Below are 132,002 nucleotides of genomic sequence, written 5' to 3' on the forward strand. Positions count from 1 at the left end.
GTACCTAAATTAAAACATGTGTTGTGAACTAAGACAGTAAATCATTCTAATTTTGTAATTGAACTGTGAGCTGCCAAGGATAATGAACAGATTTAGACAATGTGCGATCCATTGTGTTATATAAATCTCAAGGTAGATATATACATCAGAAATGTTGACATTCAAACCTGTTTTGTTTATAGACAGAATCTATTATAGTCTATTCCACTATCAATACTATATAAATAAATTTGAAGTGTCTGTATATAATTTCTGGAAAACTGTTTTCTCAAGAGCCTTATAGCTATTTACACAATATCAAAACACAAACAACCTTTTTTATTTGAAGTTTTTGTCTGTCTGTCTATCTGTTTGTCCAGGCTAATTTAATTTTACAACCTTGGAGTTTAATATGCTCCACTTATTTGGAGCATATTAAGAACAACACTAATTGGCATTTACTAGTGTAGTTAATTCCAATTAGATGATCGAAAAATTAATATTGTAGTTTTAAACAATATACAATACACATAAATAAAATTTAATTGATCTGTGATTTGAAAATAACTGTTTTACTAAGTTATTTACACAAAATCAAAACACAAACAAGCTTTATTATAATTTTTGTCCATTTGTACTAATCTTTGAAATGTCTAAACCGATTTTAATAGAATTTTCAATTCATTTAAAAAAAAAATCAAAATCGGAGTTGTGTCTGAGGACTTTCAGCATATGCTTGTTTTATGTATTCTTTGACTCCATTATATAGGGTACTTTACAGCATTTGTGAAAAACTGAATATCATGCGGGCAATGGTTGTTTGCTAGTAGAAAATAAAAATTATTTTGTTACAGTTGTTGGAGTCAGAAGATCATTATGAAGGGGAACGAAAAGACCTAACGGGACGTCTTGAAGCTCTCGACAGCATTGTCCGAATGTTAGAACTGAAGCACAAGAACTCTTTGGACCACGCCAGTCGCCTTGAGGAAAGGGAGAATGAGCTTAAAAAGGTAGGTTCTATTTATTATTTGTTGACAGTTTTCATTGTCTATGTGTCTTTTATGTGTCTCAAATTTGTGTATGTATGTTTTGTCCACAAATATCAAAGACTAGTAATTACATTGTTTTTATTAATTATACTTTAACTTAGAGAATTATACTTTAACTTACTCATATATACCCACAGGAATATTCAAAACTTCATGAGAGATACACTGAGCTGTTCAAAACTCACATGGACTATATGGAACGCACCAAACTACTTCTGAGTACTGCAAGTGACCGTAGTGAAGTAAGGGGCAGGTTGGGTTTGAATCCTGTAGGCCGCTCCAGTGGTAAGTAAAAAAAAACTGTTCTTTGTGATGAACACTATCAGCAACCTACCTAGCCAGACTTTGCTTCTTTCTCCCCCTCCTGTGGGCTTAACATTTGACCAAATAATGTAACTCGTGAAGAGAAATGGATGTACGTCAGCCCTATTGGCTGCCATTTCCTCATAGCCTCAATAGCTCAACGGTAGGAGTGGTCGGACTCATCACCGAGGGGTAGTGGTTCGATCCTCGCCCCGTTAGCCTATTGTCGTACCCACTCCTAACACAGTCTTACCCGACTTATTGGAGGAGAATGGGAATATTGGTCATATTTAAAAGGATATGGCAAATATTATTTAAAAAAAAAATTGTTTATTTCTATATGCAACTGGAAATATTGCTATCTTTTTCAATCACCATTTGTATCATTAAAAATAAACAGGGGTGTGATTCTACTATTTTATACTTGTTGAAGAAGTATTCGCCTATTACAAGTTAAAATTGGAACTTTAATGACAACACCTACTTACCAACTACAAGTTTGTTACAACTGCTCTGCTGCAGTTGGTATTAAGGTCCACCGGAACTAGACAAATTTTGGAGTAAAACTGACTGTGGCCCTCATAAGAAGGATCAAAGTCAGTCAGCGAGTGATGTAGCAAGCTATGATAGTTTCTGTGAGATTGAATCATGAATGAGGAGATCCGCAGAAGAACCAAAGTCACTGACGTAGCACAGAGAGTCTCAACGCTGAAGTGGCATTGGATACACATAGATTGAGGAGCCAATAGACATTGGGGTCCCAAAGTGCTAGAATGGCAACCCTGCTTCAGAAAGCATAGTGTTGGTCGAACCCCCACTAGCTGGACTGGTGGAGAATATGAAAAAATTGTATTGAATAAACTCAAAAACTAATGGATCAATATTAATAATTCTTTCACTAATAGAATCCTACATTATCAGCGTGTAAGATACAAGTATATTTCATCCCCACTGGTATTCCTTCGAGTGTGGGAACTATGCGGGTTAAACAAAGAGGTTCTAGTAATTTCATATGTATGTGTCCAGGGCCTATCTCATTCGGCTTCGCGTCGCTGGAAGGCTCCGTGCATGCGGTGGAACAAACTGAAAGCATCCCGGGCAGTCCTGTTAGCCTCTCCTCATCACCGCCCTCACCTCCCATCGGTAAGTATCCCTGTTTTTCTATAAGTACCGGCTCTGCATCAAGAGGGCGCATTGTAACTATGACCATTACCTATCTTATTATTATTCTATAATCCGGCCCTCTTGCAAAATCCGTTCTTAGCGGACGTCTACTAACTGTAAACTACCTCCCTGCCAAATTTCATCTTTGTACATCAAGTGATTTTCGAGATTTCATGTAATTCTTTCAAGGGTAATTGCATATGTTTTTATAATAAACTGCCACATGAAACTATAGTGCATGTTAAAACTCTGGTGTTAGTGATTATATAAACAGTAAAAAAGTTTCGAAATGAAATGCTTTCTATGACTTACTTGGTTTTAAAGAATAGGTACTGTAAAATAGTCATAATCAAAGAAGGCCACAAACATTGAACAACATGAGAAGAGTTGTAGTGGGCTCTTCTCGCACGGATGCGCGTTGAAACCCCCGTAACTTTAATTTTAAGTTTCGATTTTACTTATCACCATCTCATGACATAACCTGACATTTCAAAGATGCTTGTAAACTAAGCCTATTTGAAATAAATGAATTGGCGTTAGTAATTCTGAAGCAGCCTTTTTTTTGAAGGAATTTACCATCGCTTTAGAGTGTTTAATTCCTGGAAGTTTTCTCCATTTCCTTTCCATTATGAATTCATAACATAAACGAATTCACTATCGCATTTATATACTAGCCAACGATTCGCAGTTTTACTCGCGTAGTTACCATGAGAATACTATAAAATATAGCATATGATGCTCACGAGTAATGTGACATTCTAGTGATAAAAGAATTTCAAAATTGGTTCAGTAGATTACCCCATAATACCACAAAGTTTACTTGTTTATAATTTATAATATTAGTATAGACTCCATATGATTGTTGGAGTATTTATTTTTTAAATATTAATGTTACATTATTTTTTGTAGGGTCTGAACTAGCTGCAGTAAGAACTGTAGAGAGGGCTCATCAAACTGATCCCATCACTCAGCAAAGCCAGGTAAGAGCATTGTATTATTTATAAAACGTATTTAAATTTTTAAATTAATTTTAAGCAAATCACACAAGTAACAACACATTTGAACAAAGTTAATAGATTGGAAGTCTGCAGTAGCCAGATACCATAATCAGCTCAATGCTGAGCACGAGTCTTTTCTCAGAATGTGAGGGGTTAAGCCAATAGTCTACCACGCTGACCCAATGCGGATTGGCAGACTTCACCCACGCAGAGAAATAAGAAAATTCTCTGGTATACAGGTTTCCTCACGATGTTTCTCCTTCACCGTTTGAGACACGTGATATTTAAATTTCTTAAAATGCACGTAACTACACTAAGCCCTAACCCTTCTTAATCTGAGGAGAGGAGACTCAAGCTCAGCAGTGAGCTAAATATGGGTTGATAATGTTGAATGATGAGTATGGTTAAAATTCCGTCCCAAAGTGGACAAATCGAAGTCACATTGTCCTGTCGAATCTACATACATAGAAAACATGTAAGTACATGGTAAACAGGTAATTTTAATTGATAATGTCCTGTGATAAGGTTATCATGTATGGAATCATCGTGTGATAGGACATTATAGTGAATTAGTTATATACATTGTTATCTATACATGGTATAGAACAAACTATCATCTGAGTTGAGCTGTCATCAAAAACGCTGTCTTATCCCTTGAAGATGTAACAAAATAATACACTGTAGTATTTGTCTTTTATAGATCTACATGAATCCGCGATGGACATATACGTAGGATAACTTAATTCTTTAACAAATTAAAACCCCGAGACTTAGGAAACTTAATGTGCTTAACCCTCGGGAAGCATGTAAAGCCGTTCATTATCGTTCATCATTAGCAACCCATATTCAGCTCACTGTTGAGCACGAGACTCCTGTGTCTGCCAATCCGCATTGGGCCAACATGTTGGACAACATTATGTTAACGAATGTTCTAAACATGTTCTATGTGTTGTAACGTGGTGGACTATTGGCCTAAGCCCTCTCAGTTGTGTAAAATATGGGTTGATAACGACACTAATACTAGCGGACGCCCGCGACGTAATCCGCGTGAAACCCTACCCCTACCCTACTCATAACCTATCCTACTACTCTACCACCCTAGTCCTACTTCTATCGTACCCCTACCCTATCCTACCTCTATCCTACCCTACCCGTACCCTACCTTAAATATCCTATGTCCGTCTCCTGGTTCTAAGCTACCTCTCCACCAAGCCCTATTTAGCTAACCTTCAAATTTTTATCATTATGATATGGCTTAAAAATAAAGATTGAAGAAAAAGTTAGTACCTCCAAATCTTTTCTCTTACTGGAAGGGAGACTAGTCTACAAACCCTGTCGTGCTCCATTTTATTACCCGACTGCTTCAGAAGGAGGGCAATGTTTTATAGGCTGATAATGATGGTCTCACTTAATATGGACTAAAATTAAAATATAAATATGGAAAAATTATTCAATTGTATATCTGCTTTGTTGGTCTAGTGGCTGACTAGTGGCTACAGATCGTGAGGTCACGGATTCGAGTTTTGGGTCAGGGCAATTCAATCTGACTGGTGACTGTACTTTAATTAATAAAATGTTTCTAATATACAGTTTGAGATATTTCCTTTGTAGATTTAGAATACGAGTATAACTTTAACTAGCCGTGACTTAATCCACGTGGTGCGTAATCAAGTGTGTCTGTATGATTTCAAAATATCTTTTTTTTTCAATTTTTGTCTGTGTGTTTGTCCGGACTAATCTTTCGAACGGCTGAACCGATTTTAATGGAACTTACACTGGAAGATAGAAGGGGTCGTGGAGCATATTTGGGCCAGTTTTTATCTCGAAAAAATACATGGCTCCCGTGGTATTCGAGAAAACTAAATTTCACTTAATGAAGTCGGTGGAGCCGTTAGTTGATAATATTTTATTATCAAATTTACAAAATTCAGCGAACAGACAAATAGGAATATAAGGATATGAACGATATGTATTTGCCGAATTTCTGACAAATCCGTTTCAGTTTGATTGAGTAAACACAGCCAAACAATTTTGATCAAAGCTAGCTATCATATTTTATTAAGGATGCGATACTAACACTAGATTCTGTAATCGTAAACGACACATTAGTCACAGTGTCGAAACACAATGATAATACTTCAAGGAGCGGAAAAGAAAAAAGAGTTTTTGAAGTGTAAGTAAGTAACGTAACGCGTTACGGAGCCACTCTGTCTGGCTTCCCTTTCTCTCACGCATACGGCAGCAGGTTTAAGTTCTGTCGAGCGTCCTGATACGCATAATACCTATACTAATATTATAAAGCTGAAGAGTTTGTTTCTTTGTATGTTTGGTTGAACGCGCTAATCTCAGGAACTGTCCTGATTTTAGTGAAATTTCTTTAGTGTTAGCCCATTTATCGAGGAAGTCTATAGGTTATATATTATCCCTGTATTCCTACGGAAACGGGAATCACATGGAAACTGCGCGGCGTCATTCATTATAAAACGAAAACAAAGGATTCCACGTTTAGATTGCATATTATTCTCTATATTATTATTACATTATTTTCATTTTAAGTACATATTGTTTATATATGTAACTCACTACTTAATAAGAAACAACAAAAATATAATACAAATAAACAATCTCCTTTTCCTATAATTCGCTATATTACATCCGTCTTTATCACATTCACAACACTCTGAATAGTGTATCGCACTGAATTTAGATTGCGAGCACTTTAGTGGACGACTGTACACGTATGCGCACTCCCTTACGATTGTCATCTCTCTGTTCTGAGTGAAGAACTGCTCTTGAGACAGTAAACGGCACACCGGTAGTACACCTTTGCTGCTGTTGCATTCCTTCAAATAATCACTTTTCAAGTTGTGTGATAAACAGTTTGGGCTGTTCATCGTAGAACACTGGTAACATTTAAGGCTGTAACTATTGGATACAGTGATCAGAAACACCGCGATATTGAAAAAGTATTTCATTATTTTCCCTTTTGTAGATGTTTAATGACATTACATTTTGTTACGATATTTGGCACTGTCAATTTTATGTCAAATTGTTTTTTTTTCTAAATTTGAACGCAAGTGGTTTTCTTAGCTTGTAAAGTCTACTATGAAGGTCGCTTACATTTGACTTGCCTAATTTGATTGGATTTACCTAAATTAAAAACAATTTACGCGCTTCCGCCAACTCGGAAAATACAAAGAACATCGTATTTATTTAAATAGATATAGGAAATATCCTACTTCCTACTAATACTATAAACGCGATAGTTTGCATGGATGTTAGTTTGAATGTTTGTTTGGATGTTTGTTACTCTTTAACGCCACTACTACTGAAGAAATTAGGCTGAAATTTGGAATGATTATAAATCTTACTCTGGATCAACACATAGGTCTTTTTTTCATTCCGGAAAAATCCATGTTTCCCGCGGGATTTGTGAAAAACTGAATTCCACGCAGACGAAGTCGCGGGCGTCTGTTAGTTATTCTAAAAAAAATTAAAAAAAACCCGCGCCTTCGAGAGATGAAAATGGGAGTTTTGTTTAAATTGCAGGCAACGTCACCAGTGGCGCCTCCAAAGAGTGCTTCGACCACGGGCAAGTCTCAGACGAAGAGCGAGAAACGCAGCGGCAACACCCTGTATCAGGAGCTGGCTTTCCACGATACCGAGGCGAACATGGCCGAAGGCGACGATGGGGCCGATTTCACAGGTAATCTTCATCATTGTCAGCCTATTTTAACGGTCCACTACAAATCTAGGCCGTGATAGCCCAGCGAATATGACCCCTGCCTCCGTGCGTAGGTTTGACTCCGATCCAGGGTATGCAACTCTAACTTTTCAATTTATCTAATGTGCATTTTTAAAAACATAGTGAGAAAACCTGCATGGCTGAGAATTATCTTAATTCTCTACGTGTTTGAAGTCTGCCAGTGTAGTACACTATTAGTCTAACCCCTCTTATTCTAAGAGGAGACTCGAGCTCAGCAGTTAGCCGAATATTTGTTGATAATGATGAATGTATCTCATTACACACATGTCGTAATGTAAAGTAAAATGCACATGTGCCGTGCAAGTGGGTACGACAATAGATCAACGGGTTGGGGATCGAACCACCACCTCTCGGTGATGAGTCCGTCCGCTCTTACCGTTGAGCTATTGAGGCTTTAATTTGACTAAGCCGTTAATCTATTGACGCGTTTAAATCGCGTATTTTTAATTGTTATTTTTTTTTCAGGAAGCTGGGTGCATCCTGGAGAATACGCATCTTCGGGTGAGTTATATATTTGCTACTTGGTTTCTTCATGAATTCAATGATATTATGCTTTGATTGGACAGATCATGGAGAAAAAACACTATATATGTATATAAGTTTGTTTATGCCCAAGCTTTTTGTGCATTTTCTCGTAAGTTTTAAAATCATTTCATTTAGTCATTTTTGTATTATTTGCATAAATGTAATTTGATCACATATAACTAAAAAAATTTATAAAATATGTTACTTCCTCATAATGATGCTTTCTAATGGTGAAATATTTTTTTTTATCGGTCTACTAGTTTTTGAGTTTATTCTTTAAATACAAAAATACAAATCTTTCTTCATTATAATTTTAATAGTGTAGATTAGTATACTCGTACATATTTACAACAATGTTTTTTTTAATTTATCAAATAATATTTGTGTAAATGTTCGATTTTGGTACTTTCGAAAAGTGACTTAATTTTCAATTGACAAATTAAGACAACAAGTATAGTCTTGATATATATGACCTTACCATATTGCTTAATGTTTATCTCAAGATTTTGCATATATCATAGTTTGCTGTTATCAGACATTGATTAAAAATATGTACATTATCTCTTGTTTATCAACTATTTAATAACTAATTTCTATTTTCATGCGTTCTAACCATATGTTGCATCCAACGCATTGCAGTTAATGATAACTATTTTGGTGAGTACATTATATTTTGTTTGTTTTTAATAAAATTTAGTTTTGCTTAACACCTATGCTGATAATTCACTTATTTTCCTATCGGTGTGTTAAAGTTAATATAACTTTACGACTCTTCTAAAATATCATCTACATTTTGATGTATGTGGCTTTTTATTATTCATTCATTGGTTCATAAAACAAAACCAGAACTATTTTTGTTAACAAAGCTTCTTTCAGCTTATATTGAATATTATGTTTATTTTTTACAATATTACTTCAACCTAATTAAACTAGGTATTGTAACATAAATAGATGAAAACTTAAATTGTTTTCATCTATAATCAGAGACACAATTATCCGCCCTCTTTAATATGACGCGACTATATAAGCGCGGATAATTGTGCCTCTGAGTATATTTAGGAACCCTTTCACTTATCCAAAATTTCTTGGAATATAACATATTATATCTAAAATGCTATCTATCTTTGTTTAAAGGTATGGGTAAAGAGGTAGAAAACCTTATTCTGGAAAACACTGAACTTTTAGCTACCAAGTAAGTTTTTATCTTTGTTAATTTATACTTTTCATATAACTGTAAGCTCTTTATACTACTGAAGCCAAAAATATATATTTTTTTAATTTTTTGTGTCTGTCTGTCCGTATGTTTGTTGTCCGGCACGCTGAAACTACTGAATCAACTTAAATGAAACTGAGCACGATTTGAAACAATAATACGAAAAAGGGTATAGGATACTTTTTGTTGCGAAAATAAAATCAATAGCGGTTGAAAGTTTGTATGGGAAGTTCTTAATTTTTCTGGTAGTACACATATTAAATCCATTTTTTTTTTACAAATGTAACTTTATTTGTAAAACATTTTTACAACTGATAACTATCAAGTTAATTTTTCGTGAGCAGCTTAATCTTGATGTGACGCTCAATTTTTGTATTTACGAAAATTCTCGATACTGGTAGCTACTATTACAAAAACTCGATACTGGTAGGGTCACCAGGTGACGAAAATTTCTGAGCGTTACAACGAGATAATGTACCACGAAATTTGTAGGACATTGTGGCTTTAAGTTGTATAACTATTAAGCAACAGTAAGAAAAGAGCTATATAAATAACAATACAATAATTTTAAATAATAGGTTTAGATTGACGGCCTCCGTGGCGTAGTGGAATGCGTGATGTATTTATAAAACGGAGGGCCTGGGTTCGATCCCCGGTTGAGATTTTCCTAGTTATTCAGGTCTGGCTGGTGAAAGGCTTCGGCCGTGGTTAATTACCACCCTACCGGCAAAGACGTATCGCCAACCGAAAGGGGTGTGGACTTTCATCCTCCTACTTACAAGTTAGCCCGCTTCCATCTTAGACTGCATCATCAGGCGAGATTATCACCAGGCGAGATTGTAGTCAAGGGCCAACTTGTTAATAGTAATAAAAAAAAGTTAAATTACTACTTATTAGTCATTATACTATTTTACTAACAATAAGTATTCACATAAGTAGAACAGAGGGCCTAGTGGCAGTTTGATACTGTTACTGTCACGTAACGTAAACGCGAATTTCTAAGGAATTGAAACAGCGCCATCTAGTGGTACTACTGCACAACCGTTTCAATTCCACATAAATTTGCGTTTACGTCAACGTGATAGTAACAGTATGAAAATATTGGAAACTCCCACTAGGCACACAGATCGTTATTTTACTGAGTACTTTATACCAGAAAAAAATAACTTACAACTTTGTTGCGCTAGATCCGACGAATTGCACCCGTGGTACAAGGTTGAGTTTGAGGTGTTGTTGCAGAAACGCCTTGAATGTGGTGAAGGACGATCTTATAGTTAAAGTCGACGAGTTGACCGGCGAGCAAGAGATACTGCGCGAAGAGGTCACAGCTCTCAGCGCCGCGCGGGAGAAGCTTCGCGAGCGAGTGTCGCAGTTGGAGGAGGAGCTGCGGCAGCTGAGGGACGCGCTGAGTGCGGGCGCGGGCGCCGCGGCCGAAGAGGACGAGGCTGACGTGCCGATGGCGCAGCGACGCAAGTTCACCCGCGTGGAAATGGCTCGAGTGTTGATGGAACGTAATCAGTATAAGGTAAGACAAAATCCAAAGGGAAGGAATCTTACTTAGAAGCAATGAAGCTAACGGATGAATCCGGTGCAGTCGTGCCGATGTCTGTGTGCCTCACGTTCATGGAACGCAATCCAGTATAAGGTAAGACAAAATCTAAAGGGAAGCTGTAATCTTACTTAAGCGCGTCATTTCTGCTGCATTCGGTTTCATACAAACGTCCAGTTCATGCCACACGGCGTCGCAAAATGAATTTTGTTCCGAATTACACGCGAATTTCTGGGACCGAAATTACGCGACTGACAACTTATAAAATTACGCTTGTTTGCTTGTTTGGCTTCACCCTTAAAAGCAATTGAAGCAAGCGGATAAATATAGTGCAATCTTGCAATCAGTATAAGGTAAGCCAAAAACCAACCCCTTCGTCACTCTATCATTACACTCGAAGTTGATCGAGGTTGATCAAATATGATAATTTGTATTTATGTATGTGTATGTGTAAATCGAATGAAAGTTTGTATCTACAAAATAGAAGCTTTTCTTCACTTCGTGTAACTTCGCTTAACCTAGCTTAACTTGAAATTGTTGTCGATTTTTCTCCCGAATGAAAAGCCTCGAATGCTCGCTTCGACGAAGTCTTGAAGTGAGTCGAGTAGTGTAGTGAGTCGTTTATCCAATGAGTGTATCAAGAGTCTATAATAATAATAGGTTAAAAGTGTCTTGAACTATTATTTTTCGCATTCCAGGAGCGTTTTATGGAATTGCAAGACGCAGTCCGCTGGACGGAGATGGTGCGTGCCAGCCGAGTCGACTCTAAAATAGACAAGAGCAAACAGAGCATCTGGAAATTTTTTAGCAACCTTTTTAGGTGAGTTAAACCTCTTGAACTCGAGTTCACCGACTTTCATTTAAACGGCGTTTACATAACCGGACCGTCAAATATTAAACGAAGTTTAATCAAGGGACGTTTTTTTATCTTTACCACACGCTTTTTGGCTCTGGTTTTTTAACCGACCAATTGAGAACAGCGATTATAAACAATTTATTTAACAGCATTGCCAACTTTTTAGGAATTCCCCAAATGGCTGGGATTTTTCGAGGAATGGAAATATTTTCTTTCCCCAATTTAGGGGAGTTTCCTTTTCGATTATAAGGAATTAAAAAAAATATGCATTGACAAAGCTTAATTATTATTCACGGTGCCAGATTGACTGTTATTTGTTTTTTTTGGTTTCGAAGGTGGTAGCATACAGTTGCATAAAACCTCAAAGGTAGGAGTAATTGATTTATGGGAGACAAAAATACATTCTGTCAAACACTTTAACATCTTAATCGAAGAATAACCAGAGTATGCAAGCTCGGTTAAGATAACCGCCCGATTTACGTCCTTAACCGGCATACAGGCTATGATGGATAGCAAATTTAGACTAAACAGAGTTCAACTTATTTAAACGGTTGATTATGTTTAAACGAATGTAGGTGAATTAAACATTTTAGTAAATACCTATTTAATACTATTGCTTTAATGCTGTTGATTATGTATGTTGCTCGCGTTTAGATTTACTTATTATAAAATGAACCTATTTTAAGAAAGTTCAAATATTTTAGTAAACACTATTGCTACGTTTGTATAAATATATATTATATACAGGATGTCCCGTAATGATTAGATAATACGCAAATGGTAGATACACCACCTAACTATCTAGAACTAATTTAAATAGTTTGAAAAAATCTCTGGTGACCTATTTATTTTCTTTTTCGGACTTTTCATATTTTTCTATATTGAATAAGTCTTTTCAATGCTGTAGCTGCTGTAGTTAAGATTTTAAAGATCTGATTTGTGTCAAACATTGGGGATTAAATTATCAATGTATATTATTTAATTATATTTAAAAATAAAGTTCATTTAGTTTTGTAGCAGATGCTTGAAGAGTGCAATAATTATTTTTCTTTCATTAAGACAAACTTTACCTCTTTATTATACTCCGGGCCACGAAACAAGTCTCGTAGACGCGGCGCTAATGTCTTAATGGCGCTCTTTGTCATTTGGTAATGGCGGTCTTATTGTCATTAGTGTAAGGCGCTGTCAATTTTAGTTCAGGTTTTAGCCGCGGGACTTCTTTTGTGGCGCGGAGTAGTAATATAGATTTGAACTTGGTGTGTGAATTACATCCCCAAAGTAATGAATAATGCTTTTGCTGATGTTTTTGCTTGGCGTATAATATGTATTAGTTAGTAGTATTGCAAAAAGAATTTACAAATATATTCTCATGTATAATTGCTGAGTTACTTGATAAAATAATCACTATATTTATTTAAATTTATTCCTAATATTTATTTTTCACAATATTAAATTTATTTATGTTCATTATGCATTGCTCATGTTTTATTTAATTATATAATGTAATTTGTCTTCTTTTTTGAAGAAATACATATTTTGGCTAAAGCGTTAGAGAGCGTAAGACTGATTATAAAGTAAAAGTGAAATTTATTTATAAAATCCAAAAGAATTTCTTGTGTTATCATGAAATATATTTCGTTAATTGGATTGATATTCCTTATCAACAACAAAAATAAATAATAAAGGCTGAGCGCGCAAAAAGTTATTACAAAGACACTAAATAATATAACAATAATAGAAATGCAAAATTTTGCAAACTGAAAATTGATAAGTAAATAAGTATAATAAATAAGTAAATTATAGTAGCAATCGTAAAACGATTGCTACTATAATTTCTTACGAAGTAATATTCTAGGTTTTAAAGAAAACATAATTAGATAATAATTTATTTTATTTCTCTGACCCTGAAAATACTAATTATTTATTTTTGCTTTGTTATTTGAATGCGAATTTATTAGCATTTGCTGTAAATCTATACTTTTACTTACTAATAATATTATAAAGTTGAAGAGTTTGTTTGTTTGAACGCGCTAATCTCGGTAACTGATGGTCCGATTTGAAAAATTCCCTCAGTGTTAGATAGCCCATTTATCAAGGAAGGCTATAGGCTAAATATTATTCCCGAATTTCTACGGGAACGGGAACCAGCGAACCGCGTGTCATTCATATCATCATATCATTTTTTTTTTTTTTTAAATGTGGGTTACTCTTACTAGTACTATTTACTTCAAAGTGGATTATAAATTCAAACATACGTTATTTTGTTTTGATGTTTTTAGGTTGATAGTAACATTTTGTTACATAATAATAATAATATACAAAAAAGAACAAAATCGTCGTACAGTTTTTGATTCATGACCTAAACATTTTAAAATGGTTATCTGTATCCTATGACTAAATGCAAATTTAATGCAAAAAATGATCTAGCAACTTTATCGGCATAGCCGTTTAAAAACAATTGTGCTTTGTTACCTATCCAACGAGGTATGAAAAAATTAAATAAGTTGAAAAATGACTAAGTACATGGACTTAAACGAGAAGTGAAAAAACGTGATTTTCAAAGCATATTGTTTTTTTGATCAAAATTTAATTTTTCAATGATATTTGCGAAATTTTAAAAACGTATATTGATTATTGTCTATTATATTGAGTTTATTACTTCTTCAACGATAAGTAAAATAACTTGTTGATTGCGTTTTATTGCTTTTAATATGACATATTATGGAGTGTGAAAATATGTTTAGAAATTTGCGAAAGTAAATAATATATTGTATAAGTAATAGAAATAAGTACGCGAAATCCTAATTATAATGCTTTTTGATTTTTGTAAAGAAATTATTTTATGTAGCTTACATACATTGTGTAACTATAGTATCAAACCCATAAATAATATCGATAAATGGAATTTCAAATATATTTTGAATCCATGAGCATATAAATACTAAATAAAAAATATATCATCAGAGTTAGGTATTTAAAATACCTATTACAAATTACATTTTCGGGAAAAATACTAATACAAGATAGGGATTTCAATTATGTATTTGAATTATTTTTAATTCGAATACTGGCTGACCGGTGGCCTGCATAAGGTTTTCAACTATCCAAGAGTTTATATAGGCAATATACGTACGAGTTGTAAAAAAAGCCTTCTCTAATACGGACTCAGCAATGAGTTGAATGGGTAAGGAATGCATTTTGGCATCTATGAAGAGCACGCCACTAAGCCGACCCTTGTATGTATGAGTTAAAGTCCGTTTATATCTACAGACATGGTACGTCACAGATAAGTAGCGTGGCAGATACCCACAGACAGTCTATTCACACTGCCCAGCAGGTAGCTAAAGAAATCTTTTTCATGAAAGAAGTCCCCCAAACGCGGCGCATATCTTAATGGCGTTCATAGCCATTTGGTAATGGCGGTCTTATTGTCTTTTGTGTAAGGCGCTGTTAATTTTAGTTCAGGTTTCATGAAAAGGACTCTACAAACATGAATCGCACAGACAAAATATTCTTTCCACAAATACTGTCCGGGCGCGGCCCTTGTCTGTCAACGTCTGCGTGGCCGCGTTACGATAGATATAAATACGTTAATGAAAACTGTATAGAAGAATATTATTTTGTCTGCCACACCATGCGTCTGGCACGCTAAATGTCTGTAGATATAAACGGATCTTAATGAGTGTAGATACCTAGCAAATGCGTTTTGTGTTTCAGTTCGGGGGACCGCCCGCAGCGCCCCCTGTCGACGCCGCACATGCGCGCGGTGGCGGCGCCGCAGTCGTCCATGCGCCACTCGAGGACGCAGGCCGACTTCATCGAGACCCAACTGTCCGACCCACATCACAGGCGGCACGAACAAACGCGCTCTGAGCAGTTCCGACAGGTACTTAAAAAAAAAACAAGATTTTCTAAAAATAAAGTAGTAAAGATTTTTTTGATATAAGTAAATTGCGGGTGGCTAGGGTTGGCCTGGGTCGGAGATGGGCATTCCTCTTCGGCTAGGCAGGGAAAACAACACGATCGGAGAAGGTTTAATCGATTGACAAGAAATTCCTTTACCCTACATCCATTGGTCACAAGTCCAGGACTCTTCTCAGAATGTTTCTCTCTGCCCGCAATAGACCCAGCACCCGCATGGTGAATCCATGGATTGCTAATATCATCATCATCATTATCAACCCATAATCGGCTCACTGCTCAGCTCGATTCTCTTCTCAGAATGAAAGGTCAATAGTCCACCACGCTGGCCCAATGCGGATTGGCAGACGTACACACGCAGAGAATTAAGAAAATACTCTGGTATGCGAGTTCCCTCACAATGTTTTTCCTTCTCCGTTTGAGACACGTGATAATTTCTTAAAGTGCTCACAACTGAAAAGTTCGAGGTGCGTGCCCCGGACTGGATTCGAACCCACACCCTCCGAAATCTGAGGCAGAGGTCTCCACTGGGCTGTCACGGCACTGCTAATATATTCGTGTCTATTTCACACAGGTGCGCGCGCATGTGCGTAAAGAGGACGGGCGCACGCAGGCGTACGGATGGAGTCTGCCTTCGAAGGCCGGCCTCAGTCACAAGGGCAGTGCCTGCTTATCGCTATCTTCTGGAGGAGTGCCTGTACCAGTGCCAGTTTTCTGCAAGTAATGCAGCTTTTTTAATCCCAAGTGTTTTTGTGTCTATACTGATATTATAAAGAGGTCCAGTAGATCCAGAAATTACCTCCTACAACCATACAAACTTTACCTCTTTATATTATTAGCATAGAAGTCTCTATTTCCCTTGGTCATCACACCACTCTAAAAGGGCTGGACCGATTTTGCTAAGGGTAGGGTACGGGTAGGGTAGGGTACGGGTAAGGTAGCGTAGGGGTAGGGCAGTGATAGGGTGGGGGTAGGGTAGGGTACGGGTAAGGTAGCGTAGGAGTAGGGTGGGGGTAGGGTAGAGGTACAGGTAGGGCAGTGGTAGGGTGGGGGTAGGGTAGAGGTACGGGCAGGATAGGGAAGTGGTAGGGTAGTGGTAGGATAGGCGTGAGATAGGGGTACGGGTGGGATAGGGGTAGGGTACGGGGAGGGTAGGGGTAGGGTAGGGGTAGAGTAGAGGCAGGGTAGGGGTAGTAGTAACGTTGACATCGATTTTTACGCGGACGAAGTCGCGGGCGTCCTCTAGTATTATATATACTCGTAAATAATAAGCACTTGAAATAAAAGTGTGTGTCAGCTCCGACGCACGAATGGAGTTTACTCTTTCAGATCGACTGTCTAAATAGGTGTATGTTGCCCCGCAGCATATACTATGTATGTCTCAATACTAACGCCTGAAAAGGTGCGCAGAATAGGTTGCGCACAAAAACGTAACACTGTCATTCGTTCTTCGAATTCTACTGCCCATATTTTTTTCCTCCCGGGGCTATATATGAAAAATCGATTCATAAGGAGTAAACTCCAAAAACACATTGATTTGGAAATCACAGACACTTATTGTTACTTATATCTATTAACGATCTAACTGTTTCGAAATCTCGATCTATACTAATATTGTAATGGTTTGTGGTATTGTACGGGGTAATCACTGGATCTACTGAACCGATTTTGAAAATTCTGTAACAGCCACGTCATTTGTGAGTGTCAGGCTATATTTTATCCCCATATTCTCTTTGGTCAAAGTCGCGCTGGTCCGACGATATTCTCCAATAAACAGGCAAAAATTGGCTCACGATGGCAAATAATAGAACTGAATGGTATTGGCTGGAGGAGGCTTACACCTAATGAGGGGTCCTTACTAGTTAAATAGATTTCATCAATTAGAAATAAGACTAGCGTCAACTACTGACTGATACTATTTAAATGTGATTTAACATTCTCAGGCCAATAAACGAGTCTGAGCCACAGATGACATTACTCTGCGCGGCCGGCGTAGACAGGGGTGGTGGGCGCACGCCAGACGGCGGTTGCATGGTGGGCGAGAGCGTCTTCTACGACAATCGTGACGAGAAAACTGAGGATGGCGTGTGTCTAGGTAAACCTCTAAACATGGTGGTCGTCACAAAGTAAAACATCATGCCGTATAGGATAATCCTATGACCACTCAGCACAGACAGACGATTTATGCAAAAATACTGACTTCCATATGCAGGAATCACAGTACAATAACATATATAAAACATTCGAAAATACAAAAACGCAATATACCTGAATGGGAAATACACTTATCACGCCATTGTAAAAACGGTATGACAAAAGATACTAAAGCTTCTGAAACAAAGGAGATTATTCACGCTCTACATTTTAGGACTTTTTTGAAAGTGCAGGCCAACAAAAAAAAATGGCACGAATCGTTAAAACTAGCCATTTGGAGCAATATGGCATAAAAGGCGGATGGGTTTGATGGGTCGCAAATTATCGAAGATTCGCCATTTTCATACATATTGCTGACTGCCAAATGTGCCTGTCAAGAAAAAAAAACTGGTACGTATCGTTAGAATTGTCCATTTGAAGCAATAATTAGTACCGGCTTAAAAATGTAGGATTGCTCTGAACCAAGTTACAAAGGTTCGATAACTCGTCACTTCTATACATTATAGAATGGAATGGTTCAGAACGATCCTGCAACATCTGTGTTATACTAACTATTGCTCCAAATGGGCAATTCTAACGATACACATCTTATTATTGTTGAACGGTACTTTAAAAAATCAATAAAATATATAGATTTGACGATTCATCGAAACTGTATAACTTGACACAAAGCTGTACTACAATATTTATGTCATAGTAACTATTGCTGCAAATGGCTAGTTATAACGAAATGCATACTTTATTTTGTTGGTGGGCACTTACAAAACTCAATTAAAAGTATAGAAGTGACGAGTCATCGAACCTTTATAACTTGGTTCAGACTAATCCTACAACATTTGTGCGATACTAACTATTGCTGCAAATAAGCAGTTCTGACGATATGTACCAGTTTTTTTTAGGAAAATTAACAAAATGTATGGAAATACCAAATGTCGAAGCTGAATAACTTGGTTCAGATTCACCCGACAAATTTTATGCCATATTAGCTATTGCTCCAAATGGTTAATTCTAGCAAGTCGTGCCGTTTTTTGCTGGCCGGCACTTTCAAAAAGAACCCAAATATGTATGGAGCGTAAATGGTCTACTTTACAGCTATTTTACTCATGCTTTTGTGTTTGACAACTCACTTTTGCGTCACTCAGTCGCGTTATTTAGTGGCGTCAATGCTGCAGAAACAGCTTAAGAAAATGATGTGTAAGGCGGCGGTGACGCAAAAGAAAGCACAGTGCGTTATTGGTTCCAACATTTTTGTTTAGGAAATTTCGACCTTCAATACAAGCCTTGTGGACGGCCGAAGAACAAAGTTGATAATGAAAAATTGTAGACTATTGTGTGACTATTAATTTATAATGGTATGTGTATTCCAGCGTATGAGATGAACGCAGTGTCTCAGCCGTTGCATTCGCCCGACGTAGAGCAAATCGACGCTCAGTTGAACTCAACCAGAGAGCCGCGCGCTCTCAACCACCTATCTTCTCTTGTTTGGATCTGCTCTAGCACGCAGTCGAAGGGCGTTGTTATGGTAAGTGGATTACACACGAGATGAAATATCTTAACATTCCAAGGATAACAGTGCGGGTGCCGGGTCTATCGTTTGGTAGAGAGAAAACTCCGAACAGATTCCCAGACTTGGATGACCGATAGTTGTAGTTTATACAGAAGTGGATTGAAAACCCGGTATGAACCATACAAAATACCGACTAATACAAACGTTGCATTGGTAAAATTGGCGAATGCTCTATTTTTGGGGCTGAAACGTATGTGGCTGACGTCGTTGCTTGGATTCGTCAGTTTTTCACAAATTATATTAATCAATAATCATTAAAAAATTACGCAAAGAGCTGCCTGTCGCCTGCTTCTATTCAACATATAATTTTTCTGTCATCAGATAATCGACGCGAACAACCCAGCGAAAGTGATAGAATCGTTCCCTGTGAGCGATAAACACATACTGTGTATCGCGTCAGTCCCGGGCGCCGTGGACGAGGACTACAGGGAATATCGCGAGCGAGTCAACGGCCGCCCGCCCGCAGCCGTCAACGACGCTGACAACAAGAGGCATTCGGTAAACTGTCTTGTGTAGTAGAAGTACAAACACATACTGTGTATAGCAGCAGTACAGACACATACCGTGTGTAGTAGCAGTACAGACACATACTGTGTGTAGTAGCAGTAGAGACACATACTATGTGTCGTAGCAATCCAAACACATACTGTGTGTAGTAGCAGTGCAAATTAATACTGTGTATATTAGTAGTACAAAAACACATACTGTGTGTTGTAGCAGTACAGACACATACTGTGTGTAGCAGCAGTACAGACACATACTGTGTGTAGTAGCAGTAGATACACATACTATGTGTCGTAGCAATCCAAACATATACTGTGTGTAGTACCAGTGCAAATGAATACTGTGTATATTAGTAGTACAAAAACACATACTGTGTGTTGTAGCAGTACAGACACATACTGTGTGTAGCAGCAGTACAGACACATACTGTGTGTAGCAGCAGTACAAACACATACTGTATGTAGTAGCAGTACAACACATACTGTGTGTCGTAGCAATCCAAACATATACTGTGTGTAGTAGCAGTACAAATGCATACTGTGTATATTAGCAGTACAAAAACACATACTGTGTGTTGTAGCAGTACAGACACATACTGTGTGTAACATCAGTACAAACATACTGTGTGTAGTAGCAGTACAAACACGTACTGTGTGTAGTAGCAGTACAAACAAATACAGTGCGTCACGTCGCGTGCGTAGTGACTCATTATGTGAATGGTACACCGAGATACATTATAGACCTGCTGGCCTGAAATGGACCATGTCGTTTAACTTCGATCACTTGTTTGTTGTATTTGTATATAATATGGTCGTTGACTCATATCATATTTAATTTATCAATATTAATACATGGAATAATTCCAATTGTTCCAAACATCCAAAACGCTGTCTATTTTGTGACGTCAGGATGTTACTTTATGTTACTAAAGAAATAAAAGTCAAAATAATTATTAACTAATAATGTTGTCAAACATTCCGTTTGGTTAAAGTTTAGTGTTAACGTGACGTCAAAAAACAGCTAAAATATAGATCATCATGGCCTATTTAAAAATAATTTTTTTTAAGGGTTCATGTTTTAAAAAATATAATTATTTATATAATGATTTATTTATTTTGCTATCATCCGCGAAAAGTCGACGCAACGTGCAATTGCAAAAATTTTGCAATTGCACGTTGTAGAGTGAACATCTCCTGAGGATGCTCCGGTTTCGGGGTGAAACGTACGTAGAGAGTATTTTGCCGGACCTGGGTGACGTTGTCGCATGGGTTCGTCGACTTTTCGCGGATGATAGCAAAATAAATAAATCATTATATAATCATGATGAACTTCCGCAAAGTAACGCCTGCTTCTATCCAATATATAATTATTTTTTTGAATCTTATAGAACGCTGATGAACAATTTGGGACCCTTTTAAAAAAGTGACAACTATTCCTCATTCTTCTACTACCTATTCATTGTTCAATTGTTACAGCAATCACTCTTCTGCGTTGGCAAGAGCGAGTCTGTTGAGAGTCAAAGCAACGAGAGCCAGGTCTCCAGCAGCACTGGAACGGCAGACAATGGAGAGAAGGAAGTTACAATCGGCTCTACAAGATTAGTAAGTTTAATCTGTCAACTACTGGAAGCCCTCGGGCGAGTTGCCAGTAAATGTTCTTTAGTAGTTAGCCAGTAGACCCTCGTCGAGTGAACAAATAAAAACTGTATTTTGACAGTGTTAGAGTTTAATTTAGTTTGAACAACTTTTGTCTATAGAGTTTTTTTTATTGATTGCACATATTATATTGCTTTAAACTTGCATATAATTGACTAGAATAATAATTATGAGACTTTTAATGTTATGGCCAGGACCAAGTGCCTTCTACCAAACTCTGGAAGGAAAACAAACTCAATTTTATAACTCAATACTATAGGACTTAATGATCCCAAGCCATAGCCACCAACGAAGCATTGATATTAAATAGACATACAATTTTATATTAATTTGAATGATTCAGGTACAGGCTACTATCCTCACTCCGCCGAGCACACCAGTAATAGATATACCTACACGGGAAGCTAGTGACGAGAGCTCGCCATCAGATCGAAATGAACTTCGAGCCGACAGTCCGCCGTTATCATCTACGCCAATCAATGGTAACATTATCACTTACTATCATCATGATGTTGTCATCATTCTACTCAAAACATGTGACAAAATAATAAGGCAGAGAACATTTAATCTAACTACTGAACTAATTTTTAACTGATTTTTACCAATAGATAGACTGTATTGATTCATAAGTAAATAATTAGAGCCTCAATAGCTCAACGATAAAGCGGTTGGATTCATCACCGAGTGGTGGTGTTTCGATCCCCGCCCCGTTGGGCTTTTGTCGTACTTACTCCTAATTCAGTAATTTAATGACTGCGTGGAGGGATTTTAATATTGGTGATATTTAAAAGATATGAAAAATATATAATATATTCGAAGTATATGAAAAGCCGTGAGGGAGTTTCATGGGAAACGCTGCCTAACTCCTTCGAGATATGAGTATTATAAAACAATGCATAGTCCTGCTTTATAGATCTACAAAAACTTCTCCACATATAATAATACAAACAATGTCCAGTAAAATAAAAACGATCATCATTATTAGATTAATGGCCACCTAGCTACTACAGATATAGGCCTCCCGTTGTATCGGAGAGGGCGACATGCAGCTTAGACCCATCACGCAGCTCCAATGAGTATTTCCTTTATACTTTCAGCTGGCGTTGAGGCGAGGAACTCTCCCGAGCGCGGAGTAGACGCGTTCACTGAGGAGCAGAGTGGCGAGCGCGCGGCGGAAGGGCGCGCCATGTCCACTGTGATGGCGACCATGTGGCTCGGCACCAAGAGCGGCAACCTATTCGTGCACTCCGCCATACACAACTATAGCAAGTGTCTGGCGAGGTGGGTACGGCCTTCCTATGGCTACTTTCTAGCTTCAACATAAAACCCTGGTTGCCATCTAGAGACAAAGTGGTCATTAAGACGTATCATAAGAATCCAAATTCGATGTGATTAAATAGTTTTATTACAGCTTTTTACCCTTATGGTTACTAACTTCGTGATAAAACCATGGTTACCATCTAGAGAGTTCTCATTAAGACGTAACATATGAGTCCAAACCAAGAATAAAAGTGGTACGTATCGTTAGAACTGCCCACTTTGAGCAATAGTTAGTAAGGCACAAATGTAGGATTCGCCTAAACAAAGTTATACAAGTTCGATGACTCGTCACTTCAAATGAATGGATATGACGAGCCATCGAAACTGTATAACTTTGAACTTTGAACTTTCAGAGCAATCAACGTTTGTGACGCACAAGCTACAAATGACCAAATCTAACGATTCGTACCATAGTATTGTTGAACTGCATTTTAAAAAAATCAATAAAATATATTTGGATTTTACTAATCATCGAAACTGTCTTGACTCAGAGTTACACTGCAACGTTTATGCCGTAGTAACTAATTCTGTCAATTATTTCAAATGGCTAGTTATAACGATACATATCATTTATTTTATTGGTGGGCACTTACAATTCTCAACAAAATACATAGAAGTGACGAGTTGTCAAACCTGTGTAACTTGGTTCAGACCAATCCTACAACATTTTTGTGAGTACTAACTTTCTTTTCTTGGCGGGCACTTTTGAAAATCGACAAAATGTATGGAAGTAACGAATCGTCGATCCTGTATAACTTGATTCAGAGCCGATCCGATAACTTATGCCACATTGACTATGGCTCCAAATGGTTAGTTAGTACGTTATTCCTAAGGCTACCTTAAAGCTTTATCATCTAACCTCTGATCCATCTAAAGACAAATCAGAAGAGCTCAAACTAGATGGAGTTGTTGTAAGGTAAGGTTGTATGTTTGGGTGTTTGTTACTCTTTAATGCCGCAACTACTGAACCGATTTGTCTGAAATTTGGAATGAAAATAGATTTTACTCTGGATTAGCACATAGGCTACTCTCTTTGTCCCGAATAAATCCATGGTTTCCCGAGATTTGCAAAGAACTGTTGGTTCTGATATGAATGTTGGTTACTCTTTCACGCCGCGAATACTGAACCAAATTAACTCAAATTTGAAATAGATATAGATTATAGCCTAGATTATTATATAAATAATATATTAAAAAAAATAAAAAAGCCTTTTATTTCCAGTTTAAATTTACATTTTGCGAGAATACCTATAACAACATAGTAATGGTATATTACAGGGTATTTAAAAAGAAAGTATATTTTTTTAACACATAGACTACTTTTTATCCCGAAAAAAAAGATAGTTCCCGCGGGATTTGTGAAAAACTGATTTCCACGCAAACGAAGTAGCGGGCGTCCGCTAGTTAAATATATTTATTTATATCTTACAGGGTGAAGCTGAATGACGCCATTTTGTCGATCGTATGGTGCGCTTCGCGGTGTGTGGTTGCGCTGGCGGATGGTACTATCGCGATATTCGCTCGGCTAGCCGACGGCCAGTGGGACTTCACCCAGTACTCGCTGATGACTCTGGGAGATCCCAAGTGCTCAGGTAACTAGAGTTATTGTGCTCTAGCAGAGATTGCCGAGTAACCCTGCCATAGGAGTATGAAAAACTTCAAGTCGGTTGCAAGGAGCTTCTATTTGGAAAATCAAGACCGTGATATCAAAAAAGCTACTAAGTGGCGAACGTTTAGCAGCAAATAATGATGATGATGATGAAGATGATGATGATGATGATGCGAGACTGTCTTATTTAAAAATGAATAAATTTTCTGGAGAGCGTCAATGTTTTTGCCATATAGGTTTTAATGTAGTTATTAGTAGTAGAATACATTTTTGTATTTTTGCAGAATTTTAGGATTAGTAGCTTTAAAGATAAGAGTAATTTTCGCATTTTTGGAAATAATTATTGTGAAAAATAACCCGCTAACGTGTTTTTATTATCTAATCACGTCACACTTCTGTGTTTGAATCATAGAAGTAAATAAAAACTACCTGCCATTTGTGACTGTGCCTACCTGTGACAGACTTAACACAAATGAAGAAAACAGATCCTGCATGGGTTTAGTTTAAATTCGGTCGTACGGAACCCTAAAAATGTAAATTAATTGCAGTGCGATGCTTGAGCGCTGTAGGCAACACAGTGTGGTGCGGCTACCGCAACCGAGTGCTGGTGGTGGAGCCGCGCGCGCCGCGACTGCTGCACTCGCTCGAGGCGCACCCGCGGCACGAGAGCCAGGTGCGGCAGATGGCCGCGCACCGAGACGGCGTCTGGGTGAGTCCTTCACAGCCACTCGTAACTCAGACCAATACCTTACCTTACCTTATCAGCCGATAGACGTCCACTGCTGGACATAGGCCTCTTGCATGGACCTCCAAGCCCAACGATCTCGAGCCGCCAGCATCCAGCGGGAGCCGCTGGATGCTGGCGGCTCCCGATAAAGAGAAGGGTGTGAAATAGGGGTTGAAAGTTTACATCGATTTTCACGCGGACAAAGTCGCGGGCATCTGCTAGTGTAATATAAAAAGGAACTTTCCATTTATAAAATTGACCTATTGGAGTTAACATTAAAAAACCTACATCAGACAAATCAACTATGTAACATAGATATAATTTGTTTAACAGAAACTTTTATTAAAAGGGGATCTGAGTCAAATCTTAAACTCAGAAGTTACGATGTTGCGGCTCAATTTACTAGAAAAAATGAATGGCGAGGGGGCACGTGCATTATCTTGAAAAGAAATTTAGATTTCGTTCCGCTAACTGAACTTTTGAAAAAAGTAGAACCAGTAGAATACCATTTTGAATACTGTGGTACATATATTAAGACATTTAATTTAATAATTATATGTATTTATCGCACACCGGTTTCCAATATAAATATATTCTTTGAGAAATTAGAGTTCTTACTATGCAAACTAAATGTCATTAAAACTAAAAAGAACATAGTCTTATGTGGGGACTGGAATATTAATATTCTTGTTAAAAATAAAGCGTCTGAACAATTGTTTTCCCTTATTGCGAATTATGGACTTGTAAACCACATAAATAGACCTACTAGGAAATTGTCGTGTATTGACCTAATTGTGAGTAATTTTAAAGGTGCTAAGTCAGATTTGCACTACATTGCACTATCTGATCACGAAACTGCGCAATCGATTACTTTTACGACAAACTCAGACACGGTGAAAACTAAGAAGGAAACTAAATGTTTTATAAAAAGGAGAGATTTTTCGCTAAGTAATAAAAGCAAATTTTTGCAATGCTTATCCGCGCTGTCTTTTAATAATGTATTAACGCAGACCAGCACAAATGAGTCATTCGAAATGTTTCATAGTGAATTAATATTATTTTACGACCTGTGTTTTCCTATTATCACAGTCAAAACAATGGATAAAAATATTAAAAATAAATGGATTTCAAAGGGGTTAAAAAAATCATGTATAATAAAAAGAAAATTATACTTAGAATACAGGTTATCTGCGGCAAACAAACGGTTAAATAAAGTATATTACACGAAATATTCACGTTTATTAAAAATTTGCATACATAAATCACAAAGGATTTCTAACACTAATTACATATTAAAATCTAAAAATAAATGCAAAGCAGCCTGGGATATCATAAACTCAAATCTTAACTCAAATAAAGTATGTAATGAAATAAAAGAAATTAAAAACAGCAAAAATATTACGTTGTCTTATCCGATACAGATTGCTGAAGAGTTTAACAATTATTTCATAAAGCAACGCTAACGCAAATAGTAACTCAATACCTTCAACTAATACGTTATCACATTGTTGCTCATCTTTGTTTCTTTCACCGGTAAATCCGAATGATGTAAGTAAATATATTACTCAACTAAAGGATACTAATTCCTCAGGATATGATGGACTTAACACTAAGATCATAAAATCTTGTGCAAAATTCATCGCAACACCTCTTAGTCATATCATAAACCTGTCATTTATAGAAGGTGTATTTCCTTGCAATTTGAAAAAATCTATAGTAAAGCCATTACATAAGAAAAACGACAAAAAGGAAATGAGTAACTACCGCCCAATTACTCTCATCCCCATCCTGTCAAAAGTTTTTGAAAAAATTATGTTCGATAAAATATACAGCTTCATAACATCTTTTAATATACTTAAGAGAGAACAATTTGGCTTTAGGAAACAAAGTAGCACAACTCTTGCCTGTTTTAATCTAACAAAATTAATATTAGAAAGTTTGGACTTTAATCATAGTGTAGTTTCAATATTCCTAGATATGACAAAGGCATTTGACCTAATCAGCCATAAAATACTAATCAGTAAATTGGAAAAATATGGTATAAGAGGCGAGGCATTAGGCTGGATTCAAAGTTACCTTTTTGAACGAAAACAATGTGTTGAAATTTCTAAAACTACAGGACTACACACACACTCATACCGCTCAAAGTTTAAAACCCAAAACCCGTACGGAGTACCTCAAGGAAGCGTGCTAGGTCCTTTATTATTTTTATTATATATAAACGACCTTCCTAATGTTATCTCACATAAATGTATATTATACGCCGATGATACAACGATTATAGTTAAATCGAAAAACAAACATAATCTCGAGGAAAAAATTAATAAAGCAATTGCATCAGTCCTAGAATGGTTAAAACAAAATAACCTTAGTATTAATATGAGTAAAACACATTATATACAATACCAGACACTTAACTCACACCCAGTAGATTTAAGTATTGTACACAATTCGCAAAACATAGAAGAAAGAAATACGGCAAATTTTCTAGGGATAACAGTGGATAAACATTGTAATTGGAAGGCACATATCGAGATAGTATGTAACAGAATAGATAGGTTTATTTACGCCTTGAAAAGGGTTGCACAAATTAGTGGAAAAAAAACGGCTCTGTTAGCTTACCATGGACACGTTTCATCTATATTGCGCTATGGATTAATTTTATGGGGTAACTCAATAGATGCGAAAAAAGCCTTCATTAAACAAAAGGCTTGTATAAGGTCAGTGTTTCAAGCCAATCCTTTAGATAGCTGTAAACCTCTGTTCAAAAACAATAATATCTTACTTCGCTGCCATGCCTTTATATATTTGAAACGTTGCTGTTCGTAAAAAAGAATCCAACTCTGTTCCCTACCAAAAAACTAATGTGCCCAAACTGGCGGGGCAGGCAACCAAATAAAATCTGTGTGCCACCGAGACGGCTGGTTCTTCTCTCAAATAATTGCTTCTGTATGGCTGTTTCTTTGTACAATAAGCTTCCAGAATCATATAAAACTATGCCCCTAATAAAGTTTAAGCGAATAATCTTCTCCATTTTAAATAATAAGAATTATTATAGTGTTGACGAGTACATGAATGACATGAAATTTTGTAATGTATAAATATTGACGTTTTATAATTGTAGGTATAATAAATTATTGTAAAATTCTGTAAATATTTGCACGCTGGTATATCAGTAAATTGTGATGGAATTTTTTATCTATAGTGTAAGAACCATTGTAACCCACAGTTTCAGCAAATAAATTATTATTATTATTATTATCCAAATGAATTAAACTCTCACGCCCAGTACAAAATAAATATATATAAAAGCCAAAGGGAAAATAAATAAACTTACTTAAATACACAAAACAAATAAACTTAAATATATATTACATAAATACATATATGCACCGGGCGGAGGATTCACCCCGGCAGGGAGACCAAACGGCCGGGGGTCAGGGCGACAGGTGGAGAAACCGGCGGACTATCCTAGCCGAGTCCAGCAAGACCGCTTTTTGCATCTTGCCTGCGAGCGAACTGCCACGGAACCCCAGCCGCCTCAGATGGTGAGCGAGGCTGACTGGGATCAAACCGTTGGCAGATATAACGATGGGGATGATTTCAGTGGACTCCACATGCCACATGGCGGTAACCTCGTGAGCCAGATCTAGATATTTACGTTTTTTCTCTGTCTCAGCTCTCACAAGGTTCTCGTCATATGGAATTGTGATGTCCACTAAAAACACCCTCGACTGTGCCCGGTCCAACACCACGATGTCAGGCTTATTCGCAAGAATAGTCCTGTCCGTGATAATGGACCGGTCCCAATAGAGCCGGACTCCGTCGCGTTCAAGCACTGGCACCGGTGTGTACTTGTAATAAGGCAACCTCTGGTCCAGGAGACCGTACGTCAGAGCAAGCTCTTGGTGAAGGATTTTGGCTGCTTGGTTGTGTCTGTGCAGATACTCAGTGTTGGCAAGAGCTGAACAACCCGAAAGGACATGTCTGAGTGACTCGCCGGGATGGCGACAGGCTCGACAGATGTCGTGAGTGCCATCCTTCAGAATGTACTTTCGGTAGTTCCGCGTCTTTACCACCTGATCTTGTATCGCAAAAACAAACCCTTCGGTTTCCCCAAAGAGGTCACCGAAGCGCAGCCACTGCACAGACGCTTTTTTACTGACATGGGGCTCATGAAGAGCCTTAAAAAAGCGTCCGTGCAGCTCCTTCCCCTTCCATACGGTCTCCCGGTCAGAGATGCTCTGTACCACTGGTTTTTGCCATTCGCTGTTGGCCAAGGATAGCGGGGTGAGTCCTTTATCACATGCTATGACTTCTGTATGCATCGGGGCCTCCCTTTTCGTCTCGAAGTAGGTCCTGAGGCTGCATATCTCCCGATTGTGCATGGTCTTGGCGCTAAGTAGGCCTCGACCACCACACTTTCGGGGGACATACAATCTCATGACAGACGATTTTGGGTGATGCATACGATAGAGAGTCATAGTCGTGCGGACCCTTCTATCCAGGACGTCTAATTCGGTCTGAGTCCATCTGAGCACGCCAAAGGTGTACATGAGAACAGGCATGACCCAGCCGTTATAAGCTCGAATCTTATTGGCGCCCGACAAATAACTTTTACAGATCTTTGTCAGACGTCGATAAAAACCCTCGCAAACTGACTGTTTCATGTCCGCCTCTTGCACCCCTATAGATTGTGACATGCCCAGATACCGGTAAGATTCAGTTTCAGAAAGGGTCTTGATGTTAAGCAGGTCAGGATTGATCCCGACCGTGTGAGTGACCTGACCCCTCTCCACATGCAAGACCGCACACTTGTCTAGTCCCAGCTCCATTCTGATGGAATTACTGAATCCCGTGGTGAGATTCAGTAATTCCTGCAGTCGGGTAGCATTGGGCGCTAGCAGTTTGAGGTCGTCCATGTAGAGAAGGTGAGGCACTTTTGTCCCTCCTCTCCGAAACTGAAAGCCTGTCCCCGAACCCTCTAGTAATGTACTGAGAGGATTCAAGGCCAAGCAAAACCATAGTGGACTCAGACAGTCACCCTGGAAGATACCCCGGCGTATCCTAATCCGGTCATCGGCAGCCGCCAACCGCTCGCCATGGAGACAAAGGATCGTGCTCCATTGCCCCATACATGACCGGAGGAAGTCTTGAACTGTACAATCGATTTTGTACAGCTCAAGGACCCTCAAGAGCCACGAATGAGGCACCGAGTCGAATGCCTTTTTATAGTCAATCCAGGCTGCGGCAAAATTCCGGCGGTTGCGCTTGACCAATTGGCCCGCGACAGAGTCGATGAGAAGGAGCTCCTTGGTACCACGACTACCACCCCGACATCCGTTCTGAGCCCCAGACATGATGTTATTATCGTCTACATGACGAGTTATCTTAGAGCTCAGAACGGATGTCAGTGTCTTATAGATGGTAGTAAGACACGTGATGGGACGGTATTTTGAGGGATCTACGGTGTCGGTGGTCTTTGGAGCTAAATGAGTGATCCCGGTGGTGAAAAGGTTCGGGAGTGTCCCTTGCTCGAGAGCCTCTTGGAATTGGCGAGCCAAGGTGACATGGCAAGTCGAGAACGCCTTCAGCCAGTAGTGATGCAGTCCGTCGGGCCCCGGACTTTTCCAGTTCGCGGCCCGCCTTACTGCACCGACCACATCCTCCGTAGAGATGGCGACTGGGTTCATCGGCCTGATTGCGGCACATGTCTCCTCTATCGCCGAAATCCAAGGACCCTCATCGTGCTCTACCTCTCTTGACCATATGTTTCGCCAAAAAGCGATAAGGTCAGCCGGATTCGGCTGTGGAGAGGTAGAACAGACTGCAGGACACTCCAATCTGTTGTAGAACCTTTTCTGATCACTCGAGAAAAGACGATTTTGCTGAAATCGCTCAACTCTTTCCGAGTATCGTCGTATGCGGTTCCCCCATGCAGCGATTTTCTGCTTCAGGTCGTCGATGCGCTCCGTCAGTTTTAGGGTTACGTCCGGCTGATCCAGCCTAACCCCGAGCCCGTTAAAGGCTATTCTGACGGAGCGCACAATCCTTGGCCTTCTATTGCCCAACCTGAAGCATAGCAGTCTGCCAATGAGGCCTCTGGCAAGGGTGATACGGCGTTCTATCCTTCTCTTCCAGGCTGGTTCTGCTCTGATGTTATTAACAGAACGCCCCGGGCGTCCAGGTTCCTTGGTTTTGATACCAATGAAACGGTGGACGGTTAGGGCTGCCCCGAAAAGGATAGAAGCCGTATCATCCAGACCAGTGCTGCCCGCCAGATGTTGGGGCAGCATTTTGTTGACAGCCTCAATGACATCCCGCGTCGCTATATTTAGCGCAATACGGGAGAGCCGCGGACGATTCTCTAGAGGAGCATTACGGATTTCAGCAATCGTCTCTTCTAGGATCCTTCTCATCCGCTCTAAATCAAGGGAGACGGTTCCCTCAGTGTCCTCCTCCTCTGCATGCAAATCTTGGGACATAGGTTCAGTCTCTTCGCGGACAGGCGCCGCCGGTGAGACGATTTGCTCTGCAGAAGAGGTTGGCACTTCGGGAACAGCCTCACGTCGTAATCGTTCGAGCTCGGTCGCGTTGAAGATGTTAGAACGCTGAATAAACCGAGCTCGATCTGCTAGGTTCTGTTCGGTGACAGTTAAGTGCGGCTCAAGCAGCAAGAACTCGCGGTACATTGCTGCTCGGTAGCCAGTCCGTCCGGTTTCTCCCCCTGTAGCCCTGTAGTACGCGCGCATGACATTTTTGTTCATGTCGCATGTCCATTTCATGCGCCGTACGCCACCAGCGGCGGGCTCTGAAGATTGGGCCCTAATGGATCCTGTCAGAGCCAAGCCCTCTGGTGGAGATGATGGATGTGCCGACCGGTCAGGTGGTAGTGCCGGTCGACGAGTTTGGCTGGCGGCTCGCATGCTGCCACGTCCAGCGCCAGCCCCAGACGCGCCCTGGCGACCCCCAGGTAGCGGCCCTATACGCGCATCATTATTATCCATCATCATATTTAGGGGGAGGGGTGAGTGGTGATTACATCACTCGGGGTCCACTCATGTCCCCGAGGAGGCTAGTATTTTACGAGCCAGCTAGCTCTGCGGAGAACCAGAAGATGTTAGTTGGTTCTCCGATGTCCCTTAGTCGCCTCTTACGACACCCTCGGGATAGGTAGGGGTGGCAACATTCTGCTCTGCCGGTGCCACACGGCTTATTATTATTATTATTATTATAATAATCTATAAGAATGTTTTGTAAACAAGAAAACCTCACTAATTTCAGGTGTCAATAAAAATGGATTCGGCGCTGCGGTTGTACCACGCGCACACATACAAACACTTGAGAGATGTGGACATCGAGCCGTACGTCAGCAAGATGCTGGGTACAGGCAAATTGGGCTTCTCTCTTGTGCGCATCACAGCACTCCTCATCAGCTACGGACGACTGTGGATTGGCACCAGCAACGGCGTGGTCATCTCTGTGCCGCTGACCGAGACGTCTTCCGCGTCGGCGTCTAGCGTCTCTAGAATGCCGCTACCTGGTGAGTTGCCCCCACTGCATCAGATCTCACAATTGTCACTGTGATTGAGTATGAACAAGCATTACTTTGTTGTGCCTTCGCAATGTGCTGGATACAGGTAAACTGCAACAGCGTAATAATACAAGTGCCGCTGTCTGAGACGTCTAACACCGCCTGCTGCTAACTGCCTAACTGCTGCTAGCTGGTGAGTCGACCCCACTGCATCAGATCTAAAAATTGTTACTATGACTAAGTACAATAAGGCATCACTTTGTTGTGCCGCCTCAAGATGATGTATGAAGGCAAACTGCAACAGCAACGTGTCATTGCCGTTGTCCGAGGTGTCTAACACCGTCTGAGAGCGATTATAAGCTGCCTGTATCCAACGAATCCCAGCGATCGCTTGATGTCGTCAGTCCATCTGGTAAGGGGTCGTTCGAATCCGGTCCGAGGCATGCACCTCCAACTTTTAAGTTGTGTGCATTTTAAGATATTTAATATCATTTGTCCCAAACGGTGAAGCAAAAACATCGTGAGAAAACCTTGCATACCAGAGATTATATTATTTAAATTTTAGATATTTTCTTAATTCTCTGCGTGTGTGAAGACTGCCAAACCGCATTGGGCCAGCGTGGTGGACTGATAGCCTAACCCCTCTCATTCTGAGAGGAGACTCGAGCTCAGTGAGCCGAATATGGGTCGATAATGAGATGATTAATAAATAAATAAATAAATAAATGATTTATTGAGCAAAAAACATTTTTATACAGAAATAGGTTGAAACGGCAGTTGTGCTAAAATCTATAAAAGATTTTGTGTTACAACCACCATCTCTTCACGAACGAAGATTACAATATTTTTAGCTGCAGTACAAGTACAATTAAAAACTATTAAAATTAATTAAATTAAATTAAATTAAATAAACTATTAAAATTAAAAATTAGATATAAAACAAAAAAGTATTAAATTGTGATTTAGTTTTTAAGGTAGCTTATATAATCAAATTTATACATAACTTATAATTTTTCCAATTTATATATAATTTGAGTTACAAATACAATTAAAACTTAATATATGTGCATCTGTAATTTATACCAGTTTTATTTTAATAATTTAAAGATAGCGTATGCGTATGTGTGTGTGTGTGTGTGTGTGTGTGTGTGTGTGTGTGTGTACATGAGAGTGGGCGTGCTAGTAAGTTTAAGTTATTATCTAAGAATCTTCAGCAATTTTTCAGTTTCATCGTAATCTAATGTTAGAAGCCAGGTTTTAACATTGATTCTACAAGTATTGTTAGTCAATGAACGCAATTCCATTACTTTGCTAGCTACATTGTACAGATGCTTTCCAAGAAATGATAAATGCTTTTGAGCAAAGCTGGTTCTACAATGTTTAACATCACAAATTTTGTCTTTCCTCCGTCTGTATTTAATATTATGTTTAAAATTATTTTGTTTATGTTGACACATTATAATATTAAGTATAAACAATTGCCTAACTGTTAGGACTTGACAATGGCTATATAGATCACGAGTAGGGTACGATTCATTTTCGCGTTCGTAGGACACGCGTCGGTGGTGCCAGCGGGACCCGCCCCAGGAGCTTGCAGTCCAGGGGACTGCATCCCATGGTGTTCAATGGCGCTCGCCCAGCTGAGTTTCCACGGCCACCGGGACGCGGTCACGTTCTTCGTGTCGGTACCCGGCGCCACCATGCAGACGTCGCCCGACTCGCCGCCCTCGCACCCCGCGACCCTCCACGCCCCCATGCTGGTCATATCTGGTGGGGAGGGGTACATCGACTTCAGAATAGGTAATCTACGTTTGCCTCTAACTTTTTTGGAGTAACACTTCTTTACGCACGCTTGACTTGCGGAGTAAGCTAGTGAATGCGTAACGCAAGCGTTACGAAAAGTGTGATCGGGTGAAGCGAACGAAAAGATAAAAAGAAGGTTATTGAAGATGAAATAGGACGTTTCTGTAGGACGAAGAGAAATCAGTACGCGCGCATATTTCGCATCTCTCTTTTCCTGTCATTTACAGAGATTGAGTTAAAGAAGTTTTACTTCAGTTGAGTGGTCTAAAAATGAACTATTATCATATCCAGTTAAAAAAAAACTTCTACAAAAATGAATATAGTCACATTAAAAAAATATATTTTATTTAATAAAAAAATAGTAGTAAACCTTGGTAAAAATCTATTTAGCCTAGACTGGCTGATCTTTTACTAATAGAGAAATTCACTATTAAATCTTTTTTGAGTATTCAAATCTGTGAATACACTTTTCTAGTAAAATCATGTACGTATTTAAAAATATATGTATTTAAAAATATATGTACTGATGAATAAAATCGCGGAATTTTCACGTAAGTTTAAAAAGATAAACGACATATTTTTTAATACTGATTTATTGATATTTTAATTGATGATGTATGGACCAGATAAAGATGGGTATAATGGTGGTATATAAAGTAGTCGGCTTATTTTTAAAACATTGCAGTATGTTGCTTGATATGCTTAATCGAAAAACTCTTTTTTGCTTATATTCAAAAAATACGGAACATTTGCTTAGATGTTTCCAAATTAACAAGATATTTTTATCTTCCTTAGAACAAATACTGATAATTATAAATAATTTTCCCGAAAAAAGTAAAATAGCAGTAAAAAATTAACCTTTGCATTTCAATTGTTACTAATTGTAAAGGCGATTCATCGATTATATTTTTGTATAAAACATTATAAAAGTCGTCGCGTTATTTCAAATTAAACATTTGTATTCTCAAGTAGTTTTCACGAGACAATTATGTCAGCAACACTATCAAATCCGGTCACAATGATTCTTCCTTAAAAACTTGATTTATTAGTTTAACGATCAAAAACATTATTGTAAATGTCCGTACACTATTCACAATTTACCCTTAACAATTCGTTCACCTTGTTCAGCAAATTGCATAGAATTTAACTCACAAGACAATAGCGGGCTGTAATAAGCTCGTTATGAACTGTCTCTTATAAGGTTGTGCACGCACTTGGACATGTTATCGGTAAACGGTCACGTGATGTTACCAAATATTAGAAAAATATTGAGAACAATTACCTAATCTTAAATGCGGAAATACTTCAATAAAAATATTCATGAAGGAAATTGGGTTGAAGGACTACAAAAATACCGAAGTACGTAGATATTTAATGAAAAGAACAGATATTGTTTGTGTTACAATGGATTTTATAAAGAATTTTAAAGAGAGTAAGCTGTTAAACTCGTTAAAGAGCTATCATACTAGTGGATTGCTAGAGTTCTTAAAGCAAAGCGGGTTCGCAACTTATACGTCACGGTCGCGCATGCGCAGCGAATTCGTTGCGGACGCACAATTTTGTACTGTCTCATACAAACGCTATTTATTATTCGTTTCCAAAACAACACAAACTAGTCACTCTCTTCCATTCGATTAATTGTTAATGGGTTATCCCAAATCCGTCGATTCTTGCAGTTTAGTCTCCAGCGTCTTCGAAGTAACAGCAAAACTAACAGCAGCAGTGTTTCCTTGTCAGAATCCATTTGTTACTGAATGTACTGTACGTCGTTAATTCGCTGCAAAATCGCGACGAAAACGTTCCGAATCTTCCACGCATTCGCTGTGCGCCCGCTCTGCTTCGCAACCGCTTGCAAACCGCTAGTATGATAAGGCCCTTAAAATTTATGAACAAGATATAATTATGAACGTTACTTACTTCCTCCATTTCTTTTATTGTTACGCCCTTCACTAAATGGCTCTATGAGGCCTGTTAGTGCTAGCTAGGCAGAACGCGAAATGATTTATGGCCCGACGAGACAGTTCATAACGGGCGAACTATAGTAAAAATTAATAACGAAATAGCATAAACTGCCGTTGCCGTTAACTAACATTGCGTACCTAAACCTCACCATCTTTGTTATTTTATTACACTTTCTTAAATCCTGAACGCCTCTTTTTAAGACAAATATTGACAATTGTATTTTTCGTAGCTTTAGTAGCTTTATATAACTGAGCCCGTTCGGCTTTTGACACACTATTTACTGAAATGTAAACCAGGTGAATTGTTTGCTATTAATTCGTCGTTCACATCTAAGAACGTCAGGAAAGTCGAAATCGGTTCAGACTATGAAATATACACCTTAAAGTGTTAATGGGTAAGCCACATGAATGCGTGTGCGGTTACATTCATACGTCCTTTTTACTTTCCACCAATAGACATGCAGTCTTTGTGAATGGAACCGAAACAGGACGAATGAATGCTCCGTGTCCCTGAATATAAGTATTTGTGGGGCTTACTTACGTTAATCACCTTCTGGAAGTAGGTGACAGTAACATGACGTCTCCGGTAGCATTTATATTTTTTTGCCACTAGAAGAGCACGCCGATGACGTACGAGATACCGCATCCCACCTCATAGTTTGGCAGGTTGTTGAGCAGTGTACCTGAGTAACATATAAGGCAATAGAACTTAAGGTTCATACCGGTATGCCCTTTCAATTTACGGCACGAAGCTTGGGGTCTCTATTTAACGCACATAGCTTTATATTTTATTCTGTGTAATCTTTCGCTAAGAATTTCTTGAGCGTGATTCAGAGACTATGCTTATATCGTATCTATTCCGGTAAGTCCGTTTGGCATTAGATTGTGGTAAGACGACAGATCGAGCGCGTGTTTCAACTGAAGATTCGTTTAGTTAACGTTCCTTCTAGACCAGGCGCTGAGAGATATTGAGTGTGCATCATTCCAGGACCACATTCTGTTTACAGTTTTGAATTCAGAAAAGCATGCAGATTACGATTCTGCATGTCGCTTCTATGTCAGTGTCACATATTAGATAATAGATTGAGCAGGAATGTAATAATAAATTGTTTAATATCTCCTTTCCTTTCAATGATGTAATTTATAAAACGCCTTTTATGCCTCATGATTCTTGCGGCACTAATTTTGGTGAGCAGTTGTTAAAAAACTGTAATGGTTTCCTGGTAAAATTAAAAAAATCTGTCATATCATAAATAAAATTGGTGATTTTTCTGTCATTAGCTCTTTCACTAATTACAACGTCTCTGGATCATTGCACCTTGGGAGCTAAATTTTCTTCTCACTCAAACAATCTGACTCACTTACTGTCCTCTCTTTACTAACGCTCTGAGTGTCTAACGTCATCGGTATTGTGCACAAATATTTTAAGTAAACCTCTTGTTTACTAATCTATTAACATGCACAGTCTATTAAAATAATTTTAAGCGTTTTGTGATAATGTCTTGTTTAACTAGTGATTGAAAAAAATATCAATTAAAATATCGAGTTTTTTTTATTAAATTAGTAGGAGGCACCTGCAAGTTTATTTAAAGTTCTGGAGCTTACGAAAATACTTCGAGTAACCCTAGCAGGGTTTTAGTCATAAAGTCCCACGTGACTTGATTTCCCCTCGTTACCAAAATAATGGGGAAATCTAAAATTTCTTTCACTGTGCTTAATAAACTCCATTTTTCAATGTCGAAAACTGCTATCGTTTGGTAAGTTGGTTGATAACACTACCATGATTTGCGGGCGACGGGCGGAAAGAATGCGCGGGTGTGAATTGCGGGGAAGTGACGTGCATCAGTCGTGGGTTTTTCATTCCACGCGCAAAATCGGGAGTGTTACGAACGAAGTTGCCAAGTTATAGTAAACATGTGCTAGCAACAGTAACAAGAAAAATCGCGTGATCAATGGTTGGATTTTAAATTATTAACGTTATTAACGGTGAAATTACTCCCAGCTCCTGATATTACTCGTATATAACCTTCTTCAATCCTCAATAGCTCCATGAAGGGGCCGACTACTACACTATTTCCAGACTAACCCTTTTCCTATTTTCGATTCATTAATACTCCTAAGACATATTTCGTTTAGGAAACGAGATTGTTAGTCGCATTTAAAGTCTGAGAGGTTTATTAAATAAAAAAAAAATGAATAATCGTTTCGTTTGTACAGCAGACTCCGAGATGGAGGAGAGCGTCGTAGCGGCCGAGGACGTACCATCAAGCGGGCACAGTTCGCTGGCGGAGCGCACTGCTCTCAGTCACGTGATAGTCTGGCAAGTGGCCTCTACCTAGCACGCGCCGTGCGTGCGCCGTCCGCGACCGCCGTCAGACTGCGACTACGTCTACGTGTGCATGTCTGACAAGCCCGCGGATATACACTAGTGTCGTATCACCACACCACCGCACACACCTTTGAACCACCCGCACATCACGTCCTACGGGAGACCAATACAAATCTTTGTAACGACACATTAGATACTGCGTGTTCAAACAAACAATAGTGGTCGAATAATGCAGTTGACGAGGGAAAGACAAAGGGCATGTCCCAAAATGGGCCTTTATTATTTACTAGCGGACCCGGTCAAGCTTCGTTTTGACAAAAGTGCACTTATTCTCTATCCCTACTCTACCCTTCTATACCTCTACCCCTACCCTACCCCTACCGCTTGACTCTTAAACGTTTGTATGGGAAATAGAAAAGAGCAGTTTTTAGGGTTTTCCCGGAAATTATTTGATTTTTTCTCACCTTTTAAACCTTGCATATACCTCCACGAACATTTCAAGACCAAGTTAAATCCGTTAAGACGTTCTCGAGTTTTAGCGAGACTAACGAACAGCAAATTCATTTTTATATATATAGATTATTTACAAGCAGGATGATAGTATTTTTTACGGATGAAAGAAATAAATTGTTGCTTAAAAAACAATTTTCAGAATTTTTCGATCCCGCATTAATTAAATAAATATTTTTTTTATTTCGCTCTCTTGTCGACAAATTAAACATAGACAATACAGCAAAAGTGTTCTAAAACAGCCAATAATGTAAGCTGTCAATGTATTGTAATATTATAAAGAAACATTAAATCGTAGACAGAGAAACATGAAACTTAAAAAATCTTAAATTGCTTTAGAAATGCCTTAAACGAATGCGACTACGCAAAGATCACTCACAATCTGTTAGGGTGTGAGTTACAAGCATGTTTCCATGATAAAAATTCTTAATTAATGTTGTCAGGTAATGAAAAAAATAAACTTTATTTAATTATTTTAAAAAATGCGGGTTCTGAAATTTTTTTATTTTAATTTTTAAGCCCTATATTTTATGTTCTTTTAGAGATAAAAATAATTTGTTCTGCTTAATTGACACTCGGAATAAAGGCCCAGCCTCCATACAAAATTGGTACATGTCCTTTCGACCGAAATCGAAATTATCGCTGTCCCTTTCATTGCTTCGGGACGAAGTATTTCCGATTTTACAGTATTATCGAACGTACATAACCAATGTATTTCAAAATCACCATACAGTCGATTACATTGTTTGAAGAACACACCATTTCTATTGCTTTGTTATAAAGATTTATATACGGAAAAAGATGTCTACCTAGAAGACGGCACTGTAACACAGTCTTTGTTAGCAATTTCTACTTCGTATTAAAGTTATAGAAATTGTTATAAAACACGTCTAACACAAATTTAATTCCGTACCAATTGCATGATCTATAGTTAGAATAGTCACTCAATAATCATTATAAATTTTAGCATCTATTAAATTATATGGTTGCCGATAGTAATAAAATAATAAAAACTTTTGTCTGTGAAGATGTGAGAAGTGCTGTCTTGAGGTAGAATCTAACCTTCCCTCCACAAAACTAATTACGCCTTCGAATGTATTTACTTTAAAACGTAATGTCATTGACGTTTTACACTTTTCATGGTAAAATTTCTTGTCATCTTTCTCACCGGCTTGGATATTTTATATAATTCATTTTGGGTAAACAACCTTACAATTAAAACAGATGGATGGATAACCTCAAAATTTTCAAGACAACATTGCAACATATAAACATTTTTTTGAATATTTTTCACATCCAAGTTCGCTCTTCAATTATATACATTCGAAGGCGTGTACTCGTACAACAAACCATTTAGTGGATAATTATTGAGTTTTGGAACTTTCAGATTCTGGAATCACAAATTAGTGTCCACTTTCAATTTATCATGAGGTTTCACCTATAACACCGATTTGTGTCCGGACAATATTTGAGGTTTTTGCAAACTCCTTTATCACATTTTCATCAAATCTTATTGCATTGCACACAGATAATGGATCTGAAATATACGTATACCTATAATAGCTTTCATTTTGTGTTTCTATTAACTGCAATCTTACGGTATGGTAATCGATAAAATAACATCTGCTAAAAAACAAAATTTATATTATCCATACATTCTTAATAACCCTTGCGCTGTGCTTACTATTTCAAATATTAATATCTGTGTGCAAACAATGATGATTGAAACCATCTTTTATCTGCGTTAAACTGTGGCGTGCAATGGCAGGCGTGGTTCGACACGATACGACAGTCGCGCGGCGAACGCGACGGTCGCGCAACAGTGAATCTCGCGAGCGACGGCGCACGCAAAGACATTTTTAACTGTTACCATAGTATAATTTGGTTTTAAGTGCTGCGTTTTGACTATACACTCTTCGCTTACCCACCCCGGCGGCTTATTTTTGTATTGTATCATATTTGTATTATTAGGAACTAGTGGACGTTTTACAGCGTTGGTTGATACATCGAGTTAAGCTAAACCTTTAGACAATTTTACGTTTCTAGTAACAATACAGTATTGTATTGAAAGCAAAATGTAAATCGTTCACTGGCTCTCATATCGCAATGATATCGTCTCGACGCGGTCGGTGTACAAAATGTTAACCAGTATATGAGAGGTAAATTATAGCATAGCTCGACATTCAACATTGGACTTTACTTAGATTTGTTAAGGTACATAATTGAGTGACAAGTTTTACCCTTAAGCGAGTAATGCTCTGATGAAGTCACATTTTATTGCAACTGAAAAATGCACCTTACGTTAACTACGTAAGGTCATAATTTGAATGACGATCTGATGAATGACAAAGAGTAAGACGTTTAGTTGGAGTATACTGCTGACCTATTTACCTCTCTGTTACAGGTTTTATTACGCTAAATCTCATCTAGTTATAATGTATAAGATATAACCACCAAAAATTCTTTTTAGAATCTTTATTAGTAAGTAGGTAGCAACTAGGTATCATAGTGAAATTTTTATTGACATAAATAGCAGTATGTCGTCTCTATTTTTAAATCGCGCAATATCGGTAGAGTCAAACGCAATGCATATTAATATCTTATTGACTATCTTTGGCGTCATTAGAGTTTAACAGCGACACTTACCATCTCGTGAAACATGCATTGTACGGCTCGCAGTGTGCGATATATAATTACTTAAATGATAATAATCAGATATAGAATATAATACATTTCACCTCTGATAAGTTATGATCTTTTGTGATGTGCCACGTGATATGTTATATAACATTTTTGATAAGTTAATTATTCTCTTTTTTATCGCAACACATATAATTTGAGATCACGTGCTAAGTTTTTTATATAATTAAATTTTATTTAAATAATAACGTATTGGTTAAACTTCACGGATATTTAATTTTATCATTTTCAAAAAAAATACTTTGCAGAAAAGGTTGCAAAATTTATGCGGAAATATTAAAGATTTATTGCGTCACATCTTAGAAGATTGTCTTTGCCTAATCAATATTAGTATTGAATCAAATATAACTTTGAAATACTATTTCGGGTTTACTTTAGTTTTATAATTAATAAAAAAAATCAGTTTATTATACAAGTCATGTATATTTATAGCTTATTTTGCAATTAAAAACTAGGTTGTGTTCTTCTAAAGTCAGGCCGTTGAAAGAATTATTTCCTGATAGTATGTAATACAAGGAACATTGTAACTTTAAACTGGTATTCATTTGTATAGATATGTTTATTTATATTACGAGACGTCGGGTCTTCTCCGACCCGTGAAACACGGGGCGGGGGTACGGGCCTCGAGGCAGTGCCTCCTTGCCCGGGCGTGTCGCGGGGGATCTTTCTCCCCCGGTTATTTCTATTACATTAATATATTTAGTTATTGTGTGATGGAACGACAGATGTCGCCAGTAACACATTGTTTTAGTGGCCACACTTTATAGATTTTTTTTTCGACTGATAACTATATAGGCTGTGGTTGTCATCCGCATCACAATATATTAGTGATTAAGGAATATAGTTTAAGTATTTAAATATTTTAGTACTATAGACTATTCTAGAACGGTTCTATTCCGGCAACAGTCCTTGTTCTAGTCTCAACGGCCGTCACTGATACATTTGTTACCGATATTAGGTATCATATAGTTCCATGATATAGTTCGTGTTCAGCCCCTGTAGCCAAGTGGCACGTCGATTCTCTTTCTACGATCGCAAACGCTTCGAAAACTAGAATGCGAATGACAGATCTTGATCACGTGACCTGTCGATAGCAAATGTCATTCCCGTATTTTTTTCTAGTTTTCGAAGCGGTAGCGATCGTAGAAAGAGAATCGACGTGCCGCTTTGTTGTAAGATGATAGACCGAGCGCGTTCGTCTGTATAAATTTAGGTTCGTTCCGTTAAAGAAACTTCCTTCAATTTAACACACCAACGCGCTGCCTATCAACTGTGTGTTGTAAAACGATTTGGATGCCGCTATATCCAAAGCCAAATAGACTTTTGAAAATAGTCAAACTATACAGGAATATCGAAATTTCTAGAATCTGTACTATAGGCAAATAGTATACGTGATTCCTCTACCGCGCATTACAGAGGTTCATGGTAATACTTCAGAGAGAAGTTGAAAGAGATGAACACCTCTCTAGCCCTCCTCTCCCCTCTTAGCCCCCCTGTCCCCCTCTCCCCTCTTAGCCCCCCCTCTCCTCTCTTAGCCCCTCTAGCCCCTCCCCCTGAGACCTCTATACCACAATGGCTTAGCTATTTAATTTGCCTATAGTGATGTGATTATATAATATGATATATTACTCTGCGGCTTACTGTTTGTTATTCAGTGACGGCTGCTATTCTCATATTTACAATTAGGTAATCGCTTTTTTTTACTTGATATATGTCGCCTACCCACCAAAGCAGGGTCGCAAGGACGTATGTGAGCGATAAAATTTGGTGCATGTACGTTGACAGTTGACATAATATGATTGGGTGATATATATCTCGGTGTGCAATTTCATTAATGAGTCGCTATATCGCTCAGACCCATTATTGTATAGGACCTGCCTCGCTAAACGTTACTTTTCTGTCAAAGTATATGATCAACGATCTAATGCGATTATAAAATTTGTCTCTTTATATTAATAAATGTACGGGAAAGACATCCGTTATCGACAGGTCACGTGGTTAAGTTATTTATCGGTACGGTCGTTCCCATACATTTTTTTGCGTTTTCGTAGCGTTATCGTTTGTAGAAAGAGAATCGATGTGCCACATGGCTGCACGCCTTGGTGGGTAGGAGCTGTTACTGCGTGCAAAGTTTCATTCGATTCAGATAAAGGACGTACGGTATGAACTGCTGGAGTCAGTGTTGTGTTTTAAGTTTACTTATACGTATTATTGGGAGGTCGATGGTAGTGTTGCAAAAATGTGACTGAGGGTATGCAGAAATAACTTACTTGATATATAGAGTTCGATTAACTTAGTTTCATGTTTTTTTTATAAATTGGCAAAGGTTGCGGAACTTGACATGGTGAGTTTCGAATAAGTTTTTTTTCTTTCTCAATCTGTTGTATAGTGATAGACAGAGACAGATGAAATGAAATCGAAACACAATAAATGTCTTATGGACAGCCCAGCTGGTTTGTTGGTTGACTTTGGCCGTATTTGCCACCCTGCCGCCAAAAAAGCACCACTAAGGCCTAGTTCGGGCTACATTAGTATTTTAGTCGAGTACGAACAATTTTTGGATTTATCGCCCAATTTTTGGGCGGTAAATCTACAAATTGGGCTACGCAACTAGTCGTTCTGGGCCCACAATGTGCCAACAGATAATGAGATATTTTTGCATACAATATTGCTGTCTCTTTGGCTGTATCTAAGAGATTTATTTTTTATTTTTTTAATAATGATACAATCTAAGATGCAAGCGGGCTAACTTGTTGAGGATGAAAATCCACACCCATTTTGGTTTCCACACGATAATGTACTGGAGCGCTAAATTCCTTTGCGGTACGTCTTTGCCGGTAGGGTGGTAACCACGGCCGAAGCCTCCCACCAGCCAGACCTGGATCAATTAAGAAAACCTCAATCAGCCCAGCCTTCTTGTAATTCCACTATTTATATCATATCTTATATAGCGATGGGACGAAAGAGAAAGAGCTATTGGTTTGTGCTATCGAAATCCAACAGAGGTAAACTTATGACTCATAACTAATAACTCAAAGAGAAGTGGCGATTAGGGGTAAACTTAAAGTCCGGCCGCTCAAAGATTGCGTTTCTGACACCTGACAATGTCAATGAGATATTTAAACATCTTTTATTAACTTTAATAACGAGTATTAACATTGAAATTTGAATACAACAATTATGCACATAATAATGAATTAACTAACAAATATAATATGGTGACATTGACAGGTGTCAGAAACGCAATCGCTGAGCGGCCGTACTTTAGTTCTTAAGTTGGTTTTAGTTGAGTTAAGAGTTTACCTCAGTCACAAGTGAAATCGAGCGAAATCGAAAAAAGGCAAAAATGTGACAAGTTTGAACACTAGCTCGTCTTCCCAATAGAATAATGGTGCAAATTTATTTTTATTTAGATTTATATTATTTTTACCTGTGTTATTTATAAGGATATTTTATAAGACATCACGTTTAAATTTCATATCTCTGTGTTTTTTTTAATCATGGCTTTATGTGATCTTTTTTTTATTTTTGTATCAACCTAACGAAATGTATGTAACATAATTTGTTACTATGAACTAAATTAAGTCGTGTGCTATTTATTAGTTACACCAATATATTGTATATTTTTATTTTAGTGAATATAGTTTATAGTTCTTTTCTGGTCTATTTAAATCAATGACGCTCACGCATAAAAGTTTTCAAATATTTTATGAGAATTATTTAAAATAACTAGCTGACCTGGCAAACGTTGTGTTGCCATATATATTTATTTTATACCAAAATACTAAAATAGTGATTTACAAATGGGGGTAGGGTTATTGGAATCTATAGTAGTTTACGACCTGTTCTCAAGCCAACCGTATATACACAAAAAAAATCATAAAAATCATTTAAGATGTTTCGAAGGGTACGAAAATTTTTACATATGAAAATATAATTGAAAATGTCAAAGCTACTCTTATATATCAAAACGACTTTAACGACTTATGACTTACCGTATTTCATTGTTTTTAAAACGTATGTGCTTGGGTTGGGTTTAGTTAATAGTAAATATATCTCAGTAGACAGCATAGGACCGTTTTAGACACCTTTACCATTTGAAATAATAACAGTTATAATTATACTTTTAACATTATAGCTTGGCAAATTCGTTCGTATCACTTATGATGGTCATTACGCAATTATGAATTATATATTAAAAGTATAACTTATGTCAAGAGGTGTTCTATACTTTGTTCAAAGTACGTGTACTCTGAGATTTTTCATTAAAAAGGCAATAAACTTCTATAGCTTAACCCATCAGTATTGCTTTTGATCTAGTAACAGTAGCTGCATAATAAGGGTTTACAAAATTTGTCAAAACTATTTAACCCAACGAAGTTAGGACTGTATTAGTACACAAAAATGTACTATTATTGTAATAGTACACAAAAATGTACTATTATTGTAATAGTACACAAAAATGTACTATTATTGTAATAGTACACAAAAATGTACTATTATTGTAATAGTACACAAAAATGTACTATTAATGTAAAAAAAATCTCTATGTGGGCATTTTATTATTATACAACAACATAACATTAAACCTATACCAATTGGCTATTTGACAGTCGTGTTAAAATATGAAATGTGATGTTTTAGGTAAAATTTTTTGTTTTTTTTTTTTTAATGAAACCTAAAAAGGACCATCATGTAGCTATATAACCAAGTATAATGTAATATGTTATTTGCGGCTTATAATTTCAATGGACTCTTGTACTTTGTTTGTTTATTTAACATACGTCATAGTTGATACATGTAATTATTTTGACTTATTATAAAAAAAAAACTTTTGCTTCATTAATTTTTTTTTGATTGGTCTTGATTTGATTTTTTTCCGAAAAATGTCAAGTAGCCAATTCGTATCATTGTAGGTAGTCACTAATACTGTAAGTTAACTTGATAGTTTGATTTAAAATTTAAATTTGAGAAATCCATCATTTTTTTCAAAAATTAAATGGCAACACTGAAAACTGTGAGCAAATTATTCAACAACTCTTAGATCAATACATTGTACTCGTGTGTTTATTCTCAGTAGTGCATAAATATCGCAAATTCTATATTCAATATTGTAAGTAATCATAAATAAAACTGTGTGCAATTGGTTAAAGTAAGACGAGTATATTATGAAAAGTAATAAAAGTATAACAGAGTATAAATGTATGAGTAGAAAAGAATATAAATGAAGTTGTAATCACTATATCCATAACGTTTTATTCGCGTCAGTATTTTTTCGTTTTCTTCGTTTTGTATATTAACAAATAAATAATATCAAAATGAAATAACAACTTGTTTAATTTATTTAATGTAAAGTAAAGCGATCGTAAATAATTGTTGTAGATAAACCAGTTTTTGCATAATGTAAACTAGTATTTAACGGTTTCTCGTTTGTATGATGCAATGAAATAAACAATGCTGCTGACTTACCTGCTTGTTTCATTTTGTGTTTATGTATAGCATTTAAACTTTAAATCTATATATATCTTAATTTCAATGTGTTGTTTGTTGAATAATAAATAAATAAATAAATAAAATATAAAAGAAAGTCGTGTTAGTTACTCCACTTATAACTCAAGAACGGCTTAACCGATTTAGCTGAAAATTAGCAGGGAGGTAGTTTAGAGCCAGGAGAACGACATAGGATACTTTTTACTTTTTTAAAAATACTTTTTTTACGGGTAGGGTAGGGTAGAGGTAGTTGAAAGTTTACATCGAGTTTTCGCGGACGAAGTCGCGGGCGTCCGCTAGTATCTTACTAAAAATTGTAAAGATCCTTTAAGAAGGGAGGAAGAATAGGAAGGACAAAAGTATCCTTTTCCCTTCTTTGTTATTATGGTCATAATGTGCCAAAGAATCATTCATTTTCGGCCGGCACTTTCAAAAAGGGTTCACTTTTTGAAAGTGCCGGCCAACAAAATCGCGAATCGTTAGAACCATATTTTGGAGAAATAGCTAATATGGCACATAATTTGTAGGATGTCTCTGAACCAAGTTACACATTCGACGATTTTTTATTTCCATACATTTTGTCGATTTTCAAAAGTGTGTGACAAGAAAAACACATTGGTAGGTACGTATCCGTAGAGCCCATTTGGAACAATAATTAGTATGGCACAAAATGTAGGATTGATCTGAACCATAGAATTAGTAAGTACTTGTACCGACTCTTAAATCTATGATCTGAACCAAGTTATACAGGTTCGATGACTCGTCACTTCTATATATTTTATTGAGTTTTGTAAGTGCCCACCAACAAAAACATGATACGTATCGTTATAACTATCTATTTGTAGCAATCTATATCTACCTACTCGTATCTATATCTATACTTATAATAAAACTGTAACAGGTCCTATTCTGTATGTTGAATCCTTAAACCACGATTTTATTTTCTTTAGATTAGATTAAAATCTCACTATGTTTTTTCTTCATCGTTTGAAGCACGTAATTTTTAATTTCTTATAATGCACATAACTGAAAAGTTAGAGGTGCAAGGCCCGGACTGGATTCGAACCAACGCCCGTCGAATATCCACTGGGCTATCACGTTTCAAAGTAAAGAGTTTATTTTCGGCAAAACTACTACCTTAGTACAATCTCAATTTTAAAAATACTACCTTAACCTTCTCTCCTGTCTGTCCGTCTGTCTGCCTGTCGCTCTGTCTGTCTGTCTGTCTGTATGTTCGATATAAAAACAAAAATTACTTGACAGATTTTAACGAAACTTGGTACTTCACACTCCAGGGCAGGTTATAGTATACTTTTCATCACGCTACGATCAATAGGAGCAGAGCAGTGAAGGGAAATGTTGGGAAAACGGTTGGGGAAGCTTAAAACATGGAGTAACTTCTCTACTCCATTTTTTAAGCTTCTGTAGGGTATGGTAGGGTAGCTGTAGAGTGGGAGTAGGGTAGGGTAGTAGTAGGGTTTCACACGAACAAAGTCGCGGGCGTCCGCTAATTATAAATAAATACGTCGGCCAAGTGCTTGTCGGGCTACGCGCTGTTTAAAAGTGGTATTCATAGACGTTGTAGGGGTACCCCCAGGGCATCATTCAGCCCCTGAGTATCGAATTTAACCTCTATTTGTTTGAGAATTTGACCATCAACTGGCGAATGATCCCCTGGGGGTGTCCCTACAACGTCTATGAATTCCACTGTAAGATACCGCAGTTGTACATCACTAGTGCTGACTTAAAATGGGTGTTTTAAAACTCTTTATATTTTAATTCTTGCTTAACTGTGATAGCCTTCCTTTTATAATTTCATTTTACGTCTGTGGATTTTTCACGTATCCATAAACAACCGCTTAATTCGGCGGGACACTAGACTCTAACAAAAACTTGCAATAATTTCTAATTGTTTCAAAGATCTCTAAATCAAAAAATAGTATTTGTACAGTTTCGTAGACCCACATAATTTTTTAAAGAACGTCATAATGACATAACGGACTATGTTTTTATGCTTATATATGGGTATTGAATGAAAGGGCTTGTTGTGAGTAACTCAATAATTAAAAAAAAAATAGAAATCCCGACTGCCTAACTTGTCGCACCTAAATTTTGAACAGCGATAATAAATAACATTTTTCTAACTGTACGTTTTAATATGGCCATGACCTCGAGTCTATAGCGTCTCACAGTCGTCGTCGTGGTTTTATTTTCACCTATCTATGAACATTTGGGTTATTAAGACAAATCTAACGATATCTTAATTATGTAAATCCGATCAGCGGTTTGGAAGATATGAGGTAATAAAAAATATTACATACATACAAACTCGTACATACATAGGTACATAATACAAGATACGCGCGAATAACATAACCCTTCTTGCAGTCAGGTAAAAATAAATGTGATGTCATTCTAAATCCAAAATGGCGGATTCCTTACAAATGGGTTCATTTACACGAACAACAATTCGACGGCGTGGCAGTTGACGGCGGTCGCTGACTGCAGTTGATTGCCGTCGATTCCAGTTGACTGCCGTCAACTGCCGCCGAGACGTCGCCGACTGCAGTCGTCGGTAGCAGTTGTCAGCTGCCGTTGGCAACGTGCTACTCGTGTTAATGAACCTTTAGATTTTTATGCACTCCTACAATATGGACTATTCCAAAATAGTCGAATTTAAGGGAATGGTAGGGTGTTGTTTTTATTTATGTACCTAAGTAATTTTGTACATGTATGTATATTTTACACTAAAAATGCAAAAATAAATAATGAAAATACAACCGACTTCAAAACCTAAATACGTACCCAATAAACTAAAAAGCGAAAAATAAAATCATAATATTATTATGTTCTACTCGCTTATAAGATTGAAGATGGTGCGAAGCGTAGATAAGCATCACCTGGAATGTTTGTGGGCGAAGTTTCCAGGTTTCACCAAATGATCGTCCCGCTGTCATAGTGTCAAGTTCTGTCGCACAGAGTTCTAGGTAGGTACTACTAGTAAAATGATAGCGTTTATTTATTTTTTGTTTACATGTGCAAAACATACTTTTGGGACAGATTGCTTGTTGAAGTGTGTCAGTACCTACGTATTCGTATACAAAACTGCTTACAGCACATTTGTTATATTATATTATGAATGAGTTGCTCATTAGATGGCAATGGCACAGTTTCGTGCACAAACGGCAGCGGTGCGCACGTGCACTGTTCGCGTCGCGCTTTGCTCGCGAGAACTACGGGGTGGTCAGTGCAACAGACAGATCGAGTGAATTGTTTGTGTATTTTCTTTTACGGCAGGAGATATCTCGGGCACAGATAGTAAGTATACATATGTGGTCACTCGCAGGGAACGTAAGCTTGTCACACTCACTCGTCACTGGCTGCAGGTGGGTGCTTCGACTGAATCACAACTCGTCACTCGCTAACACCATCGGTGAGAGAGTTTCCTTTCATCCCGACGCCTCACGTCCCAGTCTCAGAGCTCAAATACTTCACAGATAAGAGACCGGACTCGAATTGCCGAAAGGTCTCTTGTTCGATCTCCTCGGTGGATTTTCGCTCCGGCGGAGGAGTAGAAATAAAAGTCACTTCAATAACAAAGAGAACAATAAATAAAACTCCTTTCAGATCATCCGTTCGTAGCATACGAAATGTTGAGATAGACCGGTCCGCGTGCGACGTCCGTGGATCTGGCGGTCAATTTATGCGGTGTCGGCCCGTGAGGACCCAGGGTCGGGCTATGTGTAGTTGAGTTTTAATACTTATTAATGATAAAATCAGCGAGCGAGTCGTGCTGAAGGCGATCGTCGTAGACTCGAATATGCTATCTGGCATCGAAGCAGTACGGTGAGTTCGAGCACTGTATCCTCTCTTCTGCGTGTACGGGGAACGGGCTTCGGTGCGGCATCGATGTTATACCGATCGCGACGACGATGAGCCACGCGGGGGGAACGAGGTCACTTCGTCCGCCGTCCATCGTCGCAGGCCTCGTCCGACGGTGCTGGTGTTGACGTCGAAGGCGAAGGAGGGACTCGTCGCCGAATCTCTAGGCCGACGCACTTCGACTCCACCTCGCGCTGCCATTGGCGTCGCGCGCTTCGGCCCGGCCAATGGCGCTGCGCCGCGCCCCACTCGAGATCGCCACACGATCACACCGGCCCAAGAAAACGAACCACTTTCTACGAAACCGCAACGGTCACCTAATTGCAGCGTACGAGTCGAGCGACCGCGTCGACGTAGACGCTCGTGTCGTGGGCGTGAGCATCTTTTTTCGTAAAATCTCGTCTCGCAAACTCGTCTCCGTCGTCGCGCGAGCGCCGGCGCCCGTTAGCCACCCGCCGCAGCTCGCCGCCGCTCGGCCGCACGCCGACCGTCGTACGCTAATACGCTTTGCTAATTGTTTTCCTCGCCGAGCGCTCGACGCGACCGCACGCGCGCCGCTCTGCCGTCGCTTCACTCTCCCGTCTTTACAGTTTCAGGAGTGCACTCGCGGTTCGTGACGGTCAGTGATCGAAAAGACAATAATTATAAATTTTATTTAAAAAAATATATTTAAAGTTCTATCGTGGATCATTTAAAAGCTCTCGGATTACTCAGCGACGTGATATCGTTCAAAGTGGGTGAGTAACTGAGTAATACTGAATTTAGAGAAAGAATTTCCGACTCTCAAAACTTTTTTTGCCTTTTTCGTGCCAGAGTTATCAATACATTTAATAATGAGTTCGATCTGACGGGGTTGGAGCTGGATAGAGTTAAGTGTGCACATTATGAGGACCGCATACATAGTTCTTAGTTTGAAGTTAGAAAAGCTTGTAGCTTTCGATGTCGAGTCTAATAATAAAAATTAAAACTTGATAGCAAACATTTTTATTACGCATAAAAATGTGAAAATACTTAATCATGTTTTTCAATTTTGAGAGTTGGTAGGTATTTTCTATCAGCCCATCGAATGCTTATAAGGTATTAAAACCTTAAACCAAATAGACCGATACTTACAATGTTTCGCATCGTAAGTGAACATGAGGACACCTACTTTAAATGAGCATTTCAAAACTTTGAGAAAAAAATAGTGTTGTCACGGCCACAAAGTATTTAAACACCTATCCCACACAATGGGATAGACGAGAAAAAATCATTTGCATGTAGGGGAGGTAAAAATATTTCTCGTCTCTGTCGACATTTGAAATGTACCAGTACGTACTCATACTAAATTACAGTTTTTAATAGTAATAGTCTCTGAGCTAAACCGCAGCCAGACACACAGACGGACGGACATGGCGAACCTATAAGGGTCTACGGAACCAAGTCCTTGTGGACTACGGAACCATATAATACCGGAATGATGACTCCGCAACCAGCTCAGTATGAGCTGGTGGCTCGAGACATCGGCTGATAATGGTGATGCAGATGCGTCTGTGTGGTCATAGGAAGGTTTCTCAAAGTGGGGTACGCGAACTAGGGGTGCGCCATTCGACGGCAGGGGGTTCGCGAACTGATACCAAGTCAGAATGAAGGTTAAAATTGTCCAAAATTACCCCTAACATTGAATCCATTTGCGACAAGAAACAAGCATACCCATCACATTTAAATTACAAAGACATTTCTTTTGGAATTTTATGTGCTACCTTTTATTCAAATAAAATTTTATTTTCTTCTACAGTCAAATTTATTTTTTTCTTTGGGCGGGGGGGTTTCCCCATTAGTTAGCTTAGGGTTTGCTGTCACTTGAACATTTTAACAGCGGTATGTGGAGCGAAAATTTGGGAAACCCTGTGGTATATAGGATTCCCTACTAGGAATCTTAGAGGAATAATCTAGGAAAAATAAAAGTCCACTATAACTGGAAAATATTTGTGTGATAAACATGAGTGTTTTCCAGTGTTTGCGCATTAACTTTAGCGTTTTCTACGTTCTGTGGTTCATACATATAAGTATTTCTACCTATGTATAAATCTATAAAACAAAACAGCTAGCCTGTATAAAAAATCACAACGAGACTCGAACCCAGAACCTCACGCTCCGTAGATACAATACTTCAATACTTTGAATACATTAATTCATATTTAATACATTGGTTTATACTTCATGCAATACTTTGGATTGACGAATGGAATTTAAAAATATCTGTAATACATAAAACATTTCGTCGGATGTTCAAAAAGTCAGAGACCTCGTTAATAGTCATTGAAATATATAAATAAGCAATATTGCGAAATTCATTAATTAAAAAAAAATCAACAAATATCCAATTTACACCTGTGCGGACTATAGTGCTAAATAGAATCATATTGGACTAGTCAGCGAATGCGTGCATGCGTCCGACGGCAGTGCAACGCAGCCGGCCTATTCACTAAAAGAGATCGACCATTTTTAATACATTAGTGTGCAAGTGGAATGACATAAGAGGAGAGGAAGGCCAAAGAAGAGATGGTTGGATTGTGTGAAAGAGGACATGTGTGTAAAAGGAGTGGATGATGAGTTAACGAGTAATAGAGACGCATGGAAAAGATTGACATATTTTTCCGACCCCACTTAAGTGGAATAAGGGTAAGGAGATGATGAATGGGGCCATTATTTAATGAATGAACCGTTAGAATTCCAAATTAGTATCATTTAATAAATAATAATATCAGTTTTAGACTTGTTTAATTTCAGTTTTATTGAAAGCTTCATTATCAAGATATGGGCAATTATCTAGGTATATTATAAAATGCACGATTTCAAAAACACATACATTTCCAAAAAATATTAATAGCAACTATCAATTCTAATTATTTTTGGTGATTTTGATTTTCCGTCATTTTTTTTCTGTAACGTGCTGGGCCCAAAATGGTCGGTCTTCTTCGATGCATGTGGATTTAAGATGGCTACGTCATATGATTCGCCCTTTCAAATGGGAAATGGTAAATTTTCTTGAATAACTATTTATTTCAAAATTAAAAAAAAACTACATTTGAAATCCTCTTGGTAAGCTCTTTCATTTGATATATCACACCATCATTATCAACCCATATTAGGGTCGCTGCTGAGCTCGACTCTCCTCTCAGAATTAGAGGGATAGGCCAATAGGTTAATAGGCATTGGGTCAGCGTGGTGGACCACGCTGGTATTGAGCTTAAATTTGGTATTGAGATATATTATAGCCTGGATTGACACATAGGCCACTTTTTATCCCGGAAAAATCCATGGTTCCCGAGGGATTTGTGAAATACCAAATTCACGCGGACGAAGTCGCGGGCGTCCGCTAGTCTCACATAAAGTGTGTCTGCCCCGTTCGCCATTGGGGCAGACGAACAGTAAGAGTACTATTTTTGTGGACGGAAATCGGACTTTTTTATAGTAAAAATTGTGTTTTGTTCATGTTTTAAATGTGCAAATTAGTAAAGTAGGTAAAAATAAATATTTTAATTTTAATTTAGGCTGGAAAAGCCTTAGAGAACGAAAATGTGAAAATTTAACCTTTCATACGTAAGTACTCAATTATTTTGAACTTATTTTTATCATGAAAGACGATACACAAGTAACGTTTGTAATTAGGAATTAAATGACAATAAAAATAGATACAAAAAAATTCGTAAATAGTCTTTACAAAATAATTAAATTTTGAGTGATTAGCAAATTAAAAAGTTATGTTATTTTAATTGCTATCAATAACTGGAGACTAAGCTGGAGGGGCATAAATTTAAGACAAAATTCCCTATAGTTTCAGTAATCCTTTATCACTTGCCTAACAAGTAAGCTGTTTGATAATAACTAAACCAAATAATAAGAAAAATAAGCACATTTAGTTTGTACAGCTACAGTCACCAACACATCCGGATTGAACGTCGATAAGTTCGTCTTTGCCGTTTGAAAAATGCTGTCCCCTAAAATAGAGATAAGTGCCTGGCAGTCATTGCAACAACTATAATTATGTTTAAAAATACATTTTTTTATGGTATTAGGTACTACCTAAAATTTTAAGGCTTCAACCAAATTTGGAGCGCACTTTCGCATCGCGCAAACATATGGGAATGACATTCGTTATTGACAGGTCACGTGACCAAGTCAGCGATCGGATCACATAATTTTTTTTAGTTTCCAAAACGTCAACGTTTGTAGAAATAAATAAATAAAGTAAAATAAAAATTTATTTATTAAACACACAGTAACAAATTTCTAATACAATAATAGAGTAGATTCCTGGCTCCCAAACTAGCTGTAACTGTATCTTGGGAGCCAGTGGATTCCCATTAGTGTGTGTGTGTGGGCGAATCGAATCGACGTGCCACATGGATATAGGCCCTGTACTCTGTGCAACGACGAGTCAACGCAGACGGTTCATCCGTCGGTCGGTGCCAGTCGCACAGAGCACAGACACCATCGGTCAGTCGCAGTCGCACAGAGCTCAGACACCAACGGTCCGTCTGTTGCAGTGGCCCGGACCGACGGAGCCGTGCCGGCCTACGGCTCGCGCTCGACTCCGGACGAAGTCTCCACACTCGACATGAGCGAGCTGCCCTCCGGCCTGTACGGGGACCCGCGGAGGATGCAGCTCTTCACGCAGGTGCACCCGCCGGTGAGTGAACGCCAAAATTTCAGTTTTTTATAATCAAAAAACAAAGTTGAAAAATTGTTTTCAGCTTTTTGAATATAATTAAAAAACTGTTTATTTTTTCTTTGTTATGAAATAACGATCTAGCTTACTTATGTGACTGATTAGTGATCTATCTTTAATCTAAACTTATAATATTTTCCCTCTATTTTTTTTTAAATTTTTAAGAATGTTAATACAAAAAATAATAGATAACACTATTAGTATATTATTACCTACTAAGAAAAAGTCCAATAACTTATTCTTAGTCTAGAACTACCTAATAAATAGAAGAGTAGCAGCTACTTTAATAACAGGGCACAATCTTACCCATTTGTGAAAAATCGCAACCAAACTAGATTTTTAAATTATTACAATAAATCGCACTTTGAATTTTGTTTTTATTTTCTTTGGGAGTAAATGGTGCATATATTTATAATATCATCGCGGCAACTATTATTTGATGAACTAGCTGATGCCGCGCGGTTTAATCTGCGTTAATAATTTTTACTCCAAAAAATTTCCTTTTAGAACACTTGTACCTTATACATGTTTAATTAATTTTCCTTAAAAAATATAACCCTAGAGTTATGGGAATTACTCAGGAGTAATTCCCATGTATATACTTCTTACACTTTCTGAACAGACTCCTCGACATTATAAACGATAATTAGGTATTATTAGTTTAAACAACGATGTTTAATAAGCGACTAAATGAAATTAAGACAATTTATACACATTTTTCCGCCTCAGGGGACTTGTGCATCAAAACTAGTGCCATATCTATAGTATAAAATATCATTGATTCGGTGCATTTTTATGTGGTTTACGGGCAGTAGGTTTGATTATTTTGCGAGTGTCGAAAATTTGCTACATAAAAGGCCGTATCTTTTGATTGTGTTGGCTCAGAAGTTAGAATATTTTTCTTGACTTGACTTGATTATTTTTCATATGAATTTCAGCTTGATACCTCGACGCATTCCTGAGATAAAGGCTTGTGATAGACAGGCAGACTTAAGACAGACAGACAAGCCACAAGTGATCCTATAGTTCCGTTTTATCCGTTACCATTTTGAGGTTCGGAACCCTAAAATTTAAAAGCTCGACTGCGTAAAATATAAAATCTGAAAAGAAAACACATGTTCAGCCCCGAAGTGTTAGCAACGTCATTTTTGTATGAAATTTTCGTATGAAATAAAATATCATTAATCAATGATATTTTACTTCACTCAATTCAATTTCGGTGCATTTTGATGCGGTTTACGGGCAGATTGAACGAAGTGAAGCGACAGGGAGGTTTTGTTCTATCGAGACCGTGTGAAGTCGCGCGCGTTCGCTAGTGAACACCGTGACGACACGCCGAGCCGGAACAAAGAACGTGCGAATGTGTCAAAACTATAAAAACCAGCGCGAGCGAAGTGAGTGCATTTAACAATCAATCCGTTTTGTGGCAAAAACAATAAACATTGAAAAAACCAAGTGATTTAATACTGTGGCGTTCGGTTACTGCGATTCGACTCGGAGAACGACGGCCGAGTGCCCACTTGAGCAGCGATTGTTCGCATTTTTATATCCATTTCACATTATATTGTACTAGCTCTCGCCTCACGTGTACAATGTTCAATTGTTAATCAAGTAATGTCATAAGAGCTCACACTGGACTCCGACTTGAGTAGATTCTATTCTTCTGTGTACTATCAATGATTGCGAGGCTATTAAAGTCTCAAACAGTAATCTCAATGAGTGCAAGTGGGCTCTTAGTGACTCAAACAGTAATCTCAAAGAGTGCAAGTGGGCTCTCAGTGACACAAATAGTAATCTCAATGAGTGCGAGTGGGCTATCAGTGACTCAAACAGTAATCTCAACGAGTGCGATGGGCTCTCAGTGACTCAAACAGTAATCTCATTAAATGCGAGTGAGCTATCAGTGACTCAAACAGTAATCTCAATGAGTGCGAGTTGGCTCTTAGTGACTCAAACAGTAATCTCAATGAATGCGAGTTGGCTCTTAGTGACTCAAACAGTAATCTCAATAAGCGCGAGTGCGCTCTTAGTAATTCAAACAGTAATCTCATTAAGTGCGAGTGAGCTATCAGTGACTCAAACAGTAATCTCAACGAGTGCGAGTGGGCTCTCAGTGACTCAAACAGTAATCTCAATGAGTGCGAGTGGGCTCTTAGTAATTCAAACAGTAATCTCATTAAGTGCGAGTGAGCTATCAGTGACTCAAACAGTAATCTCAACGAGTGCGAGTGGGCTCTCAGTGACTCAAACAGTAATCTCAATGAGTGCGAGTGGGCTCTTAGTAATTCAAACAGTAATCTCATTAAGTGCGAGTGAGCTATCAGTGACTCAAACAGTAATCTCAATGAGTGCGAGTTGGTTCTTAGTGACTCAAACAGAAATCTCAATGAGTGCGCGTGGCTAGTGGGATGTTAGTGACAAAACCACTAATACAGAATGCAAGAGTACAAGTACAATGTAGTACATCAATGAGCACGTTGTCTCGACTGAAGTTACACTGTTATTTGTTTTTAATATAATTAACGTCATTTATGATGTATTCAACTTATAATACAACGTATAATAATCTTCAACTTCTCAATATATGTGTTATTATTATGAATATAAACAACATCCACTTTATTAGACGTCAACTTAATTGATGTTAACAAATCCTACGTACGAACAAAGTACTCAATGGATTTGGTTGAAATATGGAGTTTAGGTAGATTGTACCCTGCCCCGCTAGCCAAGTGGCACGTCGATTCTCTTTCTACGATCGCTAACGCAACAAAAACTAGAAAGATGTATGGGAATTACATCGACAGGTCACGTGATCAAGATCTGTTATTCCCATACAAGTTTCTAGTTTTCGAAGCGTTTGCGATCGTAGACAAAGAATCGACATGCCACTTGGCTAGGGGGGCTGGATTTAAACACAGGTTTACCCAAACTGAACAAGCCCGGGAGCAACGGTTAGACTGAGTGCCGTCACGTCGACTGACCACTCGGTTTACTCATTCAAACGTCTTAATTCAGCATTAGTAGGTAGATTTTATTATTCAGTTACTAGCCTAAGCCCGTGACTTCGTTCGTGGTAGTCTAAGTCGCGCGGCAAGGCACGGATACAAACTTCAACAAAGTTCCAGACTGTCGGCCCTCACTCCATCTCTACTAATATTATAAAGCTGAAAAGTTTGTTTGTTTGATTGATTGAACGCGCTAATCCCAGGAACTACTAGTCCGATTTGAAAAATTCTTTCAGTGTTAGATAGCCCATTTAACGAGAAAGGCTATAGGCTATATATTATTCCCATATTCCTACGGGAACAGGAACCACGCGGGTGAAACCGCGTGGCGTCAGCTAGACATAAATATGCGTGTTGAGCTTTATTTTGTTCCGGAGTTTAAAACTAGGTATATTTTTGAAGATATTCATTGAAAGCAAATGGTGCTAAAGGTAATTTTGTTCATAATTAAACACTTGTCACGAATACTATGCTTATTTAAGTAAGGGTTAATATAATATTTATAAAAGCACCTTGGCAAACAATGCATTATTTTTGAAGAAATTTGATTAGGTACTCAAAAAAATATTTCATTGATGCTCCTACCGCTCCTACCGTTTATAATTATGTATAGCCTATGACATTCACAGATTGATATTCAATGATATGACACTCATAGATAACGTGGCTTTCTATTAGTAGACTTTTCGAAATTGATTCAGTAGATCCAGAGATTACCCTCTACAGTCACCTAAATACACAAACTTTGACTCTTTTATAATACTAGTACTTATATAGATTTATAATGTTTTGTATCATCGGGATAATAATATGTCTTGATACACTGTAATAATAAGATACGGTTCACGAGGGTCTGTGACGTGGTGGCCACTGGCTATCAAGTGAACTCGTCTTATCTTCTCGTCATTACGTCGTTACATCATCGACCTTGTTTGCTTGACTTGTATTCTTGCAAAATAAAAAAGTGTATCATTAATCTTCCATTTCATTGAATCGCTTCATATTGACATCGCTAGCGGCATCGCAGCATCAGTTAAGGTACCCTGCATTCTGTAAAGTTACAGCGATGATACATCGCTCATTTCCATGGCAACTACGTTTTTAGTGACATTTTTTTTGGCATCTCATAGAGATGAAGTTTATGACGGCCTCCGTGGCACAATGGTATGCACGGTGTATTTACAAAACGGAGGTCTTGGGGTCGACCCGGGGTCAGGTCTGGCTGGTGGGAGGCTTCGGCCGTGGCTAGTTACCACCCTATCGACAAAGACGTACCGCCAAGTGATTTAGCGTTCCGGTACGATGCCGTGTAGAAACCGAAAGGGGTGTGGAATTTCATCCTCCTCCTAACATCCGCGACCATCTTAGACTGCATCATCACTTAACACCAGGTGAGATTGTAGTCAAGGGCTAAAGTGTTTAAATTTTAATAAAACTTGTTATTATACGAATATTACATCGACGAGTATAAAATAGCGGAATCACACCACAGTGATGACTGACGGTGCACCGCAGAGTGCGGGCCTTCGATCTGCTATCGTAGGTACTCCTTTAGTTTTTTTTTTAAAAAAACGTGTTGTAAAGTTTTTTGTGTGTGTGTATTTGCCGTATATTTTTTTAAATATGACCAACATTCCCCTCCAAGTAGTCGGGAAAGACTAATAATGAAAGTATTAGGAGCGGGTACGACAATAGACCAACCACCACCTCTCGGTGATGAGTCCGACAGCTCTTGCCGTTGAGCTATTGGGGCTCTTAACTAGCTGACATCCACGATTTCGTCCGCAAGTCTAAGTCACGCGGCATTGTATGAGTACTTTGCAGAGCTAACTGCAGAAACTGCGCCATCTCGTAAGATATGTATGTATGAAGTTCAAACACGTACTATTATCGTGAATCGCGGCAAACTTTCAAAAGTGAAACGGACTGTCACCCGCACCATGCTACAGCGCATGAAGATCAGCGGACTAACGACTTCTTCCGCACCAGTGCCTTGGAGCGACCCTATATCGAAATTAGTCGGGGACCCAAATGACGCCAGCCGGGAAAAAAGAGATTATTTTTTGAATTTTGACATTTCTGTAGTGAAACTCTATAGGCAGTTTTTTTTTGGGAAGCACCAGATTCAGTGAAATTGTGGATTCATCATTATCACCCCTTATTCGTCTCACTGCTGAGCTTGAGTCTCCTATCAGAATGAGAGGGATTAGGCCAGTAGTCCACCACCTGGCCCAATACGGATTGGCAGACTTCACACATTATGCAGGTTTCCTCACGATGTTTTTCCTTCACCGTTTGAGACACGTGATATTGAGTTTCTTAAAATGCACACAACTGAAAAGATAGAGGTGCATGCCCTGCCCTGTATCGGATTCGAACCCATACCGGAATTGGAGGCAGAGGTTTTATCCACTGGGCTATCACAGCTTTCGTTGTGGATTACATTTTACAAATTTTTGCATTTACACGTAAGCAAACTGTCATCATCATCATCATATCAGCCGATGGACGTCCACTGCAGGACATAGGCCTTTTGTAGGGACTTCCAAACATCACGATAAGCAAACTGTATACCTACATATGTAATGATACGGCGCTAGCTACGCCCCTGTTCCGCACCAACAGCTAGTACCTACGTGTACTAGATCCAGAGAGATCTTCAAAAACATGAAGTTGTACAATTTAAGAAAATCGTAAGCTATCAAAGCCCGCGCGGTATTATCTGGGGCCATGACACGGGTTCATCTCGCGCAGAGATTGTCAATATGATATTGCTGTTGACGGCGTATGCTGATTGACAATTTTTAATGATGAAACATTTTATATCGCACCGTCCAATTTAGGTAAAAAAAAAATATGTGAAAATTATAATAATTCAGAATATAAGTTTTGTAATTAAATTAAATAACATTATCTGTACAATATTATTAACAAAGTCCACCATCGCGTCTGACTTTACGAACAAGTAGTCGTGTTCGAGTAAATAATATGCTCCTGACCGATTTTTGTTTTTTTTTTTTTTCATTTTTTTTGTGTTTGGCCACGACGGCTAATTTCATGGTGAGATTAACCATGTATGTAGGAAGATAAGTGCACAAATGTGTGCGCAAGCACAGGTGCACTCTCTTTTCCCTCACTTTCATAGTTTGATGGGACTATATGGGATACTGGGATGGGATTCGAATTAATGATGAAAACCTTAAATGATGGCCTTGGTTTTGCGTTACGTCGAATGTTTACATTAATTATAAAAAATACAACAGATCAAATGAACGAAATTGTCTTTCAAATTTCTGTGTCCTTTATCGCCCAGAGTCGAGCACTCGCTCGGCTTACAAATATGACCTGGACTGTCACAATAACGAAATGGTCGAGACTTAAAAGAAAACGAGGCAGAGGCAGACTACGTTATCGGTGGGTCGACGATATAAGTAATTTCACCGGCAAAAACTGGATACTGAAGGCAAACCTTATCAGCCGATAGACGTCCACTGTTGGACATGAGCCTCTTGTATGGAACTCCAAGCACAATATTCCCGTGCCGCCAGCATCCAGCGGCTCCCTGTAACTCGCTTGATATCCTCTGTCCATCTAGTGGGGGGACGACCAACACTGCGCTTTCCGGTGCGGGCTCGCCATTCCAACACTATGGGATCCCAACGCCCATCGGCTCTTCGAATTATGTGGCCTACCCATTGCCACTTCAGCGTCGCGACTCGCTGAGTTATGTCAGTAACTGCGGATCTCCTTATTCCTGATTCGATCACGCAGAGAAACTCCAAGCATACTCTCCTCCTCAGAAACTCCATCGCCTAATAATAATAAATAGTGTCAACAATTGTTAACACTATTAAGAAGAAATAAAAGGCTTTTTTATTTTGGTTTTTATTTATTACTAGCGGACGCCCGCGGCCTCGTCAGCCTTTAGACCTCTTTAATCCAGCCCAATAGTATCGTATAGTGGGTATCTACCAAGTGAAAGGAGATGACGATGAAGACATAATCTGTTAGACCTGTTATATTAATATTTCTACCTTCCAATCCACTAGCTCACTCGGAAACGGAAGTGACCCATATTACTTCAATTTTTTTTATTACAAAGGTGCCTACTATTAAAATAAGTACCTACTGTTAAAGCGTTTTAAAAGTACTCGTATGTCACAGTTATATTTGCGCGTGCAGTCTCTGAGTCTCTGATTACATTACTCATCCGCCATATGATATACCTACGAGCTACCTAATATATTGATGTTTGGGACAGAGTGATTACAGACTAGCGTATTTTTTTGCGCGTATACGGTCATTTCAGCATACGCGCTTACTTACGCGCTTTGAAAAACCGGACTCGCGTAAACGGGTATATTTCGGCGTGTTCGCTCGAACCGTCGGTGTCGTGACAGTATCTCTGGTAGGTGTCTCTCGCGGCTCGCGCTTATACGAGCTTAGAAACGCAACAACGCTCGTACAAGTTGAGCATGTGGCAAAAGGCGCGCTTAATGCCTATACGCGTTTATATGCGTTTCCAAAAACGAGCTTGTACGAGCGTAAAAAACGCTAGTCTGAAACCGCTCTTACTACGATGCCTAGTTGTCTGGTCCGATATGTCTGCAGATGACGCATCAAGTGAGTTAATGTACTGATCTAAGCTAATATTATAATGAAGAGGTAAGAGTTGATTCTTCGCAAAGTCGCCGCGGACGTCTGCTTGTTCGTACACAAATTATTTACTGAAGTGATAGAAGGGTAAACCGCTTCGTAATGTAACGCGTTACAGTGCCCTCTGTCTGGTTTCCTTTTCTCTCACGCATACGTCATCAGGGCCTGTACCCATGTGTCATGGCGATATTCTTTCTACAAATGCTAGCGCTTCGAAAATTATAAAAATATGGGAATGACATTTGTTATCGACAGGTCCCGTGATTAAGTTGTCGATCGGATCTGTCATTCCCATACTTTTGTTAGTTCTTGAAGCGTTAGCGTTTGTAGAAAGAGAATCGACGTGCCTCGTGGCTAGAGGCTTAGGTTTAAGTGATCACTTCTATTGAGTGTCCGAGACGCACATGTTTTTTGATTCTCTTATCAAGCGGTTTATAAAAACATCGTGAAATCTGCATACGTGTGAAATTTCTTTAATTCTCTACGTGTTAGAAGTCTGCCAATCCGCATTGGGCCAACGTGGTAGACTGTTAGACCTGACTCTTTTCATTCTGAGAGGAAATTCGTACTCAACAGTAAGCCGAATAAGGGTTGTTAATGATAATGATGATCAATATCAATACACATCTAATAATGACTTCCTATGTGGCATACCCATATGAAATTGTTTATTGAAGTTTATCATTTTGATGATAATTTTTTTTATATTTATGATAATTGGCACATAAATTATTAATTTATACATTATTATCGTTAAATCTAATGGCGTTAAAAAGGAATGAAAGCCTATACTGATTTGTTCGTGGGCAAAGTCGTAGGTGTCCGCTTGTCTACAATAGTATATTGTTATACAAGGGACCAGCGCCGGATCTAGGGGGGGGCAAGCCGGGGCCTATGCCCCGGGCGGATGTTTAGGGGGCGGCAAAATTCACACTTTATCAACTAATGGACAACTCATCATTTACTTAACATGCCTACGGAATAAATAATAGCACGAGTACAGATATTTCTCTTGATCAAAAACTCGACCGATATACTAAATACCGACCCAGAGCTCGGAGTAAGACCATAGAAAACATATGGTAAGACGTGCTATGCTACCCGAACATTACCTACATTTCGCGAGGCGCGTAGGCATGGTTCAAAATACGTTTTACTTTTTTTAATGGTACTAATATTTTGAAAATGTCGATTGAAGAACTGCAAAAGTATGGAGCTGATCTGGCTCGAAAATACGAGCGCGATTTGCGCCGTTGAATTCTGCCAGGAACTTCACGTTTTTAAAGAGCAAGGTCCGCTTTTATTTGGTGATATAGAAAAGTCTAACGGTTTCTATATCTTATTGTTTATTTATTTATTTACACCACCAAAAAAATTATATGAACACATCTATACTAATATGGTAGTTCGTTGGAGCAAGGTCTGGTAAATACGGAGGATGACGAATAGTTTCTAACTGCAGTTCCTGAAGGGTTAAAATGGTTTCTCGTGCTGTGAGGTCTCGCGTTGTCGTGGAGCAATAATGGTGAAGATCGATTCATGAGTCGGGGCTGTTTAACTGCTAGTTTTGTCAACATGGTTCGGAGTTCGGCACAATAGACATCTGCCGTTATTGCTTGACCAGATCGGAGAAAACTATAGTGAATAACACCATGCTGAGACTACCAAACAGTTACCATTACCTTTTTATTGGTAAACTTGATAAAACAATAAATTTTCATTTCATTTCATTTCACTTTTCATCACATGTTACAATTCGATCCAATATTCCTTCATTTCTGTACCGGGTCAACAAGGCAACACAAATTTCAACACGCGTTTCTTTCTGCAGATCAGTCAAATCATGAGGCACCCATTTTTCGTATTTTTTTATTTTATTGATTTGACGCAAGTGAGTCAATATTGTGGGTAAGGTATCGTTAAGCCATGCCGCTAATTCCTGGGTAGTTTGACTAGGATCGGCTTCCACTATCTCTCTTAATTCATCGTTATTCACCTGTGTGGGCGGTCTTCCTCGTGGCTCATTCTTTAAGTCGAAATTTCCATCACGAAAGCGTTTAAACCAAAATCGCACGGTGCGTTCATTAGTAGACCCCTCTCCAAACGCAGCATTGATATTGCTGGCTGTTTCTGCCGCGTTAGTTCCGCGTCGGAACTCGTATTCAAAAATTACTCGAATTTTTGCAGTGTCCATCTTTCTTGTCTAAATTGAATAACGAAAACAATTGAAAGCCGATATTCAAATGTTAAGAAAATAATATCATAGAAACCATTTGAAAAATGTTTCATTCGAAAACCTCAAACCATGAAGATTCTATGTCAATTCAAAAAACCAATTGCAATAAAACGGCAATTTCATACTTTAACCCCTATTATTATAAAGCTGAAGAGTTTATTTGTTTGTTTGTTTGATTGAACGCGCTAATCTGAGTAACTACTGGTCCGATTTGAAAAATTCTTTCAGTGTTAGATAGCCCATTTATCGAGGAAGGCTATAGTCTATATTTTATCCCCGTGTTCCCACGGGAACGGGACCACGCGGGCGTCAGTTAGTACAAAATATTTTGCAAACTAGCGGACGCCCGCGACTTCGTCCGCGTGGAATTTAGTTTTTCACAAATGCATCGAAAATGGATTTTTTCGGGATAAAAAGTAGTCTATGTGTTAGTCCAGGCTATAACATATCTTAATACCAAATATAATTTTACTTATAGGTAGTCACAGCATGCAAAAAGTATATGTCGTACGAATATCTTACACGTTTATTTCTATATATCTGTAAATAAATAGGTTTAACTACTTTTATAATTTGAATTAAGTATAAAAACGGCGCTTCGAACGCAAAAAAAGAAATATAACGTAGTGAAACAGTAAATTTTACATTTCTATATACTTGCAGTTTTAAAATGTAATATTAAGAGTTTTACCTATCAGATTTACAGGATTTGTCAACTTTACTACTTGTAACTGCATTTTTTTTACTTTTGCATTTGAAACGCCACTTTAGTATTTCATACTGAAAAGTTCCTGTTTTTTCTTATCCGTGCAGAAAATACATCGATGGATGCATTATTTACAAAAGGCATATTTAAGCTATGTCCAAATGTCAATCAATTTAGTGAACTTATTATATAAATTAATCAATTAGTGTCAATTAAAGTCAATTATTAGGCCTTTCCAACGAATGCAAAACCGTGGAAATTGATTCGTGCGTTCTGGAGTTATAGCGTCAGGAAGGAAAACACGACTTATTTTTACCCGACTGCAAGAAGGGTTATGTTTTTCGCGCGTATCTTGTATGTATGTATGTATGTATGTATGTATGTATGTAATATTCTTTATTACCTCATATCTTCCAAACCACTATACGGATTTACGTAATTAGGATATCGTTAGATTTGTCTCAATAACCCAAGTGTTCTTAGATAGATTAAACTAAAAAAAAATAACAAGATGACTGTGAGACGCTATAGACTCGAGGTGAAAAAAAAATCTTTTTTCCTAATATTGCAATATGGGTGTCAAATTCAAGAGCTTTTTGTGAGGATTCTAAAGTGATATATCATGGCCATGTTTAAAAAAACTACAATTAGAAAAATGTTATTTATTAGTTGTCTATACAAAATACGCGAGGCGGGTGACTATAGGTGCGAGCAGGTTTGTGAAGTGAAGTTATGAAATAGACTAAATTAAATATATTGATTATAAAAATCCGCCAAGTGCGAGTCGGATTCGCCCACCGAGCGTTCCGTAGGATTTTTTGAATATTTGCTTAACCTCGGTTGGACGTATAACTTATCGTACTTTGTAATAAACGTAATAAATAAATCCGAAATTAACCATCTATTGTAACTAAAAAGTGTGAAATAAATAAATTAATTAAACAAATAAAAAAACCCGACTGCATAAAGTATAAAAAAACTGAAAAGAAAAAAAACAAGCTCAGTCCAGAAGTGTAGAAAGCAATTAGAAAACAGTCGGGACCTTAGATATTGGATAGAATGATTTTCTTCGACATTATTTAATAGGTCCCGACTGTTTTCTAATTGCTTTCTACACTTCTGGACTGAGCTTGTTTTTTTTCTTTTCAGTTTTTTTATACTTTATACAGTCGGGTTTTTTATTTGTTTAATTAATTTATTTATTATATAGTAGATGATAAAGGTATAAATAAAAGGTTAAAAAAATAAAAAGGTATAAGTAGCCGGGGGCGGCATTTCTGTTTTTGCCCCACCTAAAAAATTGTGAAGATCCGGGGCTGCAAGGGACTAAAACGACTCATTATAATACCTATACGAGGTATTTTTAGGGCACAAGCCGTAAGGCGAGGGCCGCTAATAGAAACCGAGTTTATAATGGGTTCAGCCCCGCGTGTTACACTATACTTTTCAATATGATTGCGAGAAAATAAAATAATTCAGTGCAGTATTCAATATTTTATTTTAATTAAAAGTTAAATTTACAAAATGTTACATTTTTGGATGTTAAATTAGACGCTTTTACTCGGTAACTTAATTTCCGACTGCTGTTAAGATGAATAATGAGTATGTGAGGTAAAAGTGGGAGATAATAATTATTAGTTTAAACACCTTCCGTAAATGAATCCACTCGTTGTTCTTTTCTCCACTTATAATTTTTTTGTACATTTATAATGTTCATTTCAGTTCATTCTTTAAAATTACTATAAATTGAAAATTAAAACATACCTGCTCTCCTGTAATTGTTGTAAATGTAATAATTACATTTCATTTACCTATATTATGTATAATTTCATGTTAATCTAATATATAAAATTTTCATGCTACTCCTCCGAGACGGCTTGACCGATTCTTATGACATTTTTTATGCATATTCAGTAAGTCTTAGAATCGGGTACTATCTATTTATCTAACCTCAAAGTGATAAGTGTTGTCCCATCTAACATGTTTTTCTATACTCCCATACAATCAGTTCGTAATAATACTTAAAAGGTAATTTGAACTTTAATACCACACCATAAAGTTCAAGTGTTAATGGAAGTTACGGGAAGGCAAAACATTTAATAGTGTAGGGGTAAGTTAGAGGTAGGGTAGGGGTAGTGTAGGGATAAAGTAATGTAGCGTAGATGTAAGGTGGAAGTGTGGTAGGGTAGGGTAGGTGTAGGGTGGGAGTAGAATAGGATGGGGGTAGGGAATGTGTCAAAGCGAAGCTTGACCGAGTCCGCTAGTTACCCATGTATTTTAGTCATAATTATTGGTTTGTACGAGTAGGTACGTTCTGTTACGCTAAAATTTGCGGAATCCTCGCACGGAATGCAATGTAATGTTACATCCGATAGAACTTCGATTTGATTTCGATGCAAATTCTAACTGATAATAATCAGTTTAGGTACTTTTATCTTTAACCTTCTATATTAAAAGAGGTGTGTTATAAACTTCAGGTGTATGTCTGTATCTGTGTTTTTGTCTGTAGCGTCGTAATTTTTAAACGAAACGATTATGATGCGGTTTGAGAGTTGACGTTATCGAAATATTTGTTTAGTATGAAATTGTGAACACAATCTACTCCGATGAGCCATATATGTGTTTTTTTGAGATTCTATGTAACAAATGTCATCCGGTGCTTACTGATGGATATCATACAGTATGTAGATGACATTTTGCCAATTGATTTGATGTTTATTTTAATATATTGATAATAAAGACCAAAATAGTGAATAGGCCAGCTGGTTTAACTAATCTAAACTCATGTCGGGTATTTTTGTTCTGCGCGCCAAAATGAAATGTCAAATTGACAAAGGTTATATATTTTTGTATATACCTACTTAGTTTTTATTAGTGAGTTTGCGAGAAACGCCTTTCTGATCTTGCAACAAAAAATATTTAGCCAAACAAATATTTCTTCTCGTAGGTCATTTAACCCGATCAATAAAGGTTTAAGTTTCACAATTATCATATTACATATTTAACTTTATTTGTTAAATTTCAATAAATATAAAATCAGCCTTCGTCTAGTATTATTTATTGAATATATATATAATAAGAAAATTAATCCACGAAAGTTTTACACTTTAGATGTTCATTTGATTTAAAATGTCCTAGGGAATAATTCAGACTCTAAATTATCTAATCTGTTAAATTTCATCAAAATTTTTCATTCAGCCATGTTTTCGTGATTAAATATTTATAATCACTATTACATTATCATAACTATCCATATCTACTTAATAATAATTATTCAATTTTATTACATTTATAGTGTAGCAGCAAATGCTGATTATAGGAAAAATATGCCAACACCAAAATTATAAATACCTACCTATACTCGTAGTTTGCATAATTTAAAAAAAAATCTACTTTGATTAATTCGATCGGGGTCAGTGTAGACAGAGCAATGTGAAGTAGTGCGCGTCTGTACACTGGTAAGCAATTATGGCGTAGCTACGCAGGGGCTCTCGAACTCAGGGGGCCCTCAAACTCAGGGGATCCTCTATCCTTACCAGAAAATTGCAATCGAACTGAACTTAAAAAATGTCGAAAACGAAAAAGAGCTGATGAATATTTTTACTTCTTAAAACCTAACCAGTTTAACTGGTTGTGGCGGCACGTCATCGTACTGGAACTCTAAATCGCTTGGCGGCACGTCTTTGTCGGTAGGGTTGTAACTAGTCAAAAAACATCCCACCAGCCAGACCTGGACTAATTAAGAAAACATCAATCGGCCCAGCCAGGGATCGAGCCAGGACCTCCGTCTTGTAAATCCACCGCGCAGACCACTGCGCCACGGAGGCCGTCAAAAGCCGTCGACCAGAGAGCAGTCTGCGACCAAATGTCGTCATCAACCCATATTCGGCTCACTGCTGAGCTCGAGTCTCCTCTCAGAATGAGAGGGATAAGGCCAATAGTCCACCACGCTGGCCCAATGCGGATTGGCAGACTTCACACACGCAGATAATTAAGATAATTCTCTATGCAGGTTTCCTCACGATGTTTTCCTTCACCGATTGAGACACGTGATATTTAATTTCTTAAAATGCACACAACTGAAAAGTTGGAGGTGCATGCCCCGGACCGGATTCAAACCCACACCCTCCGGAATCGGAGACAGAAGTTATATCCACTGGGCTATCACGGCTCTTGCCACCAAATGTGCGACGTTCATACTTTCGTTCCTCCACATAACTTGGTCCTTGCGGCCACTGGGGGCGGTTATAGCCGGGAGTACGCTATATAGGTCCCTAGCGTCGAGCGAGTCGCAGAGACTGACCGTAGTGCACCGATCGCCTCTAGCTCGTGGGTGGCCCGCTAGCACATTTTTACACATGCATTCGAGTCCTCCGCGCGGCATCTAAACTAGCGGATTTCGCAATGAGCGTTTACTCTTATTACGTCTAAGAACATCGCCGCCTTCTTTAATTTATCTTCACGAGGTATCGAAATTATCTCCTTCTATATTTAATTGACGGCCGCGTGGCGCAGTGGGTAGTCACCCTGCTTTCTGCATCCACGGTCGTGGGTTCGATTCCCACAACTGGAAAATATTTGTGTGATGAGCATGGGTGTTTTCCAGTGTCTGTGTGTATTTATACATTATATAAGTATTTATATGTAGTATATAAATGTATATGAATATTATAATATAAACTATCTTAGTACCCATAATACTAGCTACTCTGTATGCTTACTTTGGGGCTAGATAGTGATGTGTATTGTTTAAGTATATTTATTAAAAAAAAAAAAAATACATCCTGCATCGTTTTGTCCGGTGTCGATAAGACGGCAGACTTGTAAGGATACGTGCAATATTGAGTGCTTTCGTAAAATTAATAAAAAACTGATGCAACGATGACTTGTTCTGATGATATTGTGGTGGTCACACACACATAGATTGTAAATGAAAATGCTACTTAAGCATTTTCGTAATTATGACGAAGTCAATACGGGCGGTTTGTCGCCAGTCGTTACCTAACCGTTGTAACTGATAGTCAATATAAGTGTTTTATCAGTGGAGCCTACTATTATTTATCACCCATAACCGCTACCCGGGACACGACATACCTTACTCAAACCCCAATATATAAGTATCCAAATAGTACTAAAGTGATATAAAAATATGTTCTGGTGAATTTTATGGTATTTCTTGTCAATAATCTTGTTTTTTATGTCTTATATTGAACTTGAATATCTTCTTTTTCTTTTCTTTGGTGAACTCGTAAATGCTTTGAATGCGGAATCTATCGGAAGATTGTCTTAGTTTAATATCCTCTATATTACTCGTCAACTCTGTACCATCCTACCACATCGTGTCCCCCCTTTAGTAGTAATGTTAGCATTCGTCTTGTACTAAACTATCTGCGTCGTAATTCACGCCGAACTAAGGCGAACCCGAGCTGCAAATCCGATAGAAACATGCAGTCGTCAATTTATACGCAGAGTACCTTACTCGTATATTGATAATGATTTATGATGTAAATATTGTTTATTATAAATTGTTCAGTGATGACATGAAAAACATGTCGGGCAGGGAAGGTGAGTGTTGATGCATTCTAAAGGGATCCCTTAAGCCTACTCCCAATGTCACAAGTCCTGGGACTTGCTCGAGGGGTTTCCTCTGCCACAAATTATTGGTACGATCTCTGTCGCTACTATACCTGTCACACTTATTCTAGTAAATAATAAATACGACAGTTTTATCAGGTACGATACAACAAAAAGTAAATGCTAAAGAGAAGACATTTACGCTACCTACATACTACTAACGGCAACGAATTTGATCAATAATAATTTGCAATACTTAATAAACTTAAACCAATATTTTGCAATACATTTTTTTTCTTTATTAGTATCACCCCCTCTTCTATTTATTATTTATTATTACTCCTAAACTTTTCTTTAAGCTTGGTGATGTAAGATTAATATGTACATATTATTACTAATCGTATATTATTTTATATAATTTTATTATTTTATAATGATTGTTAGCGACGCCGCAAAAGTATGTCCGATCGGTCCGTGAGCTCACCCTGGGGTCATGCCTGAAAATCAGCACTACAGCTCTCAACTGTAGTATCGAGCTGAGGCAGCGCCCCATTCAGCTGAATTTCTTTATTATATTATTATACTAAGTACAGACAGAGGAACTTTGTAATTTAAGTAGGTATCTTTAAGTAGTTTGTAAGCTCTGTTAGTATTAGTTTGTAATTTCTTCTTCTTTTTTAATTTGTATTTTTTAGCTGAATGAAGGATTTTATTATTATTATTTTTCTATCATTTATTTATTACTTCTTTTTTTAAAATTTTTAACAATATAAGTATAAAATACAAAACATTATTAAAAATTTATAAAAAATTTTTTTATTATTATTATTATTAATATATTTTGTCCATGATACCCCAGTGGATATGACCTGTGCCTTTGATTTGGAGGGCGTAGGTTCGCATGCGGTTCGAGGCATGCACCTTCGACTTTCAAATTGTGCGAATTTTATATTAAATTAAACATCACCTGTTTGAAACGGCGAAAAGTGCTAACTCAATCTACGGAACCCGACACTGCGCGTGACCTGACACGCACTTGGCCGATTTTTCGGACATATACATGTAACAGAGTACTTCACTATTTTACAGTCTCTCTTCATGTTGCTCCGTGATCAGTTTCGATAATTACATTGTATGTATGTATACTCAAATAGGATTGCTCTTTTTATATGTAGATAATAAGATAAGATAGTTCAGAGTTCGCAACTAACTTACTTATGTTATCACCACTAATTGATAACAACATAAGAAATACCTAACCGTTGAAAACATAAATACATGTTTTTTTGAAGTCGGGCGAGCAGCGAGCGTGTGCATCGGCAAAGCTATTACTCGTATACCCAATTTTCTTTTTCTATTTGGTTTTGACGTTTCAAATACCATTTCAAATACCCGCTTTTAATAGGAGAGGATCCGCTTGCATGCAGGATATAAAATACTTTGCATGCAGTAAACAGGTCGGTGAGGATCGTTTTATATAGGAGTTCTTACCTACTAATATTATAATTGCGAAAGTAAGTCTGTCTTACCGTTTCACGGCTACTAAACCGATTTGAATAAAATTTGGTATTGAGATAAAGTGAACCTTGGAGCAGAACAAAGGCTAGTTTTTTCCGAAATAATCCACGGTTTAAAAAATCTTGAGAGGTATTATGTACAAAAAACCTGTATACACTCGACAAAAATAATCGTCGCGACACCACACTATTCAATGCGAAATAGAAAGACGAAACGAAAATAACTGGCTTGCTTTCTATGAGAAAGAGACAGATAGACCGAAAAACACGCGCACGCCGCACGACTTACAACTATAGCAAAAAGTGTCGTTACAACTTTTGGTCTTAATTTTTTTCCGTCTAGCCCCCTTTCGCAACGCGCGATAAGGAACTTCGTTCGAAGAACATATTTTACGTGAACGAAGTTGCAGGCGTCCGCTAGTACTCGTAAATTAATAAACTTAACGTCCTGCAACAGAAGACATTCCGCTCATTGCAGAGCCCCAGCCGCCGCGCACCGGCGACCGCCTCCCGCCCGAAACTCGATCTCGAAGTGGCTAGGCACGTGAAAAGTCACTCACAATATATCGCTGCACACGTCCTAAGTACCGTCTTAACTCTACAATGAGCCTATTTCACGACCCACTTGGCTTTGTTACGTTTTTAATTGCCACTTACAACAAAAATGTAATCGAATTTTGTAAAGAATACAAAATACGTGTGGCACTCGTGAACTGCCGCGGCTAAGCTGTTGCATAGCATTTTATTTTATTATTAATTTATGCAAATAAAATTATTAATTTATTTTATTTACGCAGTATTTTATTCTTTAGAAAAGAATAAAAAAAATGTCTTTACTTTGAGCTGAAATCGAACTCAGGTTAAATATGTTTTGCCCCTTAGTTTCACACCACTTGTCCAGTTGAATCGATATTATAATGTCGAAATGTGTAAACTTGATGCACGGCTTAGGTGTTAGATTTATTTTCGTTACGGAATTTCTTGATTCGGTCGCCGCGATAAAAGCTATGCGATATATAAAACTTTGCGGCGATTTGACTGAAATTTGGAATTAAAATAGATTTTACTCAGGATTAACATAGGCTACCTTTCATCCCGGAAAAATCCATGGTTCCCGCAGGATTTGTGAAAAACTGAATTCCACGCGGGCGAAGTCGCGGGCGCCCGCTGGTTCGTCTATATTTCTCTTCACTGGTCGTATGTAAATAATAACGACCATCGCCGTAAGGAATTTCTTCTTTGAAATGTAAATTCAATGAAAACTCGAACCTTGAACCTCAATCTAAAACCACACTAACACCGGCCAACTGGACCTACTCATACAAGTCAAGCTTCGCGTGTAGGAGTACTATATTCGCCCAAAAATAAATGTTAGCTTCTAGTGATTAAACTAAATATAATAATTAGTAGTACATTAATAACCTCATGGTCTCGCTCGGGTAGTACCGACAAACACACACACACACACACACCGATCAGCGACACGCGTATGAAGCCAGTCCACGTGCTATTTGTTTAATAAACGATGTTTATTCACAGTGTTCACTAAATCTGTTTTGTAAACACAATATGAAATTCATTGCCAATCCGCGAAGTGTATAGGGACGCAGCGTATCTGCGAAAATCGGTCGGCTCACGATAGCCGTCTATCCATCCATCCACCTTTCCATCCATCCATCCATCCACCCTCAAACTGCGTACTCCACCCGTTGCCACTTTAGCTTATGTGTCAAACTATATCAGTCACTTTGGTTCTTCTGAGTTCTCAAACTCTGATTCGATTTCGATTACGCAGAGATACTCAGAACGTGCAGTGATAGCCCAGTGGATATGACCTCTGCCTCCGATTCCGGAGGCTGTAGGTTCGAATCCGGTCCGGGGCATGCACCTCCAACTTTTTGTGTGCATTTTAAGAAATTAAATATCTCGTGTCTCAAGCGGTGAAGGAAAACTTCGTGAGGAAACCTGCATACCAGAAAATTCTCTGCGTGTGTGAAATCTGCCAATCCGCATTGGGCCAGCGTGATGGACTATTGGCCTAACCCCTCTCATTCTGAAAGGAGACTCGAGCTCAGCAGTGAGCCGAATATGGGTTGATAATGATGCTGATATAACTATTAATGTAATTTATAAGATTTTCGTACAAAAACGAATGATATAAAAATATAAAGCATCGACCTTGACACGACAAAACATTATTTGATTCAGTTGTAAAAATAAAATAATCTGAAACACACGTATTTACAGCTGTGAGTGAAATAAAACAAAAAACACTTCATTGTAATCAAGTTGCTTGACGACCTCCGTGGCGCAGTGGTGTGCGGTGGATTTACAAAACGGAGGTCCTGGGTTCGGTTCCCGGCTGGGCCGATTAAGGTTTTCTTAATTGGTCCAGGTCTGGCTGGTGGGAAGATTCGGCCGTGGCTAGTCACCACCTTACCGACAAAGACGTACCGCTAAGCGGTTTAGTGTTCCGGTACGATGTAGTGTAGAATCCGAAAGGGGTGTGGATTTTCATCCTCCTCCTAACAAGTTAGCCCGCTTCCATCTTAGACTGCATCATCACTTACCATCAGGTGAGATTGTGGTCAAGGGCTAACTTGTAAAGAATAAAAAAAAAAAAAAGTTTTCATACATTTCATTATCTCGTTTAGTGCTAGCTCAGTATATTCAGTATAGAGCAAGGTTTCTCAAAGTGGGGTACGTGAATCCCTAGGGATTCGCAATTCGACGGTAGGGGGTTCGCGACGAGATTTACGTAATGGTGGCTTAATAACTGATACCAAGTGAGAATTAAGGTTAAAATTGTCCAAAATTACTCCTAACATTGAATCCATTTGCGACAAATAAAAACCTTACTTTCTTCGATACTCAAATTTATTTTTTTCTGGGTTAGGGGGGGGGGGGGTTTAGTAAGGGGTTCGTTGTCACTTGGAAATTTTAACTGGTGTTCGTGGAGCCGAAAGTTTGAGAAACCCTGGTATACAGGAGTAGGAGTGTATAGTGTATGGACTCATGGCTCCATGGTATGGGGGAAGTGGAGCCGAATGCCAGTCAGGGACACGACTCGGCAGTCCTTGTGTGCCGGTGGGAACTGCTAAGACTTTTTAAATATTCACAAATTCATTTCCAGTACGTGGGATCGAGTCGGGCCATTAATAACATGGTTATTTTGGTGTAATCCTATGGCCCCGACTCCGCATCGAACTTCGTCTCCGTGTACGACTTTCTATATTTTCATATTAGGTAGATACTTATCGCATCACTACATAGTATAAAACAAAGTCGCTTTCCCTATATTTAAGACTATATATAAAGCTCTTTTATTATTGGATCAGCAAACAAATAACCTATAATACTAATAGGGATGATGACAGTTTTTTATATTTTATATATATTAAGAGTACGCTAATAGTAAAGCAATTTTGTAAAAGTAACAGGGTATCTGCGATCATTACTTTCGGAGCTACAGGGATTTAAAGAGTCAGATTTGCGGCGCCGCCGCGGATCCCTGAAAAACGCCCCATACAAAATGGTACGCACTTATGACGTAGTAGGCAATTAATGATCGTTAGATTTGTATGGGCGTTTAAACAAAATTACTAATATCTTTGTTATTTTTGCGTTTATGTCTATAGTTCACATATTAAAAAATGTTACATTTAATGTAAGGAAGCTAAAACTGTATGTATTTTCATCTAATTACGATAAAATATTTTTAGTAGATTTTGAAATTTTATAATCTTATTTATTTTGCAAATATCCAGTCAATCTTCGCTTTTTATGTATAAATTAGTTCACATTGACCTTATTTACCGGAATGTATTATAAAAATCAATATATTCAAACCTAGTCATCATCCCCATTCCTTTTCTTCTACTACAATACTATGGTGGCGGCAGATTGTTCACTTTACGGGTTGACTCGTATTTATTGTTTGATTTTTCCTGTTAATTTAGTTTCCCATATATGTTAATTTTGTTATTTTTTTTTACTCTGTTCTTTTTTGTTTTTTGTTTCATTATTTTATTTTACTTAGTATAAATTATATAATATGTAATCATGTATAAGTTTTAAGTTAAGACACGCCACGTAGACACGTTCGTGAACTCACAAGGTTTCACCTGAAAACCAGCGCTACAGCTCGCTGTGGCATCGTGCTGAGGTGGATACCTTTTTGTCCACGACCAGATGTATGTAGTGTATGTTCTGTTTGTTTATTTTTATTTATGTGTGGACAAATAAAGAGATTCTATTCTATTAAATTCTATATCCCTATAAATTCCTATGTATGCTAAAATTTTCAAAACTACGCTAAGAATTTTGATTTAATAGTTATAGTGATTGAAGAAGAAGGTTTATATGTATAACTAGCGACCCGCCCGGCTCCACACGGGTGCAATGCTGATACCACAGTAGATATCTGTGCTGATACTAAATACACTACAGAAAAACTGTGAACGTTGTAGGTATTTAAAAACATAGCGGTCCGCTCCGGCTTTGCACAAAGCTTCTTTACGCTGCGGCTACTGAAGCGATTTGGCTGAAATTTGGAATGGAAATAGATTTCACTAATTTCTTATATGTCACCGTAAAATAAATTATAAATACCGTTTATAATTTATTTTACGGTGTACACTTCCCGTGTTCGATTAGGATGAAATTTTGCACACGCTCAGAGTTCTGATGACAATACATGACTAGCTAAGAAACGTCATTACAAATTCAATATGGTGGCCTCCCCAAGATGGCGGACTGGCTGTTTGAAATGATATGATATGGATATCAAAGGAATACGAAAAAAATGTCACGTGACTTAAATCCAATATTTATAATTTTTAGTGCGTGCTAAAAGCGTGTTTTTACAAATAGTCAACTGACGTGACGTTGACCGAGGCCTCCCACCAGCCAGACATGGACCTGAATCGGCCCAGCCGGGGGTCGAACCCAGGCCCTCCGTCTAGTACCACTGAGCCACGGAGGCCGTCAATATGTCAGAGGAGGAGATGTGGCCGACAGATGTACTTTAGTCTGGAACAGCGGGCCCAGCGGACAGTGGACACACACAGGACGCACACTGCGCCGGGCGGGGCGAGACCTGCTCCGCCGTAGTTGTCGCGTACACGTGCTCGCTATATTTTTCTAATTTGAATATTAAATCAAATGTCGCGGAGCCGATAAATACGACGATGTCTATTTTTGAATACGTGGGACGCTTTCTCTCGTGAATGAACAAGTTCACCCGCGATGTGCTACGTGCGCGCGAGGCACAGGCGACAACGAGCGCTGGGATTGGCGGAACGGTGATGCCCGCTGCCTGATACTTACGTTCCCGATGATACTTGAAATTTCGCATTGCGCAACTTAGCTAACTTCCGAGATGTCGCAAACCTTTAATCGTATTCCAAAAATCACAAACGCTTTAGTGTTTATACATACGAGTGTAAGTAGATCGTGCGATCAATGGACCACGTCTACATGCGAATTTGCACACTGAGTTGAAACATCTTTTCTAAATACTCGCTGACGTTACAAAACAAATCTATCTATCTAAGAAATTTCGAATAACCAACATTTTGAAGTTCCGCATCAAAAACATAAATTGTAATTTTCAGGACTTATAAAGGAACATAAACGAACGAATCAAAATAATAATTAAAGAAATTAAAAAAACCCTTCTGCATAAAATTCAAAAACTGAAAAGTAAAAAAAACAATCAGAATTGTAAAAAGCAGTTAGAAAACAGTGTAATTGCTTTCTACACGTGTGAAATGAAGTTACAACTTCACTACACAAACTTTCTCGCACCTATAGTCATCCGCCTCGCGTATTTTGTATAGACAATTAATAAATAACGTTTTTCTAATTGCAGTTTTCTTAATATGACGACGATGTACCATTTAAAAATTTTCATGACAAGCCCTTGAATTTTATACCTACCCATATTGCAGTATTCCAAAAAAAAAAAATCTCCACGTGTCTATAGCGCCTCTCAGTCGTCATTTTATTTTATTTTAGCCGCACCTATCTAAAACACTTGGGTTATTAACACGAATCTAAAGATATATTATACACTAAAATCCGTTCAACCGGTAGAAACAGTGTGAGCGCTCCCATCCGCACCCGCGACCGCGCCCGCTGCCGCTCGTCGCTCGCGCCGCGCGTTATCGCTGAGACAGAGTCGCTCGTCGAACTGATTTGTTCGCAACAGCTGTCCTGCACCTATTACCCGCTGATACACGTTCTCGGCCGGCCGTTAGCGAGAGAGAGATGAAATTCGAAAATCATCCACAACCGAGCGAGATCGATTCGTTCTCTCCGATTCACGCGATATTTATTCGTTGCATCTTGACACTCCAGAAAAAAATCTCGTTTCGAAAAATTTCGAGCCAGTCGCGTTCGCTGGCAGGCAATTTTTCTTGCATCTATATAAAGAAAATAAATATTTGTCGACAATTTCAGATGAATACAAATTTGCTGCAGTTCAACTTGTCAGTGGATAATATGCTTTTTTTGAATACGAGTGCAACAGAAAAGCAGAAACTACTGCTTTAAATATTAACTTCTGTCAATACCCGCTATGACTAAATAATTCGGAATGAAAAGCATTTCCGAGATGCGCATGCGCCGCGACACCCACGCGTCTTGTATCTTATAAAAAAGCCATAATATTATAAACTCAGAATACAGAAAACACCAGAAGCATTCAGCCGTCATAACAAAGCACGCAATTTTGTCCAAAAATTGTAACTGTATAACACGTCACACAACACAATACTCAGTACCCAAAAAATAAATAAATACCCAAAAAAGAGTACAGCGGCTTCATTCCTATGCCCGATCACACTTCCTGGAGTTTTCTGTATTCTGAGATTATAAATTATTTTGTTAGACGATCATGAAAATAAAAAAAATCAGTGCCAAATGACATAATATGAAGTAGTCTAGGTCATGTCGTTCAAACGTTCAAATAACTTTGTTAGATTATTACAAAAACGAAAGTAAAAAGTTGCGGTGACTCATTATTTGAATAGTACACAGATATAAATTATAACCCTGCTGCTCTAGTCCATAGCGTCCAAGAAGGTATATTGACGAAATGATGTATACTTTGACGTTCACCGGCGGTAACTTCTGTCAGATAACATGCGAGTGAGACCGCGGGGCGCGCCCAGTCGCACTGGACGATTCAAACATATCAGAATTTCTAGGAATAATAATACCGAGCGACGATCATCACTCAAACTGTAACCGGCAGTGGCGGATTTACCAGAAGGCTGAGGGTGGAGCCTAGGGCGGCAAATTTGGACCAAACATTTTTGCTTACAGAAAGAAGTCATCATCATCATTATCAACCCATATTCGGTTCACTGCTGAGCTCGAGTCTCCTCTCAAAATGAAAGGGGTTAGGCCAATAGTTCACCACGCTGGCCAATGCGGATTGGCAGACTTCACATACGCAGAGAATTAAGAAAATGGTCTGGTATGCAGGTTTCCTCACGATGTTTTCCTTCACCGTTTGAAACACGTGATATTTAATTTCTTAAAATGCACACAACTGAAAAGTTGGAGTGCATGCCCCGGATCGGATTCGAACCCACACTCTCCGGAATCGGAGGCAGAGGTCGTATCCACTGGGCTATCACAGTACCGAAAGAAGTAAAACCATCATAATTTACAAATTTACGTAGCGAGTTCACAGACAAAACGTATCTTAAAAAAAATAATGAAAATTAACAAAATACTGATGTAATTAAGACTATAGCGTACAAATTTTAAAGTTGCAGTTTTAGTGACAAAATAAAATTAAATGAATATGATTGCAAACTAGGTTATGAGCGGCAAAAATTAAATGGTCGGCGTAACAGAACTCTGAGTCGAAGATAAAGCTGGGCGACTGCACGTGCGTAGACGTGCTTAGGTATAAGATCTCGCCCGCGACCAGCGACTTTCAACCAGCGACCGGCGACCACACGTAGAGTATTGTGTTGACCTTCAGTGCTTTTCTGCAAGCTCGAGACTCTGATATTGTACATTTTGTTTATTTTCGGTAGGATTAAATTACAACCGCGTGCAATCTATACTCTCAAATCGCAGGTGTTCCGATAATATCTGTCGACGCAGCTACTTTTGTGTAAGCAACGCTAAGTCGTCATCAATTTCTCAATCGCCGCGCGTCTACTGTTGGAGGTATTGCACATCAACGCAGCGGGTGGTCTCTGCCCGCTGCAGAGTGCAGCTTCCCGATACTCGATGGATTCTTGGTAAACATTCTATCTTTACAGATATTTGTTTCATATCGATGTGTGTACTATATGGAATCGACTGCCGCTACTTCAGCGCTAGCTTCGGTAGCTTTACCAGCGGCTCGCACGCAAGCGGTTCCATCTCACAGGACGTTTCTGTCCGAATCGCCGACATAACTCGCGCCACGAGTGGTTCGCCTCGTACTCTGGACGTCTGAATACCGCGGCCTGAGGCTTCAGAAATATCGAGTCCCTTCCGATCTACCGAAAGCGATGTTTCTAAAGCAGCAGCAGATTGCGTAGCTTGATGACGTAGTGGGGGTCGATGAGGTACTGCTGGATGCTGTATGCTCAGCCTCAGTGCTCGGAAGACCTCAAGACGTCAAGATGGACGTGGGCCGTGTGTTGACTATGACGATAATTACAACAGCCATAGAAGTATAGTCAAACTAGAAGACCTAGTTGCTCGAAAAGTTGTCAACTTCGATCTCCCGTCTATAATAATACAAGCGAAACGGTCAAGCTTCGTTTTAACTTAAGTCACTTCTTCGTTATCCCTACCCTACCCTCACCCCCACCCTACCCTACCCCTAAACTACTCCTACCCTACCGGGCTTAGGGGTTTGAAAAATTCTGAAAAGTTTCAATTTCACAGCAAACATTAACCAAGCGATCCGCCATTTATTGAATTCATTTGTTACAATAAATAAATTAATTAAACAAATAAAAAAACCCGACTGCATAAATTATACAAAAACTGAAAAGAAAAAAAACAAGCTCAGTCCAGAAGTGTAGAAAGCAATTAGAAAACAGTCGGGACCTATTATATTGAATAGAATGATTTTCGTCTACATTTTTTTACAGGTCCTGATTTATTTCACACCTTTTTAGTAACGATAGATGGTGAATTTCGGATTTATTTGTTGGTTACATGTTACAAAGTACGATAATTTATACAGCTACGTCCAACCGAGGTTAAGTAAATATTCAAAAAGATCTACGGAACCCTCGGTGGGCGAATCTGACTCGCACTTGTCCGATTTTTATAATCAATATATTTAGTTTAGTATATTTTAGGTGTTATATAACTTCACTTCATAAACCTCGCACTTTATAGTCATCCGCCTCGCGTATTTTGTATAGACAATTAATAAATAACGTTTTTATAATTATAGTTTTTTTTAACATGGCTATGATATACCATTTTGAATTACCCACAAAAAGCCCTTGATTTTGATACCCATGTTGCAAGTTAAAAAAAAAAACAAATTTTTCACCTCGAGTCTATAGCGTCTCACAGTCGTCTTGTTGTTGTTTTTTTAATTTCACCTATCTAAGAACACTTGGGTTATTAAGACAAATCTAATGATATCTTAATTACGTAAATCCGTCCAGCGGTTTGGAAGACATGAGGTAATAAAGAATATTACATACATACATACACACATACATACATACATACATACAAGATACGCGCGAAAAACATAACCCTTCTTGCAGTCGGGTAAAAAATGTGATAATTGAAGAACCGCACTATCGAATTTGTGCAAACTTCACATTAACCATCTACTAAATAATCCGAACGAAGTATAAACATTTAGCTTGGATAGGTTAGGGATAGCCCGTTCTTTAGTTATTAAATTACAACGGAAAGTGGCATTGATTTTTATATATATAGGTATCATTAATCGGACTTCTTTCCATTTCAATAATAAAATGATTCGCACTAACATTTAAAAATAATACGCGGCAAAAGTCGCAAGCGTCTGTTTGTCCTTACCTACTTAAATTTCAAAATATGTATATGTTTCGATCGGTAATATAATTTGAATTTGACAGGAGCTGTCCATCCACGCGGTGTCCACCCACGAGCTGCTGAAGCCCAAGGACGAGCCACACAGCATGAGCTCTCCGGGGCTATGCGCCGTGAGCTGGACACATTCAGGTCAGTCACCGCTTACCAGTACATGTGTCGGTCGACAGGAGAAGTTCATCAACGTGGTGACCAAGGCCTCAGCCCGGAGCGAGTCCTCCGTGTCTACTTACCTTGTCGAGGAGGCCGAGAAAACGGCTCACACGTTGCGTGCAGGACTCAGGAGGCAGGGTTATTACCCACTTCATCGGTCGGCCGTCTGACACGATGACGTCCTATGACTAGATGACCGAGCGTCCCTCCACGTTCTTCGTAACATCGAGTTTTGTCGTGGAAGCTATCTCGTGGAATAAATAAAGACAGGCGTGGCGCAGTGGTATAATTTACCACTGGTGGCGGTGGATTTACAAGACGGAGATCCTGGGTTTGATCCCCGGCTGGGCCGATTGAGGTTATCTTAATTCTTCCAGGTACGGCTGGTGGGGGGCTTCGGCCGTGGCGCCAAGCGATTTAGCGTTCCGGTAAAATATGTAGAAACCGAAAGGAGTGTGGTTTTTATCCTACTAGTAACAAGTTAGCCCGCTTCTATCTTAGATTGTATTGTCACCAGGTGAGATTGTAGTCAAGGGCTAACATATAGAGAATAAAAAGAATAATTGTAAAGATTTGCGGCATCCGCACCACGGCATTCTGAGACATGCCGCGAGATAAGGCACTTCCGTGTTGCTGGTACAATAGCATTTAGATTAGTACAATAAATAACGCTATTAGCAGAGAAGTTTTCTTTACGACAGATGATCTATGTGTAAACGATAATAAGTAGTTAACAAACGTACTAATTAAACAATGAATGATTCCAAAGGTATCTGTGTCAATCGGCTACGAGGAAAATCTCCGAGTCTCGAAGTGGGTGTTGGAGCCTCGAGCGGCTGATCTCGTCTGTCGCGACTAATTGCCGCGTGTTCAGTTACTCGTATCGGCCTCGGGCCCTAAAGGCTGTGGAGATGTGTTACCGTGACTTCGTTCGCTCTATTTTCTGCCTCACGTTCGACTAGTCTGACCGGTCTCCTGACTTGCGCTTCAAATCCTGAGCTTAGAACTCATCACGCTTCTTCGATAATGTTCGCTGGGCGAGGATCGTTTAGACCAGATGGTTCGTCACCAAGCCGACGTCATTCGTGTGCGAGGCGCGGATTCGACCATAGACTATTTTTTCTTCGAATTAGAGATAAATATGTTAAGGGTAGAAACCAAAGTAAACAATAGACACCCCGTATTCTCGTATTGTGGCTTTTCGTACATGCCTACCATCATATCATGGCGAGACGACTCACGCATACACTTTATGAGTATTAGCATACTTTTACTTATTTCCGTCATTTGCAAATGGCAATATACCTACCAGTAATTCTTATAGGGTAAATGAAGCAAACATTTTCAGGCCAAGTGCCAACAGAAACTCCCATGACGGTGAAATTCTCGCATGTAATTCATCAATCTGTCTTTATCGATTCTAAAAGAAATATAATACTTTTGTATTTTTAACGCTAAATAGTAAAACGTCGATTATCGACGAGAACAAAGTTCTTTACGGTTGTCTTTAGGATCTGATCTCCCTCTTTCGTCATTAACAAACTAGGTTCGGCTCACGGTTTAGCTCGAGTTTCTTCTCAGAATGAGAGGAGTAAGGTAACATTTACCAATCTAATAGTCCACCACGTTGGCCCGTTCAATGCGAATTGGCAGACTTCACACACTAGATAATTAAGATGTTTTGAAGAAAAGTTGATAGTGCATGCCCCGGACCGGATTCGAACCCACACCCTCATTTTTATCAGTTTACTCGTTTACCTCAGAATGGGAAGGCAGTCTGAATCCACCTGTGGAGCAATACTCACGCTAGTGTGCAACAAGTGTCCGCACTCAATGGGAACAAGGCACCCGCCCGACAAAGCGCGCTGTCTTATAGATTGAGATGTAATAAAAAAGGCCAAGAGTGAGCTGCTTCACCATATTAACTCACCGTATATATATAAACGTCACCTTAATTTCTCCACGGAAGATCAGCACAGTATCCTTACGGACACTGCAATATGCTGAGTGGTGACCCTTTTAGGATCACATCATGCTAGTTGCAATGTATTTAATTTATTGTTTTTTTCTCTCTCTTTTCTTTGTACGATGTGTATTCTGAATAAACTTTTCTTTCTTTCTTTCTTTCTATATAGACTTTTGCCCCAAGTAATAAAATTGAAAATTTTGAAAACCGCCAAAGGTCATGAAATTATTAATTACACTCTCGATAAAGTCATCAATGTCCTCTTTCATTTGAGACCTTACTCGAGTATATTTGCAGACGGTTATTCTTCCCCACTTTCACCCCTCCCCCCCCAACTTTTAAACGGCTCAACCGATTTTTATCAAACATGTTGTCTAAGAACACTCGCGCACAAGTTACCTTAAAATTGAAATCGTTGCATCCGTTCGGCAGCTATGGTGCCACGGACAGACAGACCACGACTGATGCACGTTACTTTCCCGCACGCACGATTTCACACCCGCGAAGTCTTTCCCCATGTCGCCCGCATATCATGGGAGTGTTATCAACGAACTTGCCAGACTATAGTTGCGAATAAGTTCCTTGTCATCGACCTTGTGAGATAATTGACGCGTGAGTTTACGTTTGGAGATTATTTTTAACTGACTTCCAAAAAGGAGGAGGTTCTACGTTCGCCTGTATGTATGTTTTTATGTATGTTCAGCGATATTTCCGTCATTTGTGGACCGATTTTGAAAATTCTTTTTTTGTTTAGAAGGATTTACTTTCAGGGTGGTCCCATTTTTTTCATGTCCGGATCTGATGATGGTATCCAGAAGAAATCGAGGGGAACTTTCGAAAATCGTAGAGACGGCTAGTGCGTTTGTTAGTGTTTCCATAAGGTATTTTAAACCACTACAATTTTATGAAGGTCTGGAGTTGGTCTGATGATGGAGCCGAAACACAGACGATGGAACTCGTCAACGATTTACAGCAGTTACCTTTTGTTTGGGCTTGATTAATTTGTATTGATGAGAACTTTCCACCTAAATGTGTAGTGTCTTACTCTTTAATATGTATTCGTAGTATGAGCTCAGACTATGAGCCATTATAAATTGACGATCCAAAGTTAGTTTACATCTAATAATATTTGTATGGACTTTATATTTGTAAGAACTAAGTTTCAACGATCTCTTTCGGCACTTCATCTGAGTTCACGTAAGCGGTGACGTCACGGTTGTTATCTAACACCCGCAGTTACTTCACAAACCTTCCTAGAACCTTCAGCGTTGAGCGTTATCGACTAAAAGAACAATTACCCTTTGTATAAGCTATCGTACTTTATCGGAACAGCCGGCGACGCAAGCCGTGAGTCTTAGTACAAGGCGCGAAGGCGCAATGCTTTGCCGCCCGGCCACCCGTGTCGCCCACCGTAAACACGGCGATTGTAAGTATCCGATTTCTTTTCGTAAAGCGATTCGTGGCGATTCGTAAATAGTACCTCTTCGGAACGCTTAGTAAAAATTTGTCGGTAATTAATTGACGATAGAGCCGTAATAGTCCAGTGGATATGACCTCTGCCTCCGACTCCGGAGGGTGTGGGTTCGAATCCGATCTGGGGCATGCACCTCCAATATTTCAGTTGTGTGCATTTTAAGAAATTAAATATCACATGTCTCAAACGGTAAAGGAAAAACATCGTGAGGAAACCTGCATACAAGGGAATTTTCTTAATTCTTTACGTGTGTGAAGTCTGCCAATCCGCGTTGGGCCAGCGTGGTGGACTATTGGCTTAACCCCTCTCATTCTGAGAGGAGACTCGAGCTCGAGAACCGAATATGGGTTGATAATGATGAATTGACGATATCAAGTGTGATGCATTTGTTTTAATTAATTACGACCTTCTTCCCTATAGGCTTCTCTATTTTATGGGAAAGGAGATTTGGAGTTTTGAACCATCCTCTAGATCTCATAATACCTGTTTGTTCTTTTATTTTTTCTCCGGTTGTTTGTAAATTATGGGGCGATTTTCACACGGTTTACAAAGACAGAATAAGTTTTAGCTTGAAGCTTTAAGTTTTTCTTATTTGAGATCGGAGGTAAGAAAAAAACGAATTTCACAAGGCGGGCCGATAATTTTGTTTATTATATCAGCCATATTTTTTAAATAATATGACCAATATTCCTATTTCCCTCCAACTATACATGTTTTGTACTTCGCACAATAAGTGATAAAGCAATCGCAAAACGAATAATCGATTTGATGTCGCAAATAATCGATTTAACTTGTAGGTGACGATACATAGGATGAAATCGATTAATGTCGATGTCAAATCGATTACGGTGTAAGCTGTTGTAAAACACGCTACGCATTTAATACCAATATAAACTTTAATACGAAAACTATAATATAATACGATGTCGTAAGCTACGTACCTCGATTAATGTACGACACACTGAAGCACTGGACATTTTAGTAAATAGATAAATTGGGTCGAGTGACAGGTTATTTTATGATTACGTTTAGGCGTTTGCAATTACGATAATAATGCCAATTGTAGATTTTAGCGTAAACGACAATAGTAAGCTAATTTTATATTAATTACTATAAATAATTACCCAGAAAACCAGTTATACAATAGATAGCTCAATCAAACGCAAAGCAGACGACCTACACCACCGAAACAATAAAAAGCATAGGCCGTGCCAGAGCGTACTTTAATTACCATAAATACTATCTATCATTATAATATGTTGTGTGTGTTTATTATATTATGTATGTGAGTTTATAATACAGGTTTATTAACAATAGAATACTTAAATCGTAAGTACTGTGGTTTAAAAAAGAATATCTATTCTAATTCTGTCCATGGAGAATCATGCGTGGTCTCAAGAGAGACTATTGGAACCAACATGTCCATATGATTTTCAGTAAAATCATCTGCTCCTTCAACTTCGTTCTGATCTACCCACTCTAAGCCGTTGGCACTTGCGCACAGTAACTCATTAGCTCGTCACGTGACAATCCGTGAGGGCCGCACTTTGCACATACGTGCTTGCTTAGCTGGTGAATATATATGAAAACCCGCCAAAAATTAGTTATTAAAAATATTTACTATACATATTTTATATATTTTTTTATAGATTTTTAATATATTTAAAATACATTTTTTTTGTACTTCGAAATATATATTTTTTACATTTTTTTTCATGAGGAATGGTGATTGGACAGTCAGTAAATGTATAACGTCGAGGTATAAATGAAATTATTTTTTTAAGAACGAATTAGGAAATGATCTTAATCGTATTACGATTACGCTTAAGATTAAATCTTAAGCATGTACAATCTGGATTAAATTGACCAAAATAGTATATATTTTTTTTGTTTCATTCAGAAAAAAAATTACGTGATATTTGCCGAGACCCCCCCTCCCTCCAACGTAAGATTAGATGAGATTTGACTCGACCCCCTCCCCCACTAAAACATCTCACGTAATTTATGAACGCCCCCTAACACTATAATACGACTTTTCAATAATCTTGCGTTTAATAAAAACTTTGAAAATATTGAATTTATTTTAGAAACGTATTTTTGTTTATTTATTACGATTTTACCCCAAAAGCTTTTTAAAATTACATACTGTATCAGCCTTTATTCTGCAACGGGGACAATGTCGGTCTATGGGTCCTTTTTAAATATTCCCACGACAAAACAAAGTTTAATCCCATATTAATTTTTGTCGCTTGCTCTAAAAAATATGTAAAATCTATCTATTTTTGCTTTACAAATTAGCCCTTTAGTACTATCTCACCTGATGGAAAGTCATGATGCAATCTAAGATGGAAGCGGGCTAAGTTGTTAGGAGGATGAAAATCCACACCCCTTTCGGGTTCTACACGACATTATACTTACCGGAACGCTAATCGCTTGGCGGTACGTCTTTGTCGGTAGGGTGGTAACTAGCCATGGCCGAAGCCTCCTACCAGCCAAACACTTATTTTTTACGCTTATTGGTACTTAAAGATGTTACGTTGCTGTCGGTTACGTAATCGGTTCGTTAACGTTAATAAAACTAAATTTACCTCTTTATCATACCGTTTGAAAATGGTACTTGTAACAAAATTAACACTTACGATAATAGTGTCGCTTACTATAATATGACGGTCGTAAGTCGAGTTGTACCCCTAGCGGATGTTTTAAAACCTTTAACCTTTAAGTAATAAAGGATTTAAATTAAGGCTCATCTAGAGCAGGGTTTTTCTAAGTTTCAGCTCCACGAACCCCTGTTAAAATTTCCAAGTGACATCGAACCCCTACTAAACTAATAAACCAGCCCCCCCCCCCCCTCCAAAGAAAAAAAACAATTTGACTGTTAAATAAGGTTTTTATTTGAATAAAAGGTAGCATAAAGTACCAAAAGAAATGTCTTTGTAATAATAAGGTGTGCTTGTTTCTTGTCGCAAATGGATTCAATGTTAGGAGTAATTTTGGACAATTTTAACCTTAATTCTCACTTGGTATCAGTTATCAATCCACCATTACGTAAATCTTGTCGCGAACCCTCTACCGTCGAATGTCGAACCCCTAGGGGTTCGCGTACCCCACTTTGAGAAATCTTGAACTACAGTATGTAATTGCACGAAATATGATCTTAAAACTCTCTTCTTAATCTAAACTTACAAATCTTTAAAACTCGGAGATTCCACCAATCGTTGCACCAGAACTAATCAGGTACAAATTGAAACTAGAGAATACTTGTGACCTTATGCGAAGCTTTTATTTTAAATATAAACTAAAAGATGTTTCCTTTTACCTACTGTAAATAACTACCGAGGTTCTGATATTTGATTCCCCTTGCGGATTTTTTTTAAAACCTTTGAACTTTAAGGAGAAAGGCTCATTAAGATAAACTAGAGTATGTAATAGCACGTAACTTGAGTAACTTGATCTAAAACTCTCGTGTCTATAATCGAAAGGTTACAAACTACAGTGGAGACGTTATTCTATACTATTTCCCGGCATTGCTCTAATTAAAGCCTATTTTCTTCCGAGTATAGCCTATCGTAAAGTGAACCAGAACTAATTACGACTTGTGACCTTTTGCGAAGCTTTTATTCAAGTATAAACTCAAAGACATTTCCTTTTTAACACGCTTATTAGCTTCACTTGTAACTACGTATGTAAGAAAATCTTGGAATCTTAATTTGACCCACTTTCCGATTAGAATGAAATTTTGCACACGCTCTGAGTTCTGATGACAATGTATGACTTTATGAAACGTCATTACAAATCCAACAGGGCAGCCTCCCCAAGATGGCGGACTGACTGTTTGAAATCCATCCTCATGACATGGATATCAAATGAAAGGGTTTACTGTTAGAAGTACGAATAAAATAGTCGCGTGACTTAAATCTAATATGGCGGACGTCCAAGATGGTGGACAAGCTATTTGAAATGAGATATGAGTATCAAGCGTTTTAGAGTTTTTTTCAACTATTCATGTTATATCTACTGTAAATATCGTTATCAACCCATATTCGGCTCACCTTTGAGCTCGAGTCTCCTCTCAGAATGAGAGGGGTTTTCAGACTTGACACACGCAGAGAATTAAGAAAATTCTCTGGTATATGCAGGTTTCCTCACGATGTTTTCCTTCACCGTTTGAGACATGTGATATTTAATTTCTTAAAATGCACACAACTGAAAAGTTGGAGGTGCATGCCCTGGACCGGATTCGAACCCACACCCTCCGAAATCGGAGGCAGAGGTCATATCCACTGGGCTATCACGTCAGATGTAAATATATACCGGCGTAAATGACGTGAAACCTGCGCGTTACATCACTTTTTTAAAAAGTTTAGAAAGTTTCATTTTCCACTGTAACCAAAACTCGACATGTTAATGTTTTCGACACCCCAGACAGGGACCACATACAGCCGACTATTGACTTCCCGTCAGCTTCAGATGTTGAGTAAGGGCCACCGCACATTGCGCGACGCACTGCGTTTGTTACCAATAACTGTAGGCGTTCAAATTATTAAATTGTGAGCCATGTTAGCCCAGTGGATATGACCTCTGCTGAGAGCCGTGACAGCCTAGTGGATATGACCTCTGCCTCCGAAAATCCCAGCGTCAAAGTACAGAAGAAGGCGTGCGCAACGACTATTAACAATTACTATCGAAATTTCGCTTGAAAAGAGGCTTCCGACGTCGGCTTCTACCCGTACCGCCTGAAGTCTCACGCTCGTCTATTGGGCTAGTGCCAAGTGGAACTAGTCCGGAGCCCGAACCTCTCGGATACCCCTCGCAGTCCCGTGCAGCCCTCTGCCAATGTATGATGAAAAAATATATTTTTTTTTATTCTTTACAAGTTAGCCCTTGACTACAATCTTACCTGATGGTAAGTGATGATGCAATCTAAGATGGAAGCGGGCTAACTTGTTAGGAGGAGGATGAAAATCCACACCCCTGTCGGTTACTACAAGGCATCGTACCGGAACGCTAAATCGCTTGGCGGTACGTCTTTGCCGGTAGGGTGGTAACTAGCCACGGCGGAAGCCTCCCACCAGCCAGACCTAGACCAATTAAGAAAATCTCAATCGGCCCAGCCGGGGATCGAACCCAGGACCTCCGTCTTGTAAATCCACCGCGCATACCACTGCGCCACGGAGGCCGTCAAAAAATATAAAAACACTTAACTTCAATAAAGGAACATATTAATTACTGCAGTTTTCGCAGTCTGTCACACAGTAAGTAAGTACACAATTACAACCGCCGGGTGTCTGTGGGTGATGTCACGAGCGCCGTACATGGATGCAGCAAAGTAAACATCGCTCCGAGCATTCCGCACGCAGCGAGGACCGTGCCGGGCGCCGCCACACATTACTCGGTGCTTGCAGTGTTCCGCACAAGCGTGCTCCACTGCTCCTCGCACATCCGAAAGCTAACCATCAGAGATGAAAAAAAAAACATGAATGACAAAGATTGAGACGTTCTCAATTTAAAGTGGTGTGACCGTGAGAAATAGGAATTCATTTACATATATACGTGTCCTCGTGTCTTCGGTACAAAAGATAGCAGAGCCTGCTTGCGTGAATCATCAACTGCATGTAAACAATTCTGATGCATTTTTCGAATGAACAGAGCTACATTACTAAAATACAAATTATTGAGCGAACTGAATACCAAATACCGGTACCGAATTACGCACATTAGTAACGCGTTTCAATCGAACAAATTAAAACATACCAACATTATCCAATAGTAAAACCGCCAAACCATATTTTCGATATTTAGTGTAGGAATCTGGCCATCGATACATACATATACATTGATGGCTGATGTTTCATTGTTTACTCTCCTGAGTGAAAAGTTGATGGCGCGAGATGTCCAAGAGAAGCTGCCAAGCAATGCGCCTGAGACGATTCCAGTTAACGCCTTTCGTCGTCATCAACCCATATTCGGCTCACTGCTGAGCTCGAGTCTCCTCTCAGAATGAGAGGGGTTAGGCCAATAGTCCACGCTGGCCCAATGCGGATTGGCAGACTTCACACACGCAGAGAATGAAGATAATTCTCTGGTATGCAGGTTTCCTCACGATGTTTTTCCTTCACCGATTGAGACACGTGATATTTAATTTCTTAAAATGCACACAACTGAAAAGTTGGAGGTGCATGCCCCGGACAGGATTCGAACCCACACCCTCCGGAATCGGAGGCAAAGGTCATATCCACTGGGCTATCACTGCTCTTTAACGCCTTTGCGTATCGCCAATTGCACCCTACATGGATTTGTTATTGGATAATGAAGTTATGAAAAAATATATTTTCAAATAAATCAATGAATTGCTGAGTAAATGGTAAATGAGGGACAAAGATGATAAAGATAACAGATGGCAGAGCGACTGTGAAAGAGATTTTTTATGTATAAGACAGTTAAAGTAACTGATTTTCAGTTTGCAAAATATTTAACAGGGTAGAAAGTGAACAGGGAACAGCAAAGTCTATATACACGCTGACAAAGTCACGGGCATCAGCAAGTTACCTATACATTTATGTCGTCGTTATCAACCCATATACGGCTCACTGCTGAGCTCGAGTCTCCTCTCAGAATGAGAAGGTTTAGGCCAACAGTCAACCACGCTGGCCCAATGCGGATTGGCAGACTTCACACACGCAGAGACACATTTATATATATTATAAATAGTATTCACCACAAACTACCGATCGTTCCAAAGTTTCTAAAGAATAATGAAAGCGTGTCGAGTCTTCGGTATAATCGCTGCTCGGCGAGGGGGCACCAGTTTCAGCGGCTTTGCTCTGCCCCGAATCCCCTTCCTATATATGATGTTTACAGCCTCTGCAAGCCCCCAAAGTGGGCCAATGATACTGATACTGAAACCGTCTAAGCTCTCGGATCCATGACGTACAATCTAAAACTAGTGATTCTCAAGGATCCAGCCTGGAAATAGCTCGAGTTTTAATGGCCCGTCGGACCGGACGGCGTAAACGCGGGGCGGTTTACGCACGGAATCGAACCCACTATTTTGAGCCGTATTAAATCTATCAATGAGTTTCCGGCAGCGCTGACACATAATATCGCCAATCAACTCGCTCAATGAACAATGCGCGATCATAAATAAGTACGAACGTTTCCACTTCGCTTTGGGTTGTTGCGTCTATGATAACAAAATATTCTGGATCAGTCCTGAATCTAAAGAAACCAACCATTTTGGGCCCAGCATCTTACAGGACCAAAAATCCTTTATTTTATAAACCAAAATTACACAAAATAAGATTCAACTCTATTGCCTACGGATTCAACTCTTAAGTTGCCTATATCTATATTATGTAACTGTCGATAAAACTGAAATTAAACCAGTCTGAAACTGATATTATTATTCGAAATAAATTACACTAATTTGAAAATTGTAATGGTTTATTCATCAAATTTGGGTTCAGCAGCAATATATGAAAAATGGTCGGTCTCCTTTTTTATAGTTTACTTTTCATACGTTGTCCCATCACATACCTTTGCACACATTGCCTGATGACGTTGTGTAAAGAGCAGTCTCTAAAAAAAGTGTTCCCAACTTCCAAATATGTAATGTAAACAATGATATATTATAAAATATTGTCCTATATTTCTGATAGTTATAATAGTCGACCCTACAACATCATTCTACTGCCACGAGCTACACTACCTTCTCATTCGTAGGTACACTACATCTTATATTTATTGCCTTTTCCTTTGTAATCGAATGAGTCCCATCATTTTCACGTCGATGATGTCGGTGTGAAATCTGAATTAATCATAAAAATCTACATTAAAATTGCGAAACTTGATTAAGTATGAATTAAAAACTGTCCTAAATAAAATACAAACGTGGTGACAGCAAATCAAAACCGATACCGGCTATATTGGCTGCGTTAGACTGGCTTATATTGAGCTTCGGTTTACTGAAACCGAGTTTCAATTAAATGACATTTGTTATTAGTGAGATATGTTTTGCAATCTTCTGCAATGAGAACATTCATTCCTTCAATCCAGGAGGCTTCTTAGGTCCGAGACTTAGACACAACAAACACCTCATGATTCGAAACCGTCCTATTCGCTATCCACTGAACGAACAAGGTTCGTTAAAATCAGACGAGTAGTTTTTGTTTCTATAACGAACACACAGACAGACAGATAGACAAAAATTTTACTAACTGCATTTTTGGCATCAGTATCGATCACTAATCACCCGCTGATAGTTATTTTGGGAATATATTTCATGTACAGAATTTACCTCTCTACAGATTTATTATAAGTATAGATGAGAGTCGGAAGCGAAGCAGCTATTTCCCTCATTAATCAGAATTGCCCAATATCAAGTGTCGGGCTCATAGCGGCGGAGTCGGTGTCGGTACGTTTCCGGTACTGTATTGTGCCTGAGAGCCGAGGTCAAGTTTCGTTTATTAATTGGCGTTTATCCATAAACAGCTTACCTCGAACTATACCTACAACCTTTGCAATCGGCTTACTCTAAAAGTAGATATATGTCCCGGCAAGTAAGTTGACCCAGTGAATGACCTCTGCCTCCGATTCCGGAGGGTGTAGGTTTGAATCCGGTCATGTGGTGCATGCCCCACCTCTAACTCCTCAGTTATGTGCATTTTAAGATATTAAATGTTTCAAACGGTGAAGGAAAAACATCGTGAGAAAACCTGCATAACTGATAATTTTCTTAATAATTTTCTACGTGTGTAAAGTTTACCAATCCGCATTGGGCCAACGTGGTGGACTATTAGCCTAACCCTCATTATAAAAGGAGTGCTCAACAGTGAGCTGAATATGGATTATTAAAAATGAATGAGTTAAAGATGATAATGATGATTACGCTGTACATTTAGCGATCGAGAATCCGAATACCGAACTCGCCTTTTTATTGTTTACAAGTTAGCCCTTGACTACAATCTAACCTGCTACAATCTAAGATAGAAGCGGGCTAATTTGTCAGGAGGAGGTTGAATATCCACCCCCATTTATGGTTTCTATACGACATAGTACCGGAACGCGGTTAGGTGGTAACAGGCTACAAAGCCTCCTACCGGCTAGACCTTGACCAATTAAGAATAATTCTATCGGCTCAGCCGGGGATCGAACTCAGGACCTCCGACTTGTAAATCCACCGCGCATACTCTACGCCACGCTTTTCTGTTACACTTACACTGGTCTCTTCAAAAGCCCGTGCTTCTTTATTGTTAAAAAATCCAATGACAGTAGGTATATAGCTTGACAAGTTCGTTCGTAATTACGGATGTACCGCGCGGGTGGGAGGCGTGTAGCGATGAATGAAAAACCCACCTCGACCCCTCACCAGGTGGACTCACGATACCAAGCGAATCGCAGGGTTTCGCTGGATGCAGGATTGTGATGTTATGAAGTCCCTACAGAAGGCCTATGTTCGGCAGTGAACGTTTCATAATCATCATCGTCCACTGCAGGACATAGGCTTCTTGTAGGAACTTCCAAACATCACGATACTGATCCAGCAAAACCCTGCGACTCGCTTGATGTCGACCTCGTGGGGGACCTGCTGGGTGCGTCAGTGGACGTTTATCAGCTGATATTATGATGATGATGAATGGTGATAACAAAAGTATAAAACTGAAAGCATCGACAAGTGCAGCAGGTGAGCGGCGCTGTAGCACAACAAGCCAGGCAGCAAGTGTGTGTTACCTAACCCGGGTAATTCGCACACGGCACCGAACTAACGTTTCACAATTGTTATTTGTTATTAATTTCACGATCGATACGGTTTTAATGTTTTATAAATACGCATTGTTGTACGACACAATGCAGCTCCGAACCCGACGCTGCGCCGCTATCTGACGCATTCCGCGACTACTGCAGCTCGCTACGGCTAGTTGAGAATGTCGCTTCGCCCGATATTACAATTACAGATAATAAAATAATAAAATCTTTATTAACCAAATATAGATACAAAAACCAAGTATTTGATTGGTCGTGGAGACCAAATAGGCTCCAGGCCAAATAGGCCAAATTTTCTTTAAACCAGATGTTTTCCGTTGAACTAGGACTTAAAAATACATTACAAAAAAGTAATACGCCAAAGGAAGCGGGCTAACTTGTTAGAAGGAGGATTAATCCACACTCCTATCGGTTTCTACATGACATCGTACCGGAACTCTAAATCGCTTGGTGGTATGTCTTTGTCGGTAGGGTGGTGACTAGCCACGGCCCAAGCCTCCCACCAGCCAGACCCGGACCAATTAAGAAAATCCAATCGGCCCAGCCGGGAATCGACCCAGGACCTCCGGTTCGGTCAGCTCGAGTCTCCTCTCAGAATGGGAGTGGTTAGGCCAATAGTCCACCACGCTGGCCCAATGCGGATTGACAGACTTCACTCACGCAAAGAATTAAGAAAATTCTCTGGTATCCTGGTTTCCTCAACATGTTTTTCCTTCACCGTTTAAGATACGTGATATTTATAATTTCTTAAAATGCACACAACTGAAAAGTTGGAGGTGCATGTCCTGGACCGGATTCGAAGCCACGCCCTCCGGAATCGGAGGCAGAGGTCATATCCACTGGGCTATCACGGCTTCTTAATAACTGAGTCTGTTCTTACATAATTCAGAATTGAGTCTGTAAGACGGCAATGGCACAGGTCACTGGTACAAAGGTGCAGAGTTTTAGGTATTAGGTAAAGTTACACGAGTAATATATTGAAATTTTGCCAATCTCGAGCGTACGTGCCTCCCAATATGGGATTCTCGGAATTCAGCCGGTTTGTTGCCTGTGAACACGCAACGCACGCCCGCTAATCTATGTAACTATACCTACTACCTATTTACAAAATAAACCTGTACCTATTCCAAATTTCAGCTTTCTAGACTTAGTTGGTATGTGTTGAAGAGCAAGACGAACAGTAAGTCCATCGTCCATCGTGATCCTTATCAGCCGATGGACGTCCACCGCTGGTCCGTCGGTCCTTTTGTGAGGACCAGCATCCAGCGGCTTCCTGTAGCTACCACAATGTAATCGGTTTACGCAGTAGAAGCTCGGCTGCCACTTTTGGGTCACAGACGTCCATTGATCAGAATGAGAGGGGTTAGGTTAATAGTTTGCCAATCCACATTGGGTGAGGCCTAATGCGGATTGGTAAACTTCACACAGGATAACTAAGAAAATTCTCAGATAAGCAGGTTTTCTCACGATGCTTTTCCTTCGGCGTTTAAAACACGTTATATTTAATTTGCAAATTAAAAATAATTTAATGCACATACCTGACTGAAAAGTTGAAAAGATTGAGGTACATACCCCGGACCGTATTCGAACCTACGCCCCCCGAATCAAAGGCAGATGTCACTAGGCTATCATGGCTCAGGTATTCCATTGATATTCTATGTCAGTCAGTCAGTCTTTTAACTATTTGTCCCGCCTATTTACAACGTAATGTACTATTTGAAATTTGTCGTTATCACAGAACATAGAACACATATTCTGCGCATTCTTTTAACCGTGGTCTTAACTTTGACATGTCAGTGGATCTCCATATTTCTCATTATTAAAATTTAGAGTCACTGTGGGTCCTTATTAGACAATGCCTCATAGTAAAAAAAAGGGCATTTCATAATCGGTGAGTAGGTAGGTAGCCAAATTTCCATAGTGAAGTGATGCAAAAAACATAAATTTTGCAATTGATTGTTATTTAAGTAAAAGAAAAAAAGGAACGTGTGCGTCTCGGGACGCTCGACAGAAGTGATAACTTAAACCTGCTAACGTATGCCGTTCACATTACGTTACGAAGCTGTTTACCCTCCATCATCTTCAACATCATTAACATCCGATGGACTTCCACTGCTGGACATAGGCCTCTTGCAAGGACTTCCAAACAAAACGGTCTCGAGCCGCGAGCATCCAGCGTCTCCCTGCAATCCGCTTGATTTCCTCGATCCATCTAGTGGGGGGGTCGACCAACACTGCAATTTCCGGTATGAGGTCGCCATTCCAGCACCTTGGCACCCCCAACATCCATCGGCTCTTCGAACTATGTAAGCTGCCACTTCAGCTTCGCGGCTCGCTGAGCTATGTCAGTGATTTTGGTTCTTCTAAGGATCTCCTCATTTCTAATTCGATCACTCAGGGAAACCCCAAGCATAGCTCGCTCCATCGCCCGTTAGGTGAGCCTTTATATGAAGGCCATAGTTAGCGACCAGGTCCCACAGTTACCCTCCAAGAAGAAGTTATTACTTCAAAACATGACAAGTGTGGCAAAGTGTAAAAGTAAAGCCTTGTTTGTTGTTGTGTGAACAGGCGCTGCGTACGAGAGTCGGCTGTGTCTGCAGGAGGACGCCGACACCGCCGCCGCACAAGCCGTAAACATCAAAGATGAGGACGAACTGTCCAGAGTGTACCAGAACCTGACCATGCCTCCTTTGCCCAGAAACGAAACTGCTAATTCTAAAAGGTATATTATTATTGTATATGAAATCCGCTTACTAATTCTTATTAGTAAATGAATCTAATTATTAAAATCGGGGTTCAATATTTGATATACATTTTGTTGCATTGCGATTTGCGTATTTGCTATTGGACTGTACTCCTGCTCGGTGCGTGTGACTGAGCTACAGTCGTCCGTTGAAACCAACCGACGCTCTGTTTGCAGCGCCGACACCAAGATCACGACGAAGTCATCGCCAGTGAGCCCGGACGACTCAGCGGAGATGAATCCGCAGTCCACCACGCCGGCGTCGCCCCACTCCACCAAACCGCCCTACTCCTACGTCGCGCTCATCACCATGGCGATACAGAACAGTGAAGAGAAACGCGCCACACTGAGGGAAATATACGACTACATCACCAAGGAGTTCCCGTATTACGAAAAGAACAAGAGAGGCTGGCAGAACTCCATCAGGCACAACTTGAGCCTCAACGAGTGCTTCCTGAAAGTGCGCAGAGAGGGAGGCGGGGACAGTAAGGGGAACTACTGGATCATTCGTGAGTTGCATTACTGAAGGCTTTTCTATCGTATAGCTTAGAAGTTAGTCCAACGTGCTCACCTAGAAGATACCTATTCATTTTTTAATTGTAGATATATCATCGGTTTCCTCCGGTAAAAGTTGACTCGATCGAAGAGTTTCCTATATATCCATGGCTAATGAATTACGTTACTCTCGAATTAATTTGTATGCGTAGTCGTTTATTTCATCGATTAACAGAATGATGATAAAGTTAAATGATTATAAACAATTTTCATCATTTGTTTGTGCAGCAAATGCGATTTATTGGACATGTTCATATTAGCTAAGCGAATGTAATACAATTCCATAATATTTGCGAACGCTCGCGTGACTTTGCTCTTGAACATTATGGTTATTTTATTGTTGAATGTTACACAGTATGTTTACATCACACATTAACTCAAAAGACACGATAGATCTGCGAAGTGTTATACAGGGAGCATAGAACTTGTGAATTGATCAAACTTGTGAATTTATCAAACAGCAACAAAGGCAATCCTTACAATTAATAGCTGACATTCCCGTGTCCTGTCTACAAACTTTAAGACCTCATTCGCACGAGTGTTTTTAGCGGTCGTTAAAAAAGCGTTCAAATATAGTATGAAGTTAAATGAAGGTCTATTTTTACGCCCACAATAATTGAAAATGCAACACTGCTCGAAACAAAGCGCCGTGATTTAAAAACGCTGTCGTGTGAACATATACTTGGGAATGCATTTGTTGTATTTGAACGCTTTTTCAACGTTCGTTAAAAAAACTCTCGTGCGAATGAGAAGGTGTTTCGGTAAAGGACCACTGCAAATCCAAATTAACATTGGAATGTTCTGAAGTTTGATGCTAGCTGTATTTACATTTGTTTGCATATCTCTTATATTATTGTGGAGTGCTGGTTGCTCTTGATTTGATTAGTCGACTTACAAACAAGGATACTGCTAAACATATTCTCTTGAGTCTGATAGTACAATTTTATATTGCAAAATATTCTGTAAGGAAGAGTTACGACGAATCGTGCCCATCCAGTTATACCTTTAAGCATTTGACTGAATATTCTTAATATTGCTACTACACGGAGTGTAGATATGTTACTTGCATACAAAATCATCGCAAAAAATGATCCGAACTCAGCATTTTTGTGTTAACTTACAATCTACTTAAATTACATGGATATATACGAATAGATTGTAATTAGTATATTTATTTATGTATTTAGTTTTTACACTTCCTGACCACACAACTCGACAGTCTAGACAATATTTAGGTATTATTTGTTTAAATAACTTTCGTAGTTTACTATGCGACTAAAGACTAATTAGGCACATTTGTTCGTATCAGTTTCATTTGAGCCGAGCTTTAGCTTTAACTGTGCGTTAAGTTGAGACTAATTTTTAAAAAAAATTGTCATAAATTCAAAAAATTGCCAATATCCCCATTCTCCTCTAACTAGTCGGAAAAGACTAGGACGACAATAGCCAAGAGGGGATCGAACCACAACCTCGTGGCCCTCTACCGCTGAGCTATTGAGAAGGAATCCGCTGAGCTGACACTTCTTCTTCTTCTTTCCTGGGCCTTTTCCGCACTTGGCCACTAAGGGTTGGCCGTTGTACATTGGTCCATTTGGCACTGGTCCTCGCTGGAGTCACTCCAGCCAACCGAGCTCGCTCCAAAGCTTAGCAGACCCAGGTCGCCGAACTCCTCATGGAATGTTGCTGAGGATCCAACGTGTACTGCACGTTGTACAGATACACCTCTGCATCTAAACATAATATGTATTGGTGTTTCTCCTTCCTCCATTCATGCTATGCACAGAGGACTGTCGGTTATACCTAGAACCGAAAAGTGTTGATTTAGTGAGCAGCGCTCTGTCATTAGTTCTGTTACTGTTTTAAGTTTGCTACGATTAAGTTTAATTAGTTTTGTCGTTAAACGTGGGTTGAGGCCTCAGACCAATTTTATAAAAGGACCAGTATAGCACTTAAATTCACGAACAAAATTGTCTGTCAATTTCGGTGGAAAACGAGCTTAGCTCTAACTTATACTAAACTAGAATTTTTGCCCGTTTTTTACATCATTTACATCAACTACACAAAAAAAGTTTTTTTACGGAGCTCTATAACCGACGAATACAATTACAACCAAAACATCGATACTATAGAGACAGTTTTTATAAGTGCATTAGATCTTTGATCATATACTTTGACAGAAAAGTAAAGTCTAGCAAGGCAGGTCATCACACCATCACACTAATATTATAAAGGCGAAAGTTTGTGTGTAAGTGTGTAAGTATGTTTGTTCCTCTTTTACGCTGCGGCTACTGAAGCGATTTGGCTGAAATTTGAAATGGAAATAAGTTTTACGCGGCCACGCCACGCGGCCGTCAAAGCTTATGTGTTAATCCAGTAACACATAAGCTTTGACGGCCGCGTGGCGCAGTGGGTAGTGACCCTGCTTTCTGCATCCACGGCCGTGGGTTCGATTCCCACAACTGGAAAATATTTGTGTGATGAGCATGGGTGTTTTCCAGTGTCTGTGTGTATTTATACATTATACAAGTATTTATATGTAGTATATAAATGTATATTAATATTATAATATCAACTATCTTAGCACCCATAACACAAGCTACTCTGTATGCTTACTTTGGGGCTAGATAGTGATGTGTATTGTTTAAGTAGTCGTAAAAAAAAATAAGCTACTTTTCATCTCGAAAAAATCCATGGTTCCCGCGGGATTTGTGAAAACCTAAATTCCACGCGGACGAAGTCGCGGGCGTCCGCTAGTGTACAATGATTTTTTTTTTTAAATAAGTATACTTAAACAATACACATCACTATCTATGTTTCTGTATGTATAAATACACACAGACACTGGAAAACACCCATGCTCATCACACAAATATTTTCCAGTTGTGGGAATCGAACCCACGGCCGTGGATGCAGGAAGCAGGGTCACTACCCACTGCGCTACGCGGCCGTCATATTTTGATTGGTCTGAGGTTGAGGCTGACACTTGTTGCAGATCCGCAGTGTGGCGACATGTTCGAGAACGGCAACTACCGGCGCCGGCGCCGCATGAAGAAGCCGTTCCGCTCGGCGCCGTACAACAAGCCGCTGTTCGGCGACGGGTACCTGCACGCGCAGCACCCGCACATGCAGTCGCTGCAGCTCGGCCCGCCCAACTACTTCGGCTCCCGCTCCCCGTACTCGCCCACGTACTCCCGCTACGACACGTACGTTTTTGTTTTTTAAATTAAAATTCGATGGAGCCGGCTGCACACTCGAAAAAGATGACGTCATGCGTCGTTCCCTCACTCTAGGGTTGCCAACTTTTTGCAACAGGTAATAGTATTTTAGAATATAGATATAGATAAGCCTATCATCATGATAAGATCATTTCATTTGATACCCATATTGTACTTCTACAATATGGGTATCAAATGAAATGATACCTATATTGTAGAAGTAAATTAATAATAACTATTCCGCCATCTTGAGTGGTCTGCCATATTGTATTTAGAATAACGTCATATAATATATCGTGCATTGTCATCCAATCTTAACGTGTATACAAAATTTCAGCTCAATCGGTTGAAGATTTCTATTTCAAAATTGAGCTCTAAGAATCTACCGTAACATCCTTCATATGATAAATGAAAGTTTTTAAAAACGAACATTGTCTTTTGAAAAATACAACCATTCCATCAGTATTATCTTATGACGTTGTCACGTTCAACTATCGTAGGTAAAGCGACTTTACAGACAATCGATTTTTTTTAGCATAGCTTTTATTTGGGCGCGGCGACCGAATCAAGAAATTCCGTAACGAAAATAAACCTAATACTTAAGCCGTGCATTAAGTTAACACATTTCGACATTATCATATCGATTCAACTGGACAAGTTGTGTGAAACTAAGGGGCAAAACTTATTTAACCAGAGTTCGATTTCAGCTCAACGTAAAGACGTTTTTTATTTATCTATACTTAATATTATCAAGCTGAAAACTTTGTATGATTGAACGCAATAATCTCAGGAACTACTGGTCCGATTTGAATAATTTTTTCAGTGTTAGATAGCCCATTTATCGAGGAAGGCTATAGGCTATTTTATCCCCGTATTCCTACAGAAACGGGAACCACGCGGATGAAACCGCGCGGCGTCTAGTAATTTTATATAATTATTCTTTTTTTCCTCGTTTTTAAAGAAAATAAATACTGCATAAATAAAATAAATATGTAATAATTGCATAAATTAATAAAAAATGCTATACAATAGCTTTACCGCGGCAGTCCCCGAGTGCCACATGTATTTTTTTTAGTTTAAAGATACGAGAGAGAAGGTATGCGGATCCGGCATAAGAAATATATACCTTCATCTGTTATTTATTAAAGATAAGAGTTGCATTGCCTAGTTAAATTGCGGCTAGATACATTTTACATAAAAATTGTAGGAAACCATGAATTAGATCAAAGGCAACATAATATAATAATTAAATTATGCTTTCATTTGACGTCTAAATCTTAATATAAAAATACGAAAGGTTTAAATCTCTAAACAAGTTTGACATACAAAGATTAAATTTGGCAGGGAGGTACCTTATAATTAGTAGGTGTCTGCTAAGAACGGATTTTGGGTTAGGTTTGGAAAAGGGAGGTCAAAGAGTGAAATTAATCGACAGTAAAAAAAACATCTGGTTAGTAACAACTTCTGTTACACTACCCTCCTCTCAATTTATATAAATAACGAGGTTATTTAAAGTTGTAGTAACCAGCTGTTTTTTTACTGTTGCTTAATTTAATAGTTATACAATTTAACAGTCACAATGTCCTACGAATTGCGTGGTACATTATCTCGTACCGACGCTTAGAAATTGTCAATTTCCTGATAACGCAGTTAGCTACCAGAATCAAGAATTTTTGTAAATAAAAAAGTTGATCGTCTCATCGAGATGACGCTACTTATGAAAAATTAACTTGTTACTAATCAGTTGTAAATAATGTTCTACGGATCTATAACTACTACTGGTGGATCTAACATAATTAAGGGATATAAATTTTAAGTTATCGATGAGAACTATGATGAACTTGTCGAAAACATGAATCATTATCTCCGAGGTATAAATGAATGTGTGACTTGCGTTTGTTTAATAAACATACTAATAACAAACGTAAATATTTTCGTTATTAATTAATTAGTTGTAACAAGTCACTTGGTGGTGCTTAATGATTTGTACTCGTCCATTCATAATATCACTAAATGTAAACTATATAATATCTACATTATAAAACAAAACGTATTTCTGTATGTCTAAAGGTGATACACTTTAAAACAAACGAACCGGTTTTCAAGTTTCCATTAATAGGACAACGAATATTTAAATATTATAAATGAAGCTTAATCAATCACGTTTATTTTAAAAATTATATCAAGTGGATTAATATAGCAACTATACATATATAAGTTTATTTTAAATTAATATTAAAATTACCTAGATGTACCGTCAAGCGATTTAGCGTTCCGAAACGATGTCGTGTAGCAACCGAAAGTGGTGTGGATTTGCGTCCTACGCCTAAAAAGTTAGTCCGCTTCTTAGATTGTCACTTACTATCAGGTGAGATTATGGTCAAGGGCTAAGTTGTAAAAAATAAAAAATAAACTAAGTTTAATTGACTACTTTAAAAATTAGGTGGAATACCTAATTTTTACTACTTAGATATGGCTTTTTAAATCGCGTACTTTCTAAATTTTTTCATAAAATGTCTTGCATTCTTAAAGTAGGACTCATTATGACAGAGTTCAACCATTAAAAGAAATTCCGTCATGCGTATTTTTAGGCAACCGTATTCCAAACAAAGAAAGGTTTCAGTCAGAGGATGTTAGTGGAGGACAAACGAGGCTCACGTATGTTGCACGATGACGTCATGTACAGAGAGCCTGCGATACCGATGCCTCATTTTAGGAAGGCTGTTTGTATGTTTGTCTGCATACTCATAATATAGGTAAATACGGTAGCCAAATGGACTTTGGACCGTCATGTCGTCGTTAAACGTATTTTTGCGGCAACCCTTTGCAAGAGACCTTGAGGTTTCTGAAAAAACGGTGTTTTTCGAAAGGTCTAAGTAAGTTAAAGGAACGTCAGCATACCGAAAACGAGTCTCAGAGGAGTAGTTCCGCCCATCTCTTCGTCTGCTTCTGCTTTCGGGCCCCATCAGATGATGCACTCTCTTCTGCACTTACCCAAGCCCCCGGTGACGTCGCTGAGGAGCCTACAGTAATACAGAATCAAAGAAAAAAAACAGAGGAAACGTTACTATTGACGGCCTCCGTGGCGCAGTGGTATGCGCGGTGGATTTACAAGACGGAGGTCCTGGGTTCGATCCCTAGCTGGGCAGATTGAGATTTTCTTAATTTGTCCAGGTCTGGCTGGTGGGAGGCTTCGGCCGTGGCTAGTTACCACCCTACCGGCAAAGACGTACCGCCAAGCGATTTAGCGTTCCGGTACGATGCCGTGTAGAAACCGAAAGGGGTGTGGATTTTCATCCTCCTCCTAACAAGTTAGCCCGCTTCCATCTTAGATTGCATCATCACTTACCATCAGGTGAGATTGTAGTCAAGGGCTAACTTGTAAAGAATAAAAAAAAAAAGATTATTTATATTAATTTAGGGGAAAAGGATGTGGCGTGGCGTATAAAATTAGATTATTACTGTCATTACTGTGTAGTTCTTAGTTTTAATTTATATATTTTAATCGTCATTCTATTGTATTGAGTGTAATATACTAACTACTATCTGTCATTTGAGCTAAAATATATAATTGTAATTTTTTATCGTAAGCGTTATCCCAGACGCCAAAATTAATCATTATTGTAATTTAACAATCCTTGTCCAAATTAAATCAAACAAGGTTTATAAAATTACAAGAATGATTAAGTTACGTAAGTTAAGTCCTATACAAGGGTTAGTAAAATTGTTGTAAGCGCCATTAAAGCCAAGAAAAATATCATCTTTCCCAATTTTTGATAGCTACGAGTAGGTATAATAGATAATACAACTTATTCATAATGTCAACCTAAACAAAATATAAAAAATACGCTTTAGATTTAACTTTAAATTTTGAATTTTGAAGTTTGGTTTGAAGATGACTTTTGTTAAACTCTAACTCAAAATTAATTTATTTCAATAAGGCTTAGTTTACAAACACTTTCGAAACGTCGGGTAATATTATTAGATAATGGTGATAAGAATTGGATAAAAACTTAAAACCTTACGTTTTTCCGTACGAGAAGAGCCCACAACAAACTCAGCCAGTGTTTTATTATTTGTTTATCACCATTTTACAAATTTATCTAAAAATAAGTACACAATCGTATAGTGCAATTCAATTCCAAGCACTTTTATCATCTACATAATCTCTAACACCATAATAAGATTTTCCTATAAGCTTGCGTTTAATAATAACTTTGAACTTTTTGAGAGACATGTCCGCAAAGCCACCACGCGCGTTAGCTGGCAAAGCCACTACGCACGTTAGCTGGCAAAGCCACCACGCGCGTTAGCTCGCAAAGCCACCACGCGCGTTAGCTCGCAAAGCCACCACGCGCGTTGCTCGCAAAGCCACCACGCGCGTTAGCTCGTAAAGCCACTACACGCGTTAGTTGGCAAAGCCACTGCGCGCGTCAGTTCGAGACATTTGCCTGTCGTACTAGCTCGCGGGGAGAGTGACTTTCATCTCTTACAGATTGACGCAGTTCCGGCCATTGCAGGCTCGGAGACCATTGCACACACTGATAGGGCCAATCAAACAATACCTTGTAAAATATTATAATCGATCAGGTGTTACGAGCTCTGGCATTATCGTGAACATAAGGTCACCTCACACTTGACAACAGATCGTAAAGGACGCCTGGGACCAGAGCCAGATAACGCGCCACAGCGGTCGAAGTGTCGTTAAGATATACTTTGAATATGCTTACGTGTGTGCGATATGGTAATAATACTAATTAAATTGATAACGTTTTTTAACTCGCTGCCGTAGTCGTATTCAGAAAATGGACGATAACAAAATCGGCGACCACAGTTGAATGTTGCAGTTCCAACTCTATCAATAGACTAATTGACTCTCAAATTGAATATAAATAATATTAATTTAGTATAGTACCTACTTGGAATAAGGGGAATTTAAAGTAGTAAAAGATTAGGAACTCAAGTTATAAATTGCTTATTTTATCTATTTTTTCATACGTTTTACGCATTGTTGGCCATTTCGTGACGTCACGTGAACCTGTAGTTAAGCCCGTCACAGACTGAGCTATATTATATATTAATATTTTTATAGCTGGGCAATGGCATAATACTATACATTTTCTATACTAATTTTCGAATGACCGCACATGCAGCTACAATATATATTTCTATGACGTCACCAAGCTATACCATTATATAAATTATTACATATTTGATATTACTATATATTATTGTATAGCAAGATATATTCCGACATATTTTAAAGTATTTTTCAATTTTGTACAGCAATTTTAGGTAGTTCGCAGTGAAACCAAGCTGTCTTACTTAATAAAACGTGGGAATCCTAAAATGTTTTAGTAATAAGATGATGTCTGGGCGTCGGTTGTAAGTATAAACAAGCTACTGATTGGCTGCGAGCTAGAGGCGTGGTCGTGCTTCCGTCTGTTCTTATTGTCTGCTTGGCTCCGGTTTCAATCCTTAACTAAGGGTTTTTTGTTGTTTATTCTTTAGTGTATGTTCAAAAAAACGCAAGTAACTGTATAGGAAGGTATGATTGTAATGATATTAATGACAGAAATAAAAATAAAATTGTTGCACACCACATTAGGTTGCAAAAAGTTAGCAACTCTTTTAAGGGTAATTGTAATAAACTGCCACATGAAACTTCTAGCATGTCTCTCAAAAAGTTCAAAGTATTTATTAAACGCAAGCTCTTAGGTAAGTCTTATTATAGTGTTAAGGATTATATAGATGACTAGCTGACGCCGCGCGGTTTCACCCGCGCGGTTCCCGTTCCCGTAGGGATGTGGGGATAATATAAAGCCTTCCTCGATAAATGGGCTATCTAACACTGAAAGAATTTTTCAAATCGGACCAGTAGTTCCAGAGATTAGCGCGTTCAATCAAAATCAAACAAACTATTCAGCTTTATAATTACTTTATAATACGATTGTGTGCTTAGTTCTAGATAAGTAAGTTTGTAAAATGGTGGTTATCAAAAAAAATAAACCTTGGCTGAGTTTGTTATGGGCTCTTCTCGGACCGAGGCGTGTTTGGAACCCTCGTAACTTTAATTTTAAGTTCGACTTCAATTACCACCATTAAATCATGACATTACTTTTTCAAAAGTGCTTATAAATTAAGACTAATTGAAATAAATGAAATTAGAATTTGAAATTTAGAAGTTAGCCCTTGACTACAATCTCACCTGTTGGTAAGTGATGATATGTTATCGCTTATAGACATTAATAAAATGCCAGCCACTTTACTAAAATGCCAAAGCATTTAAGCTGCTTTTTTAATTTGTTAGGAGGAGGATGAAAATTCACACCCCTCATAGAATAGAAGGATAGTGAGCTTACGAGTAAATGCTAAGGATCTAAGCGTGATTCACCGCGTAGTTTTAACTTTACTATAATATTCCTTCCCTTTCCATTCTACCACAGAAAAGCGAGACGTCGTAAACAATGCCAAATTTTTTTGACGACATCCAATCGACCCGCATGAAACGTTTCACATCAACGTTTCTAATAAGAACTGCTAAGATGTGGAATCAAGCCGTGATAGCCCAGTAAATATGCCCTCTGCCTCCGATTCCGGAGGGTGTGGGTTCGAATCCGGTACAGGGCATGCACCTCCAACTTTTCAGCATTTTAAGAAATTAAATATCACGAGTCTCAAACTGTGAAGGAAAACATCGTGAGGAAACCTGCACACCAGAGAATTTTCTTAATTCTCTGCGTGTGTGAAGTCTGCCAATCCGCATTGGGCCAGCGTGGTGGACTATTGGCCTAACCCCTCTCATTCTGAGAGGAGACTCGGGCTCAGCAGTGAGCCGAATATGGGTTGATGACGACGAAACCTCGGTACCTCAGTAGGTATCTTGTCTCTACAATCGACACTTATTCTCATTGCAGGCCGTGGTTAACGCAGCCGACGAACGGCTCTCACTACGTCAGCGGTTGTAGCATGGGTCGCAGCCCACCCGCGCTGTCGCACCAGACCAACCCCGCCAACCACTTCAACAACCACCAGCTGCAAGGACAGGTAACTAATGTGCTTTGTTATAATTTATTTATTTATTTATTTATTTATTTATTTATTTATTTATTTGGTCCACCAGTGACTGTCGCAGCATTTACACAAATACAATCTAAAAAAAAAAATGAAGGTAGACACGGCATGCACATTTCCGTAATTTTAAAATAAATTGACGATTACATTAAATCAGTTTACATAAGAAAAAAAATACATTTTAGAGTAACAAGAAAAAGGAAACATTTTACAACTACTATTTGAATATACTATATAATACAAAAAATAAAATGGAATTGGTAAAAACAAAAAGAAAAATTAGTTTAGCAAATCTAGCAAAACTAACATGCGATATGTCCTTGGTGAGTCTTTGTGGATATCTATAGACCGACCAAGTGCGTTATATAATTTACATAGCCTGGGCATAGTAGAATAGGCACCAAAAACAGTTCTAGTGCGTTGCGGTACAAGTAAAGTAATAGCTTTGCGAGGGTATCTACTAGGTGGATAATGGATCGAGAACCTGCATAGCCGTTGCGTTTCTCATTCTTTAAGCTCAAATTATAAATTAACTTTTTTGAAATGAAAGAGAAGGCGAATTGTGGAGGTACATTTTAATAAAGAAGGCGTGTTGAGTGGAAAAAATTATATTTACGTTGTTCTTATGTTCATTCATTCGCCCAGCTTAGCGTTCAAATACCCTAACGGAGCGGTTCAGAGTTGAAAGTGGAAAGATTTGGACAACGGAACGATAGGGCCAAATGTTAGCTGACTTCCTGAAGAAGGAGGGCGTTTTTAGAAACGTTTTATGATATGATGAACTCCTTTTTCAGACCGAACAGGGTAATCTTATTTCTTCAAAGCCCAAAATATTAAGTGAGGCTGAGAAGAAGATCTATTGACAAATATACACGACTACTCAACAACCTGTTGGCAATTTGGCCAAAGATCCTAGAGTCAACTTGCTCGACACTATACCGAAGATATCCCGGAAGTCAGCCTATACGAGATTAGTTCGGCTTTCAAACACCTGAAGAACAATAAGGCGCCAGGTATCCAAGGAAGTATCACTACAGAACTCCTGAAAGAGGTTGTAAAACCGATACTTAAAGTCCGTCAGCGATTGTTCAATTCCGTCATTCACGAGGCTACGACGCGCAAGGCGTAGCATAGGTGGTTATGTTCTTCAAAAAGGTGACAATACCTTGCTGAAGAATTAGAGCTGTTGAGCCATGTTTACAAATTGTTCTCGAGAGTCTTTACGAATCGTCTCGCTCGTAGGTTTGACGACCAGCCTCCCGAACAAGCCAGATTCCGAAAAGGTTTTAGTAGCATAGACCACATCCATACGCTGCGGCTAGTTATACAAAAGACCAGAGAGTATAACCAACCACTTAGCTTAGCGTTTGTGGACTATGAAAAAGCCTTCGATTCGAAACTTGGGCTGTGCAGAGATGCCGAATTGACTACAGATAAATTCAAGTGTTGAAGTGCTTGTACGAAAATGCCACTACGTCAGTCCGTATACAGGATCAGACTATGAAGCCTAACTAGTTCCAACGAGGAGTGCGTCAGGGAGATGTGATCTCTCCAAAGCTTTTTACCACATTGAAATACGTCTTTAAGCATCTAGACTTGGCACATCTTGGCATGAGAGCAACACTCAACTGTGGCAACATTATGGCAGAGACTCTGAATGACCTTAGCAGAGTTTCTCAACAGGTGGGCCTGAAAATGAACATGGCTAAATGGCTAAGATATCTCGGACGTCAGCCTATACGAGATTAGTACGGCTCTCAAACACCTGAAGAACTGTAAGGCGCCAGGTGAGGATCATATAAACATTTTATTCGGTCATAGAAACTTAATGCTACTGTTACATAAATAAATAATGGCTGTGATTTCTAGCATTAGCGATATCGACAATCACTCGGCCGACAGCAATCAAATTCAGATTAAATGTTTATTGGCGTATCAACAGGCCATAAAACTGCAATGGTTGCAATTTGAAGTAAGTATTCGCTGAACTAGTACTAGCTGTACACTTACGACTACATCGTCTGTCCATACAACTCATTCCACAGGGAGTCTCCCGCGTAGGTACTTACCGTTCCCGAGGGAATAACGCCATAAAAGTAGCTTACATTCTCGACTATAATCTACCTCTTCGTCAATTTTGATCCAGATCTATTCAACGTTTCAAAAGTAATACACTAATATAATTATGAGCCATGATCTCTTCTTCTTGGTCGCATTCTTCATTGCTGAAGGTCGTGTCCGCACTGCAGTCCCTTGGATGCTTTGTTAACGATTCCCCTCTACACAGTCCGGTCCTCAGCTTTTGTAATAGCTGTTGTTACAGGAAGTCCAGTGAGTGACTTAACCTGGTCAGACCAGCGGGTAGGTGATCGGCCGCGTGGTCGTTTCCCTTCCACCTTGCCCACCACTATTAATTTATCCAGGTTATCGGGAAGGCGACGGGCTATATGGCCAAAGTAACTCAAGACCCTCTAATAACATACAGTTGAAAGTCTTGTGGAAATGCGAAGCTGTTTCAGTATGAGCCATGATAGTCTAGTGGATATGAACTCTGCCTCCGATTCCGGAGGGCGTAGGTTCGAATCCGATCCGGGGCATGCACCTGCAACTTTTCTGTTGTGTGCATTTTAAGAAATTAAATATCACGTGTCTCAAACAGTGAAGGAAAACACCGTGTGGAAACCTGCATACCAGATAATTAAGAAAATTCTCTGCGTGTGTGAATTCTGCCAATCCGCATTGGTGGACTATAACCCCTCTCATTCTGAGAGGAGACTCGACCTCAGCAGTGAGCCGAATATGGGTTGTTAATGATGATGATGATGAATGTAATTACCTCGATTTTGTTGGATTTGGGGTAGACCATCTTATCATATATGGGTATGAAAAATAGATGTTGGCCGATTCTCAGACCTACCCATATGTATAAGCTCACAAAATTTAATAAAAATCGGTCCAGCCTTTTCGGTGGAGTTTGGTGAGACGACGCTATGAGAATTTTATATATTACGAGTAGATTAGGTATCTGTGTACATGATGTTTCACAGTTTATTGTATTGAATGTTTCCAACATTTTTTCTAATCTTACACAATTGATATATTATAGACTTGAGGAGTTAGGAGAGTGAGATATGACGAACAGAGACTATTATACTATGAAGATTTCGACTTAACGTTGAAGGTAAAAAGAAATGTTATCGGTCATCATTTTCGAAATCAATTGATTACGCTAAAGGTTACGGCAGCGACTGTAGTTGTGACGGTGGTTGTGTTGTGACGATAGTGATGATTGTTGCGGTGATGGCGGTGATTGTAATGGGTGTTGTTGTTGTGGTTGTGGTAATGTGATGGTAATGGTTGCGGTTGTGGTGATGATGGTGATGGTGGTGATTTAGATAATGGGAGTAACGGTGGCGGTGGTAGGGTTACCAACAGTTTTTCAGAAAAATATAGTATTTTTCAGATTTAGGTATAAAAAATATAGTATTTTATGTAATAAGCAAAAATCGATATTTATTTTTAAAAAACAATATTTATTTCTGAAATAATAGTGCCTATAATGTCTTTTCATATTTAATTTGTAAATTGAAAACCAATAGCTATCTGTTTACCTTGTTCATTTTATGCTTGGAACTCAATAAGGTAAATAAGTTTGTATTTGTCAAAAACTAATGTTTATAAAGTTTTAAATGAAAACTTTGTTTGATAGATTTCAGTGTTGAAATATAGTATTTATGCGTACTATATATTTCTTCAACGGTATATAGTATGCAGACCTGAAAAAAATTACAATACTTAAGTATATTTTATTTTATTTATTTATTTATTCGGAAGCCAACGTTGTATACAAAAAATTTATGACTAATTAAACATAACATGCATTAAAAAGTAATATGCTACATTGTACACCCCACTTATAGGCTAACTCAACATGCGTTTATTTTAACAATATTACAGAACGGTTGGCAACCCTAGGCGGTGGCGATGGTGGTGGTGGATTATATTATATAATTTTTGTTATAGCTCCAAAACCAATTGCAGACAATGCAGCCAATGGCGATGAACACTTACAATACTATGAATGTACCTATAGGTAATTATTATTTCATTATTTTGTATTAACACTGCAATGTTTATACTCCCATAGGATTTTTTTCAATCAACAAGAATAACTTCGAAGTTGGTAACAACTGTTGGTACCAACTGTTGTACTCCTAGTCAATAGATCCAACGCCAGAAAGTGCTGGCAAAAAGATGGATAATGAAAGGGGTTAGCTAAATGAGAAACATACCTCAATTCACACGTAGTTAATTACCTTGCGGTACGCTCCTTTAATGGTACACAGGATTTACTAATAAAAATTATGAAACACAAGTTAGTGTTGGAAAAATTAATTTTTGATTTAGCTCTGTTTGTAATTGTATTTTAGTGCGTTTGACAGAGTGGATCATAATATTGTACTAATGATTATTATATTATTAGTGTTTTAATAAAGTGTTTTAATACAAAAAATATCAAAACATAACATAACCAATATCTCACAGACGGGTCGACGAGTCCCGGGTACGTTGGACCCGGCGGCTTCTCCCCGGGCCGGCATCACGACATCGTCACTTCGTCCGACGCGGCTGTCACGCGGTTCGCGTTCTGGTCTGAAGGTAAAACAATAATTAACCAATGTATGACAGACGGGCCGACGAGGCCCGGGTACGTTGGACCCGGCGGCTTCTCCCTGGACCGGCATCACCATATCATCACTTTGTCCGACGAGGCTGTCACGCAGTTCGCGTTCTGGTGCGAAGGTAAAACAAAAATTAACCAGTCTATCACAGACAGGTCGACGAACCCCGGATACGTCTGGACTTTGTATTTTCTGCAAGACATGGAAGATCAGGGAGACTATAAGTATAATCTGTAACTCGTAGTTAATAATAAAATTTTCATTCCTTAGATAATTGAAAATGATATTTTTACATGATTGCGGAATTGCATATCAGACTGCATACAACAGCATTGTTAAATACCGTAATATTAATTTGTAGTCTTTAAATGCTCAGAGCTATTACCTTCTATTAGACTTGTATCGAACTCAAATTCACTAACAAAATTGTCTGTTATTTTTTTATGGGGACGAGGTAAACTCACACATCGAAAATATTTAAGACCAATAAAAATATCCTGTGTACTTATACTACGCACTACTATAAATTTTAAATCGTAATACACACGCGTGTAATTTTAACGCAATGAAACATTCTACAGATGCAGTTTGTATGAACACGTTTGATCATGATCATAATTATATTTTTGACAGAGGCGCAATCTCTAGCGAGTCTGGTCAAATAGAAGGTAAGGTGGTCGGAGCTTAAATGGTATACATGGATCCATCTTCAACGAAAATTGCTTTCAGACAGCGCGATGAATGATATCCAGTGTTACCAACTTAAAAAATATTTATCCCTAAAGTTTGTGTCAAAAATATCTAGAATCGCCTTAATTATTGAGTTGCCCCCCTGAAAAAAAGAAATTCATAATGATTTAGAAATAATATGCTATAATATGTTTCAGAAGTCTTTATTTAATACATAAAATATTACATCTTCATCTGAAGATTTAGATTTTTTAAATCATACATGTTGACATTGAATAAATTTATTAATTTTTTTATTGGATAAAAATAGCCGTCAGTCGCCACAGAGTGGTTGTAGAATCACGTAATATAAATGTCATTATAAGTCGCTAGGTCGAGGAAGAAATATTAATATTATCAATTTAAAATACATATTAACGAGTCAAAAAATCCCTGAAAACCCCCTACCAATTCCTACCCCTAACAATTTCAGACCCACAAAAAATCCCATCTAACTTACCCCCTAAATCTGGGGGGAAAACTCCTAAGTTGGAAACCCTGATGATATCTTCAGTTTCTCTATGCTTCAGTTGTAGCGAGCGACCTCTATCGTAAATTTATTCAGTTAGCGACATCTACCGTAAACAGCGAATAATAGAGCGCCACTGTACAACTACGCTCTTTACAAAATGGTTCTTTCCAGAACCGATTGTTTCACTTGATTGACACTGGAGGGCGTAGATCACCTTGTTTTCGAGTTCAAGGTAAGAGAGTAACTTTTAACCCCAAGTTCAAGGTTACGGAAGGATCGACGGAAACATAAGTTGAAAATAATATTAAATATACTGAGTATGTGTTGCAATCTGACGGTTGCATCTTCGTCCGTTCGAAATACAGTTTTAACAAATCCCACGGGATCCATTCCCATTCTGGGAGAAATTCGATTTCAAAGATTAGTCTTCAACAGACAGTAATAATCCACTCAATTATTTGTACGGAGTGCCTTTTACAGTCCGTTTTGATTGTTTTGGTTTTTTATATCACCATATACTACATTTATATATACATATTTATAATAAAATACAAGGTGCTGATATGGCAACCTTGGAAAGAAAGCGTTGGTCGACCCCCACTAGGTGGACCGAGTACATCAAGCAGATCCGCTGGATGCTGGTGGCTCGAGATTGTTGTGTTTGGAGGTTACGCTGCGGCTCAAAAGTAAAAATGTTTTCTTTCCAGGAGGTTCTCCGAGCCCGACTGCAGGCTACTCTGACGGCTTCTCGCCCGCGCGCCGACACGACGCCGTCTCCTCCTCGGACGCCCGATACACCTTCTGGCCCGAAGGTAGAACACATTTGCTTGTTATCAACCCATATTCGGCTCACTGCTGAGTTACAATCTCCTTTCAGAATGAGGGGGTTAGGCCATAGTCCACCACGCTAGCCCAATGCGGATTGGCAGACTTCACACATGCAGAGAATTAAGAAAATTCTCTGGTATCCAGGTTTCCTCACGATATTTTTTCTTCACAGTTTGAGACACGTGATATTTGATTCCTTAAAATGCACATAACTAAAAAGTTGGAGGTGCATGCCCGGACCGGATTTGAACCCACACTCTCTGGAATTGGAGGCAGAGGTCACATCCACTGGGCTACCACGACTATAAACGAACTTTAGTTTAAGGGTTTCTATAATCGGCCGATTGTCGTGAGCGGGGGCTCAACTCAATTTCATATAATTCTGCAGGCGGCGTGAAGGAGGAATCGTCTTCCAGCGTCGTTTCCACCGGCGCCAGCTACTCCAAGTGTTTCATGTGAGGATGCGACGAGCACCAACTGTATCCACTTCTGAGATCATACAGCTCCAGTAAATTATTGCCTGGCGCTTGTCTTCACGGAGTCTGTGAATACCCACAATAGCTATCGCACACAAATTGCTTTATGTGTCTATAGATCGTATACGTACTCTGTACTGTGTGCCTAGTGGGAGTTTTCAATATTTTCATACTGTTATTATTACGTTGACGTAAACGTAAATTTATATGGAATTGAAACAGTTGTGCAGTGGTGCCACTAGATGGCGCTGTTTCAATTCTTTAGAAATTCGCGTTTACGTTACGTGACAGTAACAGTATCAAACTGCCAGTAGGCCCTCGGTACGCATTTTTTTTTTACTGTCCCACTGTTTAAGTGGACAGTTAAGCCATATATTTAATATTGTGATGGCATAAGAATAAAGATCTTTCTTTCTTTACTGTCTCGTTACTAAACGCAGAGACTTTAACGGTCACGGTCGTTATCGCTAAACGTGAATTGTAGAAATGTGTGTGTGCCAGACGTATAATAATTTGCACATCACTAGTGATATATTTATGTCAAAATATACTCAGAGGCAAAATTATCCGCCCACTTCATTATACTCGCGTCATATTAAAATGGGCGGATAATTGTGCCTTTGAGTACATTATTTGTACGATCTTCAATTTTGTGTCGAGTAGTTAGACCGTTTCGGTGGAGACGGACCACGGGTATAATCGTGGGTCGGCAGGTTAACGATCAAAACGAGAACGACTTTTTAATGTTCTTTGTTCAGAAATTGTGATTCGATATTGACCGTACCTTGGTAGTGGCCGGCGTTTACTACAATTAGGTATATTCATATTAATAATTATATTCAGTTTTCACATATTTACAATGTGTGTAAACTGAACGTGTTTACATGTTTCGCTTATATGTGTAGTGATTAACTGAATACATATTTTAAATTCTCGATGTGATCGATGTTTATAATAAGATACGAGTAGGTAAGTAGGTAGTGCATAGCCGGGTAATATTCGTAGGCTCGAAAAATTTTCAGAGGAACAGTTATTATAACCTCTATAGTTCGTTCCTGACACACAATGATGAAACTTTGTCAATGTAGTTCTTTAAAAAAAAATATATAGTGAATAATACAAACTTCATTCTGAATCAACAATTACCAAAGGGTTCGCAGATCGCTGGAGTGTTGTAAAATGTGACATCACTAACCTTAGGACCTTTCAGTCCTTCCTTCCTCGCCATAATTTATGACCCTTTCGGCCGTCCGAAAATCATAGGCTCTTGTGGTGATGACAACTGGATCAAGGAATACCGTTGCCTGATTCCTCAGGCACCTTTATAATAATAATTATGGTTTCTTAGGTATTAAAAATGCCTAGCCTATACACTCCCCTAGCCTATGAAACCCCCCTCCCCACATTCTGGTTAATACGACCCTGCACAATGAACATACATGTCCGTGGATGCACTTTTGCTCATTTTATTATTTGTCCTCTTGTGTGTGGAAATACTCCAATTAAGTGGATGCCACTTAATTGGAGTATTTCGTTCGGAAATGCACATTCAACTCGCTTAGAATTTTAAAAAATAAAGGACTAAGAAGCCTCTACACACTAGCGTTTCTCTAAGAGCGGTGGACCATCGTATCCGTAGCAGAGTGACGCGTTTCGCTGTGTCACTGCGATACTCATCATCATCATCATGTCAGCCGATGGACATCCACTGCAAGACATAGGTCTTTTGTAGGGACTTCCAAACATCACGATACCGAGCCAACTGCTTCCAGCGAATCCCTGCGACTCGCTTGATGTCGTCAGCCCACCTGGTGGGGGGTCGGCCTTACTAGTGCGGAGTTGCCATTCCAGCACTTTGGGACCCCAACGTCCATCGGCTCTTCGAACTATGCGCCCCGCCCATTGCCACTTCAGCTTCGCAACTCGATGAGCTATGTCGGTGACTTTGGTTCTTCTGCGGATCTCCTCATTTCTGATTCGATCACGCAGAGTTTATATTTAGTTTGTAATTATACAATGTAATTATGATTACGAACATACGATTGAGCGCTAGACTCCTATCTCAAAGTTTAGAGCTAATACTTTATCTGGCGTTACCACCCTGCCGGCAAAGACGTACCGCCAAGTGATTTAGCGTTCCAGTAGGATGTTGTGTATAAACCGAAAAGGGGTGTGGATTTACATCCTCCTCCTAACAAGCTAGCCCGCTTCCATCTTAGACTGCATCATCACTTACCGTCAGGTGAGATTGTAGTCAAGGGCTAACTTGACAAGAATAAAAAAAAACGGTGCTTTGAAACTATACATAATATATCATCATCATCATCATATCAGCCGATGGACGTCCACTGCAGGACATAGGCCTTTTGTAGGGACTTCCAAACATCACGATACTGAGCCGCCTGCATCCAGCGAATCCCTGCGACTCGCTTGATGTCGTCAGTCCACCTGGTGGGGGGTCGGCCAACACTGCGCTTACTAGTGCGGGGTCGCCATTCCAGCACTTTGGGACCCCAACGTCCATCGGCTCTTCGAACTATGTGCCCCGCCCATTGCCACTTCAGCTTCGCAACTCGTTGAGCTATGTCGGTGACTTTGGTTCTTCTGCGGATCTCCTCATTTCTGATTCGATCACGCAGAGATACTCCTAACATAGCTCGTTCCATCGCCCTCTGTGTGACTCTAAGCCTTCTTATGAGGCCCATAGTTAGCGACCAAGTCTCGGAACCATAGGTCATCACTGGCAACACGCACTGTTCGAAGACTTTTGTCTTCAGGCACTGAGGAATTTCGGACGAAAAGATGTCGCGAAGCTTCCCGAATGCAGCCCAGCCGAGTTGGATTCGACGGTTCACCTCTTTCTCGAAATTGGACCTACCTAACTGGATCATATGTCCTAGGTATATGTATTCGTCTACAATTTCGAGTGCAGCGTTCTCAACTATAACTGGGTGGAGCGATACATGAGCATTACACATTATTTTTGTTTTGCCCATGTTCATTTTCAGGCCCACCTGTTGAGAAACGCTGCTGAGGTCATTGAGCATGGTACTAAGGTCATCCAGAGTCTGTGCCATGATGACTACATCATCCGCGAACCGCAGTTGAGTGATGTACTCGCCATTGATGTTGATGCCAAGTCCGCTCCAGTCCAGAAGCTTAAAGACGTCTTCCAGTGCGGCGGTAAATAGCTTCGGAGAGATCACATCTCCCTGACGCACTCCTCGCTGCAACTGGATTGGCCTCGTAGTCTGATCCTGAATACGGACTGACATAGTGGCGTTTTCGTACAAGCACTTCAACGCTTGGATATACCTGTAATCAATTCGGCATCTCTGCAATGACCTTAGCACAGCCCAGGTTTCCACCGAATCGAAGGCTTTCTCATAGTCCACAAACGCTAAGCAAAGTGGCTGGTTATACTCGTGAGTCTTCTGTATAACCTGCCGCAGCGTATGGATGTGGTCTATGGTACTAAAGCCTTTTCGGAAACCGGCTTGTTCGGGAGGCTGGAAGTCGTCAAACCTATTAGCGAGACGATTCGTAATGACTCTCGAGAACAATTTGTAAACATGGCTTAGCAGCGAGATGGGTCTGTAATTCTTCAGCAAGGTGTTGTCACCTTTTTTGAAGAACAGAACCACCACGCTCCTATGCCACGCCTCAGGCGTCGTGCCCTCGTGAATGACGGAATTGAACAATCGCTGAAGGACTTTAAGTATCGGTTTTCCACCCGCTTTCAGGAGTTCTGCTGTGATTCCGTCCTCACCTGGCGCCTTATTGTTCTTCAGGTGTTTGAGAGCCACACTAATCTCGTATAGGCTGACGTCCGGGATATCTTCGGTATAGTGTCGGGTCAACTTGGCTCTGGGGTCTTTAGCCAAATTGGCAACAGGCTGCTGAGTAGTCGTGTATAGCTGTCCATAGAACTTCTCGACCTCACTTAATAACTCGGGCTTGGAAGAAATTAGATTACCGTGTTCGGTCTTCAAACGCGTCAGCTGCCTCTGTCCAATAGACAGATCTCTGGCGAAAACTTTCGAGCCTCGATTATTTTCAATCGCATTTTTAATACGCTCGGTATTGAAATTTCGCAAGTCGCTGGTTTGCGACTTAGAGATCTGTCTACTGATTTGTCGGTATTTTGACGCATCTGCTGAAGACTGTAATCTCATTTCTTGCCTCTCTTCCATGAGTTTAAGTGTTTGGTCCGAGAACTTTTTGGTTCTTTTCGCACGGTGGGTCTTATAGAACTTAGACCCAACGGAATGGACAGTTTCCACGAACCTGTTGTTCAGATCGTCCACAGTTTCGCAATTTGCTAGGCAATCAAAGCGGTTCTGCAGTTCTAGTTGAAAGGACTCGGGGTTTTGAATATGGGCACGAGTAGGTCGGAGCGTAGACTTCACCAGTCGATACCGTTCCAGCTGAATGTTGATATTCAACGTGCCTCTAACCATTCGGTGATCGCTACCGGTTTTCACCCTATGGATCACAGAAACATCGTTGAATATTTGCCGTCTGGTAGACAAGATGAAGTCGATCTCGTTTTTCGTGGAACCATCGGGGCTCATCCAGGTCCATTTCCTGTGTGGTGGCTTCTTGAAGAAGGAGTTCATCATAAAGAGGCCCTCCTTCTCCATGAAGTCAGCCAACATTTGGCCCCTATCGTTCCGTTGCCCATATCCAAATCGTCCCACTTTCAACTCTGAACCGCTACGTTCGCCCAGCTTTGCGTTAAAATCCCCCATCACAACATTGTAATAAGAGTTTGAGGCATGTATGGCTTTAGAAATATCCTCATACAATACCTCTACCTCCTCGTCGGGATGTGTCGAGGTCGGTGCGTAAACCTGTATAACCTTCAACGAATACCGTTTGGTAATTCGGAGGACCAGGAACGCTACCCTGCTCGACACACTCTCGACTTTTACAACATTGTTCACGAGGGACTTGTGAACGATAAATCCGACACCACCCTGGGACTGTTGGTCGCCCTCCCGGTAGTAGAGCATGTTGCCGGATTCAAGGATTATCGAGCCCTCCCCCTCTCTTCGGACTTCAGACAATCCTATGATATCCCAGTGCAACTTGCTCATAACTTCTTCCAGCTCGATGACCTTTTCGTCGGACCTCAAAGTGCGTGCGTTGTATGTTGCCAGGTCTAGTCGTCGGGGTTGGCAGCGGAATCTCTGCCGGAGATTCTTAACACCCCTTGCCCCGCCGTTACCATAACCGCTGCCAGAGCCAGGAATAGCGGGGCTGCCGGGGACTAGGGGCTGTGTTTTGTTTTTGCCGTCCATACAAAGTTTTGCCCAGTACTGACCACGCTGGGCATGCGGGTTGGTCAGCGCAGTGCTAGATTACTCGCGCCGGTGTCGCTGCTGCCCGACACCGGCCTGAGGCATTTCGTAATCTAGCCTGTGGGAATGGATATACCGCCATTCGTCGGTCGCCAGAGCCTCGTCGGTCCATCTGCAGGGTGCACCACGAGCAGGTGAGGTTGGCAGTTGGGGAGACTGACTGGTACTAGCCTCCCCCTTACACCCTACATAATATATATACATAATATATATATATATATATATCACACATAATAATAAGACAAAATCGCGACCGCCAAAAGAGAACTCGACTAGTCGTTTGGATTAGAATAACGTTTAAATACGTATGAACATCTGTTTTGCAGTGTTAGTTTAGCGTAGTGTGAAGGGTTTTATACTTTATTTTGAGCCTTTCGTCGCAAAAAACCAGTAGAACGATGCCTCTTGACCCAAGTGTCAGCGAAGGCTAACGTCATCCTCATAGTGCACAGTGCGTGCGGCGAACGTCAATGTGCAGAAGCTCTATAGGGTAATCCTCTTGATACGAAAAATCAATAACTTCTTCCTCGAATTATCTCGTATGCAGGTTCCAATGTAAAGCAAAATACAACTCTCTCTTTGAGATTAGAAGTATTCTGAAAAATTTTAAATTTATTTCAATTGTATGTAAACCGTTTACGTATTGTAAAATTTAAATGGGAATAAAGCGGTAGGTAATACATCCATTTCCACTCGTTCCCTGTGAGCCAAGGATACAGATCAGTCCTTTGACTGAGGGCTGGCGCAAAATGGCAAAACACAGCGCGAAACACGCCTTCTAAATTTATACACAAGTGTCTAAAACGACGTTTCCGCTGTTCTAGCGGTCGTCTCATAACAGCCGGATATGCACCGGCCTTTACAGATACCCGACGAACTGATATAATTAAAACCAGCTAATTAGACATGTTGGAAAACATGTCTGTTCAAACATAAAATACTTTTACTAAATGTTAAAATATTGAGAAAAACACAGAAAAAATTCTTGGTGCGCCATACTTAAAATAAGTAGCAAATCAGACATCTATTACGCTTATAGTCCACGCTACGTTGTAAACAAGCTCCATATGTAACATGGTGTTGCTTCTAAATATACGGCATCTACTTTACGTATGCTGCACCTCTAGTAAATTGTAATAGTAATCTCCTCACATAAGTAACTCATTTACGTAGCTTATTATTATCAGTGTACAGCGTGTATTTTACACGCTGTACACTGAGAATAATAAGCCTCTTTGTGTCTGGAAAACTAAAACGTAGTGATAATAGTAGCCTCAATAGCTCAACGGTGAGAGCGGTCGGACTCATCACCGAGGGGTGGTCTATTATCGTACCCACTCCTAGCACGGTCTTTCCCGACTAGTTGGAGGGGAATGGGAATATTGGTCATATTATAAAAGACATGGCAAATATTCTTTTAGAAAATAAAAAAATAAAAATGGTATGCATTTTAATAGCAACGTTATATCCATGGCTATTACAGTAGGTATCTGGATTATCGCATATCGGTAAAATTGAACTTTGCTTTATTAAAGCTCTGTTTACTCCGCTTACAGGTAATTAAATATTGCAAAATGAACGTCGAGAGTGTTGTGTTGCGCGTAGATATTTAATCGAAATCTCCAGCGGAATTTAAATTTTTCCCTGTATTACGAGTATGCCACAAAGCGAACATGCCACATTTTATAGGCGTCTGCTGGCCTAGTCACTAATTTGGTCTTTATTATCGTTATCAACCCATATACGGCTCACTGCTGAGCTCGAGTCTCCTCTCAGAATTAGAGGGGTTAGGCCAATAGTCCACCACGCTGGCCCAATGCGGACTGGCAGACTTCACACACGCAGAGAATTAAGAAATTCTCTGGTGTGCAGGTTTCCTCATGATGTTTTCCTTCACCGATTGAGATACGTAATATTTAATTTCTTAAAATGCACACAACTGAAAAGTTGGAGGTGCATGCCCCGGACCGGATTCGAATCCATACCCTCCGAAATCGGAGGCAGAGGTCATATCCACTGGGCTATCACGGCTCTGGTCTTTATTAACAACCTATCAAAATGAACATCAAATCAACTGAGAAATGCCATCTACCTACTGTATGATATCCAAGGAGGGTTGTTAGTAGTGATGATATAGAATCTCATTTTACGTATAAGACAATACGTCAAAGTTCGTGAAACAAGGTACTGTTTACACATGCTCTAAAATACTTTCTTTTTCAATTCTTTTAGGTATACTCTATTAATAAGTTTACGATTTTTTTTAATTAACCATTGACGGGAGGAGATTAAATAAATTAAAATATATATACATATATGCATTTAATACTATCCGGCCGCAATGGGGATGATGACTAGGTTTGAATATATTGATTTTTAATTGATTATGAAACACGGCTAAAACTCACGTGATATTAGGTCGGAGTATGCCCGACTGGTTTCGAACCGGTTCAGTTTGGATCGTGCCGCGATGCAAGAACCAGCTCATGACTAAGGGCCCCGTATGGGTTCGAAAGTAGTCGGGCATACTCCCGGATAGTATAATATCACGTGTGTTTTAGCCGTGTTTCATAATCAATTAATATGAATAACACTCACGATAGTTTAAATTCTAAAATATTGATTTTTATGATACAGTCGGGTAAATAAGGTCAATGCTAACTAATATATACATAAAAATAATTAAGATTATAAAATTTACAAATCTATTAAAAATCTTTTATCGTAATTAGATGAAAAATCATACAGTTTTAACTTTCTTACATTAAATGTGATATTTTTTTAAATATTTGAACTATAAACATAAACGCACAAATAACAAAGATATTAGTAATTTTGTTTGAACGCCCATACCAATCTAACGATCATTATGGACCTACGACGTCATTAATTCGTATAATTTTGTATGGGGCGTTTTTCAGGGATCCGCGGCAGCGCCGCAAATCTGACCCTTTAAGTCCCTGTAGCTCCGAAAGCAATGATCGCAGATACCCTGTTACTTTTACAAAATTGCTTTACTATTAGCATACTCTTCATATACATACAATTTCAAAAACTGTCATCATCCCTATTTAACTTCGCAACCTATGTGCAATGTGTCAATGTGAATATTTTCTATTATTTATTTCTTATCTCAGATGAGGGTACATATATATTTCTTATGCTTTATGCCGGATCTCTTAATATTATATTAAGAACAAAATATGTTAAACTTATAATGTTTATGTCATTTCTTTTATATCGTTATAGTATATATAAGTTCTACTATTATTATTTGTTATGTTTTATAATAATGCTATAGATATTATGTAGTCCTTTCTCATTCGTGTATAAAGTTAATAAAAATTGCAACTGTCATTTTCATGTAGCAGGTACTTGAAGAGAATTTATACCTGAAGCAAAATCGATTTCCAGGAACTCGACGTAAAGTTCCGTATCGGAAACTGTTGAACGCTCAACAAGGGCCCGGATACAATACTTAGTTTATATTTCAAGTGCGTTGAAATATAAACTAATATCACGTTGTGTTAGGAGTAGGATGAAATCCACACTCCTTACGGTTTCTACACGACATCGTACCGGAACGCTAAATCGCTTGGCGGTACGTCTTTGTCGGTAGGGTGGTAACCAGACCAATGAAGAAAACCTCAATGAGCACAGCTGGGGATCGAACCCAGGACCTCCGTCTTGTACATACCACTGCGCCACGGAGGCCGTCAAAATATATGGAGGAGGTACAAGTTTATTCTACCCATATTTCTGAAGGTTTCTACTCGGAATCATACCGGAACGCTAAATAGCTTGGCGGTACGTCGTTTGCCACGACCGAAGCCTACCACCAGATCAGACCACAGCCTATAGGAAATATAAAATCCTAAATTGACCTGAGCTGGAAATCGAACTCAGAACCTCTCTGTTGAGAACCAGCACTATCAACTCTTCCAGAGAGGTTGTCAAAACCGTATGTCCTCTATAAAAATAAACTATAGTCTGGCAAGTTCGTTGATGGCACTCCCATGATATGCGGGCGACGGGGGGAAAGACCGCACGGTGGTTTGGTTTTGATGTACAACCGGCGGCGTTGGGATCGGAGAGGCGAACCAAAGGACTAATGCAGTGTGTGAAGAATGGGGATGATGACTAGGTTTGAATAATTTGATTTTTATGATACATTCGGGTAAATAAGGTCAATGTTAACTAATTTTTACTAAAAAGCAAAGAATGTTTGCATATTTGCAAAATAAATAAGATTATAAAATTTCAAAATCTATCAAATTTTTTTATCGTAATTAAATAAAAATTCATACAGTTTTAGCTTCCTTACATTAAATGTGACATATTTCAATAAGTAAACTATAAACATAAACGCACAAATAACAAAGATATTGGTGATTTTGTTTGAATGCCCATACAAATCAGCGGGTCAATGACGTCACTAGTCCGTGCCATTTTGAAAGGAGCGTTTTTCAGGAATCCGTGGCAGCGCCGCAAATCTGACTCTTTAAATCAATGTAACTCCGAAAGTAATGATCGCAGATATCCTGTTACTTTTAGAAAATTGCTTTACTATTAGCATACTCTTAATTTATATACAATTTAAAAAACTGTCATCATCCCTATTGTGTGGTTACGGCATTACTATATACATTGTCAATAATATTACGTGTGTGCGAGTTCCTGGGAAACTATTTATCTGAGTTATCGCCCGCGTGGTGCACGGATGCGGGGGCAGAGGGTGCGCGGGGGTGCGGGCGGACTTAACTATTTGCTCTGTCAATAGACATACAACTTTATATTTTATATGATCCTAATAATTTAGTAGTTTTAAAAATTTATATAGATTGTCTAATTTTGAAGACGGGTGACTTTGGACGTTATAAGAAGCAAGTCGTACGACTAGCCGTACGAATTAAAATGAACCAATTTGTACGGTTTACGTGTAAATAGTCATTACCTTGGATATAGGGTGAGGTGACAGTGACGACGCGTTTGTGAGTGTAAACTAAACGAACGTCAGCACAAAAACTTATTTTAAATGATGAATTACACGTCATCATCATCATCATCACCCTGCGGGAGGCCTCATCTCGAGCCGCCAGCATCCACTTTGACTTTGAGTTGACACTTTGAGTTGACGGCCTCCGTGGCGCATTGGTATGCGCGGTGGATTTACAAGACGGAGGACCCTGGGTTCGACCCCCTTCTGGGCAGATTGAGATTTTCTTAATTTGTCCAGGTCTGTCTGGTGGGAGGCTTCGGCCGTGGCTAATTACCACCGGCAAAGACGTACCGCCAAACGATATAGCGTTCCGGTACGATGCCGCGTAGAAACCGAAAGGGGTGCGGAATTTCATCCTCCTCCTAACAAGTTGGCCCGCTTCCATCTTAGACTGCATCATCACTTACCATCAGGTCCAAAAATCCAGCGGCTCCCTGTAATCCGCTTAATGTTCTTGGTCCATGAGTCCATGTCCAGAGTCAACCAACACTGCGCTTTCCGGAAAGTGCGTTCGCACAGGCAGTTGTTTTTAAACACATTTCTGCTTGGCTGATGCTCCTTTCAAATTCACACAAAAACGGCCAGGCACTTTTTTGTGTGGAAATTGAAAAAAAAAAAAAAAAAAAGGTACTCAATGATTATTTTACACTGTAAATATGTTACGTGTCGACAAAATCACCGCAAAAAGTGATCCGAATTAAGCGACTCCACTGAGCTTACTCATGCACAATGTTGAGTACTTAAATTATATATTTATGTATATTTAGTTTCTTAAACTTCCTAAATACACTCCGCACTGCAGACAATATTTAGGTATTATATTATGACATTGGTTGTTTAATAAGCGAAATGAAATTATGCATATTTGCCTGCCTCAGTTTTGATGCGCTAGTATAAAATATCATTGTAGATACTTACAAACTTATGTGATCCTGATAATACTTACTGGTAGCGCTTAGCAGAAACTTTTGAACGGTTACGTCAGGGTTTCATTGTATTCATTCAATGTTTTGGAAAAACATTTTCATAGTTACTACGATGTCGCGAACGATTGTAGATATTCGCGTCTATTGCAACACGCTGAGGTTGCGACACGATACCGTCTGTCGCAAGATGGACTGTCGACTGTCGACTGTCGCACGATCGACTGTCGACTGTCACACGATCTCTCCCTGCGACGATCAAGCATTCCTTGTTATTGTTTGCTAAATGCAATGTGTTTATATGTGTGTCAATAAATATTATGTAAATCTTTTAAATGTTCTTTGTGTATTGCTTAAATGAGCTTACCGCGCATTTTTGTTATTAGAATGTAATATAGTAGTATTTAGATTTATTGCTGACGAGCTGAGACCGATTTAAAGTTGTTTGTACGTAACTTTAAGTTGATTGTACGTAACTTTGTCGTTTGAGGTTGATGCAACCTAGCTCGACGCGCGCGGCCCGAAGTGTTGCCTCGTCAGGTTGCGATAACTGTAAATTCTGTAAAGTTACAGCATTGTGACATCATTCGTTTCCATAGCAACTTCGTTGTTGGTGACAATTCAATTTTGGCATACTATAAACAAAGTTCAAATTCTAATAATGCGTGTAATAGGCGAGAAGTTCGTCGACGAGTGTGTTAATATACCAGAATCGGTATCTACTATGTACAGAAAGATGTCACAGTAGTTTCGAGCTTGTTTTAATCGTGACCTAGGCGAAGTCTTTCTTTCTTTATTGTAATGTAACTTAATAGGATAAAGCTTCGCACATACAAAATTTCAAGAGATTTGATGATAATTAATTTATATTTTTCGTTGGAATTATAATTTAAAATGGCCTAAATAAATAACATGAATAGTTTAAAAACTAAAAAAAACACGCTTGATACCCATATTATGGGTGTGCATTTCAAATAGCCTGTCCGCCATCTTGGATTCACGATTCATTTATATTGGAAGTCACGTGACTATTTTTTTCGTATTCCTGGCAGCAAACCCTTACATTTGCAGCGGAGGCCGCCATATTGGATTTGTAATGACGCTTCCTAGCTAGGCATGTATTGTCTTTAGAACTCAGAGCGTGTGCAAAATTTCATCCTAATCGAAGACCGGGAAGTGGTTCAAATTAAGATTCCATAGTTACAAGTGTGAGTGTAATTCCATAGTTACAAGATGTTCTTACATAGTCACAAGTGAAGCTAATAATGCAACAATGCGCGGTAAGACGCAGGGTCTCTTCACACTAACGGTTCGACGACGCAATGACCGCTGAGTCGGCATCAGGTAGCCGCAGTGTGGAGGGGCCCTTCTATAGGTATAGTGCGTGTCGTATCTTGTCATATGTGTACGAGCACATTATTAATATATACTTAATTAAATGTATGTGAAATAAAATATAAAATACAAATGTGTTGTGTTTCATTTTCAATATATAAACATGAACATTACTAGGTATACTTGTTAGGGATGATGACAGTTTTTTAAATTGTTTATAAAATAGTAAGCTATATTAGTAAAGCAATTTTGTAAAAGTAACAAGGTATCTTCGATCATTACTTTCGTTCAAACAAAATTACTAATGTCTTTGTTATTTGTGCGTTTATGGCTCAGAATATGGTTATAGTTCCTGTATTAAAAATGTCACATTTAATGTAAAGAAGCTAAAACTGTATAAATTTTCATCTAATTACGATAAAAGATTTTTAATAGATTTTGAAATTTTATAATCTTATTTATTTTGCTAATATCCAGACAATCTTTGCTTTTTATATATAAATTAGATAACATTGAACTTATTTACCCGAATTTATCATAAAAATCAATATATTGAAACCTAGTCATCATCCCCATTATAATCCTAAAAATCGAATTCAGGCCGATTTGAGTCCACCAGATTGCTTCGTTGCAGATCGGAGGGCACTGGATTAGGGTAATAATGATTGACATTGTTAGTTACCAGGTTCATTGTCTGATTTTTTTTTAATAATATAAGCAACCGCTTGACTGCTATCACACCTGACGATGGTTAATGATATCAAAGATGGGAGGACAGGCGAACACCGCTTCGATGACACTTGTGGTTATTATTTATTAGCAACATAGCCCCCCAAACCTTTGTAGAAGAAAAAACCAAAGTTTCATTAACTGAAACAACTATTCAAAAATAATTAACAAGTATAAAATTAAAGCTAAAGAGCGCGCAGCGCGTCGGTACTAGATGTATAAAATTCGAAGCGCCAACGAGTCGCCGAATTATGACCTTCACGTGAGTGAAAAGCACAGAGCGATTGACGCGCGACGCAAATTTTATGACGTGAGCGCCAAAACCATTTTTACCTAATTGCAAGTAAATTAAACAACATAACGATAAACAAAATGGCCATGTTCAAGATATATACCTAATTTTCTATAAAAAACAAAAATTTAAGAAAATAAGTTTGCTTTTCCAGAATTGAAAGCAAATGTGATCAAAACATGTATTTTTCAAAAAAATAAACCATCGAGAAAAGTTTTACAAATTGTGTACTTTGTATAGTCATAACGAAGCTAAGACTTTGAAATATCATTTACCCAAATATCAGGCTCCTAACTTTTCCAGAATCTGAGATCCAGAACCATTTGTAACCACCAAATTACATATTGCTCACTCTTAAGTAATAATTTTTCAGCACATGGTACGCATGGTGGAAGGTAGCTTGAAAACTGTAAAATCTCGGCTAACATAATATATTGCGTTTTTGCGTTAGGCCTTGATGTCAGCTATCACCCTGTAAAGTGTCGTAATATTTACAAGACACGATGTAACCTACCTAATTACCCTTCAAAATGCATTTGTAATAACTTTAACTTTATGTTAGCAACTTAGGGCAAATATATATTAAATATTCTAAATTGACATAATAATATGACAAATATATTATATTTATGTCCGTACTTTTTTTACAAGTTAGCTCTTGATTATAATCTCACCTGATGTTAAGTGATGATGC

General features: G+C 38.8%; 2 protein-coding genes across 6 annotated transcripts in view; both read left to right on the plus strand.

Annotated features, from left to right (window-relative positions):
* Nucleotides 1-47,164, plus strand: part of LOC112045740 (JNK-interacting protein 3) — a 48,281-nt gene extending 1,117 nt beyond the window's left edge. The window contains exons 2-25 of one of the 5 annotated variants that reach the window (XM_052890846.1): nt 834-989; nt 1,166-1,313; nt 2,358-2,474; nt 3,405-3,475; nt 7,043-7,199; nt 7,725-7,760; nt 8,424-8,441; nt 8,919-8,976; nt 10,237-10,522; nt 11,245-11,366; nt 15,120-15,288; nt 15,898-16,043; nt 17,267-17,418; nt 18,845-18,999; nt 19,366-19,542; nt 21,024-21,149; nt 21,547-21,685; nt 22,301-22,484; nt 23,955-24,115; nt 24,681-24,841; nt 32,144-32,402; nt 33,945-34,193; nt 36,771-36,881; nt 38,375-38,513. In XM_052890846.1, coding sequence (XP_052746806.1) covers nt 834-989; nt 1,166-1,313; nt 2,358-2,474; nt 3,405-3,475; nt 7,043-7,199; nt 7,725-7,760; nt 8,424-8,441; nt 8,919-8,976; nt 10,237-10,522; nt 11,245-11,366; nt 15,120-15,288; nt 15,898-16,043; nt 17,267-17,418; nt 18,845-18,999; nt 19,366-19,542; nt 21,024-21,149; nt 21,547-21,685; nt 22,301-22,484; nt 23,955-24,115; nt 24,681-24,841; nt 32,144-32,402; nt 33,945-34,193; nt 36,771-36,844 — 3,321 coding nt within the window. In that variant the 3' untranslated portion in view covers nt 36,845-36,881; nt 38,375-38,513. Of the gene's footprint in view, nt 1-833; nt 990-1,165; nt 1,314-2,357; nt 2,475-3,404; nt 3,476-7,042; nt 7,200-7,724; nt 7,761-8,423; nt 8,442-8,918; nt 8,977-10,236; nt 10,523-11,244; nt 11,367-15,119; nt 15,289-15,897; nt 16,044-17,266; nt 17,419-18,844; nt 19,000-19,365; nt 19,543-21,023; nt 21,150-21,546; nt 21,686-22,300; nt 22,485-23,954; nt 24,116-24,680; nt 24,842-32,143; nt 32,403-33,944; nt 34,194-36,770; nt 36,882-38,374 lie in introns of all 5 variants that reach the window. The other 4 variants (XM_052890847.1, XM_052890843.1, XM_052890844.1 and 1 more) reach the window with 4 other exon arrangements.
* An 8,292-nt stretch (nt 47,165-55,456) lies between these two features.
* On the plus strand, nt 55,457-117,879 carry LOC112045723 (protein fork head-like). Its single transcript, XM_052890833.1, has 11 exons — nt 55,457-55,550; nt 55,601-55,743; nt 83,565-83,829; nt 99,462-99,615; nt 99,814-100,145; nt 103,184-103,394; nt 110,324-110,453; nt 114,504-114,573; nt 115,026-115,139; nt 117,071-117,175; nt 117,580-117,879. Exons 1-11 carry the CDS (start codon nt 55,457-55,459, stop codon nt 117,648-117,650), a joined length of 1,689 nt encoding a protein of 562 aa, XP_052746793.1. The 3' UTR covers nt 117,651-117,879.
* The last annotated feature ends 14,123 nt before the right edge of the window (nt 117,880-132,002 follow it).

This window comes from Bicyclus anynana, chromosome Z (assembly GCF_947172395.1).
Source record: "Bicyclus anynana chromosome Z, ilBicAnyn1.1, whole genome shotgun sequence".
NCBI classification, from domain to species: Eukaryota; Metazoa; Arthropoda; class Insecta; order Lepidoptera; family Nymphalidae; genus Bicyclus; species Bicyclus anynana.

Coding starts and splice junctions, on each gene's coding strand:
- LOC112045723 (XM_052890833.1), top strand. CDS start 55,457: ATGGATATAGGCCCTGTACTCTGTGCAACGACGAGTCAACGCAGACGG. Junction 55,744..83,564: donor TCACGCAGGTGCACCCGCCG/GTGAGTGAACGC, acceptor TGAATTTGACAG/GAGCTGTCCATCCACGCGGT. Junction 110,454..114,503: donor ACCACCAGCTGCAAGGACAG/GTAACTAATGTG, acceptor TTTTTGTTATAG/CTCCAAAACCAATTGCAGAC.